This window comes from Dunckerocampus dactyliophorus, chromosome 14 (genome assembly GCF_027744805.1).
Source record: "Dunckerocampus dactyliophorus isolate RoL2022-P2 chromosome 14, RoL_Ddac_1.1, whole genome shotgun sequence".
Taxonomy (NCBI): Eukaryota; Metazoa; Chordata; class Actinopteri; order Syngnathiformes; family Syngnathidae; genus Dunckerocampus; species Dunckerocampus dactyliophorus.
In genome coordinates, this window is record NC_072832.1 from 28809617 (window position 1) to 28953795 (window position 144179).

General features: G+C 44.6%; 2 protein-coding genes across 10 annotated transcripts; both read left to right on the top strand.

The window, feature by feature from the left end:
* The first annotated feature begins 1184 nt into the window (after positions 1-1184).
* LOC129193654 (SH3 and PX domain-containing protein 2A-like) lies at positions 1185-89116 on the top strand. 9 transcript variants are annotated; one of them, XM_054798068.1, is made up of 14 exons: positions 1185-1487; positions 3383-3463; positions 19824-19899; positions 23930-24006; positions 27480-27571; positions 46004-46035; positions 58515-58643; positions 75865-75978; positions 78193-78276; positions 83819-83936; positions 84013-84335; positions 84614-84678; positions 85786-85905; positions 85985-89116. In XM_054798068.1, the coding sequence occupies exons 1-14, from the start codon at positions 1416-1418 to the stop codon at positions 87899-87901; spliced, it is 3300 nt and encodes a 1099-aa protein (XP_054654043.1). In that variant the 5' UTR covers positions 1185-1415; the 3' UTR covers positions 87902-89116. The 9 variants fall into 9 exon arrangements, with proteins under 9 accessions (XP_054654043.1, XP_054654044.1, XP_054654045.1 ...); XM_054798069.1 differs by having other exon boundaries at positions 84614-84663; positions 85985-89110; XM_054798070.1 differs by lacking the exon at positions 78193-78276 and having other exon boundaries at positions 85985-89109.
* Positions 89117-95717: 6601 nt separating this feature from the next.
* Positions 95718-104012, top strand: LOC129194087 (extracellular matrix protein A-like). Its single transcript, XM_054799001.1, has 7 exons — positions 95718-96529; positions 100979-101110; positions 101302-101502; positions 101666-101803; positions 101993-102184; positions 102605-102736; positions 102928-104012. The coding sequence occupies exons 1-7, from the start codon at positions 96331-96333 to the stop codon at positions 103215-103217; spliced, it is 1284 nt and encodes a 427-aa protein (XP_054654976.1). The 5' UTR covers positions 95718-96330; the 3' UTR covers positions 103218-104012.
* The last annotated feature ends 40167 nt before the right edge of the window (positions 104013-144179 follow it).

Here is a 144179-nt window from a genome sequence, read left to right on the forward strand (position 1 = left end):
ACCTCTTATTTCTCTCTTCACCTCATCCATGGACATTTCCATCGGTACGTTTGATAGAACTCCTCTTATTGCTGCTGCCTCTCCTGGTATGTGTACTTTTATTTCTCCCCCATCAAGGTACTTCAACTTCATCATATGTCCTTGCTGCTGATATTAGTATTCTTCTGTTATTGAGCATTTTGGCGTATTTAACTTTCCCTATTTCTTTATCAATTGCTTTAGTCAGATGAACTGGGTGAAAATGTCCTTTATCTTTGCTCATTGTAATAATAACTTTGTATTCTTCATCTGACTCTTTGCCATTTGTTTTAGCTCCTATTTTTTTCTTTGTTTGTCTTCCATCATGATCTTTTCCGCTGCTTGCTTCTGATCATGACTGTTTCCTTGCTATTTTTACGTGTGTGTGTACTCCATCTCCTCTGCCCCTTCGTCGCTAACATCATCTGAGCTACAGCCCATTGTTACACTCACGGTACCGCTTGGTTGCACCCGCACTTCAGCTCCCTCCGCACCACCGCCACCAGCTCTTCGTATGCCTTTTGGTTTGTTGCAGGTCGTGGCGCACCCGTCTCGTCGTACCGGGCCCATGTAAGCCGTCGGCCGAGACCTATGCAGTCCACTTCCCACAACCCACCTCCAGTCCAGATATCAAATTTCTCAACTGTATATTCAATACTTATTGTATTCCTTATCTCGCACTTTTCACGCTTCAATTTTGGCGCCTCGAGCATTCGACAGTCACTTCCGCTTCTCAAACGACCGCTCTGGCCCTCTGCAGTGCAACTGACTAAAAGCGGTTCCTTCCAAATCAATTGCACAGTTCACGTTGTCAATAAAGTTTGGGAACCTTGAATAATCTTGCACACTGTCCGAATGAACCAAAAATACCAGTAGCGCCCCTAAGTGGTAGGCAGCCTCATTTACTTCACATTTGGAGTTGGTTAAATCCAAACAAAACAGTCGACTGGAATTACTGGATGGTCCAATGATGCACGTCGACGTGCGTATCGAGCTAACTGATTACTCATAGATTTATTTTGCAACATAAAAGTGTCGTAAAGAGTGATTGCCATAGGGAGGCTCTTGTGTATGACCCAGCTCAAGCATGCAGTGTGCAAGCCAGCCTGATAAGGGACCGCCCTGCACACTCACCCTGCCTCCCCTTTTTTGTGTTGTTGCGGTGGTCCCACCCCTCCTTTGGGGAGGAGAACTTGATTAAAAGCCACTTTTACTGCGCTGTCATGTTTCTCAAAAGGCTACAGAAGCGACACGAGACCGCTAGAAATAATCTTCTTTTGGATGCATGGAGTTTTTCTCTTGCTTTGTTGCTTTTTCAGAAGTTTGATCGTTCCTTTGCTTTCATGGGCAGATAATCCTCTTTGTATTTTGTGGTGAAACTCTGAAGTTTTGTCGAGATGCAGCTGAGGACAGTCCTTGATGTCAATGTTGTGGATGTCCAGAAGAGAAGGAATCCTTCCAAACACTATGTAAGTTGTACTCTTGTACCTTCTAGACCTTAATTATAATATATTATCATCATCAGGCTAGTCATATTGCTAAGTACCTGCACAACCTGAGGAATCTCTGCTGTATTTTTCAGTTACAATTTGCAAAGGCTGACATGCTTTCTTTCAGTTCAGAGGTGGGCAACCTGCGGCCCAAGGGCCATATAGAGCTCACGAGAGCAGTTGATCTGGCCCTCCATCCATCCTTTTTCTATGCCGCTTACCTTCATGAGGGTTGTGGGGGTACGCTGGAGCCTATCCCAGCTGACTTTGGCCGAGAGGCGGGGTACACCCTGGACTGCTCGACCTGCCATACAGATTCTGTTAAACATTTATGTGCACATAATTGTAATATATAATATTAATAATAAACATTTTACAGTATTTGATCTGATCAATTTTGTGTGACCCTCATAGTTCCCTACCACTGTTTCAAATGATGAAAGTGGTATCATTACAGAGGCAATGTATGAGTTATTTTAAATGTAATATATACAATCAATGATATAATACAATCCCTGTGCGTTACAGCAACCATTCAAATCCTCTTTTGTGTACTGTAAGTTAGCTTACTTTGTACCTGAGGAGGCAAGGTTGAGCCGGAGGTGATAAAAACAAGTTTCACTTATCTTTCTGGACATTACCGCCCCTCAATCCACATCTTTTTCCGTTTTATAAATGACAGTAGATTAGCATGTAAACAATCTTGTCTTAATTATTACAATTTGCAAACAAAGAAAGACGTTGGTTGCGTGTTTTATCCTAAATGGATTCGTCCACAAAAACATATTTTTGTGTGTGGACTTTATTGTGTTGTCTCAGTAGAATGGCGAAAATCAATGAGTCCATAGTGGATAAAATAGGATGAATTAACCTGGGAGTTGGGCTCAATTGCATCATCCATCTCCTGCTGAGCCGGCAGCGGGGCTGTCATATCCCCCAGGACCACTAAGCAGAAGACTGAGACTGAGACACTCCCCTGGGAAGGAAGCCAAAGGTTAGGGAAGTCCCCTTTGGGGAAGTAGAGGAAGAAAAAAAATAATCTCATTATCAATGAGCTAAGCAACTGAAAATGCTTATCCGGTTCGAGGGGAGGAAAGAAGCGACCCTTTGTCTTTTGTCCTTCCTCAACCTCCCTGCAGGGACACACGGCACTGGACTCGTCCTTGTTTATGCTGTGTTTGAGCGGGATCCCATGGTGAAGCTTATAGGGACTGCTGTCAGCGAGCAACACAAAAACAAACTTATTGGAATTGAGCACTTGCAAGTATTACATTTCTCTTGGGAATGTTGCAGTCACTTTTTCATTCAGCTGCTTTCTTGTGAATTACATTTTACGACACTATACACACATGCGCACATGCTGTGTGTGTATATAATTAGTGAACTGCCGTAGAGCTCCTTCCTGCCCGCTGCAATAAACAGCACACTGCAGGCGGACTTTCCAACTCATCCTTGCAGATTGTCACCATCTGTGTGAACGCTGTGCTGGGGTTGGCATGACTTAAGTTCAGCCATCTGTTCCACAAAAACCTCCGGATGCACCCAAATGCTTGTAGGCTCCTAATTATCAATGCAAATAGAGCATTTTTATTTGGTCTTGTTGACACAATGGGAGCTGTTGGTTCCTTCATAACCTGATCATCACATCAAATCATAACATGATTTACAGGCATGACATGTTCCCCGGAATACCGTGACGCTATAGCTAACCCCTGATGCTTTTGCCAGGTGTCAGTGAAGCACGCAGACCTTAATGACTTTATTTGACCTTTGTCCCAATGAAGGCGCTTTTGGGTCATTTGAATCAACAGTGTTGTGGCGTCTTTGACAAAAGGGACTTAATGGCTGTCTTGTTTGCACTTCCTGTTCGCCAGGTATACCTTGTCAACGTGACCTACTCGGATTCCATTTCCCAAGTCATCTACAGGAGATACAGCAAATTCTTTGACCTGCAGGTACGTCACATTGGCAACACAACCATTAGGTCACAGTCAAGTGTGTAAAAAGAATGGCGTAGGGGTTTGTTTATTAGCATAAGACTCAGGACTTGGCATCAGTTTGACCTTTTGAATGATGGCTTGGTCTCCCAAGATGAATGGATCTCCCGTGGAAAGAGGCACATAGACAAAGTCCAGCTAACAGCCGTATCACATCCATTCATGTAAAGGGAGGAGAGGGAGGAGCACAACATGTCCCATGGAATGTAGAGCCTTTTGTTGGGCAAGCAATATGGTTCCCATCAGGTACTCCTTGATCAGGCTTGCGTTTCCACTGCAGGGCGTATGCATGTGATGGTACAGTAAAGTATGCTGACAGTACCTGGAAACAAGATACACGGCTTTGAATGCAACCAAAGTTAAATAGCCAATAGCTAACGCTGTAGCCCTGTGTCAAATGAGGAGTATGGTTCCCATTAATAGACAGCTTTGTGTTTAGCTCCGCCCATCCCACACAAAAACATGCTAGGTACCCAATGATGGGGTCGTAAAAAGTCGTGCAGTTTAGATTGTATATTTGGGGTTCTGTACAGCGGAAACACGGTAAAATGAGTACCGTATTGGGTACCGTACTGCCTGATGGAAGCAAGGTAAGCAACTCAGGGTGACACCGTAGCCCTGGGTGGACCGAGGCGGACAGTTGGGTTCAGTAATGTACGGTATGCTTTCTGTTGGAATAGTTCTTTTCAAAGTGTGAGGCTGAACCCAGAGGAGACGCAGCACCTTGACAAAAAAAATGAAAAACGTATTTTTCAATACTCTCAGGGCATTCAGCCGATCACAGCTGGACTTAGAAGATGTTTCATCTTCACCAGTTCATACTCAAAGACTCGGTGGAGACTAAATGCCTGAGGACGAAAGGACAGCACTGTCTGTGGGAGAAAGGTGGTGTCGTAGACCCCACCTCTGTTCAGAGATGGCTTCTCAACCTTAACGTAGATGGCTTCCCTCACTTCTCTTCCAGAAAGTGTAAAAATGGTCCATTCCTCACTGCTCTGGACAGCAAACACCAGATTGTTGTTCTGAGTATGGTGTGTCCCATCTGGAATGCACCCATCTTGACATTGGGGAAAGCAAGCAGCCACTGAGCAGGCGCATGACACAACACAGGCAGGCTAACTCCACAGGTGAAGATCTGTGGTCATAAAATGCTGTCCTTCCATCCCTTCCTAAAAGGTTCAATCATGTAGCAAATAACCAATATAAATAAACCAGCACAGCCACCTTGGTTTCAGGTGGGTCCATGACCACCCTTACATCTGAATGGGACGCTTATGAAGGTGATACCACCCAAACAAGCCAAGGTGATACCACCCAAACCACCATTGTTGGCAGGTAGAGGCCCCACCCCGTTGTATCCTGGCTAAAGAGCCCACCATTGTTGTCTGGACCTGCCTCCTCCTTTACAGGACACATAGACTGGATCTTGCACCAAGCTCTCAGACTGGAGCTGTCCTATCTAGTCTGGCTGGTCTTTGAGCATGAACTGATGAAGCCTGCTCAGATGAGAGGCCAAAGGTCTTCTAAGACAACCTGAACAGTCCAGTCACCATCCATTCCATGACGATCTTCACAGGCATTTTTCAAACCTTTTCATCAGACTTCACTTATGTTTAAAGGCAGAGTGAATTGATTTGTACTTCCTGTGGTGAGAGAGGGAATACAGTCTGAGCTGAGCAGAAAATACCACCAAGTATGCTCCAGAAAATCCTATTTTTGGGAAAAGTGGAGACCCCAGCTGTTTACGCAGTTTCTTCAGCTTCTTGGCCAATTTTTGGGACACACTGCAGTCAACTGAATGTTGAATTCAGTGGCAGGTTAACAGTGTCACGCTGCTATTACGTCTATTTAGCTCAACTTTTCCTAGGCTTTGGGACTGTGCAGCAGAAGAAGCTCTTTGTTCTGCGCTCTCATGCTAATAACAAGGAAATGTCCATCCTGCTTTGTTTGATGGAAACTGGAGTTTCAGTTATGTTCCTGGATCTCTGCTGTAGAGGTGTTCTTTCTGGCCGTGGTTATCAGTGACCACCAGCTGCTGTCCACTCAAAGTGGGTGGGAAAGAGAACGTTTTAATAGAGCGTGTGAATAAACGAAGTCTCAAGGGTGAAGCACACTGACAGGTGATGATGGATATTGAGCAGATGCTCTTATGGAAACGGATAAAACAAATAGCTGAACCACTGTGACACCAGACATGCATTCCTAATGGAACATTTGGGTATGGTACAGATGCACACCCACTTCCCGCACGGAACACAAGAAGTGAGGGACAGGAAGTGTAACTGCTGATCCACCATGATTATGTGATACCATTACAGCCCTGGTATTAACTGATGTATCGCATCACTGCTGATCCTTGTATGAATACAGGTAGTCCTCAGCTTACCTACACGTTCCGTTCTTATGACTCGTTGGAAGTCGAATTTTAGTGGAAGTCGGAACTCATACCTAGTTTTGTTTTGGCAATAAAGAGGTTGTCGCTCGACCCTCTCCTCGTCACCTCACGACGTCCAGGTAGACAGGTTACAAAGTGATCTTTATCCTGAATGATGTCAGCACTGTATCGTGTATTCTTCCACTCTAACTCGTTCTTGAGGGAGTCTCGTGTTTATGGACCAAAGTTAGGTTTGTCATTCATTTTTGGGAGCACGTTGGTAGCCATGAAGCGCCATAAAGTGAGGACCACCTGTATGGTGTTTCTAAAGGGATCACATAATGCTCCATCCATATTTGTTCTCCCTCAAACCACAAACTGAGCTTTGGCTTGTGTGTGTCTGCCCACTGACACCTACTATCCAGCTCCAGATGCCTCTTGGTTTTTGGAGCACAATTGCTTGTTTTATACTTTCTAGAAGCTGACACGGGGGGAAAAAAACAAAGAGCCATTTGACAAATGCGATCTCATCTGATACATATCGATTCCGAGTGGAAAACAAAGAAAGGTCGCAGAGTATAACGTTGTACATGTGCTCTTTAAAAGCTACCAAAACAGCCTAGAAGATTTAAGAAGCCATTTGTGTTGCTAATGTTTGAAACCTCTCTTGCGTGCTGAGCATGCAGCCCCCCTGGGTAGCAATCATCACCCATGACCAACTAGCTCTCACAGCTCAGCCTCATTTTCAAATGTGACGTCATCAGGGTAACACCACGCACGTAAACAAACGTGGCGGTGTACGACAGAGAGCATGTTTACAGTGATTGTAGCAAAGGTTTCAGCCATGTGTCAACAGTTTTCAAGGAGGAAGAAGGAAATTTGAAAATTAAATGAAGATCTTGCAGAAGATGGACTTAATCCTTAAGACATACATCAGGGGTGTCCAAAGTACAGCCCGCGGGCCACAAAAATCACTTTGGCTGTGATTTTATCGGCCTGCCGCACAGTGTAAAAATGTAATTTAACAAGGAAACTTAAAAACAAAACAACAGCAGCAAAAATGGAAAAATCAGTTAAGAGTCAAAACATTAAGAGAAGCGTTGTAATCTAGTATTAGTATGAGGAAAAATGTCATTTTAGTAGCATGACGTTGAAATATTATTATTAAGTCAAAAACAATAAATAAAGTTGCAATTTTTGGAAACTTAGGTTGGGGGAAAATGTATAACATGAGAATAAAGCTAATATACCAGGAGAAAAGAAGTTGAAATATTTGGAAAATTGTACAAAAAAATCAACAGCACAAATTCTACCAGAGTAAAGTCAAAACTTGTAAAATTAGGATATAATTTCAGTAACAATGTTGAAATAAAGAAACAATACATTATTTTTTTTAAAGATATAAAGTTGTAATTGCAAGAAGAACATTTAGAAGAGGAAAGCTGAAATGAAATAGTTGGAAAATTTAAAAATCAACAGAAATGGAAAAAACAGCTTTAATTTTACGAGAATAAAGTCAAAATATTAGTCATTTTCGAATGAAGAACAGAAGTGGCAATTTTCCAAAAATAATGTGGTCTTATTGTGTAAAAAAGGTGATTTTAGTAGCATTTCTCCTCCATTCCAGATATATTCCAAAGGTGAAATGCAGGTGTTTCTTGAGCTACATGGACTGTAGCTTCCTAGCATGTTGTTTACTAAATATCAAAGTGGCACAGTTGCATCCTTTCACTTTTCACTATGTGGCCCTCGCTGGAAAACGTTTGGAGATGGATGGATGGATGGATGGATGGATGGATGGAGACTTTATTCATCTCCAACAGAAATTCACATTTCCAGCAGCTCTGCAAGAATGTCATGATGAACTTAATCACCCAATCACAAAATAAAACAACAAAGGCAAGACATGAGAGATAAGGAAAATAAGAAAATAGAATAAAAATAAAGAAATCAATAAATACGGAACAGATCACATCAAAGATTGAACAAGCCTTCAGAAGGCACAATGGTAAGTGTAAGTGACTCTGGAGTTGCTTATCCTTCAGCTTTTCTTTTAAATTGGCTTCTTAATGTGCATAAAGGTCTTTTTTATATCTATTATATCTGTTTTAATGCACATGTGGCCTCATGTCAACAATGAATAATCACCATCACTGCCATGCCCGCCAGCCCCCCCCCATCCCCTGTAAACATGTCAGTGATTTTATAGTTTAGATAACGTGTAAGGCTTTGCAGCATCCTCTTACAAATGCATTTATGGCGTGCTTTTAAGCCAAATGCTTCTTCAAAGGTGTTCCTTCAAAGCTGTCATGAGTGAAACCATCACGACAAAGAACAGAACTCGAGGCGGGCGTCCATCTGTCTCTCGTTCTCTGCACTCGCTTGGTCCATTGTCGTCTTAAACCTTCCTGTCTTGGAAAAGAAAAGAAACTTACAGTATCACTGGGATGCTGTGAACATCCAGCAGCAACACAGCATGTTGGCATGACTACTATTTGGATGAAAAATATACTGAAAAATACAGAAAATTATGCTATACCATACTATAAAATTCTACTACACCCAAGTTGACCATCTACCTGGAAAAGCGCTTACTCTGCTTTAGTTGAGCGGTGTTACCCTGATGACGTCACATCCAGAAATGAGGCAGAACTGCAAGAGCTAGTTGGTCATGGGTGGCGCCATGAACTACAAATGTCATTTTTGCAAATTTACCATTCACTTTGAACAAATGGAACAATGTAGAACATAATTACAAACAATGTATAATGTATTTAAGCAATGTTGATGAATCATGTCAGGGACCCTTTAAGAGCAAGAAAAAGAAGAGAATAATTCATTTTCCTTTAAAAAAATGTTTTCAAATACTTCTTATACCCATTTTTTTTATAAAGTGAAAAACATTTGTGTTCTTGTATTTTGTCTGTATGTGAAGTACACACACCCTATCCTTTGCCAGGAAAAGTTCAGATACTTTGTTGTCAAAGTCTGGTCACCTTCTGTTGAGCTTGGATATCCAGTGGTGTGAAAAAGTGTTGGCCCCCTTCCTGATTTCTTCTTTTTTTGCATGCATGCTTGTCACGCTTAAATCTTCCAGATCATCAAATAAATGTAAATATTAGTCAATGACAACACAACACAAAATGCAGTTTTTAAATGAAACTTTATATTATTAAGGGAGAAAAGAATCCCCCCCTCCCTTCGGTAAAAAATAACTGATATGAATTTAGGTCTATCAGTGTGGAAAAGGTTATAAAGCCTTTTCTAAAGCTTTGGGACTCCAGCCAACCACAGTGAGAGCCATTATTCACAAATGGCCAAAACATGGAACCGTGGTGAACCTTCCCAGAAGTGGCCGGCCAACCAAAATGACTCATCCAAGAGGTCACCGAAGACCCCACAACAACGTCCAAACAACTGCAGGCCTCACTTACCTCAGTTAAGGTCAGTGTTCATGACTCCACCATAAGAAAGACACTGGGCAAAAACGGCCTGCATGGCAGAGTTCCAAGACCAAAACCACTGCTGAACAAAAACAACATTAAAGCTCGTCTCCATTTTGCCAGAAAACATCTTGATGATCCCCAAGACCTTTGGGAAAATACTCAAATGTTGAACTTTTTGGAAGGTGTGTCTCCCATTACATCTGGCTTAAAAGTAAAACATGGTGGTGGTAGTGTGATGGTCTTCAGGACCTGGAAGACTTGCTGTGATAAATGGAAGCATGAATTGTGCTGAAGGAGAATGTCCAGCCATCTGTTGGTGACCTCAAGCTGAAAGCAACTTGGGTTCTGCAGCAGGACAATGATCCAAAACACACCAGCAAGTCCACCTCTGAATGGATGAAGACTTTGGAGTGGTCTAGTCCAAGTCCTGACCTGAATCCTATTGAGATGCTGTGGTATGACCTTAAAAAGGAAAAGCCTCCAATGTGGCTGAATGACAACAATTCTGCTAAATTCCTCCCCAGCGCTGGAAGAGACTCATTGCAAGTTGATTGCAGTTGTTGCTGCTAAGGGGGGGGGGCAACCACTTATTAGCTTTAGGGGGCCATCGATTTTTCACACAGGGACATGTAGCTTTGGATTTGTTTTCTCCCTTAATAATAAAAAGTTTCCTTTAAAAGTGTTTAGTTGTGTTGTCAGTGACTAATATTTACATTTGATGGATGATCTGAAGCATTGAGTTGTGACAAAAGTGCAAAGAAATAAGAAATCAGGAAGGGGGGAAACACTTGTCCACGCCAGTGTAAATCCTCCATCTTGGCAGTCAAAATCATTCATTCATTCAGCAGCGCATAAAACACCTTTAATGCGTTTGACTTGTTGCTAAACAGCTGCTCTAGTGGGAGCTGCTGTCAAATAAAAAAAAAAAGACAAGACTTTTACTCTCTATGGAAGGACGGTGGTGACAAGCACCTTCAGGATGACATTTCTCTGCACTTTATTGTCTGATTAGCAAGAATAACGATGCCATACATTAAAGACATGACAGGCTGTAGAAAGCGGTGGTATATAATAAATGTTTCTCCAAACATTGTGTTGGCGACATGCTAACAAACATAAACAGGCACCATGCAGGGCACGGGGGCGGTAGGCATGGCATCTTAGGGTTCTAGGGTTCTTCCCTGTATTTGATCAGGAAATGTGTAAATTCACCTCAGAAATTGTTTGAAAAAATCATCCAAAAAGTACAAGTCACCAGAGTGAGCTGCCATCACCAGATGGAAGCAAAGTAGCGTATCCTGTCTTGCAAGGAAGAGCCTTCTGCAGCGTAACCTCTGTGTGGTAAACAAGCATCTAGTAGATGTCAAAACAGCAGCCAGATTGTCTTGCCCACTCCAACATTCCTCCAAACTCCTACCGCTTGAGATTCCTCTCAGAAAAAGTTCCCTTGTCTCATACACAGCGTAGTTTGTCCCATCCCTGTGAGTTCTATTAAGTAAAATGCTTCAAGTGAAGGACACTGAGGTAGTTTGCTTTTCTCTCCCATCCCTGTCATCTGTCCACATGAGTAGTTCGGATGTGGCATCTACTGTACTACATTCCCAGATGGCATCACTTGGCCTAAGTAGCCTGCCACGTTCTGTATATACTGTACAGTGCTTCTGTGCATGTTCCAAGCCAGTCCACAGAATGATGTCATGTCTCCAGAAGGTGTTGAGTGAGTGCTCCCATCTTACAGGGAGCACATTTGCAAAAGAAACTGTTTTTTGGAAAGTATAGCACAGCATAAGAGCACAGACCTCAGCCAAGGCTCCAATTGTTGTTACCTGCAAAGTGAACAGCCATCAGGCGACATCCTAGGATCTTCAAAACCAAAAGGAGATACGCGTAAGCGCAAGAAATTACATGCTCATCTGATGAGATCCAACAAGTGTAAGCATGTGAAATGTTTATTTCAATTATTGTCAAACTTTGGAGTCCACATCGGGGCGCTAAGCATGGATTACAGAGCCCATCACGTAATGCCCGTATCACAAACAGGAGGGCCCCCTCTGGGCATCCGTAGTCATAGTTGACCACCTGTCTCATGCCTACAGTGCTTACGTTCTCCTTACACGTACTGCAATAGAAAAGAAACAGTTTTTAGTAAGTATTTTTGTTGACCTCAAAAATGCTTTTGATACCATTGATCATACCATACTTCTTAAAAAACTGAGCAAATATGGTATCAGAGGAGTTGCACTTGAATGGGTTTCAAGTTATTTACAAAATAGGAAGCAGTTTGTGCAGATAGATGAGGTAGAATCTAAATTGCATCACATTCGGTGTGGAGTACCTCTGGGATCGGTCCTCGGACCAAAATTGTTTATTTTGTATGTGAATGATTTTGTTTGTGCATCAAAACTGCTCAAATTGATATTGTTTGTGGATGATACTCCTCTCTTATTGTGGGGAAGACCTTACGAAGGTGTTGGATGTGGTTAAACAAGAATTAAAAAAAATAAAAGTATGGTTTGATGTAAACAAATTATCAGTAAATGTGGAAAAAACAAACTTCATGATATTCAGGAACAGACGGATAGACTCTGGTGCTTCAGTTAACATAGATGGTATTGAAATTAGTAGAGTAAGAGAAACCAAGTTTTTGGGTGTGATTCTGGAAGAGAAGTTGTGTTGGAAATCACATATACAGTACACAAAGGTAAAAATAGCATTGTTACATCAAGTAAAGGATTCACTGGATAACAAAGCAATGTATACAGTATGTCACGATGTGGCTTACGCTAAAAAGGTTGGAACCCGTTATGCAGACTGACACAGCGCTAGTAAGAATACTATTACACAAAGTAATAAATGACAACAATACAAAAATAACTACAAAAAGATAACTAAGGAACACAGGGCTAGAGCCAAAAACTACAAAGAACGAAAAACACTGCAAGGCAGGAAAAAGGTACTCACTGAATGAAAGGAGCTGCAGGAAAAAAGGTGCAGAACAGGTAGAGGCAGTAACAAATCACAATGGCAGAAAATACACGAGCAAAGGGGACCAGTTGGGAGCCAAGGAATGAGGAACAGGAAGCAGGGTTGGCAAGGGAATAACTGGCAACTAGGTCGTGGCTAGGCAGAGGTATATATGGGGAGCAGCAGATTGAACACAGGTGTCCCTGATTACTCATCAGTGCAGCCATGACACTGCAAGGACAAAACAGAGGCGGCAGCAGAGTGCAAAACAAACACAGAACATGACAGTACCCCCCCTCACAAGTCGCCCCTTGGCGGCATACCTGGTTTGTCGGGATGAGAGAGTGGAAGTCGCTGATGAGTGTTGGGTCCAGGATAAAGGAGCGGGAGACCCATGAGCGCTCCTCCGGTCCGTACCCCTCCCAGTCGACCAGGTACTGCACCCCCCCTACCCCTCTTCCTCGAGTCTAAAATGGCCCTTACCGTATACGCTGGGAGGCCATCGATCATCCGCGGAGGAGGCGGAGGCTCAGCAGGAGGACACAGTGGACTGGAGGATACTGGTTTAAGACGGGACACATGGAAGACGGGATGAATCTTGAGCGATGCAGGTAACTTGAGTCTGATGGCAGCTGGGCTGATGATGGATTCAATCGTGTATGGTCCCAGGAATCTGGGTGCCAGTTTCCTATTGGTGTTGGCTAAGGGTAAGTCCTTGGAAGATAACCATACTTCTTGGCCGGGTTGATAGTTCGGGGCCGGGGTCCTGTGACGATCTGCCAACCTGCGGTTGCGAGTTGTAGTGCGGGATAGGGCTGCTCTGGTCTCATGCCAAATCCGGTGGGCCCGGCGGATGTACTGATGGACAGAGGGAACAGCTACTTCTCTTTCTTGAACTGGAAACAAAGGTGGTTGGTATCCAAGAGCAGCTTTAAAGGGTGACATGCCTGTGGCTGTGCAGACGAGTGAATTGTGGGCGTACTCGACCCAGGGGAGGTGGGTGGACCATGAAGATGGGTTACGATGGCAGACGCACCTGAGAGCGGCCTCCAAGTCCTGGTTGGCCCGCTCAGTCTGGCCGTTAGTCTGGGGATGGTATCCTGAGGATAAGCTCACCGATGCTCCCAATGTCTTGCAGAAGGCCTTCCACGCTTTAGATGCAAATTGAGGGCCACGGTCCGACAGAATGTCCATAGGGATGCCGTGTAGACGAAATACATGTTTGACAAGCAGGCGGACTGTTTTCATAGAGGATGGCAACCTGAAAAGTGCAATAAAGTGTGCCATTTTAGAGAATCTGTCCACAATATTAAGTATGACCGTGTGTCCTCGGGATGCCGGCAGACCTATGATGAAGTCCAGTGCAATGTGGGACCAAGGGCGGGACGGGACTGGGAGAGGTTGGAGCAGTCCTGCCGGCGACTGGTGGTAAGATTTGCTTCTGGCGCAGACTGAGCAGGTGGCGACGAAGGCTTTGACGTCTGAAAACATGGAGGGCCACCAAAATCTTTGTGCCAGGATATATCTGGTGCGTCCAACTCCTGGATGGCAAGCCAAGTTAGAATTATGTCCCCATTGTAACACCTCTGACCTGAGCCCGTCGGGCACGAACAACTTATCCTCAGGGCAAACGTCAGGAATGGTAGTCCCGGAGTTAGCCTCCGAAACCTCTCTCCACCTCCCACCGGAGAGCCCCCAACACCCGAACCATGGGCACGATGGTGTCCGGGGTCTTGTCTCCCTCCGCCGGGTCGTAGATCCTGGAGAGCGCATCAGGTTTGACGTTGCGGGACCCCGGCCTGTAGGTGATAGTGAAGTAAAATCTGGTTAGGAAGAGCGACCAGCGTGCTTGCCGTGAATTCAGTCTGTGTGCTGATCTGATATAAGCTAGATTCTTGTGGTCAGTGAAAACGGTGAACGGTTTGGCTGCGCCCTCCAGCCAATTCCTCCATTCCCTCAGCGCAAGAACGATGGCCAGCAGCTCTCTATTCCCCACGTCGTAGTTTCCCTCTGCTTTGGTAAGGCGACGCGAGAAGAATGCACACGGGTGGAGCCTCTGGTCGGCCGGGGATCTCTGGGACAGGATCGCTCCCACTCCTGTATCCGAGGCGTCAACCTCAACGAAAAATTGAGCAGAGGGGTCAGGGTGAGACAGTATAGGGGCTGAAGTAATTAGCTGCTTAAGTCTACAAAACGCTCTTTCAGCCTCAGTGGACCATACAAATGGTTTATTAACAGATGCGTCTGTGTAGGCTCTCAGTCGTACAGGAGTTGTCCATCGAGGAAAAGGCTTCTTGAGACGTCATCTGTACTTCTGTGTAGAAGGTGTCGGACGTTTCGCTCCTCATCCGAAGAGCTTCGTCAGCAAACTAATAAGTGCTGGTAGCTTTGGCCTTAAATATAGTAAGAGTGGGCGGAATTGGTGTGCCAACCAATAGGAGGAGGGTGTTGGCACACCAATTCCGCCCACTCTTACTATATTTAAGGCCTAAGCTACCAGCACTTATTAGTTTGCTGACGAAGCTCTTCGGATGAGGAGCGAAACGTCCGACACCTTCTACACAGAAGTACAGATGACGTCTCAAGAAGCCTTTTCCTCGTTTATTAACAGATGTTAGCCTTGTCAGAGGTTCGGCAATAGAACTGAAATTCCGGATAAACCTCCTATAGAAGTTGGCGAACCCCAAGAACCTCTGTAAAGGCTTCCTTGCTGTCGGAGATGGCCAATCGACCACCGCCTGAATCTTGGTGGGATCGGCTCGAAGTTTGCCGCTCTCCACAATGTAACCCAAAAAAGACACAGAATTGGCGTGGAATTCACACTTCTCAATTTTGACGTAAAGTCTATTTTCCAATAATCGAAGTAGGACTTGACGGACTTGTCGTACGTGTTCCTGCAAATCATGAGAGAAAATCAAAATATCATTGAGGTACACAAAGCAATTCTTATTGATAAGGTCGCTAAGATCATCATTAATGAGATTTTGGAAGTCAGCTGGAGCGTTGGTTAATCCGAAAGGCATAACAAGGTATTTGAAGTGCCCCAGGGGCGTATTGAAAGCTGTTTTCCACTCTTCTCCCTCCCGAATCCGTACCAGGTGATAAGCACATCTAAGATCGAGTTTGGTGAAAAACTTAGCATTGTGCAGTGTGGAGAAGGCCAAATCCATCAATGGGAGCGGGTAACTGTTACGTACGGTGATGTCATTGAGTCCCCGATAGTCAATACAGGGACGGAGAGATTTATCTTTCTTTTCAACAAAAAAAATCCTGCCCCCAGTGGTGATGTGGCTGGGCGGATGAGATCTGCTGCGAGAGATGAAGAAATGTATTCTTTAAGGGAAGCGAACTCGGGACCGGAAATGTTGTATAATCGGGAACTAGGGAGAGTGGCGTTAGGCAGGAGATTAATGGCACAATCGTAGGGTCGGTGCGGAGGCAGAGCCTGGGCTAGGTCTTTGCTAAAGACTGGTTTTAGATCATGGTAGCAGGAGGGTACATTAGACAGATCGATTTCTTCCAAGCTTTTAGCCATGACGGAAGTTTTGATCATGGCGACACGTAGGCAGTTGCTATGGCAAAAGTTGCTCCAATTAGATATGCGGTTATTATTCCATTCAGTTGAGGGATTATGGAGTTTGAGCCACGTGAGGCCAAGAACTACGGGAGCGGCTTGTGAGGGAATGATAAAGAATCTGATCTCCTCTACGTGATTGCTCGATAATTGCAACGAAATGGACTCAGTCTGGTGAGTGACGGTGGCGAGTTGAAGTCCCTCAAGCGAGTGCACTTCCTTAGGAACAGGTAGCTCAATGAATTTAATGTTCAATTCCTTGGCTAGATTAGTGTCGATAAAGCTATCATCAGCACCAGAGTCCACCAAAGCCATTATATTGTGTCTACCCCTCCTTACAGAGATTATACCCTCAATTTGTAGTATTTGTTTGTCATACTGACAGTCCGTGTGAGTCGTTTCATACACACTCAGTGGAAGGTTTGCCTTCTTTAGCCCCGAAAGAAGTCGTGGTCTTCACAGGTTGCTCCTCGCCGTCAGAGCAGGGTGTGGGGCGGCGGGTTGGGTGCACCGGGCATCTGGCTATATGGTGATTCGGTTCCCCGCAGTAGAGGCAGAGGTGGAAGCGGCGACGGCGAGCCCTCTCAGCGGATGTGAGGCGTCGTCCTCCCAGCTGCATTGGCACCTCTCCATTGTCGGAGCCGGCGTGACTCGGTGAAGTATCCAACCTGCGTTTGCCGAGGTCATGTAGTGCCGTATAGATCCTGCTGCGTGAGGTGCGTGAATTCCCGGCTGGCTTGTCTCCCTCGAGCAACTCCCGGTCACGCTCCCTCAAACGATTATCCAGGCGAATTGTGAGATCGATGAGTTCGTCCAAAGACTTAGGAGTCTCACGTACCGCTAGCTCATCCTTGAGTCGCGGTTGCAAAGCCTTGCGAAAAATTCCGCGCAACGCGGCATCATCATACCCGCTCTCGGCAGCCAAAACCCGGAGGCTTACTGAAAAGGCGGCTATGGAACGTCCCTTTTGCCTCATGTCAAGCAAGTCATCCCCTGCTTCACTTCCCCTCACAGGGTGATCAAAAACCTTCCGCATTTCAGACAAAAAATAGGGGTAAGACAAGCGCGCGGCGGGTTTAGCGTTGCTGATTGCCACAGCCCAGGCAGCAGCTTCGTCCGTCAATAGGCTCATAACAAACGCTACCCTGTCAGAGTCAGTAGCGTATGTGGACGGTTGTTGGTCAAAAACCAGCGACATGGACACACCCGAAAACGAGGAGGGTGGGGTATGCTAGGTTCACGTGTCGTAGGTGATATAGCGTCGGTAGAAATGTTGCTCACCGGTGGAATGACAGGAACAGCAGGTGGAGAGGAGCTAAGAGGTCCCACAGCGAGTGCTTGTTCCAAACGCTGGTCAATAGAACCGACACTTGTAGCGAGAGCCGTAATGGCGTCCATCATCTCGCGTAAGGACTTCTCATGATTACCCACCAGCTGTCCTTGATGAGACAGGGCGGAGCGCAGGTGCTCTAATTCTGCGGGTTCCATAATTGGCCAGTTATTTTGTCACGATGTGGCTTACGCCAAAAAGGTTGGAACCCGTTATGCAGACTGACACAGCGCTAGTAAGAATACTATTTATTACACAAAGTAATAAATGACAACAATACAAAAATAACTACAAAAAGATAACTAAGGAACACAGGGCTTGAGCCAAAAAACTACAAGGAACGAAAAACACTGCAAGGCAGGAAAAAGGTAACGACAAAAAGATAACTAAGGAACACAGGGCATGAGCCAAAAACTACAAAGAATGAAAAACACTGCAAGGCAGGAAAAAAGGTACTCACTGAACGAAAGGAGCTGCAGGAAAAAAGGTGCAGAACAGGTAGAGGCAGTAGCAAATCACAATGGCAGAAAATACACGAGCGAAGGGGACCAGTTGGGAGCCAAGGAATGAGGAACAGGAAGCAGGGTTGGCAAGGGAATAACTGGCAACTAGGTCGTGGCTAGGCAGAGGTATATATGGGGAGCAGCAGATTGATCACAGGTGTCCCTGATTACTCATCAGTGCAGCCATGACACTGCAAGGACAAAACAGAGGCAGCAGCAGAGTGCAAAACCAACACAGAACATGACACTATATGTTGTACAACACCATGATTGTTCCACATCTGACCTATTGTATTGAAGCATGGGGAAATGCTTGCAAAACATACACTCAGTCAATGTTTATTTTGCAAAAAATAGCAATAAGAATAATCACTAGAAAACAATACAGAGACCCAACAAATCCACTATTTCTTAAGTTAAAACTATTGAAATTTCATGAATTAGTAGAATATAATATATTGCAAATTATGCTGAAAGCTCATAAAAAAAGTTTGCCAATTAATGTTCAGGAAAGATTTGAAAAAAGACAAAGTAAGTATTTGTTAAAAGGTACAGTGATTTTCAAAAAAACAAAATTCAGGACTAAAATGGAGGAACGTTGTGTTTCTGTTAAAGGAGTCAATTTATGGAACAATCTAAATAAAGAACCTAAAGAATCCAAGTCAGATATCATATTTAAAAAAATGGTTAAAATGAGTCTGTTGAGGAAATATGAACTATCCCAGTTATGATCGACTGGGTGACAGAGATTGGTTGAATTGTAATTGAGGAGATATGTAACCATTTGAGTGGCTGGTTGCTATATGTACTGTATATTTTTTATTTTTATTTGTATTTTGTTTATATTGTTGTTTCTAAGTACGACCTTGTTTGTTATGGAAATAGGGGCAGAGATAATAAGACTTGTCTTCTGTCTGCTCCCTTTCATTCTGTTTTGCGGAGTGTTTGTTTTAATGTTATATTGTTTTAATGCTGTTTGTTTGTTTGTTTGTTTGTTCACTTCTTTTTTGGATGAAATAAACTACTACTATACTATACTATACACGTATGTAACAGATGGGAATGCTCAAAGTAAAAAAAAAAATGGCTGTGTAGATTCATGATGAAAATATATAGAAACCATGCAGTTGCACACAAACAAACGTACCCCAACCTCCTGGACATACTTCACAGCCATATAGTACCCAAGAAAAACATGTGCTATAAAAACCTGATGTTTCTGCTCATTTAAGCAAGTGTGGTTTCATGAGTCAGCATTTGACTCTGCACTGGAAGTACTCTGACAATCGAAACCGCCCATACTTTGAGCAGAGGGGAGGAAAAAGTCATGGCGTGCGTGAGAAAAATGTGGAGAATTTGTCAAGGCAGCAGACGAGTGCAGGAGAACCTAAAAACCACCTCGTGTACCTCAGAAAGTCCGAGTTTGTCCGCCTGGTGCTTTTAGGCTGTGTCTAGGCGATCCTCCTCATGGGCGTTGCTGCTTAACAAAGCACATCTGGAACAAGACAAAGCAGTATTTGGATGGTATCACCTGGATAATTGAAAAAGAAGAAACTTGTGCCGTACGTAGAGCTGAAGCATTGTGGTCATGGTTTTACTGCTTGGAAACATACTTAGCAAATAATACAGCACAGCTGAACATGAGCATCAAGCAGCAGGAAGAAGCAGCACTTATTTCAACCTGCCCCTCTTCTGACTTGACTCCCTGTGTGTATGCTAGCAAAATAGAGAAGAATAGAAGTGGGAGATGGGAAAAAAGTGTTAAACCACAAAATAAAAATAAGTAATGAACATAATAAATAGAAAAGAAACTAAGAACAAATAAAATCTAAAGACTAATGAATAAATACAAGAATAAAACAGATTGTACAGATTGTATGTAGAAATAAAAGCAGGATATACCTATTATTCAATAATGATCAATGCTTGTTGGCTTGAGAAGACCTCTGCTCTTTTCCTCTGATGACGTTGAAGCTTCTTCTGGCGCGCCTGCTGCCTCAGAGATGAACGTGAGTCAAGTGAATAGAATTTATAGAATAAGTCACTTCCTGGCTTGCCTGAGTTGGTACTGATGCTTTTATTTCTCCCAGTGCAGTAATCACATTGCTGTCTTTTCTTCACTTACAGATGCGGATTCTTGACAAATTCCCCATTGAAGGAGGACAGAAGGACCCCAAAAAGCGGATTATTCCTTTCTTGCCAGGTGATGAATCAACCCAAGTATAAAACAGCATGATTTGTGGACAGTAGCAGTGTTTCCCAGTCGCTTTAAGATCACATTAGCAATTTCATTCATTGTTTTGAAGGACCTAGTGCTAAAAGCTACAGTAAGTCAAACGTCTTTTGTGTGACAGGAGCAGTCTGCTGTAGACAACAATGGCATGGCTGCTAAGAACGATAACACACTAGTATGGAAGTGGCAGTGCGCGAGGCACTATTGCTAGCACACGTTACGTGCTTTATGCACACCTTGCAATGTAACCTACCTTGGTGTTCCCAGCGTCAGCATCAACGAGTGATGTATGCCTGTTTGTTCCGTAGGAGTTGAACAGCTGCTGCTGTTTTACTGTCCAACCAGAAGCGTAATCACCGAGTGTTTGCATTTACGCTCGTTACATTTGGCTGAGCAGCAAATTCACAAGCGCCAGCAATTACTGATGGAAGTGAGTTACGAGTGCTCCAAGTTAGTAGCAGAAATGAAAGTCAGGTGTATCGGTGACAATGTATTGGAAGATAAAGGGTTAAGTGGGTGACGACCAACTCCGCTTCACAACACACCTCACACGTAAAAGAGATCTGTGGACAATTAACGACACGGTCACTATTTTTAGTGAGTGGGGGTGAGCATTAATGGTGAGACCCAGGAAGTGTTTCTTGCGTCATGCATTCAATCAGTAATTAAATACAAGATGTCAACGAAGGTGAAGTATCCACCTCGCAGGTGAGCTGGCGTGACAGCAGCAGACCAAGAAGGCAGGGCTTGGACACACTCCTCTGTTTCCTGGTGAAACATGCATGGGTGTCCAGGGTGTGGTGCACGGGCCATCTGTGGAACATGGCTCATTGCAGAAATAAACAAAAACCCAGCAAAGGTGGAAAAAGGCATAATGTACTTGGAAATGCAAACATGTTGATACTAATTATGAATAAAAACACAGACGTATCTTTAAACATATAATGTTGTTCTTTGAAATGATAAATATGGAAGGACAGCTGGACAGCCCTGACGTAAATAGACCAAAGCAGTGAGCTGGCGTTGTTCAACTACAAGCTGAAACTATCAATGCTGACACGAAGAAGTGCGGCAGACGTTTGACAGACAGCACTCATAAACGCCAATTCCACAACTTGACAGAGTGAAAGATGCCATATTCAAGGAAATATTGCATTTTTGTGATATATATTATTATTTATGATTCTTATTAGTATATATTATCATAACAGTCGTACATTTGCTCTCAAAAAATGTTGCCAATAATATTGTTTAGCATCATGCTACATGACACTGTGGGTTCCCTTAGCAGCTCCTTCAGCAGCAGACTGTTACACCCACGGTGTAAGAAGGAGAGGTTCCGCAGGTCCTTCATACCGACCGCTGTCAGGCTCTACAACACCTGCACCACCTGAACCATGTTGTAGTGCTTTACTTTACTGTTCTCTTTACTTGTCTTGCTTGCTTGCTGCTGTAACAAGTAAATTTCCCCGCTGTGGGATAAATAAAGTACATACAATACAATACAATACAATCAATTTGTGGGACAATAAACATTTCAAAATGCACCTGCATTGTTTTGTGAATTGAAATAAAAACGTTTGTTTGTCCAGCCATATTTTTTCACTGTACAGTCAAACCTGTCTTAGCGGCCACCTGTATAGAACGGCCACCTGCCTATAGCAGCCACTGAAAAATCCCCCCCCCCAGCAAATTTACATGTTATAGACCCTGTGTATAGCAGTCACCTGGCTAACGCAGCCAGCGGCCAGCCATTTTGTCTCCCTTGGTCAATATCTGACCGCATATAGCAGCCAAATTACCAACTCAAGTAGAAGCTTCATGCACGAAAAAGTTTAGTTTTTCAATCAATGAAGCCGTTGTGTGTAGACTTTAATTACTGAGTCCTAGCTCAGTCACAATCATTCACAAGATCCACACAAACTGTCAGTTGTTCCACATAAAAAAGCCGTCTTCTTTTGAGTTTGCTATTTCCCGGTCAAACATGTAACTTTAAAAGCATTTGCACCAAAACATTACCGCAAAGTAGGCTGGGAACAGGACGTGCTCCCAGCGACGCTACAATAAAAAAAAACATACGCTAGCATGCACGCGGCAGCGGGAGCAAAACTGAGTTGGGTTGTACTTAATTGAAGTATTTTAGAATGTACTCATGTTATTTTTCATCAATCCTCATCCACAAATCCATCAAAGTCCTCATCTTCTGTATTCCACACAAAAAAAGCAGTCTTCTTTTCCGTTCGCTACTAGTCTGTTAACTTGTCAGTGTTATTCAGCTCCGAAGCAAAGAAGGAAACTTCTCCTGTTGCTTCTGCCAACTTTATTTATTGAACGCGGCCACCAGACAGCAGCTCAGAACACACACACATCTCTCAGCATCGTCTCTCCTTCCTGCTTGCCCACAAGGCAAAGGTTAAACAAGCCCCACTACATAGCTGTCCAGCCAATGCCTGTAAGAAATGACACCGTTTATTTCCTGGTGTGCACTGGTCAATACTGTAATGCCGCTTGTTGTGGGGAAGGAGAGACTCACGTCGCCGATGCACTTTAATGGCTTTATTAACAGCGGAGAACACTGCAGGACTTTACATCCACGCCAACATAAACACACTTCCCAACTCTCTCCAAACTCACAGCTAGCACTGAGCCTAGCTCTCCTGCTCGGGACGCCCACCGTCACTTCCCGTCACTTCCTGATGAACTAAAGCTGTAATGACACTCTGCCGTATAAAAAGTAAAATATTAAAAACAAGCGTAAGACATTACTAGCACAGCTTTGTTCTGTGGGTGGTGGATATATTCTATCAGTTATTATTAAGCCTCTAGCTTCCTTTTAGTAAGTAAAAACCTTGGCTATGATTGCACTACATTGTCATGTAGACCTACAAAGTACACTTGGAAGAACAAGAGGTGAATAAATGTATTGCAACTGATGTGAAACTGATGAGGGGTAGGATTAAATAAGCTTTGCTTCTTCCTACTCCTTTTTGGACATGCAAAATTGTGAATTGTACTATGTGATGTGCTACTGTTTGACTCATATGCATGTTCAGGATGAATTAAAACCATGAACCATGATAATAACAAGCCTAGTAGTGCTGTACAACTTTTATCCACAGTCCGCAGTGCCCTCTGCTGGTCAACATTATTATTATTATTATTATTTTCCCTTTTTTTTCTTTTTTTTCCTCTACTGGTCAACATTCAAACTGGACGCCAACCTGTCTATAGAGGCCACCTGTCTATAGCGGCCACTTTTGCAGACTCCCTCTCGTGGCCGCTATAGACAAGTTTGACTGTACTTTTCTTAAAATGAATTAAAATTATGAATGAAGGAATGAATGAAAATCTAGCCTTGCCTTGTTCCTGTGGGACCAATCTCATGGATGGTTTCATCTCATGGGTTGGGTGTCTCGTGACACCCCTGGTATTTAACAATAGTGTACCAGGCAGGACTATTTTTTTATTTTTACACGAGTGTCTTTTCTCTTTGTCTTCACTCCTCCCATGTAAAGGAGCAGCAGCTCTACTCTGACCCCCTCCCCCTATCTCTTAGGGTGAGTCCAGCCACCCTACGGAGGAAACTCATTCCAGCCGCTTGTATCCACCATCTCCTTCTTTGGGTCATGACCCAAAGCTCATGACCGTAGGTGAGGGTGGGAACATAGATGGGGGGGGGGGGGGGGGGGGGGGGGGGGGGGGGGTAAATTCAGATCTTTGCCTTCGGCTCAGCTCCCTGTTCACCACGACAGTCCGGTACAGCGACTGCATTACTGCAGACGCTGCGCCGATCCGCCTGTCGACCTCACGCTCCAACCATCCCTCACTCGTGAACAAGACCCCGAGATACTTGAACTCCTCCACCTGGGGCAGGACCTCATTCCCAATGCTTTAAATTAAGTTTACCTCTTATGTTAGATTTTCCATCTTTGTCTTTGGCCATTTTTGGATGTTTGGTGGCAAGAAATGATGGAACTGACCATATTGTGTTTCTTTCAAGGTAAAGTCTTGTTTCGCCGAAGTCACATCAGAGATGTAGCTGTCAGGAGACTCAAGCACTTGGACAAATATTGCAAAGTAAGACACATCTCGAAGTACACATCTCGTCCCCACAACTACTGTATGGTTGCCTTGGCACACTGTTTTATTGTCTGTAAATGCAATCAAATGTAATGTTCAAGGTCACAAAATGACAGAGACCGGATGACGGGGGGACAAGTTACCTCGTTGCGCACTATTGGCAGCGCTGCTCAGGCTTTGGGCTTTTATCTTCCCGTCTCAGGCTGAACAGGAAAGCAGCTGCTGTATCTGCACTGCTCATTTCCTGTGGCCCGTGTAAACAGGCGGCCTCTGAAGGAAAGCAAGGAAGTGGCGGCATGCTCTGCTTGGAGGCAGAAAGGAATTCAACCAAGGAATTGAGCAACATTCTACTGCACACGTGCGAGGCATGAGTGCTACGCTAGCAGTAACGTTTGCAGCAGCAGATCCCAAAGCAGTCGTGGGCCGAGACATTGGGAGTGGTGCTGTGTTGTATTTTTCTGCTTTTCTCTCTTTAGAGCACACATAAAAGGGAAACAGTACATACTGTATGTTCATGTTTTACATAACCATGGGGGTGATGAGCAACATTTCAAAAAAAGGGCACTTTTCCTTTCAAGCTCCCTCCCATGCAAAAGCACAAGTGTCTCTTGATCCTGTTGATCAGCACCAAAGGTGAGAAAATCGATCATCTCCCTCACTTTGAGAGAAGAGGTGCTCAAGATACGTCATGAAGGAAAAACCTCCATTTCGCCCCAGCTAGATTAGCCTGCGTCGTGTACACACCCACCTTTTCAGGGATTTGGGCTTCGTGACACGTTCATTGCACGCCCGACTGGTAGGAGGCCTCTGGGAAGACCCGGACACGTTGGAGAGACAGTGTCTCGTACAGGTCTGGGAATGCCTCAGGATCCGCCGGGAGGACCTGGACGAAGTAGCCGGCGAGAGGGAAGTCTGGGCTTCCCTGCTTCGGCTGCTGCCCCCACAACCCAATCCTGGATAAGTGGTCGAAGATGGATGAATGGGGCTTCGCTACACATCTTTAAAACAAAGCCTTGTGCTCTGCCAATACCGATACCGATACCGATCACATGGATTAATGATACATTTTTCACTTTATTGGCCTTGAGTGCCATTGGCCAGGGGTGCTGTGTAAAGGGGAAGAGTCAGGACAATTCCAAGGTCCCTTGACTGTCAGGGGGCCCAAAAAATAAGGGGGGGGGGGGTGGGGGGGGAGGGGGGGTCACAGGACCCAGAATTCCTGGTTGCACCCCTGCTACTGGCTATATGACGTTAAAAACTCACCTTCATTTGACCTACTTTTTGAAGGGGCCTTTGGCCAACCTGCTGTCTTCCACCGCTGAGAAAGGCCGCTCTTGTTTTTCAGGTTGTTAGCTTAACTGTCAAACACACGTGTGAGTGTTGGCCACGTGGCTGCATTAGCTGCCATAAGACTGATGATCACAACGTGAACCTCCAAAGCTCACCATACCCCATCAAGTGCTGTTCTTCAAATTACGTAAAGCACAAAGCTGCCCGAGACGTTAGTTAGGGCAAAGACGCTGCGCTGCACTAAGATTCAAGATTCAACAGTTTTATTTTCATATGCACAGTAAAACGGACAGTTATATATATATATATATATATACACTGTATACTGTATATGCATAGTTATATATGTATATATATATATATATATATATATATATATATATATATATATATATATACACTGTATACTGTATACTGTATATACATAGTTATATATATATATGTATATTGAAGAGTGTCCCGTCAGTTAACTTTGCATATTGTACACATACTGTCCCTAATGGTGATTCATTCATTAGAAGGATGGTGCCATTCACTTGTTATGTGATGTGTGTTGAGATGTGGGAACGCTCATCCGTGTGGTTTGTTGCTTCGTGGATAACTCTTACCACTACTCATTAGTTCCTCACTAACTGGGCTAAATGTATGTGCCTTAGTTCCTCAGTTACTGTACTCATTAGTTTCTCATTAGTTGTTCATTAGTTCCTCAGTAACTACTCTACTCATTAGTTCCTCATTAGTTCCTCAGTAACTGTACTCGTTAGTTCCTCAGTAACTGTACTCATTAGTTCCTCATTAGTTGTTTATTAGTTCCTCAGTAACTACTCTACGCATTAGTTCCTCATTAGTTCCTCAGTAACTGTACTCATTAGTTCCTCATTAGTTGTTAATTAGTTCCTCAGTAACTACTCTACTCATTAGTTCCTCATTAGTTCCTCAGTAACTGTTCTCATTAGTTCCTCATTAGTTGTTTATTATTTCCTCAGTAACTACTCTACTCAGTTCCTCATTCGTTCCTCAGTAACTAGTGTAAATGTATGTGCCTTAATCATTAGTTCTTCATTAGTTCCTCAGCAACTACTGTATTTTTGTGTACATTATATTGTACCTTATTTTGTCTTTGTGTTCTTTTGTGTTCTTTCAGTTGTTATTTTCTTTTGGAGAATACGTCTTGTTTGTTTTGGGGAGAATTAAAAAATATATAGAATAAGCAGACTTTCCTAGCGTAGCATAACTACCTGTTTTACTGAGCATATGACAATAAATATCTTGAATCTTCTATCTTTTCAAATGTGAGTGTCATGTTAGCACTGTAGCATCACATAGCTATGCTAGTGTTGCAAACACTTGTGTCGTCCTGTCCTGTCCCCCCCACTTTGGGTGTGTAAGTGTCCACATGTCCAGTGTACGTAAGTAGTGCTTCTTGCTCTGTCAGAGACAAACACAGCTAGCTCATTAGCATGAAAGCTACACACACACACACACACACACGTGTTCCCAGGAGGGCTTAGTGAAAGCGTCTCAAGTTTAGCATCAAGGCTAAATGTTCACTACGTGGGACCTGTCCTGCTCTGTATGACCTGCTGGACACGCCTTTCTTTTCTTCACAGTCTCCTATTTGAGACTCTTATTTTAGTATTTCCTTTTCCTGCTGTGCATTGTTGCCAGCACCTTTACGTCTACGTCGGGGGGCGCTGTGGGTGCACCTGCTGTTGGTTAGTAGGAGAGACTATTTGGGGGCAAAAGGGCAAAGTGTTTTCTGGTTTCACCCCCTCTGGCTGACCGGAAACCAAAGCTGCTTCCAGAGTGGAACATCTGAGAAGGTCTGCTTGTGGTTTCCGTGGAGACAAGCAAATCCGCTGCTTGTTGAAAACGGTGACATCACTCTCGCCGTCACGTGACCCGTGAAGTGAGCTTCACCGTCTTCTGGATCTGGGGGGGTCACTCCAAAACTTCCCTCCGTGCAAGCAGACCGTAACAGCTGAAGCAGCCTTCTAAGTTTGCTTTCTACAAGGGTTTGTTATTCTAAGTATATCACCCCCCCCCCCCCCCCGGGCTCAGAAACCTCCCTCCCTTGCCCTCCACGCCTCCACCGGGTCTTCCCATGTGACTCACTGTTAGCGTACAAGCGCTTCACTCATTGCTTTTGCAAACACAAGCCTCCTTGCTCCCTCCCACAGGCTCTCATGAAGCTTCCCACCCACATTTCCCAAAGCGAGGAGGTTCTCAAGTTCTTCGAGACCAAGTCAGAGGACCTCACCCCTCCCACTGAGTGAGTACATTTCACTGCGTGCACCCGACATACCCAACATTGTACGTGTGTGTGTGTGTGTGTGCACGGCCGTGCGCCATCACCAACCAGATGAGTGATGGACGCAGGCGCTCTTTCATGAAATGCCGCGTCCAGGCTGGGGACATCTGGTCCCACAGCAAATGCAGTTAGGATAAGCGGCGACATGAAAACGTGTTAACGAGGCCGATGATGTCATCATTTCTTTTAAGAGGTGTTCCTAGCCTTGCAGTTCTGCTTACCTAAGCATCAGTCCACAAATTCAAACACCTCAGAGCCTGAATGTTGGCGTTAAAATGTCCTAAATCCACCCAAGGAGGGAAAGATGCTAACCTTTCCAACACCAGACAGCCCGTCACTTCATTGCTGCTAATCCCACTTCAAAGGAAATAAGAGCGTCCTCCCGACGGGAGACCACAAGCCTTTCAATGAGGGGGTGGGCTGGGGGCCAAATGCTGAAAAGGAGAGAAGTTAACGGACATTTTTATGTTGCTGCTAAAATGGATCAGATGCAAACATACAATGATGAAATATGCTGAATGGGAACTGTTAGCTATTACCTGTTAGCTATTACCACTGATCTGTATTATATATCTGGATAGCTCATTGGCGATGACTTGTGAAACCACACGGCCGCCATATTGCTACTCGCAAGAAACACTACTCGACAAGCTTTTGCATTTGTGGTGAACTTCTTTTATTAATTCGGATTGGACACAAATTTTGCCTTAAGATGCCTGCATGTGCAGCTATTAACTGCACAAATCGCCAGTTCAAAGGCTGTGGACGAACATTTCACCTGTAAGTATGATTGAAATGTAGATTTATGATTGATCATTTAAGGATTTTGCACTGTCTGTCACGTTCGGGTTGCGTTGTCGGAAGGTTGACCCCCGGTATGCAGAGATAAGGAGATGGCGTGCCAAAATAAAGGTCTTTTAATGATGTATAACAGGGGTAAACAAAAGGCGACAGAGGAAAAAGGCTCTGCGATAACAGATACAAAATCCAGGTGAGTAAATGTCTCAGGTTACAGCACTTGCTTGGAAACAAGGAACACGGGTAACAATGACAGTCACGGTAGGTGCAACGAACTAGCGCCGTACGCCTGGCGACGCTGGCCTTTTAACAGCCGCTAATTGTAATTGGCTACAGCTGTGCGGCCACCAGGCGTAACGTGGCTGCCTCTTCCACTCAACAGGAAGTACCCCTTGCCAAAATAAGAGGACAGGAAGCACTCACCCCTGTCCTGCGAAACGTGACACTGTCCATCTCTCAGATATTTTTGATCGTGTAAAATTCCTGTGATTAAATGTATGTCCAGAATTGATACGTTTATACAGCTCTATAATAGCTAAGAGGAAATGTACGTACTTTTTTGTTCTATCATGATATATGTATTTCTTTAAGGGACGAAGGTTGCGTTACTTGAAGGAAGGAGAATCTCAGTGCTTCCATGATGCTTACCAGGCATTGTATACAGTGCAGTTAGCAAGCCAGTTAGCATACAATTGACCCGGCATGACCCTTCATTTGGATAAACAACCTTTTTTTTTGCTGCTGAATGACGTAAAAGGATTCATTCATATGATATGTTGTGGAAAATAATATTACTGAACATGCATACCGGTATGTTTGAGATTGCAAACAACGTATTGTCTTACCCGAAGCATATGGTTTTGTTTCAGTGTTGTTTTGTTCTGTGTGTGTGTCTGTGTGTGTGTGTTTATGGTTATTACACATTATGGTTATCACATATTATTCCTGTGGTTTTTGTTCAAATATATTTCTATATCAGAAAAGAGCTTATTTCTATTTCATAACACAAACAAAACAAAAAAATCATCAAAATGTGAAATGATTTTCAAACTTGTCTCTTTTATGATTCATATTTTGTACAGACGAGAGCATAGTGAATTGTATGAAAGTAAAATAAAAAGTAAAGGATCATGACCATGGATTTTAGTGGAAAAAAGGGATGGGATATGCAGTTCAAATGAAAATCTCTTTCTAGAGGAGTAAAACTATCATTGCTATAGGGGAGTGCTGAGCCAGGGTGCACAGTAGAATTTTGTCCCAAAGGCAATGAGAATTGGAAGGGGAAAAGTACATTTAATATAGCCAAAAGATAGAGAATAACGTATCAAATGGTTTTTAAGGGACCAAGGTTGCGTTACTTGAAGGAATGGGAGAATCTCCCCGCTTTTTAATGTCAAATATAGATGTTCTGTTAGCCTCTTCATCTGCTTTGTACACTATGTACACTGTGCCAATGTAGTCGACATGTGAGTGCTAAGATGGCGTCTCTTTGGCTTCAGCGGCTTGCACTCCCGCGTGCGACGTATGAGCTATCCAGATATATAATACAGATCTGTGGCTATTGTCTGTTAGCTATTACCCGTTAGCTATTACCTGTTAGCCATTAACTGTTAGCTATTAACAGTGATTATTATGTTAGCCATACTGATGCGTCCAAACGTTTTCCACAGAGGGCTTCACACTAGAAAAAACCCAAGGATACAGATACAGACCCACTTTGATATGTTTTCATTTTGTAAAAAAGGCTGAACCCAATCGAGTTTGCTAAGATGTTGCACATATTTCAAGAAAATACAGCCTACATGTAAGCTTTGTGTTATGACTACAAATGCTTGATATTGGCTTTTTCTTGACATTATATACTGTCCGGCACTTCATTACCCGTATCGATACTGTCCGGCACTTCATTACCTGTAAGGCACTTCATGACCCGAACTGATACTGTCTGGCACTTCATTACCCGTATCGATACTGTCCGGCACTTCATTACCCGTACCGATACTGTCCGGCTCTTCATTACCCGTATCGATACTGTCCGGCACTTCATTACCCGTACCGATACTGTCCGGCACTTCATTACCCGTATCGATACTGTCCGGCACTTCATTACCCGAACTGATACTGTCTGGCACTTCATTACCCAAACTGATACTGTCTGGCACTTCATTACCCGTATCGATACTGTCCGGCACTTCATTACCTGTAAGGCACTTCATGACCCGAACTGATATTGTTTGGCACATCATTACCCGAACTGATACTGTCTGGCACTTCATTACCCGTATCGATACTGTCTGGCACTTCATTACCCAAACTGATACTGTCTGGCACTTCATTACCCGTATCGATACTGTCCGGCACTTCATTACCTGTAAGGCACTTCATGACCCGAACTGATATTGTCTGGCACTTCATTACCCGTATCGATACTGTCCGGCACTTCATTACCCGTACCGATACTGTCCGGCTCTTCATTACCCGTATCGATACTGTCCGGCACTTCATTACCCGTACCGATACTGTCCGGCACTTCATTACCCGTATCGATACTGTCCGGCACTTCATTACCCGAACTGATACTGTCTGGCACTTCATTACCCAAACTGATACTGTCTGGCACTTCATTACCCGTATCGATACTGTCCGGCACTTCATTACCTGTAAGGCACTTCATGACCCGAACTGATATTGTTTGGCACTTCATTACCCGAACTGATACTGTCTGGCACTTCATTACCCGTATCGATACTGTCCGGCACTTCATTACCTGTAAGGCACTTCATGACTCGAACTGATATTGTCTGGCACTTCATTACCCGTATCGATACTGTCCGGCACTTCATTACCCGAACTGATACTGTCTGGCACTTCATTACCCGTATCGATACTGTCCGGCACTTCATTACCCGTACCGATACTGTCCGGCACTTCATTACCCGAACTGATACTGTCTGGCACTTCATTACCCAAACTGATACTGTCTGGCACTTCATTACCCGGATCGATACTGTCTGGCACTTCATTACCCAAACTGATACTGTCTGGCACTTCATTACCCGGATCGATACTGTCCGGCACTTCATTACCCGTACCGATACTGTCCGGCACTTCATTACCCGAACTGATACTGTCCGGCACGTCATTATCCGTATCGATACTGTCCGGCACTTCATTACCCGAACTGATACTGTCTGGCACTTCATTACCCAAACTGATACTGTCTGGCACTTCATTACCCGTATCGATACTGTCCGGCACTTCATTACCCGTACCGATACTGTCCGGCACTTCATTACCCGTATCGATACTGTCCGGCACTTCATTACCCGAACTGATACTGTCTGGCACTTCATTACCCAAACTGATACTGTCTGGCACTTCATTACCCGGATCGATACTGTCCGGCACTTCATTACCCGTACCGATACTGTCCGGCACTTCATTACCCGAACTGATACTGTCCGGCACTTCATTATCCGTATCGATACTGTCCGGCACTTCATTACCCGAACTGATACTGTCTGGCACTTCATTACCCATACCAATACTGTCCGGCACTTCATTACCTGTACCAATACTGTCCGGCACGTCATTACCCCAACTGATACTGTCCGGCACTTCATTATCCGTATCGATACTGTCCGGCACTTCATTACCCGAACTGATACTGTCTGGCACTTCATTACCCGTATTGATACTGTCCGGCACTTCATTACCCGTACCGATACTGTCCGGCACTTCATTACCCGTATCGATACTGTCCGGCACTTCATTACCCGTATCGATACTGTCCGGCACTTCATTACCCGTACCGATACTGTCCGGCACTTCATTACCCGAACTGATACTGTCTGGCACTTCATTACCCAAACTGATACTGTCTGGCACTTCATTACCCGGATCGATACTGTCTGGCACTTCATTACCCAAACTGATACTGTCTGGCACTTCATTACCCGGATCGATACTGTCCGGCACTTCATTACCCGTACCGATACTGTCCGGCACTTCATTACCCGAACTGATACTGTCCGGCACGTCATTATCCGTATCGATACTGTCCGGCACTTCATTACCCGAACTGATACTGTCTGGCACTTCATTACCCAAACTGATACTGTCTGGCACTTCATTACCCGTATCGATACTGTCCGGCACTTCATTACCCGTACCGATACTGTCCGGCACTTCATTACCCGTATCGATACTGTCCGGCACTTCATTACCCGAACTGATACTGTCTGGCACTTCATTACCCAAACTGATACTGTCTGGCACTTCATTACCCGGATCGATACTGTCCGGCACTTCATTACCCGTACCGATACTGTCCGGCACTTCATTACCCGAACTGATACTGTCCGGCACTTCATTATCCGTATCGATACTGTCCGGCACTTCATTACCCGAACTGATACTGTCTGGCACTTCATTACCCATACCAATACTGTCCGGCACTTCATTACCTGTACCAATACTGTCCGGCACGTCATTACCCCAACTGATACTGTCCGGCACTTCATTATCCGTATCGATACTGTCCGGCACTTCATTACCCGAACTGATACTGTCTGGCACTTCATTACCCGTATTGATACTGTCCGGCACTTCATTACCCGTACCGATACTGTCCGGCACTTCATTACCCGTATCGATACTGTCCGGCACTTCATTACCCGTACCGATACTGTCAGGCACTTCATTACCCGAACTGATACTGTCCGGCACTTCATTACCTGTACCGATACTGTCCGGCACGTCATTACCCCAACTGATACTGTCCGGCACTTCATTATCCGTATCGATACTGTCCGGCACTTCATTACCCGAACTGATACTGTCTGGCACTTCATTACCCGTATTGATACTGTCCGGCACTTCATTACCCGTACCGATACTGTCCGGCACTTCATTACCCGTATCGATACTGTCCGGCACTTCATTACCCGTACCGATACTGTCAGGCACTTCATTACCCGAACTGATACTGTCCGGCACTTCATTACCCGTACCGATACTGTCCGGCACTTCATTATCCGTATCGATACTGTCCGGCACTTCATTACCTGTACCGATACTGTCCGGCACGTCATTACCCCAACTGATACTGTCCGGCACTTCATTATCCGTATCGATACTGTCCGGCACTTCATTACCCGAACTGATACTGTCTGGCACTTCATTACCCGTATCGATACTGTCCGGCACTTCATTACCCGTACCGATACTGTCCGGCACTTCATTATCCGTATCGATACTGTCCGGCACTTCATTACCCGAACTGATACTGTCTGGCACTTCATTACCCGTATCGATACTGTCCGGCACTTCATTACCCGAACTGTTACTGTCTGGCACTTCATTACCCGTATCGATACTGTCCGGCACTTCATTACCCGTACCGATACTGTCCGGCACTTCATTACCCGAATTGATACTGTCTGGCACTTCATTACCCGTATCGATACTGTCCGGCACTTCATTACCCGTACCGATACTGTCCGGCACTTCATTACCCGAACTGATACTGTCTGGCACTTCATTACCCGTATCGATACTGTCCGGCACTTCATTACCCGAATTGATACTGTCTGGCACTTCATTACCCAAACTGATACTGTCTGGCACTTCATTACCCGTATCGATACTGTCCGGCACTTCATTACCCGAACTGATACTGTCTGGCACTTCATTACCCGTATCGATACTGTCCGGCACTTCATTACCCGAATTGATACTGTCTGGCACTTCATTACCCGTATCGATACTGTCCGGCACTTCATTACCTGTAAGGCACTTCATGACCCGAACTGATATTGTCTGGCACTTCATTACCCGTATCGATACTGTCCGGCACTTCATTACCCGAACTGATACTGTCTGGAACTTCATTACCCGAACTGATACTGTCTGGCACTTCATTACCCGTATCGATACTGTCCGGCACTTCATTACCCAAACTGATACTGTCTGGAACTTCATTACCCGAACTGATACTGTCTGGCACTTCATTACCCACACCGATACTGACTCAAGCAAACCTCATTTTCAGCACAATGCTGCTGTCTTTGTTCAAAGCAATTTGCTGTGTTGTAATGACTTCCTGTTCTGTGCCGGTTCCTCCTGTGGAGGTTAGCCGCGAGTCAGCCTCAGCCTGTTAGTGTTATGGATGCAAGGACTGATGTCCCACATGTTTGGAATCGTGGGATGCCCGGCAAACTGCAGCCAATACAATGACAGTTCCCTCATCATGCTATGCTAACTACGTGAAACAAGACTCACAGGTCCCACAGTAGCGTATCGGAAGTGTGCTTTCCAAAATCACTCCTGGTGCTGGAATGGAGACCTGGAAACGCAGTGTTTTATATGTCTCTAGGTTTAATGTTAATGAGCTGTGTTTGTCTCCGACAAGTGTCATCATGCACTTCATCCATTTTTTACGTACACGGTCGTCCCTCGCCACATCGCAGTTCCAAATTCGTGGCTTCACTCCATCATGGCAGCTTACATACACCCCTGATCCAAATCGTAAGACCAGCTGAAAAATGGCTAGAATGATCATTTTGCACATTTGGATCTTAATGAGGTTTTAAGTAGAGCTCCAATATGCAAAAACAAGAAGGGGGGGTGAGACAAAAAAGCATTTTGATAAAGTCATTTATTGAAAACAACAATGAAACTGAAATAGGCTGTTTATCAGCTGATCAAACGTTTAAGACCACAGGCTATAAAAGTCAAATGTTCTCCAAATGTTGATGTGGCGGGGGGTCCATCATGATCTGGGGTGCTTTTTCATTCAGTGGACACCGGAGCTTCAGGTGGTGCGGGGTCGTCAAACGGATGCAGATTTTGCGGCGGGCGTCCCTCATGACCGAGGGTCCTCGTCTGTGTGGTACCAGCTGGGTTCTTCAACAGGACAACGCTGCAGTTCACAATGCTGGCTTGACCAAGGACTTCTTCAGGGAGAATAACATCACTCTTTTGGACCATCCTGCATGTTAAATCCCATAGAGAACATTTGGGGATGGATGGCAAGGGAAGTTTATAAAAATGGCCATCGGTTCCAAACAGTTAATGGCCTTGGTGAAGCCATCTTCACCACTTGGAGCAATGTTCCCACTAGCCTCCTGGAAACACTGGCATCAAGCATGCCCAAAGCCATTTTGGAAGTGATGAACAAGAACGGTGGAGCTACTCATTACTGAGTCCTACTGACAACATTTTTGGTTCTAGTTTGGAGACTTTTTTGCTCTTTTTTGAGCGATGGTCTTAAACTTTTGATCAGCTGATCAACAGCCGATTTCAGTCGAATTGTTGTTTTCAATAAATGACTTTTCCAAGTGCTTTTTGTCCCCCCCCTTCTTGTTTTTGCATATTGGAGCTCTACTTAAAACCTCATTAAGATCCAAACGTGAAAAATGATCATTTTAGCCATTTTTCAACTGCTCTTAATATTTGGATCAGGAGTGAATGAATGCTGTTATTAGTCCAAAATATGCATATTGGAGCAAATTGTACTTATTTTTGCCTAATCGAGGGAAAGGCTTCTTGAGATGTCATCTGTACTTCTGTTAAGAAGGTGTCGGACGTTTCGCTCCTCATCCGAAGAGCTTCGTCAGCGAACTAATAAGTGCTGGTAGCCTAGGCCTTAAATACAGTAAGAGTGGGCGGAATTGGTGTGCCAACACCCTCCTCCTATTGGTTCCTTACACTAAGCCTGGGCGGAGTGGTGGTATAATCCTCTCCTGCCATTAGCACCTCCGATAAAAGGGAAGTGTCGCTCCCTGAGTTGGGTATGAACGACTCTGATACTGGCTCGTTACCCAACTCAGGGAGCGAGCCAGCATGCCCCCGCGACCCTAATGAGGAGAAACGGCATAGAAAATGGATGGATGGATGGAAGCCATGAAGAATATGCTGAAAGTGGGAATGTAGTGATCTACATTGGTCACTAGGTGTCAGTAATGGTTCTGTGTAACAAGCACCAAACGTGATTGCTGGAACAACAGGCTAATAATCCTATTTAAATGTTCTCACAGTAGGCATAATAATAACAATAAGAATTCTAACTGCTCAAAGTGGAGCCAACAAGTGAGTGACATGAACATCTACTAAACCTTCACACTGCACAGAACTTCACCACATCAAATGTAAACAGGAGTGGGAACTCCATCTTATCTTACATTGACCTCTTCCAATGAAGTATTGATTTGTTCTCATTCATTCTTCCTGATAAGACATGCTGATGACTCTATTCTTTAACATTGGTTGGTTTAGCTATGAAAGAATTGTGATTGCCAACATCTACTGTATGTTCCAGCCAGGACATCATAGTGAGAACACAAGTGGACCACTAACCATCGTCATGAAGAAGACATGACACACAGTGCAACTACCAAGATTACATAAACAACAGTTAGCATAGCGCTAACTATTTACAGAGCAGTCCAGCAAAGCATGCTGGGAAGCAGCATGTTTTCATGTATCCTTTTGCTGTCTGCTTCATCCTCATTAGGGCCGTGGGTATGCTGGAGCCTATCCCAGCTGACTTTGGGCGAAAGGCGGGGTACACCCTGGACTGATGGCCAGCCAATGGCAGCATCTTGCGATCAGAATGGGGTCAAATACAGAACAAAACATTTGTTCCAGTTAATATACAGTTTTCTATTTGACTCACGTATGAAAACACAATCTTAAATAACAAGTTAGTCAGCACTGAATTGTGAGTTGCAGCTACAGCAGACTGACGATGGACGGATGTTACAAACAACCTCAGAGCTGACACGAATCAAGAACTCTCTGGAGGTGAAACATCAGGATCTCCAAGCTAATCAAGCTAATCATTTGGCACACGTGTGTGTTCTTGCCTTTTTGTTTTTCGTTTGATTGCAACAGTGTTGACAGAGCCATTCTTGCATTCTTTTTTGTTTTCTTGAGAAGAATATCCTTCCAGCTCCGTGCGCTGGGTGGACAGGACATCTACTTCATGTCCTTCATTTTCTTCTCAATCACAGTCAGCATGGCATGTTTGTCTGCGGTGGATCTTGGAAAAAGACAACATAAGCAGTGAATGAAAGTCATCATAACAATTGTGGCTTTCATTTGGTGCTTCGAACTTCCTTCATTAGGCCGTTTCTTGCTAGCCCAATGTTGCTCACGCTTGACAGTAGTCAGAGCTACATTTCAACTTGATATTTACACCTTTACTCACACATCAACCATTATATATATAATAAATAAATATATATATAATAAATAAATAAATAAATAAATATATATATATATATATATATATATATATATATATATATATATATATATATATATATACATATATATATACATATATATATACATATATATATATATATATATATATATATATATAAATAACCATATGTAGTGTATATGCAAGATGGCGCCCTCCGTGGCAGACGTCTCTGTTTCACTCTCCCGTTTTTTTCTATTTTTTTGTTCATTTTGGACATTCAACACACTCACGCAGTACATTACAACAGAGAGACACTTTTGAACATCGGCAGGGTTCACCATGAACTTTCATTTAGCCTCTCAGACTTTGCCTTTCTTTTGCGCCGGGAGAACGCAGCAGCCTGCGGGTCCGGTGAGCTGAATACCCGGCGAGCAAAGCATCCGAGGTGTAAACGAGGCAAGCGAGCCGGCCTGCATGCTAGGCTAAAAGCTAGAGCGACGAGGCCACCGCTACCAAGCCTGCTGCTAGCCAACGTCCGCTCTCTTGAAAACAAGATGGACGAACTAAGAGCAAGGATTACAGCTCAACGTGAGATCAGGGAATGCTGTGTCCTCACCTTCACAGAAACCTGGCTGTCGGAGGATATACCGGACTCGGCGATCCAGTTGGAAACATTTGCTGCTTACCGGGGAGATCGGACTTTAGCGTCTGGTAAACACAGAGGTGGCGGCGTCTATGTTTACGTAAACAAACGGTGGTGCACAGACGTACAGACGATGGAAAAGCACTGCTCGCAGGACATTGAGCTGCTGATGGTGAAATGCAGACCTTTTTATTTGCCTCGTGAGTTTAGCGCTGTGTATTTAACTGCTGTTTACATCCCACCACGAGCTAACAACGCTAACGCACTAGGCCTCCTGCATGACATCATTGATAAACACGAGACCAAACACCCAGACGCTGTATTCATTATATCTGGCGATTTCAACCACTGTAACCTCAGGACTGTCCTCCCCAAATATTACCAGCATGTGAGCTTTCCCACAAGGGAAAATAACATCCTGGACCAAGTCTACTGCAACATGAAAGGTGCTTTGAAGGCTGTTCCAAGACCCCACTTTGGAAAGGCTGACCACATCTCTATATTCCTTTATCCAACATACAGACAACTTCTTAAAAAAGCTCCCCCTGTAAGTACAGCAGTTAAAGTGTGGAATGAAGAAACTGATCAAGTACTTCAGGACTGCTTTGGCTGCACAAACTGGGATGTGTTTAAAACTGCAGCGGGGAGGGAAGATTGTACTGTTGATTTGGATGAATATGCTTCTGCTGTTACTGGCTACATTAGCACATGCATAGAGACTGTTACCACCACCAAGTATTACAGAAAATACCCTAACCAAAAACAGTGGATGAACTGTGATGTAAGGGCTAAGCTACGTGCTCGTTCGACTGCATTTGTCATGGGCACCGCTGAGGACTACAAAAAGGCCAGATATGACCTGAGGAGGTCCATACGGGAGGCCAAAAGACAGTACAGACAGAAGCTGGAGGGCTACTATTCCACCTCAGACCCTCGGCGCATGTGGGCGGGGCTCCAGCACATCACAGACTATCGACAGCAGAGTAGCGTAGCCACGTCCAGCCAAACCACACTTCCAGATGAGCTGAATGAGTTCTATGCCCGCTTTGACACCCAAACTCCTGATGAGCAGAGAGGGTGGCTCGACTTGGGGAGCACACAGGACTCACCTCTCATGGTGACATCAGCTGATGTGCGCAGGGTTCTGAACAAAACAAACCCACGAAAAGCAGCAGGCCCAGACAACATCTCAGGACGTGCACTTCGGGTTTGCTCATCAGAGCTAGCTGATGTGCTTGCTGACATATTTAACCTGTCGCTTGCACAAGCATCTGTACCGACCTGCTTTAAGTCCACCACCATAGTGCCCGTACCCAAGAAGAGCAACGTGACCTGCTTGAATGACTATCGCCCTATAGCACTCACTCCTATTGTAATGAAGTGCTTTGAAAGAATAGTCATGACCCACATCAAAAAGAGCATCCCGGCGGCAACTGTGGACCCTCTACAGTTTGCATATCGCCAGAACCGGTCCACGGATGATGCAGTCAACACTGCCATCCACACAGCCCTTTCTCACCTACAGGGCCAGGACACATATGTCAGAATGCTATTTATAGACTATAGCTCTGCTTTTAATACAGTCAGCCCCCACAAACTCACAAATAAGCTCCTCACACTTGGCCTGTCTCCCTCCCTCTGTAACTGGGTGTTTAACTTTCTAACAGGCAGACCCCAGTCAGTCAGAGTCCACAATCGCACATCCAGCTCAAGAATTGTGAGCACTGGGACCCCACAGGGGTGTGTGCTGAGTCCGCTCCTCTACACGCTCTTCACCTACGATTGCGTGGCCTCCCAGAACAACACCAGCATCATTAAATTTGCGGATGACACTACAGTCATCGGACTGATCACTGGTGGTGTTGAAACATCATACAGAAGAGAGGTGGCGGACCTCATAGCTTGGTGTCGTGATAACAATCTCCTTCTCAATACAGATAAGACCAAAGAGATGATCATCGACCCAAGAACAAGGGAAAAGGAGCCGCATAGACCCCTGTTTATTGGTGAGACTGAGGTGGAGAGGGTGAAAACCTTCAAGTTCCTTGGCACACACATCAGCGAGGACCTCACCTGGTCTCACAACACCCAACAAATTCTGAAGAAGTCCCAAAGGAGACTGTACTTCCTGAGAAGACTGAGGAAATTTGGCATGTCCACCACAATCCTGAGTTGCTTCTACAGACACTATGGAAAGTGTCCTTACCGCCTCCATCACTGTTTGGTACGGTAACTGTACAACACGTGATAGGAAGGCACTCCAGCGGGTGATCAAGACCTCACAGAACATTGTTGGGGCAGCCCTCCCCTCACTGCAAGACATTTATAAAACTAGAGTCCTACGAAGAACACACAACCTCATCAAGGACAGCACACATCCACAACACTCATTATTCACACTCCTACCGTCAGGCAGACGCTACAGGAGTTTGAAGTCCAGGACCACAAGGCTGGCAAACAGCTTTTACCCACAGACCATCAGGCTTCTCAACGAAGCACTCACACACGCCGCACGCAACACACACTCATAGCACTTTATTTATTTATTTGTATTATTTATTTGTATTAATGTCTCTTCTTTTTGTTGTTGCTTAATTTATTGGTATTTATGTTTCTTATGTTCTTATTCTTTTTCTTGTCTTTTCTTTCTTTTTTGGGAGAATGAACAGAATAAGAATTTCATTGCATAGTATAACTGCCTGTTTTACTGTGCATATGACAATAAAACTCTTCAATCTTGAAATAATGTTTTCAAAAATATTTTCAGATACTTCTTAGATGCATGAATTTGTTTTAATGAATGCAAAAGCATTTGGGATGACCAAGAGTAATGATGTCACAAACCATGATAGAGGCTGCAGAAAGTCCATCCATCCATCTTACTTCACGCTGCTTATCCTCTGTAGAAAAATTCTGCAACGTGCTGACAAACATAAAACCGACAGGCGCCATGGTTCAGCTCAGATGATCGGCAGGGCTTGTGCATGAAGGGCAAACTCTGCCCATTATACTTCAGAAAATGTTTAAAATGATTACAATAATACAGAAAATACATTTATAAAAATATTCATATTTATTTTATGTAGTGATGGCCGATATTATCAGCCACGTGCAATTATCAATACTGGCATAAAAAGGTGATATTGGCCAACAACGGTATCGTTTTCTTCCCTACAATAAAAGCTGGTACAGACCTTTTAGCGTTAAACGAGCCAATTCGCAAACCTGTTGAAGTTGCTGCATTGCAATGGTAACCTTGTACTACTCACCAGCAAGCTAACGTTTTGCTGAAGCAGAGTCAGTTATCATTCCACAGACTAGTCTTACTCACGGTACAGGTACAGGTGTGTACCTGTACTAGTGTGTTTTTGGTCCACTACCTGTACTAGTGTGTACCTGTACTAGTGTGCACCTGTACTAGTGTGTACCTGTACTAGTGTGTACCTGTACTAGTGTGTTTATGGTGCACTACCTGTACTAGTGTGTACCTGTACTAGTGTGTACCTGTACTAGTGTGTTTATGGTGTACTACCTGTACTAGTGTGTACCTGTACTAGTGTGCACCTGTACTAGTGTGTACCTGTACTAGTGTGTACCTGTACTAGTGTGTTTATGGTGCACTACCTGTACTAGTGTGTACCTGTACTAGTGTGCACCTGTACTAGTGTGTTTATGGTATGAATGCAATTATGGTGCATTTTCATTGTGTGTCCCACGTGTGATGATGTTATTTTTGGTGACATGGTGAGTGAGGGAGGCATTTGCTTTGATAACCTCCTGTTAGTTTGTGTTGGAAAGTCAAAATAGACATTTTCATCGAAATCTCAATTACATTTTTTTTTCAACATTTGCGGGCGGTACCGGAATGTAAGTAGGGGTCTCCAGTATTTGTCTTTATTTCCTAAAAGTGCTTGACGAGCCAGTGGAAACATTTTTACGCTACAAGCTAATATTGCAACATTAGGTCTAATAATAAAGAATGCCTTTTTAATGAAGCTGAACTGGGCCCGTATGTCATCCTAACACTCGTCACTGGAATGTCTCCGAGGGGATTAGCGCATGTGTCAAGAACCAGCCAGGATGTCTGCCAAGAGTGACTTGATCTGAATAACACATTCATCCGCTTCACATTTGGATGTCACTCAGGCGCGGGGGGTGTTGCTCAGCTTGCTCAGCTTGAACCCGGGTTGTCTGAAGTAGAAACCTTCTATCAGAGATTGCAAACCAAGCTTACGCACGAAACCTATCAGGAGGTTTGTGAATTTATTAAATCGGGTTATATGAAGCACCATAGCAAAAACAAAGAAAGGCATAAGGGAAAATTCCAGAAACTTCTATTGGAAAATCGACCACAGCTTGCCGTAAACACTAAAGATGGGGGGACTCATACCAATACAAAGAAAATTGGATCAAAAATCTGTCACACAGAAGCCTCTCGGATACAGAGAAGGCAGTATTAACCAAGGGTCTCAACTTCTCAGTGACTCCTAAAACGATACCCACAGTAGACGATATCACAGCAGCTGAATCGGCCATCAGGAACAATGGGCCTCATTCACGAAACGTTCTTACCCACAAATCTGTTCTTAAAGCCTTCTTACGAAGATTTTTGGCATTCACGAAACGTGTTCTTAACTCACAGTTCTTAGATCTAAGAACAAATTCTACGAAAGAGAGAATGTAAAGGGACCATTAGATTTATTTGCTGAAAGCCACCAAGATTTGATGTCCCGCTTCAGGCTTCAGGCTTCCCTCTCTGTTCTTGCAGGTGTGCAGGATCATCAGAATAACATCGCAATGAAACGTGGTGTGTCCATTGCGCACGTAGCACCCCCAGATAACGACATGCGCCCCCAGCCACGTCTTGAGCCAGAGCACGGGGCTGCTGTATTAATTAGGCAGCGTCTAATCAAATGTAACCACAGAAAAAATACATTGTCACACACAAACTATGTATTTTGACTTTATTTTTCCATCATGATTGTGTAAATATTTTCTAGAGATTCCGAAATGGTTTGGTTTCTGATTGATGGCCCACCTCCCGTTTCCTCCAGATCCCTCCGGTGCAGTCCAATCTTTTTTTTAGTCTATTTTAAGTCAAAACACTTTTTTTTAACCTCTGCGGTGGCGCGTTTCTCCGTGGAAACGGCATTTATGTTTCCTGCAATGGTGCTCCATGCCGACTCTTTTTGGATGGCCTGATGACCGGTGGATACACGTGAAAATAAGGTGGTCTTGTGTTCGCTCACTCCTTGTAAAAGCACCTCTATTTCAGTAGAATTGAACTTTTTCTTTCGTTTGTTGTCCAGCTGCTCCTCAGTCTTGCCCTTGCGCGTTGCCATCTCCGCCTCCAGCTGCCACATTTTTGACCTTATATAGGAAATAATAGGCGGTGACCTATGCAAATTAGGCCTCACATGCGCGGGCATCGCAGTTGGCATTCATCAACCTAAGAACACCGGTGCGAACGATTATCCCTACTTAAGAACGTGTCGTGAATGTGGCGCAGTTTCCAACCCGCGCCTTCTTAAGTACACTTCTTAAGAAGACTTTTAAGAATGAGACTTTTTTCGTGAATGAGGCCCAATAACGTAAATTTGTCAAATGTCAAAAGAAGAGAGTAGGGAAAGAAACCCAAAAGCCCACAGAAGCAAAAAGGAGAGGAGTGGTAGTCCCTTATGTAGCGGGGGTCTCCGAAAAACTCCAGAGGATCTTATGGCAACACAAAATTCCTACCTATTTCAAACCAGTAAATACCCTGAGACAAAAATGAGTGCATCCTAAAGACAAGGCTCCAAACCAGAAACAGAGCAATGTGGTCTATTCCATCCACTGTAAAGATGAGGAATGCAAAGAGCACTACATTGGGGAAACTAAGCAAATGCTCCAAAAAAGGCTTTATCAACATCGCAGGGACAATTCTAGTGGTCCTCAATCAGCAGTACATCTACACCTTAAAGCTACCAATCACTCTTTTGAGGACAGCGAGGTAAAGATTTTGGCCAAAGAAAACAGATGGTTTGAAAGAGGAGTAAAGGAAGCTATTTTTGTCAAACAACAGAACCCGTCATTGAATCGGAATGGTGGTTTGAGGTTTAATTTGGACCCTGTGTTCAGCAGGTTACTGAGACCAAAACCCACAGCTCTTAGTCTTGCAAATGAGGTGAAGGCAGGGCCGAGCCAGAACAATAGATGCTAACAAGCCAGTATCAGAGTCGTTCATACCCAATTCAGGGAGCGACACTTCCCTTTTATCGGAGGTGTTAATAACAGGATAGGATTATACCACTACTCCGCCCAGGCTTAGTGTAACGAACCAATAGGAGGAGGGTGTTGGCACACCAATTCCGCCCACTCTTACTGTATTTAAGGCCTAAGCTACCAGCACTTATTAGTTCGCTGACGAAGCTCTTCGGATGAGGAGCGAAACGTCCGACACCTTCTTCACAGAAGTACAGATGACGTCTCAAGAAGCCTTTTCCTCGATGGACAACTCCTGTACGACTGAGAGCCTACACAGACGCATCTACACCTTAAAGCAACCAATCACTCTTTTGAGGACAGCGAGGTAAAGATTTTGGCCAAAGAAAACAGATGGTTTGAAAGAGGAGTAAAGGAAGCTATTTTTGTCAAACAACAGAACCCATCATTGAATCGGAATGGTGGTTTGAGGTTTAATTTGGACCCTGTGTTCAGCAGGTGACTGAGACCAAAACCCACAGCTCTTAGTCTTGCAAATGAGGTGAAGCCAGGGCCGAGCCAGAACAATAGATGCTAACGAGCCAGTATCAGAGTCGTTCATACCCAACTCAGGGAGCTACACTTCCCTTTGATCGGAGGTGCTAATGGAAGGAGAGGATTAGATCACAACTCCTCCCAGTCTTAGTGTAAGGAACCAATAGGAGGAGGGCATTGGCACACCAATTCCGCCCACTCTTACTGTATTTAAGGCCTAGGCTACCAGCACTTGTTAGTTTGCTGACGAAGTTCTTCGGATGAGGAGCGAAACGTCCGACACCTTCTTCACAGAAGTACAGATGACGTTTCAAGAAGCCTTTCCCTTCATGTGATTTGGTTTTCGTAAAAAATGTTTGCAGAAATAGAGTGCACGAGCAAAGCAACCTGCGTGTTGCTGACTCAATAGCTGTGCTTTTTGTATTGACTGTGACTGCTAAATAACACACCATGGGGCCAAAGAAAGCTGAGTTGCAGCAATTTGATGCAGAAGATGAGAAACACTATTGAATTCACCATCAACAATAAGTTCCACCCATTTGTCATTTAGAATGATTTTGCAATATTTCCTGCATGTCAAACTAACTAATTATTCTCTTTAAAATCTATTTTTGTCAACATGTTTGAGTGTCTCCAATGGATTAACTGGATTTACATGTTTTCCGATGGGAGAAATGGACTCGGTTTGTGTACGTTTTGACCTTTTGAAAGAAATGAATCATGAAAACTCAGGTACCTCAGTGTTTCTAATGTATTCTAATGACAACTTGTTCAGTCTGGAAAGCCTTCCCCTGGCTCCACTATGTGGCATCCGTCCCTGTTGGTGGTGGGTCAAGTCCTGCATGCATTCTCACTGAGGGTTTGGCCTGCTGTGTTTGTGCCAAGGGCATTGGGACCGTCCCACAAATAGATTGACTTGCATTCCCTTAGCGTACTAACCTGTAAGCTGTTTCTCTGTTTCTCTGAGCTGAATGACCAAGTCTTTTTGGTGTTGCTTCCTTTGCAGAGACTGCGGAGGCTCTGGCAGACGCAAATCAGGTAAGGATCTGACTTTTCTTTGTACTGTACAAATCCAACCTTTGTATTGACTCTTGTCAGAGTGTCTTGGAGCTGTTCTAAACCTTTTCGTCAGCTTGATTGCACTTAAACAATTGCACTTATATTCGGGATACTCCCATCACTGGCCACCAATTAGTGTTGGACGATTTCTGCTGATAAATTCACACATGTATCTGAAAAAAAAACTGATGGGCGTGCGCCAGCAAACCCCACATGGGTGCTGTGTCACGTAGGGTTGCCGACACCCGTATTGAGCCCACAAGGGACGCACTTCATCCTGTATCGCCACCAGAATCAACGAATCTGTAAAACCTCAATGGCTCCAGTTGGACAGCTTGACACAGACAACGAAAAGTCAAACCAAATCCATGTTTATCTGTGTGGCACCTTACAACATCCCAATGGTGACCAAGGTACTCCAGAAGAATACAAACATTTTGAAACAAATAAGAACAGGGAGCAAACATCGAATCAAATATAATAAGATGCACATGTATAGAATCCCTTCTAAAAGACCTCTTGTCAAATGCCAGTCTGAATAAATGAGTTTTTAAATGAGATTTAAAAACTGATAGTTCCGTGATAGACTGTAGCGCAAAAAATATACAAAGAGAAATACAAAGAGAAACAATAATACAAAAATATACAAATGTAGTCACATTCTTTTTCCATTTTGTCATTGTTTTTTATGTATTGTCTTTGTTTTTTCCAATTTGCCGTTGTTTTTCCTGTTTTGTATTTGTCTTTTCCATTTGTGTTTTTTCAGGTAGTAATGGCAAATGCAAAAGAATGACCCGGGTCATTCTGCCAGGATGATGACTAGTCCATACGTGCTTGCAGTGGCTATGTAGTTATGGAAACTTGGGAGCCCGGAAAAAATGTCACGGACAGAAAGTAGACGCAAATACACGTTTATCAAAAGTAAACGTGGGAAATTTAAATAAGATAAAAGAAGGCATTTAGCTCCTCAAGATTGCGCCACACAGCTTCATCCATATCTGCATTCATCAACGCAGATATAGCCTTTAAAGACTTTAAAGGCTTTTTTATAAAAACTTTCCATGACATCTTCCACCAACCGAGCAATTGCTCATAATTGTCGTTGAACACCTCTTTTCAATTCGTCCACGTCCACCATATTTAAATAGCCAGCGGCCCTTGGAACAATCTCACGGCGACCCTGGCCAATACCACTCATCAGAAACACATTGAAAAACGGTACAGTTAATCCGTGTGATCGGTACCTGTGTTGGCCGATTTCACTCATGAGTGATTGGTATCGGAATTGGTAACATAAAACTCCTATTGGCGCGTCCCTACTTCATATAGGAGCCATTTTTTAAAGAAACTGATAGTTGGCCACTGGATGGACCACCTGTGGGCGCCTCAGTTTGTTGTCTGCTGAGGCTGACGGTTGGAGAGATGCGTGTTCATGCGTGCGTGTTCATGCGTGCGTGTTCATGCGTGCGTGCGTGCGTGTGGTGCGTTGGAGTTGGAGTGCAAGGGAGGAAGAAAGTGTGAGTGACTCAGCTGACCGTTGGGATGGGGCGTAGGAGGAAATAATACAAGTATGCAAGGGGGTTTGGTGAGCAGCTGTGCATGTGTGTTTGTGTCTGTTAGTGTGTGCTACACACACTAAACACTCAGTGACATTTCTTTTTGCAATCATGCACATTTTGTGGTGTTCCAACAGCAATATGCGTCCCTAGAGCCTGTCTGTGAGCCAAGCATCCCCCTCACTTTTTTGCTTCACTTCTGAGAGAAGAAGTGCTCAAGAGGTCGCTTTTAAAGTTGTGATTTTTCATGACATCACGAAGGACAAACCTCCCCCTGCAATGAAAGGATGCCACCTCTGACCAGCTCCTAGCTAGATGAACCCACCCACTATTTTAAAAAAACAAAACAGGCCTAAAACAAAGCCTGGAGCTCTGCCCACTGTCTGCCAGTCAACTACGGGCGTGGGCGCTTGAAGGCCACGTCCACGCAAAAACACACACCTCCATGAGTGGGTGAGATTTTAGGAAACATTTTCACTGGCTGCTGCGATGCACATATTGGCCAATCAGAAGCCTGAAAAGCAACCGCAGCTGACTCGATTGCAAGTTGATCAATAGGCTGACGTTTTCGATGTACAGTGGTGTGTGCGTCGTCTTTCAAATCAGACCACCAAACAACATGATTGGTTGATAGGCGCACAAAATGAAACCAAAACCTACAAGCCACTAAGTTCATGTTCTGTTGGTAAATGAGCTTTAAAAAATGGTATCATTTCTTAGAAGACAAACCAAGGCTATGTCCACATTTTGGAAACATGTTAATTCCTCTGCATTTGGTCTTTCGCCCACACAGAAAGGTCGGTTTTGTCCTTAACGGCAGAGACTTTGAAAAACCGCGGCTTCAGTGTTTGTCTGAGGACAGGTGAACGTGAGCTTTTTGGTTGATGCCATGAGAAATGTCATGTTGTCTCATGTAATCTCATGAGGATAAAGCGCACCATAGCGCTTCTTGGAGACACACACCCTGTCTGAGGTAAACACAGCTCATTAGCATTAAAGCTACACACACACAACACGCTGTGTTCCCGGTAGGGCTTGCTTTGTACATTCCAGCATCAAGGCTAGATTTACACTTCTGTGAGACCTCTGAAACTTCAAATAGTATAATGGGGCCTCTAAGCTTTATGTTACAAAGAATTCCAGCTACATTGCAAAATGGAAACATTTGTGTCCAGTAACCTACATTCGGTCTGCGCATGGTGCAGCCTGGGAAGTGCGTCATATTGTCTTAATTAACATTGAATTAAGTAGCTGTGCTACTTCTAAGATGTATGTGAGATCTACAAACCTTTAACCCCCAACCGCATTAGCACAGATGAAGGACTGACCTCTCTTCCTCACCAGACAGTGGTGGTATTTGTGCTGTAGCTGCATCGTGATGGTTTTCCATAATTACATGATGCCAGTATCCTTCTGCCGAGTGGGAGAATGCAGACATTTACCACAAAACTGCAAGCGGTTGGAGGCTGCGGACAAGGAGGTGTGCTTAACCTGGCTAGTGTAAAACATCACAAAGCGATCTCAACATTTGTGGTTGACACACTTCAAGACGGTGGATCTCTCCTTCTTTCTTTCCATCATTAGTGGTCTTCATAGGCGTGTGCTGCTTGTGACTTCTGATGTTGCTACTTTTTCCTCTTCACGAGGTTAAACACAACATAAACAAAGAGTTACAGTGGAACTCATCAAGGTGAACCCTGAGGTTTGTCTTTTTAATGCTATTTCCAGGAAGAAAATCTGCCTCTGAAGTTGCACAAAGGTGCATTCTGAGCCGTCAGGAATGTTTTTTTAGCTTCTCGACATCAGTGTATCTCGTGAGAGCTCATTTCAACCAGCATCAAAGAATTATCTCGGTGTGGGTTTTTTTTGTCTGACTTTTTGGTCACGATTATGCCAAAAGAAGGAGCACTATTTTTGTACCAATAGGTCAGTCCATCTTGGCCATACGCGTCTACGTAAACGCTCCAACAAACTACAGTATACACAAGCAAATAACCGCCATTGTCTCTACTTAGCGCCGCTTCATAAACCTCAGCATGAGCAGCTGTGGCTGTAGGCTCAGCTGTTTTTTTAAATGGGCTCCACAAGACTTTGCTTTATCTACCTCTGAATGCACTTTAAACTGTCACTCTACTGAGCTGTTGGTGGGAAAGTCATGTGTGTTACACTTTGGTTGGTTGTGTTGGTCATTGGTCTCCTTTTCACGTTCTCATGCACTCCAAATCGTACTGTTAATTATCAGCAGTTATCGTCTACTTAAAGGGAAATAACATCCCGGCTATAGTTTTCACTTCTTTTTACACTTGTGTGACAATAATGCTCAAAAATGGCATCTGCAAGGTGACACACTTTTGTGTGATTGCTTCTTCTGCATTACAGTTGAGTTGCTTTATTGTGTTTACGTGTAAATACCAACTGTGTTGAACTTATTTTTACTTCTGTGACACTGTTGAAAAGTTGCATTTACAGATGCATGTTTGCTTTTGCCCTCATCTGCTGTTATGTTGCCTTTATTGTTGTTGTACTTCTGGCTTCTGATGTTTTAGGAGCTTTTGACACAGTTTTTGCATAAAATAAAGTTGGAAGAGAGCTGGAAATGAGCGCGCAAAGGAAAAGCGGCACAGTGCTCGGGAGTGTAGTGCATGTGAAAAGCAGATGGAAAGGAGGTTTACGTGGCAAGTGGAAAGCATTTCATTCAGTGTCATGCCTGAACCTCAGCAAGTGTGTTTGTGTGCAGCCTCGCTGCCTTTATTTAAGTTGCAGGCCTCAAATGTACGTGTGAGTGTTTGTGTGCATCTCCATGAGTGTCTACGTGTGTGTGTGTGTGTGTGTGTGTGTGCATGTTTTGGTTGGGGGAAAAAGGGTTAACCAAAATGCAGATTACATGTTGGGCGGGTGGGGATGTGTTTTGTATTTGCAGAGGGATAAGACTTAACTCATGAGGGCAAAACCTTCGGAACAACTGGGCACTGCTTCAGAAGCTTCTCTCAATGAAAAGCCATGAGCAGCATGCCACCCCCTCCTCCCCCCTTCCCATACACAATGATGAGATTCCCAGAACAAGAGGAAGCCATTGAGGGGGTCAGAGCAGGTTCAACTTGGGTGCATGCAGTTTGAGTGGTAAATGACTTCAACTGACCGGCCATCATGGTAGCGTAATGCAACAAGTGACGTGTGCTGAGGTTGATGGGGAGGCACTGACTCTTTTGGAGGTTTTTTTAATGTTAATACAGGTTGCTCAGTAAGAGTCACCAATTAACTTGAATGTGAAGCCGGAAACCGGAGCACCCGAAGAAAAGCCACGCACGCACAAGGAGAACATGCAAACTCCACACAGAGATGCCCAAGGGAGAATCCAACCCAGATCCTCCACATCTCCTGACTGTGTGGTCGACATGCTAACCACTAGGCCACCGTGTGGCCCTTATTCTTAGGCCCATTTAGTACATTTTATACGGACTGAAAAACATTGGGGTTCTTCCCTTTTATTTTCATATGCAGTACGTGCTACCTGTTGTTCTCCAGGAGAGGATGTGATACTTTGTTGTAAAAGTCTGATCAGCTCCTGGTGAGCTTAGGTATGTAATCCTTTATCTTGGCAGTCAAATTCTTTCTTTCATTCAGCAGAGCATAAAACTATCTTGCATTTGATTTGTTGCTCTCCAGCTGACTTTTCATATCTATGAAAGAAGAGCAGTGACAAGCACCAGCTCAGCCACACTCAGGATGACGCAATCCTGCAAGTACATCCCGTATGACATTTCTATGTCTTTTCTCGTCCGGTTAGCAAGAATAATGATGCCACACATTAAAGACATGACACAGGCTGTATAAAGTCATGGTATACTGTATAATAAAAGTTTCTCGAACATATTTTTGGCGACATGCTGAGCATTCTGATCCAGCTTAGTGTGCACTCAGATGGTAGGCAGGCACACTCGCGGCAGCCTCACCTGATCAGGAAATGTGCAAATTCAGCAATTTTTACTTCCCAAAATGTTTGGATGTGTACAGAAAATACATTTAGAATACAGTGAAATGGACAAATATTAATGTCGCACCGCAGGTTTAGAGACGCTGCAGGTGTGAAAGAGGTAAATGACGAGCCAGTATTTGCACTCCAAATCAGTAGGGGGCAGCATATCACCAGACAACAAATCCCATAGAAAATCATGTCAAATGAATTCATTTGTTCCAGAATGAAACTGTCGCCATCACGAAGTCTTTATTGAAAAGGTTTTAGGTAACATCTTGACATTGCAGTGTCACAGAAGAGGAATGAACCACTTTATAATAAAAGTCATGTAGCGGGGGTCTCCGAAAAACTCCAGAGGATCTTATGGCAACACAAAATTCCTACCTATTTCAAACCAGTAAATACCCTGAGACAAAAATGAGTGCATCCTAAAGACAAGGCTCCAAACCAAAAACAGAGCAATGTGGTCTATTCCATCCACTGTAAAGATGAGGAATGCAAAGAGCACTACATTGGGGAAACTAAGCAAATGCTCCAAAAAAGGCTTTATCAACATCGCAGGGACAATTCTAGTGGTCCTCAATCAGCAGTACATCTACACCTTAAAGCAAACAATCACTCTTTTGAGGACAGCGAGGTAAAGATTTTGGCCAAAGAAAACAGATGGTTTGAAAGAGGAGTAAAGGAAGCTATTTTTGTCAAACAACAGAACCCATCATTGAATCGGAATGGTGGCTTGAGGTTTAATTTGGACCCTGTGTTCAGCAGGTTACTGAGACCAAAACCCACAGCTCTTAGTCTTGCAAATGAGGTGAAGGCAGGGCCGAGCCAGAACAATAGATGCTAACAAGCCAGTATCAGAGTCGTTCATACCCAATTCAGGGAGCGACACTTCCCTTTTATCGGAGGTGTTAATAACAGGATAGGATTATACCACTACTCCGCCCAGGCTTAGTGTAACGAACCAATAGGAGGAGGGTGTTGGCACACCAATTCCGCCCACTCTTACTGTATTTAAGGCCTAAGCTACCAGCACTTATTAGTTCGCTGACGAAGCTCTTCGGATGAGGAGCGAAACGTCCGACACCTTCTTCACAGAAGTACAGATGACGTCTCAAGAAGCCTTTCCCTCGATGGACAACTCCTGTACGACTGAGAGCCTACACAGACGAAAAGTCAAATAAAGTAAAACCACTACCTAGCGCTTTGGCGATGGACCCACCATCACCCCTCAGTGACAAACGGCAGCCCAAACTGCAGAAAGTATATATCTGCCCGTATATGTATCTAATATTTAAATGGGAAAAATAGCACAGACAAGAACACATGTGCAGTCACATTGGGTCATTGGGTCATTACATTTACATTTCATCAAGTTCATGAAACACACTGCAGCATCTACTCACAGACATGCAACGGTTGTCTTACACCCCCCGACACCCCCACCCCGAGGACACATAGTGATGCGGTGACATGAGTACATCTGCACTGCATTGAACAGCGGTCCTGTGACCTTTGCTAATGTGACTGCACATCTGCTGCTGATGAGCCAAACTAAGGAACTGCCAAATTCGACTCCTCTCATCAAAGTCACCCCAGGGTCCCGATGCAAGTACTTCAAAACAAAACCTGGTGCCCAACATTTTCTTATCTGTTTAAAAGAGGTGGTACAAGGTTGCAGCTTTGAGTGGCCACTTTGGATGGAGCAAATGACGGGTGGTTTGGATGGGTTAGGTCGTCTGGGAGTGCAAAGGGTGGGGGGCAGGAAGCACAAGGATCAATGTGAGGGAGACAGCAGTTAGTAGTGCAAGCCAAGATGTATGTACTTATCATTTGTACGCTCCATGCATGTTTGACACACAGCTCAACTCACATGAAACCATTGTTTAAGTGGCGGACGGAGGCTGTTTTAACAGTTTCGTGCATGTGGAATGACACGATTTAGGAGAGAGATTATTTTGCCTCAATTCTCTTGCACTGCTTTTTTTGCAAAACGTTTCATTTCCTGAGCCTTGAAATACAAACTTTTGTTTCTTTCTGCAAAATCATCTGGTAGTCTTCTTGCAGACTCAAAGACGCTCCATGCTGCAGTATATGCGTGAGTGTACTGCCTTTCACCCCTGCACCCTAGCCAATGCTCCAGCCCGCATCCACACGTCACACTAAATGAGCTAAAAGCCCGAGCTGTCATCTTGCTGTCCAGTGTAACTCTAAAGGCGTCAGGGAGTGAGGTTACATCGTAATTTCACTCAACCACACCAGCTGGCAGCTGCCGTAAGCCTCTGCTTGATCACGTTTTCACTGATTTGTGTATGCAATAGTATTCTGCATTATCGGGGATTGTGGGATAATGTGGGCATGTTGTCACAACTCAGAGGTATGCAGAGAACACACAAAGTTTTAATACAAAAAGAACTCCCTAAAGGAGAATGTCCATACAAAATGTGGGTTCCTCTCTGCTCATCTTAAGTGGCTCAGGTGAGTAATTGGTGACAGGTGTGTGTGGTGTCAGCTCCGCCCCTGCCGGCCAGCGGTGCACTGCAATAAAAAGGCAGATAGGCGGCAGCAAAGCAACACCACAGAACGTGACATGTATGCACGTGTAGCTCGTATTGACCAGCCAGACCCTTTCCTACATCACAGAAAATCCCATTTCCAGTTCTGTGGTTATAATCACCCTTTCTGTCTTCGTGATCACCGGTACCTTCTGGGGTGGCATCACAAAAAAACACACACACAAGAGAAAGAGAAAGACCCTTATGGAATTAATCAGAGAGCACATAATTATCTCATTTCCTCGCGTGCATGTTCAGATTCTTATGTATCATATTTGCAATATGCTGTGTATAATACTAAGAAATAGTATGTGAGGCGTGGAATTAGTTCTTTACCTGCTACTTTTGAGCTGTAAGAAGCATTGTGAAGCACATCAGAAGTCATGAGCAAATGGAAAAAGATAGATAGCTTTTGCCTGTGCCAACTCAAATACAACCACCATCATATTAAACAAAGCACAGCACCTCAAATAGAAGTCTTGTTTCTGTTTCCAGCAACAAGGTTTAGACTAGTGGTCCCCAACTCCCGGGCCGTGGGTCATTTGGTACCGGGCCGCACAGAAAGAAAACATAATTTCCATTATTTCATTTTTTTTTATGTTTTATTTTGAAAAGTGGCCGGATTCTCTGTGTTACATCCGTCTCACTTGACACATGTCCATTGTGGATGTGCTAACTTGATCTCATGCTGCACAGATAGACTACTACTGTATTTTTACCATTTTTCTTTCACCTCATATGTGGTGTCAAATGCTGATACTATGTGGGAATGCATGAAGGTAAGTTTGATGACTTATTGAGTGCTAATGTGCACATTTGTCTCAAGTTAATTCATGCTAGCACACTTTCTTTTACTACACACGTCAAACAGCCATGTCATCATCTCTCTGGGAAACCTTGGCTGGAACTTGAACTGGTGGATGGTGGGTCAGCATTCATTTTGTGCTTTTAATTTGATGTTATTCATGTCTTAGTTTTACACAATACATCATAAATAAGATAAATTACATCGCTATAATGTCCGACTCCCCTCCACTCTTCTTGCGACTGGAGTTAGCTTCAAATATTTGGTGGCTTGCCTTAAACGTAGCTGTGGTGACGATGAAGGAGTAGTCTCTCGACACGCGTGGAGGACGTACACAATATCTGAACCTGCTTTGGCCGCACTAATGATGTATGTGCGGTGCACGTGTGGCGCACGACACACATAGAAGTCCACAAGTGCAATGTATAAAAACATTGACGTTTTGCCCAAACTTGACACCAGCAAAACGCACGAAAAACGTATGGACGACTCACAAAGACGTACAAATGCGTAAGTTTGTCTTGCAACCTGGAAAAACGTAAGCGCCCGTAGAGTTTGTTTGACGTGACGAAGAACCTCTGCGGCCTGCGACTCAAAATCAGCACATGCACGCCCTCTGTGCAGTTCTCGCAGTTTGTTTGCACGTAGACCGGCCGTAGGAGCCCGTATGACCAGCTGTGACCAAGGTTTTAATGTTGTTAATAGCAGCGCCATGACAGCTCCATCAGAAAGAGTCCAGGGCCACTTAAATGCTTTTTTTCTTGTTCATAATGCATTTTTAGACTGATGCAAATTATACTCCGGAGGGCCTGACAGTAGATTTGATCTTATAAGCTGCTAGTCATATGGAACCCTCCAAGGCTCCAAGTGGCACTAGTTATTCAAAAAATATAGACAGTGCGCATCTAAATGATCATGAACGTGGTCAGAGCCTTTCAGATACTGTGACTTGACGCCCTAAACAAACGCATTGTGATTATGCCAGTGGCTGGCCTGAGACCGTTTGAGAAGTGGGTCTTGTTGGTTTTAGCTGGAATGTGAAAGCTATGCTGAGCAGTGTTAAATCATGCAGAAATGACAAATACGTAAGAGACGTGCTGTCTGTCTGCTCTCATAGTTCCTTGTCCTTATAGCGCCTGTGTGCCAGCTGCTTTAAAAGTGTGTTGGAGAAGCACTTGGTTCAATGTTAAGCCCCGGTCACACCGCCCGAACTTTGCTGTAGCATTCCTTGAGCGGTGAAAAAAATTCATCACCGCTCGTAACCGTTCACCACCGTTTAACAGAAGTTGGCCCCCGTTAAGGCAACACCATATCCGCTCGGCCACCGCTGATGGTCCCTCCTACCGCTCCGAAAGTTTTGACCTGCACAAAATATTCCGAGCGGTGAGGAGCGGGCAATTTTCTGCTACGGCAAAGTTCATCAGCGCTCCAACAACGGCCAGTCAAAGTTTGGCGCCGCTAGACGCAAGTTCGTGGACGCTTGGGTCCGCTAGGCCAACGCAGAAATCTTGAACGCTAGACCACTGCTGCTTCGTCAGCTTTGCCCGGGCGGTGATTAAATGTTGCACAAACTTAGTTGGAGCGGCTGTAAGCTTTTTACGAGTGGACACGGGATTGCTGGAACGGTGTCCGGCTTTGAAGCAGCGATCCATTGCGGTGATGAACTTTGGTTTGCCGTTGGTATGAAGGTGTCGGAGGCGGAGCATAATTTGGCTATAAATACAGGGAGAAATGGACGAGGAGCCCATTTGGAATAGCCGTTGAGTGCAGACCTCAGTTATATCGAATTTGCTCAAAGTTACAGTAAAACTGTTCTACCATGGTTGCTGAGAGACTTGCTATGATTGGTGCACTAGTCCAGCAGCAGAATCAGAACCTCCTCAGATTGCAACAAGCTGTTGACAGAAGGAGAAGAGAGAGAAGAAGGAGACACCGAGTTGTGTGGGTCAGACAGTGGGTACTGAGAAGCCCTGAACATGGACTGTATGACAAGCTGATGGTGGAGCTGAGGAATGAGGATCCACGAGCCTTCCAGCAAGTCATGAGGATGCCACCAGCCCGCAGAACGCCGCTCTATCAACGCTTGCGTCACCGCTAAACCAACTTTCGCTACCGTTAAACCGACGCTAAAGCAACGCTGGCTTCAGCGGTGCAACGCTATGACAACGGCCATGTTTTTCGTTTTTTTTGCCATTTTGTGCGTGGTTACAAACGGTGATGAATTTTTTTCACCGCTCCAGGAACTCTACAGCAGAGTTCGGGCGGTGTGACCGGGCCTTAAGCTGGTAATATAGCCTACAGTATATAAATAAGCTTCATATTCAACCCAGCAGACGCCTTTTTGGTTTGGAATATTTGCATTACGTCATGTAATATGTCATGAAAAGTGCTTACTTTATGCATAAAAGGTGTAAACAAAGCTTTAAGGGGTGTCCAAAGTTTGGCCCGACAAGCATTTTTGGCTCACAGCTCATTTTGTATTGACCCTTGGCATATTGTAAACATGAAATAAATGGTGCATTTTTAGATATTATACTGATTTGTGTTGTTGCCTGGAATGCAAGCTAGAATATTGATGTCTTGTTCAGATAGTTTATCTTATCCTAGCATCTTTAATGCACATTGTAAGGCTACCACATGGCCACACTACTACAGGCGCTGAACAACAGTGAACATTTGTTGCTGATCGATGAACTGATTGCAGCGGTCCAGTCTGGCCTCCAGCTGATGCTTGTTAGCGCTGCTTTCTTTCATCGGCTACACCTAGAAGACCTTATTTTGTGATGAAGTCTTAGTTTCCTGTGTGCAGAGTGCCAGTGTGGATGTTTTGCAGAGTATCGTCACAAATAAAATCCATCTGGTGCCAACCCTGATCGGGCGCCGGCTAAAGGACGAATACGATCAAGTTATGAAAACAAGCCCAAGCTGTGAAAAAAAGCAAGCCACCGCTGGTGTTGACAGGGTTAACCCTGCGAAGGAGAGAAGGGAACATTTCCATTGGCCGGGCCGCACGGCGTAGGCCGAGGTCTAGGGTTTCACGGAGACGGAGGGCCATCCCTCAGAGCCCTGCTCCAGCCCCTTCATCTGGTTCTATTTAAGGCTTCTGGTGCCGACTCTTACGATTGGTGTACACAACCCCCCTACTCTTCTTCCGAGTCCCAGCCCCGACTGAGGAGGCTTTTTAGCAGATGGTTTATTTTCCAAAGGAAGCCATTTCTTTCTTTCTACTGTCCTGCCGTGAACATGTCTCAATGACGTCTACAGCATGTTTCTGCCAGACTTGCTTCTTGCACTGATGGACTTCGTGGATCAGGATGGATTTCCTGCTTTGTCTCCTTGAGCATTCCCTTTTTGGAATGAGGATCTCTTTGTAGACATCTCCACTGCCCTTCATGGTGGGCCTCTATGGCTAGACTCTTAAGAAGATGCACTGAGCCCTGTGAATATTGTGATTGGCTGAGCTCAAGCGACAAAGTGGCCTATGGCACAACGGGTGCCCAGCGGCCGCTCCCGGGGTCCTATGGCTGGCAGCTGGCTGACAGCATGTTTCTTCCCGTCCACTCCAGGTCTGGACTCGTCGGACCACATGCTCCTGGAGCAGTATGTGGTGGTGGCCAGTTACGAGAAGCAGGAGCCTGCGGAAATCAGCCTGCAAGCGGGGGAAGTGGTCGACGTCATTGAGAAGAGCGAGAGCGGTGAGTGAGCAAATGAAACACACAAGAAAAGCATGCTGAGATTAGAGATTAAGATTAGACGCAAGTAACACAATGCGATCTTTCCTCTTTCCTTTATCCACTCGCTAGGACCTTTATTCTGTCCTGCCTCGTTTTTCTCTCACTGTTGCTTCAGGCTTGATGCCAGAATTCTGCCTCTGGCAAGACCAATCTGTCCCAGGCTTCTATTAATTATTCCACCTTACTTTAATGGAAAGCCAACAAGACATGCCTGATTAACAAATGCCATCTGCACAGAGCCCTTAATCAGCTCTTTAACTCTGCAAAATGTCAGCAGGCAGGCCAAGATGTAGTTTTTGATATCACCACCCAGTGCGACATTCACAAATGATGTGAAGAAATGACACCTCTATTGCATGACTGCATTTATTTTTATGGAAGATGACTCTTCTACTCCTCAACGTGTACATTTGTTACAACATGTGTGTTGTCCGTGCTGTTATTCTTCTGATCAATACACCCACGATGGCGCTGTTATTAAGCCCAAAGCTTTGACCCACAAAACTTGGATTGACTTCATATTTGTCCCACAGCATAACGCACCGCACAAAACCACCTACTGGAACTCTTGGGTGTTTTGCCAAATCGCCACCAAATTTGTTACACCCCTTCTGGGGGGCTGACGAGCGCGTGGCTGGAAACGTTGAGCAAGATTGGTTGAAAAACATGGCCGCCAACAAGCGCAACAGACATTGAACATTTGTCTAATGATGATACAGTTTTGAGGATATCTGTATTCCATGTACACTAGCGTGTAGAAATGCTTGATATTGGCTTCCTTCAGATATCCGATACTGTCCAGGACTTGCTGATACCGATACCAACCGATACGGATATCGGCAGCAGTTCATGTGTTGTAACACATGATGCTTCTTCTGCTGGATGCATTTCACCGTAAGTACGACAAATACTGCAATATGCAATACAGGAAATATAGAAAATAGGGCTGTCAAAATGGCAGTAACTCATTTATTTCATTAATGACATATTTTTAGCATGATGCCAAGCCACACCGCTGTGATATGACGGCAGACGGACGCACAAAGCAACTTCCTCACAGTCACAAAGAGTCTGACGCTCTTTAATAACGTTATTCTGACCTGAACACACCGACAGCACCACAAATGTATCTCCTACTCACAAACACGTCTCTAGTCCTCCTCGGAAGCACACCTCCCTCATTGTCACTAGACCACCGTGAGGTGCATTCAAGGACACTCCGAACATCACAAATCATGTCTTTATTATGAGTGTATGCGTGGCCTAAAATAATTCATTGAGATCAAATTCACAAATATACAAAACAATTCTTGAATGCTAAAATTCACACTTTTAGGACGAACAAATCAAATGCATTTTTAATACCCGTGAGTCCTGGTTCAGTTTTGAATGACTGTGTCAATACTCGAGCATCTCGAATGTGCAGCTGTTTGCGGTCGTCGGACAGCACGTGTGCAGGTGCTTGTTTTGTAATCACGCCACTATTAGTGGGAGCCACAATATGTGTAAAACGTAACCCTTTGTGGTCTTTGCAATGACATATTTACGATGCAAGGGTGAACCTTAGTGAAAAACGGCACACATAGCTTGTTGCTCTGTGCACCTCAGTGCAGTTTGACGAGCTCTAACTGGCACACTGATAGCAGTATCAGCAGAAAAACAATACCCACATGATCCGATTCCTCATTTTGGTTTGGTTTGGTTTGGTTTAGTTTATTTGAACATGAAGGTTCCAATGGAATACATCTCATGAATCATTCTTTCACACTTCCACATGTCCAAAAGGAGTAGGAAGAAGCAAAGCTTATTTAATCCTACCCCCCATCCATTCTACATCTAGTACAGTACATATTATTCACTTCCTGTGCTCCATGGAATATTAGAACATATCCTAATCAATAAACGAACCTGACAGAACAATCGTTGTGATGATCAAGACTCTTCTGCTTGTATTTAGCAAACATCAACTGCTTGTATTGTTTGTGAATGTGCTCATCTCTGTTCTTTGTTTGACTTCCTTACTCAATCCCTTCCATCATTTCATTGGGCGTCCTGAAATGCTGTGGCTTTTCAGCCTTGTTCTGGCACACAAGTGCTTTCACTTTCATTTTCCTCTAAGATCATATTTCTCCTCTCTGATAGAGAAATACTGTATGAGCTTTTTGGCTAACAAGTTATTGTTAACTTGATGCATGATTTCAGCTGTTTAAAATGTACCAAATCAGCACATTTGAATGTGTTTTTATGCCAGTATCAAAGGGTAATAGGACGTCTCCCAAAGACTTTTGACTACAACCCATAGGTGGCACCACAAACATCACTTACAGGTCATGTGATTTTTTGTTTTGTGAATTGTACAGGATGGTTTCAGATATTGACACACAAAAATTGCATGAAATAGTTTTCAGCAAATCTGATGAGTACAGCTTTAAAACTGTAGTTGAGTGGTGGTTATTTGTAATCAACCTCAGGCGTACCAAAGCATATGCTTTTGGTGAAACTCTGAATTGTAACTCAAGCCACGTATAAGCTGCTCTAAAGCGTGAGTGGCAAAGTGAGCCAGGGAGCTTTTAGGCCCACAAGGGTTTGACGTTTTAAGCTTTAATGGTGTGCTTTTGTTTAGGTTCCACATAGTTTGGAGATGTTTCATGTTCAGTTCTTGCAATGGCTTTCCATTTCAGATGCTCTCACAGTTGTGGTTCAGTCCTCTGGTCCAGACCAACAATAAAAAAAGATGCTGGTGTGTACTCTTGTGCGGTTCACACTGGTGTTTATGTCATGGGACCGAAGGCTGTGCAGTAAGGAAGACGTGCATAGAGTAAGGACTTGATTGGGTAGCGTTTGTGCTGTCTACAGTGTTGAGTACGTACAGTAGGTTATTTTAATATTCTGCTATATTTACCAACTTAGATTTGACAACTAAAATATACTTTTACCCTGTCTTTGGTCCTTGCAAGGTTCACGTTCCAGCCCCAGCGAACTGAAACACATAAGGGTTCGTTTCATTTAGCATCACCCATCCCTGGGCAGGATGAGAACAAAACCCATTGATCAACCCATTGATCAACTTGTAATTAGTGAACTCAATCAGGAATCTGCTGGTCTAATGTGACCAGTTGAAACTTGTTGAAGTCGGCTGTTTCTTTCTAATTCTGCTGCTGGCTGACTCTTCCAGTGTTTCTCACCTTGGATATAAATAAATAATACATGCCATTGACAGGGTAGGGTGGTGAAAGTAGGTCAGAGCTGTAAAGCAGCCCAGCTGTTCCCCACTTTTCCAGCAAAGGAAGTGTTTTCCCCTCAAATGGCTTGATGGTACACTTGCAGCATGGCCCTTGTTTCAGTGTGAAGATGAAGACAAATCTGGTGTGTTCTGTGTGTCAACTTGCATGTTTGGGAGGTGGGGGGCGGGGGTACATAACTGAGTTCCTGTGTGGTCAGTGGCCTCACTCAAAACACAACTTTCCACCCCAGATGAGACTCGTAGCCATAATCCCTGGTGAAGGAGGCCAGTGCCTTAACCCTAACCCTACCCCGTTACTCTGAGCCAGTAAATCAACAGATAAGTCAGATGACCCCTTGAATCCTCTTAAAAACAGTCTGTTTGCTAGGAAAGAAAGAAAAAAGCCTCATAGCAGCAGTGTGGGCGATGCTGGGAAGCTTCCCCGGGTTTAAATACTCACTAGAAATGTGTTTTAGAGTCATTCTGTCCAAACTCCCTGCGCTCAATTAGACGTATTTTATTTTCCCGTTCAGCGGGAGTCGCTTGTTGACGAGGCGCAAGAGTGGCGCAGGAGAAACTCTTGCGGAGAAAATGGAAAAACGCGTTCCCTGCCAAAGTCAGCGGTTCAGAGAGGTTGCTTGGTCGTGATGGCTTAATGGATCCTCCAGGATGCCTCCTTGGTTTACACTGTTTGAGAGATGTTAAACAAAAGTAAGCTAGCAACCTTGTTGCTTGCTTTTCAGCGCTTTATTGACATTTATTTTGGAAAAGAGCGTAGAAGTCATGGATATGCACTTATTACGACGCCTCAAGGGCAGCACGAGGCGAGCTGTGCCCAGGCCAGCGTAGCAAATCTCTCCCTGTGGGCCAGGCGGTGTTTAGCTTGTCCACATTCCAAGTCTAGATCAGCCCTCATGAATTACAAATTAACTCCAGGAATTCTCCGAGACCCCCTGGCACCCCCCTCTTACAGTATGTATTGTCTGCCCCACCCATTTTAAATATCGGGGTGGAGTAATGGAAGTCATATGAGGAATTTAAAAGGTCAGCAAGGACAGACGTATTGTCTTAATGTTCCTCTCCATTCCACTAAAGGCTTTGGCAGATCGGAGCCGCTAAAAACCTGGAAGGTCCAAACATTTCTTCACCTGCTTTTGATCTTCAGCTGGCTGGCCAAATGCCAACTGAACCTGCAGGAAATTCTGCAAGACGAAGCTGCTCCAGGTCTTGGAATGACATGATGGATGTGCTGGATGTGTTCTTTGCTCTCACATGATTCAAGATTCAAGAGAGTTTTATTGTCATGTGCGCAGTAAAACAGGCAGTTATACTATGCAATTAAATTCTTATTGAAAACATCTAGAAATTGCACTCGAGTAGGGATGCTCCTATTACGCTTTTATGCTGCCGATTCTGATACCAATCACCGATGAGTGAGATACCGATAGCGATACCGTTCACTCTTCATGTTTCCATTTATTTATGATGAGTGGTATTGGCCTGGGGCACCTGGTAAATATGTAAAAGATCAACTTTGGGCTGGATTGTTTGTTTATTTGTGTGAAAGGTTTTGTTTTTACTGTTTGGCACAAAGAGGAATCTCCTTTGGTGCATGTTTTGGAGTGATACAAATACATGGGAAATACATTGTTCTAACAATGTGTCCTGCTCAACTTAAAAGAGATTAAATCGTGTGGGGAGGTTGCAGGGGTGTCCAACTTTCATCACTATTAGAGCTGTCAACTATTTGTCTTTTATTTCTGACTGGCAACATTTCAATTGTACACTGCTTTATTTAGCAAGCACACCTCCACCTTCAGTCTTTATGCTGTTTGGTGATCGTTTGCCGTTTTATAAGGGCGTCACGTCTGAATTCAAATGGTGTTTTCAGGACAAGACATGTTCCTAAATAACCACATCGCTTGTTTAAACGAAAAACAAAATGTCACAGTGGTTAAAAAAAAAAAAGTCACATTTGGAATCTGAAGACCGGAAGCTAGGTGGATAACTCTAACTAGCTAGCTAGCTAGCTGCCGCCAATGTAAAGTACAACCAGTGACAGACAGGCAAAGTGTGTTAACAAAGACGCAAGAATAGTGGAACAGCAAGAGGTTAGGTAAGGGCGTGATCAATCACGCTGGCATTGATCGCGTGTCAAGCTCAATACGAGACAAGTGATTTTACATGACACAGCAGACATGTAGGATTTGCCACCGCACGCCCATCGTTTTTTCACCTGTGTTTATCGGCGAACGCTGATCACATGTTTTTCACGGAAACGGGTCGATGTATATGGGGGACCGAAAGTTGGGAGAATCCCTACACTAGACTATAAGAGGCATTTAGCGGTATTTATGTTTGAGCCATCATCACAACAAGCTTTTTCTATGAGTGTCATGCCGCTTGTAACAACATTAAATTCACAAGAGAAAAAGACCAAGCCAGAGGTTGGGGGGCAATGTTTCCACCAACAAGGAGACTAACTCAAACTACAAAAGCTGAAAAAAGTCATATTTTTCAAGTTTATGGATACAATAAAAACTAGCTGTCCACTAAAAGTCACAGTGTTCTTCAGTAATTTAAGACACTGAAAATATTCTGTGTGTTTTAGTCAGTGGCCGACACAGCAGCTACAGTCTCCATGCTAATGTAATAAACACTGCTAAAATATCATATTTCTCAATCCACACAGGTGTATTGTCACATTCTAGTTGCACATGACTTACAGACACATACTGTAGTTTCCAAAGCAGAAGTGTATTAGAAAGTATTCCATAACAAAAAAGCGACTGGTATGTTCTATCATTCAATTCACAACACAACAAGCTCAACTCAATTAATTACTGGCGTTGCTAGGTGTTGCCAAAAAACAACCACCATCCCAAAGGAAAATTGCACTTTTTTGGAATGTTGCCCATCATCCACAATCCTGATGTGAGACATGAACACACATCTTTGTCTTTTCTGTGTGTGCCTTCTAAAGATATAAAAACAGGTAAAAAGAGGCAGCTAAGAATGCATGTAAAGGGACACACTTGAAAAACCTAGCGACTAGCTTCACCACACACTAGCCAAAGGTAATGCTACATATTGGAGCTGTGTTGGTGTTTTTGATGCTAGGTGTAGCGTTCCTTTCTATGTTGCTATGTGAAATCAACGCACCCAGGAAGGAAGTTCCCAAAATACTACAAGTATGACATGTTATCATGAATGTAGCTGTTAGCATGGATAGAAAACCACTAAACCTTGTTGGAGCTTTTTGGAGGTGTTTTCATAGGTGTGTCCCATTACCTGCATTCATTAGCTGCCTCTTTTTACCTGTTTTTATATCTTTAGAAGGCACAGAAAATGTAGTCATGTGTGTTCATGTCTCACATCAGGATTGTGGATGATGGGCAACTTTCCAAAAAAAGGGCACTTTTACGTTACTTGGGAATTTCTAGCCATTCATGCAGAAGAGCGTTTGTGAGGGTGAGCCTGGCTTGTAGTATCTACTGTACTTCCTAGCTTCCCAAAAAGGGGTACGCCAGTTGTCATAGGGGGTACATAAATACAAATGAAAAACAATTAGTGCCTAACACTCCCAATTATGAGTGCACCTGACAGCGCAAGGAGAACGTGAAGAGCGTGAAGTTGTTGATTGCTCTGTGTGCATCGTATGAACAAATAAGTCAGTTTGATGATTAATTTGGGCATTAAGGGTGTTTGCGCTTGAATATTTGCTTTATATTGGTGTTCCAATTAACCCCCGCACAACGCATCAGTGGAAACCTGTTACTGTGAGTGTTGCTTTTTGTATTTTTGCTTCATCATGACTGATCAAATTTCCCCTCCAGTTTGCTATGAAATGACTACGCAGATGCACACCGTAGCCACCGCGAGCGGGCAAAAAAGTCAAGCTCAAACTGAAGCCATTCAAAGGGAATTAAATGTGCAAACGTCAGAGTGGAATAAAAGATATGTAGAATGATGACTTATCTATTCATCAGTGCTCATGTGAAACTTGATACACATTTGGAATGACTATGACATGAATGAACCAATGAATTATGTTCAGTATTTGAAGTGAATGAAGATGAAAGGTTTATGTTGTTTATCGGGGATACGTGGCTTCTGGTCAGATGTCTGAAGGGGAACGTCACTGTAAAAAGTGTGCGAGCCACTGATCTAGTGTTGGATGGAGGTCAGGTCAAGGTCGTCTGGTTCTTCCCCACCACTTTTACCTATTTCTTGTATTTATTGCTTTTATTGTTTTCATGTTGTTTGAAATGTCTGAATGTTTTAAATGTTTTTGTTGTTTTTATAGGATTCATTATTTTTGACTGTATTCATTTGTACTTGCTTATCAATTATGGTTTTGCTGCTGTGTGCAGCACAGCAAAAAGTGCTGTACAACTCAAGTGGATTGGATCGCATATCTGTTCAGACAAAGCAGCATTTCAATGGTCTTGAAAGTCTTGATATGTTGAGTTACCATCCGTTGATGTGAAGAGGAAAGTATGACAGGGATACTCCCAACCCACCCCTCATTTATTTCAATAGAGCCATTTAAAGTCTCATGCGTGACGCCCCCTATGTTTTGTGTTGACAATGTTTTGCTAGTGTGCAATGGCACATGGCAGGTGGTGTGGCTGTGCCATAACTGCATTGATAAACCTCACCCCCTAAAAGCTGCGCTGGACAAGTTGACAGCTTGGCTTTTTAGCTCACCGCTGCTCAACTTAACTCTTATTCCATGCTTTGACAAAATGTCACCCTTTTGTGTGCAATGGTTCAGGAATAGAAAAGTTAGCTTACACCATCCACCATCCAAGGTCAGCCCAAGCAGGGAAGCCCAGACTTCCCTCTCCCAAGGCGTTCCCAGGCCTCTCTAATGTGACCTGGGTCTTCCCTGAGGTCTCCTACCGCTCAGACGTGTTCTGAACACCTGACCTGCCCGAGACACCTCATCTGGCTCCTGTCTATGCGCTTCTACTCCGAGTTTCTCCCGGATGACAGTGCTTGTCACCTTATCTGTAAGGGAGAGCCCAGCCACCCTATGGAGAAAACTCATTTGTGCCGCTTGTACCCGCCATCTTGTCCTTTGGGTCACTACCCACAGCTCATGACCAGAGCTCATGTCACTGACAAAAACGTGTGGACCTCATGCTTTGCAGATTTTTGGCAGCAGTGCTGTAGTTCCTGAAAAGCTCTTCCTGCTTTTCATGCGTACAATGAGAGCACCCAGCCAAGTTGCGGTCACCCGCACTCGTACACTTTCATTCTTCTTGCACTTGGAGGGCCAACGGCCATAGACATGACAGTGAAATGGCGACAGCCGCTCAAACGTCTTCTTCTAAGCTGAAGTTGCTGGCGCAGATGGAAGATGCATTATCCTCTCATGGCAGTCTGCTTCCTGCACATTCTCTGCCATTTCCATAGAAGCTGAATTTACGGCCCATCAGGCGATCCTTTCACAAGCCTGCAGTGAGAGAACATACTGTAGCTCTTTTGGCTAACATTAGTCCTTGAAAGTCGTTTTGTGTCGTTTTCACACAGGCACACACACACACACTCCCATTGTTTGGTGCACCAGGGGCAACCAGGTAATTGAAAGTCAGTGTTTTATGAAAACTGGAAGTATGTGTGTTGATTGTGGATCTAAGCTGGAGATGAGTGGGTTTGATCAGTGGTGTCAGATATCTGCTGCACCGATGCATTCCTCATCGTTTCGGGTCCAGAAGAAATGCTCTGGGTGGCTGCTGAATCGGTGCTTGGTGGAATGTGTGAACACTTTGTTACACGCTCCCCTAAAGCTGAGTTTGACTACGTTTTGGGTCTCGTGATGTCGGCTTGTGTGTGGATGCAGTGACTTGTTACTAGCTAGCAGCTAACATCATCAAATTAGTGTTTTGTCTTTTTGCACATTGTACCAGATGAAGCAATTAAGACGAGAATGATTGTGAGTTGTTTTGAAAGATTCAAGATGCTGAGGAAAGCGTCACCACTCAAAATGTCAGCAGTTGGCTAAGCTCGTGTGTTTTTCCGCTTCACTTGTCGTCTCGCATACTTGGTGAGCAAAGCGGGGGGGGCAGGTTGCGATAAAGGGCAGTTAAAAACACAGAGAGACAATCAGTGTGATTTGACGCGCTCTCTTCCAAAACTACGCACGCACTTTGCCAAAGATGACGCATGTAGAGCTGTTCCTTGACTTCAGCACGGCTCCTCTGCTTATTTTGTACATTCACGTCTTTTATCAACAACTACCCTAAAGAAGCTCTACGATGGGTGAATGGATGTTTCCATACAGCCTGTATCAGCACCAAACACCTCCCTCACTTGTCTGCTCCACTTGAGAGACAAGGCACTAAACTGTTGGTTTTGAAGTTCGGGGGGTTTTCTTGACATCATGAAGGAAAACCCTTCTTACTCATGGACCACACCTTTAACCCTCCCATAGCTGGGTGAGTCCACCCCTTGTATACATTCACCACTTCACGGAGGACAGCTTTGTCAAAAAAACAAAACAAAAAAACAACAGGCTTCATTACATGTTAAAGAAATGGCCATATACTGCCTTATAATGCGGCGCGCCCTATGTGTGTACCGTGTTCCAAAATGTGTAAGTGTTGCTGTGTGACTTTTATGAGCGCTCCGCTCGACTGACTGGGAGCGTCTCCTGCCAACACGCTGCTTCGTGACTGAGGACGCTAAAGGCACACCCCCGTAGTTATATATGTAGCCAATGAGTAATTAAAACAGAGTCCTGATAGCAGTTCACTATCAATCCAGATTTAATTATTTGCTGGACTGAAATGCATCTCTTCTTTTGCTTTACAAACTGGAACTTAGCGAACATAACATGCATGGACAAAATTTCTAGATATAACACACAAAGGATATATATATATATGTGTGTGTATATGTGTGTGTATGTATGTATGTGTGTATGTATGTATGTATGTATGTATGTATGCATGCATGCATGCAATGGTGACTGTCCCTTAAACTGTCCTGAGCACAATTTAACATTTGCTGGCCAGCATACAAAAATAAAGAGTCTATAGAGCTCTATACGTGTATGTATGGGCTGTGTATGAAGGAATGAGTGTGTGCTGTGGTGCCTGGGATGCTCCAGCAGCGGCAGGATGGTGACGATGATGATGACAAGGAGGTGGATGGTGTCCTCTTCCTCCACTGTAGCCAACAAGGAACAGCAACAGTCTCTCACATCCAATTCGCTAGCAGGAAAACAGCATAATGTCATGCAGTGATGGATTGAGCAGACAGGCCTGGCACACACAGGTGGCTCTCCTACACACTTTGACCATGTGCGAGCCTACAGCGCTCACTATAACAGTATACTGTAATGCACATTGTAATATAAACAAACACAGGGAACATAGTCACCTATATCATTTAAAATAACCTTCTGCTATGAACTAACAGGATTCAAACTATCACATCTATACAAATGAATAGCAACTCCGCCTAGCATAGCAACTAATTAGCGATTAGCGATTGACATACTAATACCATTATTTTGCAAACATATTTTACAATCAACACAACTGTATAATATAAATGACATTGCACATCTCACATGAACGCTCACCTAGCAGGAAAACAGCATAATGTCATGCAGTGATGGAGTGAGCAGACAGGCCTGGCACACACAGGTGGCTCTCCTACACACTTTGACCATGTGCGAGCCTCCAGCGCTCACTAGGGCACCATGGTAACCAATTAACGACTGTCGCAAGACTGTCGTAAAGATGTCCATTTCTTATAAAGAGAATCACATACAATTAGAATAAAACAACGAATGTATAAAATTTAGTAGCACCTTATTTAACTGATAACGGCAGTGGCATTAATCCCTGAACATTACCTATAGAAAAATAACATTTCTTTTTAATCGCACAAAAACACAGCTGGGTTACATATACAGTAAGTATATTTTATGAAACGGCGCTATCTAGCCATCCTGGCAAGGACTACCGTGGCTCGGCGACATCCAGCGGATTACAAGGAAAGCTGGCCATCCTCCGCTCCTACTGCAGTAAAAACATTGCAGACAACTACTAGCCAACTACATCACCAACATGGACGACGTGCCGCTCACTTTCCACATCACACACAACGGGGCACGAGAAGTCGGCTTTTACTGTTGTGCTTGGTTGCCATGGTAATGGACAGGAACTGCTACCTGTGGTGGTTTTTAAGAGGAAGAAAAGTTTCCAGCCGGACCAATCAAAGGGGCTGGAGGGACGAGGAGAAAATGGCTGAGTGGCTGAGTGACGTGTACGGAAAGAGACCGGATGTTTTTTTCACAAGTGCAGCAAATGAACTTGGAGCTTACCATCATTCCGGGAGGCTTGACGAAGGAACGCCAACCGCTGGACATCGGTGTAAACACGGCGTTTAAAGTTGCGAGTGGCGTGGGAGCGATAGATGACAGCTGGCGAACACAACTTGACCAACACTGGGAGGTAGCGCCGTGTACGTTTCGCCACTATTTGTGAATGGATGTAAACACGGCGTTTAAAGTGAAGTTGCGAGCAGCATTAGAGCGATAAATAACAGCTAGCGAACACAGCTTCACTAATGGATTGTGGATGCTTGGGCTAACGTGTCTTATGCACTGTTGTTCGAGCTTTCACAAAAGCCAGCATCATTTCTGAGGCGCCGCACGGCAACGAGACTGACTGACAATGACGACAGGGAACCTGGCGTGTTTGATGGAGAACTTGTCCCGCTGTTCATTTGGGATAAAAAAGATGAGGACTTTGATGGATTTGTGGATGAGCACTGATCAAAAATAACGTGAGTACATCGTTAAATATGTCAATGAAGTACAACCCAACTCTGTTTTTCTGTTTTACCCCCGCTGCCTTTTTGAAAACACACGATAGCATGCATGCTAGCTTATGTTTTAGCGTGCATGCATGCTAGCATATTGTAGCATCGCTTGGAGCACTTCCTGTTCCCCAGCGTGCTTTGTGGTAGTGTTTTGGTGTAAATGCTCTTAAAGTTACATGTTTGAGCTACATAGTTGTTAGTTATTGTTCTGCAAAAATAGTAGTAGTGTCTTGTTTGTTTTTGTGTTGCTGTGTGATGTTTTTAGTTGTGCACCATGACTGAGACTGTTGTGTTGATGACCATCCTGATTTCAAGTGGCTTTGATTAAGAGTTCTGTTCTTAATCTGTGCATGAGTCCTCACTGACGAATGAGTGCCACAGTATGTTTTAGGGTGCATGCATGCTACCGTATGCTTGGCCATGCCTGTGCCCAATAATATGGTGCGCCTTATGGTCGTGAAAATATGGTACATATATGGCATATACAAATGTACATAACATATACCAATTTCTCAGTCATAATGATAAGTTTTTGGCTTATTTGTCCTTCTTCCCCACTCTGAAACACTTTCTTAAGTTTAGAATTAAGTAAGGTGGATAGCCTGGCTAGCTTGCTAAGCTAGCAGCAGTCATCTATTATGTCCCTACAGTGATCCCGTAGCCTGCGCAATGTGATGTAAACAAAGAATAACTGGAGTGTATAAGTGACTATGGGTAAAAATGTTAAAAGCAGTCATAAACAGGGGGTGAACTTCTCCAGTTGGTATTGTAATCCTACTTTAAATTCACTTATCACGTTTGGGTCTGGAACCAATTAATCGTGCTAAATGAGGGACGACCATATATGCATAAGACTACAGACACACACTACAAACACTACATGCCATACCATTTCTTATGTTCTTATTCTTTCATTTGTTTTCTTTCTTTTCTTGGGAGAATGAACAGAATAAGATTTTCATTGCATGGTATAACTGCTGTTGTACTATGCACATGACAATAAAACTCTCTTGAATCTCTTGAATATGTTCTCTAGTACAATTACAGATTGGAGTCAACTTTATTGCCAGTGGGTGGGGTTCACAGCCAATAAAAACATACACCCTAGATGGGCGCAAACCCTCAATCTCTGACTTAGGAGGCCAGAATCTTATCCATTAGGTATCTTATCCAATAAATGGGTGGTGCACCTAAGTGTAAGATGCTACCAGAATGGCTGAGCGGAAACGCCCACCCGCTGGATTTAAAGCAAGCGTCTGGAAGCACTTTGGCTTTCACGTTGTTGAAGGTAAAGATGAGCTGGACAAGAGCCAGACGATATGCAAGCTTTGTCATACAAGCGTAAAATACTTTGGGAACACGACAAACACGAGAAAGGATGTAGCACAAGATTGAAGAGTTTTATTGTCATGTGCATGGTAAAACAGGCAGTTATACTATGCAATGACATTCTTATTCTGTTCATTCTCCCAAGAAAAGAAAGAAAACACAAGAAAGAATAAGAACATAAGAAACATAAATACCAATAAATTAAGCAACAACAACAGAAGAGACATTAATACAAATAAATAATACAAATAAATAAATAAATAAAGTGCTATGAGTGTGTGTGTGTGTTGCGTGTGTGAGTGCTTCGTTGAGAAGCCTGATGGCCTGTGGGTAAAAGCTGTTTGCCAGCCTTGTGGTCCTGGACTTCAAACTCCTGTAGCGTCTGCCTGACGGTAGGAGTGTGAATAATGAGTGTTGTGGATGTGTGCTGTCCTTGATGAGGTTGTGTGTTCTTCGTAGGACTCTAGTTTTATAAATGTCTTGCAGTGAGGGGAGGGCTGCCCCAACAATGTTCTGTGAGGTCTTGATCACCCGCTGGAGTGCCTTCCTATCACGTGTTGTACAGTTACCGTACCAAACAGTGATGGAGGCGGTAAGGACACTTTCCATAGTGCATCTGTAGAAGCAACTCAGGATTGTGGTGGACATGCCAAATTTCCTCAGTCTTCTCAGGAAGTACAGTCTCCTTTGGGACTTCTTCAGAATTTGTTGGGTGTTGTGAGACCAGGTGAGGTCCTCGCTGATGTGTGTGCCAAGGAACTTGAAGGTTTTCACCCTCTCCACCTCAGTCTCATCAATAAACAGGGGTCTATGCGGCTCCTTTTCCCTTGTTCTTGGGTCGATGATCATCTCTTTAGTCTTATCTGTATTGAGAAGGAGATTGTTATCACGACACCAAGCTATGACGTCCGCCACCTTTCTTCTGTATGACGTTTCAACACCACCAGTGATCAGTCCGATGACTGTAGTGTCATCCGCAAATTTAATGATGCTGGTGTTGTTCTGGGAGGCCACGCAATCGTAGGTGAAGAGCGTGTAGAGGAGCGGACTCAGCACACACCCCTATGGGGTCCCAGTGCTCACAATTCTTGAGCTGGATGTGCGATTGTGGACTCTGACTGACTGGGGCCTGCCTGTGAGAAAGTTAAACACCCAGTTACAGAGGGAGGGTGACAGGCCAAGTGTGAGGAGCTTATTTTTCACCCCAACCAGGAGGAAAAACAGCCAGCTGAAGCTGCTGTCAAACAAAGAACCATCCAGCAGGTGATAACAAATTTTACACCCAACTGGCAAAAGCGTTTCTGCTTGAAACACTTTTATTGTGAAGGATTTGTGGTCGTATTGGGTTGTTGAGAAGCAGGGCTTTCGTGCTTTGTTACGTGCTTTGGAACCCATCGCAACGTTATTCCACTGACACTGCAAGTGTGAATAAGGGAAGCCTGGTTGTTTTGCTTCTTCTTAATAATAAAATAATAATATAGTGACGTCTGCATGCATTAGTCTTCAGGAGAGCCACTGGTACACTAATCTATATTTAGTATGAAAGCTGTCTTTGACTGTGCTATACAGCAAAAGTATGGTTTTTGTCAGAGATTCTATGCTCAGGATTTTAGTTTGAATTCAGAAGTCTATGATTTATTTGTGAATAATGTTGGTTACTGAGAATACGCTGAAGTCTGTGGATTTTCTACATGCTGCTGCTGCTGGTGCACTTGACTTTTCCTGCTGGTTCTGTGCGATGGCAAATATGTTGGTAGATGGAAGTCAATTCATCTGTTTCATGTTTATTTTCATTGTGGATCATTACAGATATGCTTTGTTTTAGTAGCGCACAGTGAGTGCAAAGAAATCATTTATAGAAAATGATGCGTGAAAAAACGGACAAACTATTGATCACAAAAAAAGACGCATGGATAATCGTTTTATCATCACACCAGGCCTCTGACTCGTAATCACATGGAATTATGAGATGGCCAGAGATTCCCACCCCGAGTGGACACCATGTTGTTTCTTTAGGGTCGGGTTGTTGTTTGGGCTCTCTGATTTATGGTTGTTAGGTATTTGTTTAAAGCGCAGGTTTTATGCAGAGATGAAGCACATTACGTTCTTTATTCCATCGTTAGTGGTGCTCAGAGCCAAACACCAACAGCAGAGGCCTTCTCTCAGCCGGGCTCACTCAAACTCTATGTGAAGTAGCTCTAATTGGAGAGGCTAACTATTAGCTGGCTCTTCCTGTCTGTCACGCATGCACATGGCAATATATTGATCGGCCACTTCATTTTCATTCATGTATTTATTATCATCCCAGGCCTAGTGCCCACGAGACTAAACCAAAATCACGTTTTAATCTCACGGGGCCTTGTGACAACATCATTAAAATGTCCATTTTGCGTATGTGCATGGCTCAAATCAAGGGTACCCAAGTGTTACATCTTGGGTAAAATTTCAAACTTGTGGATAGACCTTGGTAATGTTATAAACACAAACACAAAACACACACCCAACATACCAGAGCTGGAGACATCTTCCATTTCCCATAGCAACCCTCCCAAGTTCACTCTTCTTAAATGTAAAGCACTTAACTTGGTGTTGACTTTCTGCTGTTATCTCTGCATAGATTTGACTTTTGTTAGAAAAGTAACTTCTATTTGAGAGAGTATCATAAAGTAAATAAAAACAAGTGACAAATCTAGATCTTGAGTTAAAGCTCTGAAAATATGGCAAAGAAAAATGGACCTTCAGTCCTTACCATGCCATTGTTGTATCACTACAAAGACTACAAATCCCATCAGCCGTTCTTAAGACTGTAATGACATCAACTTTGACCTATCAACTCCACAATATAAGCTAATCATTGCAGCACTGTGGCAACATGAGCCAGGATTCAGTGAAATGCACTGAGATTCAAGAGATTCAAGAGAGTTTTATTGTCATATGCATAGTAAAACAGCAGTTATACCATGCAATGAAAATCTTATTCTGTTCATTCTGAGTGATTGGTTCTTGAATTATCATGCTAAAGACCTAAAATTATAAGGCCATCTTTGACCTCCCATGAGGGACACGCCGATCGCTTCCGGGTTAAATACGGAGTAATTTATCAACGAACACGCTAGAATTTATTTGGTTCGGATAAATGTCAACGACATATCATATGACGGATAAAATTAAGTAAAATCCGACTAATAATGATTAATAATTTTGCCCACTTCGCGTGTTTTTTTCGCCGCTTCGTGCACACGACACGGACGGCGACCTACGAGAGGTAAAAACAACGGCTGTCAAAACGAGTTACACTGCTCGATAAACACAAAAATCGTAACTCACCCGACGAAAAAAAACATTTCAAAGCGCATAAAGATCTTCTCCTATGTATATATAAAAATGAAAAAATCTTACCTTAGACTTGACAATGGTTGTTAAACCGCCGATTGCTCGTCGAATTGAATGATGCTGCTTGATGCTGCCGAGGTCGTGACTGAACGTACAATACGCTAACACAAAATGGCGGACACGGTGAAACATTCCCCTGCTGAACGCGTATTTGGCGAATAACCAGCGGAACTGCAACCTGCAACCAGGTGGGTTCATCTTCTGCTTCTTACTATTGTGTGGCGTCCATGTTGTAAAGAGCATGTGCACTGGAGGTTTGAGGAAGTCTTCCGTCATTATCGGTCTCCAAACAGCTGTCAGGTGCATTCAGTCACGTGTAGGATGTGTCACAGTGATCCAATGTGTTGCACTGGCTCTCTTATCTTTGCATAAGTGCTTCATGTGTTTTTCCTACAGGCTGGTGGTTTGTCAGCACTGCAGAAGAGCAGGGGTGGGTGCCTGCCACCTATCTTAACTCCCACAACGGCACTCGGGACGACATCGAGCTCGGTGCCTCCAAATCCGGGCAAGGTAAAAACGTCTTTCTCATCAACCTCAGCTGGCCACCCACACGCTCACGCCAACACACGACGCTTTTCTCCAACCTTCTCTTACTTAATGTTGGCCCCCGCTGTGAACAAACTTCCCTGTGTGGCTAGGTGCACGCTAGAACAGAGTGTTGATTCATGTCTGCATCAGTGACGACAACAAGGTCCAGACCACAGCCCAGTGATGAGCAACACAGTACAGTACAGCTCTGTACATGGGGAGGATGTTAGATAGCGACGTGAAGGAGGCATGTGTCCCGCCTTCAGTCCACTTAAACCGAACTGGACTGTCTTTGCAGTGTAGTTAAGCAAATACTTGTAAAAGCCTGATGCAGCATTTTGTTTGGAGACAACGACAAAGTGGGGTATGATGATCGGACCTCCAAACAGAGACTGACTAACATTGTAGCCAGGACATGTCTTTGCTGCCTTACTGTGCACAAATGTGACTTGGAATCACTTCTTCGGCTCAAGGCTGTACAGAGAATTGCACGTATATCTGTATATACTGTATATCTGTATGTAGATATACACTGATGATCTACAACTCCACACTGATCATGTCAGCAGGCAGCGTAGGGGTGTCCTTTTTTTATTGGCCCATGGCATATTGTAAAAATACAATTGAAGACAACCCACATGAGAACATTCGTAAGTTGGCTGCTACTTGATTGTGCGCTGATCACTAATATCCAGGAGGTCCTGTGGTTACGACACACGCCCATAAGGGATTGAAAACAACATTTCCACCAAACCTTTTGCTTTCTAAATACGAGACTGGCTCAATAAGTAGTTAGGGTTAGTCGCTTTTGTTCTTTTTGCTGAACATTCTTCCAATGTGTAAGCCAACACAGGAATAAGGGCAAGGACTTTTTTTTATTACCCTTTTATTGGATTATTGCATTTCATCCTTTTCTTTCAGTGTGTTATCCAGCATGTCCTTGGTGTGTTCTGTGTCTAGTATGAGTGCCTTGAGCGTTAATGTAGGTCCCACAACAACACGTTGGTAAACGAAGGACCACCTGTAGTTCGTGCTGCACAGGTGGGCCTCGGGTTATGCAGGAGATCAACCAGCCCCTCGTCACCCTGATAACGTGCTGGTAGATGTTACAACACCATATATACATTGTATATTGTCACCTCCTAGACTTGTACATTTATCACATATGATGTGTGCTGCTGGCCTCTTGGCCAGGTCACCTGATCTCAACGGGTTTTTATCTGGTTAAATAAAGGTTAATAAAAAAGAATAAAAACACATCATCTTTATGAAGGTCCAGTGGTGATAGCAGTGTGGCTGTGCATGAGTCGCACATAGTGTATTCTTCCGCCGTAAGTAGTTCTTGAGTGAGTCTCGTGTTCACGAGCCAAAATAAAGTTTTAATTCATTGATGCGAGCGCGTAGATAACAACAAAACAACCAAACTCGGAACGGCGTAGACCGAGGACCACCTGTACCACACATAACTTATAGTTGGTTGGTCATGTAGGGACTTGCCAGCGTGTACGTATTTTGTACTCGGCACGCATTTTGACCCTTGAATACACTTGAAGGCCTCACTGCTGTCCAGGTGTGGATTTTGTTGCATGTTGCTGGTTTCACTTTCTCGTGATGGTGCACATATAGCACAAGCTTTAATGTCAGCTGTTTATTCTTTTTAGTGTAACTGCTGAGCCCAACTCGTCCTACTTTGGATTGATTCTGACACCCTCAATAGTGAAAAAGGTGACGCATGTATCAAAGTGGCTCCCGACTCCTTCAGTTTTCTCTCTGTGGCCTGACAAAGACGTTTGGACTCCCTGATGTAATGAGAGCCAATGCAAGTGGGATGTGTTGGTTCTTTAGGCGTACATTGTCAGCTGTTCCAGGAGTCTTCCTGGGGCAGCAATGTGTGGCCCACATGCTCCAATAAGACAGGATGGGGGAACCATGCTAACATCATCTTAATTAAAGGCCAGAGAGAAAATGCCCTCGTTTAATTAACACTTCCCCTGTAACCAATGCCACCCTCCATCCCTCCATCCGTCTGCCCCGCCAGCCCTCATTCCAGTCTTAACTTGTCTTCCAGCTTATACCAAGGCACTCCGTATCGTTTCTTTCATATTATATTTGTGTGTTTTACTTTTAACCTTTATTTTCCCCCCGCTTGCACTCGCTTGTTTGTTGACGGCTGTGTGCTCATCGTTTGTCTGTCAGTTACTAAGCGACACAAGGCCCATCTGAAGAGGCTGGACCGGAGATGGACGCTTGGGGGTGTCATCAGCCGGCAGCAGAGCCGAGGTGAAGTGAGACAGACGCTGCTTCTTTGCTGCCTTCTGTCTTGATTCGTCCTCTCCTGTCATGTGATCACACATCTCTCATGTCATGTTGTTGCAAATCCACCACCACTAACCACTAACTGGCATTGTTGTTGCACTGGAATACTGCAATAGATGCTCTCCTGTCATGACTTTTAATCCCAGTGGAGCGTTAAAGTCACACACCTCAGAAGTCATACAGTGTCAACCAAACGTGTCTCCTCATGTGCCAGGAAAAGTATGATGATAACCATAGAGTAGCATAGTGTTGAGTAGTGTTACTTTTAGTTTCAATACCTGACAGTTTCAAAATAAGGAAAATTTGGGAGATAAAGGGACATTCTGGTCTGGTCCAGACAGTGTTGCCAACTTGGAGACTTTGTCGTTACATTTGGCAAAATTCCAAACCTTCTTGGTGTATTTTTGTCAAAAGCAACTAGCGACATCAGAGAGGAGAAGACCCTTGCTGTTATTTGGAGCCTTCTAGTGAGGCTTGTTGGGGCCATTTTGGCTCATGCTTTGGTAACCAAATATGGCTCCTTGCCTTACAAATAGGTAACTAGGCAATGGGTAAAAAAAGGGTTAAAAGCAGTGTTACAACTGTAGTTTAAAACGGTGACTTTAAGTTGTTGCAAACTGTCTTTAATGCGTCTGTGTAGGCTCTCAGTCGTACAGGAGTTGTCCATCGAGGGAAAGGCTTCTTGAGACGTCATCTGTACTTCTGTGAAGAACTCCAGAGGATCTTATGGCAACACAAAATTCCTACCTATTTCAAACCAGTAAATACCCTGAGACAAAAATGAGTGCATCCTAAAGACAAGGCTCCAAACCAAAAACAGAGCAATGTGGTCTATTCCATCCACTGTAAAGATGAGGAATGCAAAGAACACTACATTGGGGAAACTAAGCAAATGCTCCAAAAAAGGCTTTATCAACATTGCAGGGACAATTCTAGTGGTCCTCAATCAGCAGTACATCTACACCTTAAAGCAACCAATCACTCTTTTGAGGACAGCGAGGTAAAGATTTTGGCCAAAGAAAACAGATGGTTTGAAAGAGGAGTAAAGGAAGCTATTTTTGTCAAACAACAGAAGCCATCATTGAATCGGAATGGTGGTTTGAGGTTTAATTTGGACCCTGTGTTCAGCGGGTTACTGAGACCAAAACCCACAGCTCTTAGTCTTGCAAATGAGGTGGAGCCAGGGCCGAGCCAGAACAATAGATGCTAACGAGCCAGTATCAGAGTCGTTCATACCCAACTCAGGGAGCGACACTTCCCTTTTATCGGAGGTGCTAATAGCAGGAGAGGATTATACCACTACTCCGCCCAGTCTTAGTGTAAGGAACCAATAGGAGGAGGGTGTTGGCACACCAATTCCGCCCACTCTTACTGTATTTAAGGCCTAAGCTACCAGCACTTGTTAGTTTGCTGATGAAGCTCTTCGGATGAGGAGCGAAACGTCCGACACCTTCTTTACAGAAGTACAGGTGATGTCTCAAGAAGCCTTTCCCACGATGTCTTTGTTTAAATATTGTTGTTGTATTTACTATATTTAAAACACACACACGCACACCACCTTCTCGTGCGCCTTGTGGCGACCATTTTGGCTGAAGTTTATGTAACCAAATCTTATAAATTGCTATAAATTGCTAAATGATGCAGGTAATCGAGGCTTCAATCAGTAGCTTTAGCTTCCAATTCATTCTCTTCTGTTACAAAATAGCTTTGCTGAACTGTTTACTGTCATGAGTGGCTAAGCCGGAGTTGGGTTCCCAACGCAGAGAGCGACGCTTGGTGGTGAACAAAGGTTTTAATGTCCAGTATAATAATAATGGGTAGAACAAAGTGCAAAAAATGTGAATGGAGTCCATTGAAAACACACCGGCTGAGCCACGCTAAGGATAACCAAAAAAACACTACTACAAAAGGTAGCAGGAAAAAGGCCAAAACAGAAGCAGCAGACCACAGGTAACAACTGTTGCTGGAATAGCCGAGCAGGGCGAAGTACTCACAATCATTCTACAGCAAGACCACCAGTCGGGATATGCTGAGCAAGGAAGGCTCGAGGAGCAACGAAGCAACGAGGTGCGATCTGGCACCTAATGAGTCCGAGTGCCATGCTTAAGTACCAGCTGCAAGTGATAGTGTGCAGGTGTGCGCAGGTAGCTCCACCCCAGCCGGCTCGGTAGGGAACTGCAAGACATGACAGACACAGAACGTGACAGTTTACTGTTCTATATGTATTTTTAAACACATCATTCAACTGTCTTATGGTGAGACTTGTGGCGGCCATGTTGGTGCAAGTTGCCTCATAAAATGCTTAATGAGCCAGATAATCAATCAGTAGCTTATTAGCGTGAGTTCACCGCTACTTTTATGTTGTAAAATGGCTTTGTTGAAGGTTTGTGATTGTGTTTACCATTACTATCATATGTAATACAATACAATGTGTCCTCGTTTAACGCGGGGGTTAAACTACATGAAATCCAGTCGTAGAAGTTGATGTATTTATTTGTTGACAGGATATAAACGTTTTCCTACAAAGATAAAAAATATGATCGCTTTTAGAAATGACAAATGCAATTTTAATGACCAATCTAGGAGGTTGGACACGTAAGAAATGATTCATAGTGACTCACGCCTATTTTACAGTTCTTCTGACCGTGTGTCTTCGGCTTCGTCCTGGCGCGGCTCTGCTGTAGCATTGTTTTCCACTGAAGCCCTTGGTGAAGGTGTCTTTTTCCGAGTGAAGAACAGCGTTATGGGTCGTTGTTGGCGCTCTTTTCTTCCGGGCCGGAATATTCTTATAAACAGACATGCCTTCTTCCATTATATTTGAGAAGTGTCATGAAGGAAACATCAGAAGGTCCCATGCTTATGCAGCTCGCTGGAGTTCATTGGCCATTCTCACCATGGCTGCCAAGTGATCAAGTGTTAGTCCTTCCTCCTCGTCGTTCTCAACACTGTGTCCTCTTCTTCCTCATCCTCACTTGGTGACTTCGCCAGTGAGCGGGCATCAATCAGGGCATTCATGCTATCAGGATCATTAAAGCATTCAAGTCATATCGTCCACATTGGGAGTTTTGTCAGGGAGAAACAAACTTACAGCACTAAAGTATTAGCCCTAGCAGCGGTCAAACATTTATGTAAATTAGTCAGGCCCTACAGTCCCTTAGCCAATCGGGATGCAGAACACAATGCACGTTTATACACTGTAAAAAAAAAAACAAACATGCTACACTGTAAAAGATTGCACACACAAAAAAAACCCTGCGTAACAGCGAGTCGGCATAAAGAGAACCGCTTTGTAGAGAGGGAACACTGTATAGCAAGGCTTGTGGCAGACATTTTGGCTCAGGTTTGGGTAACCAAAAGTGGTTGTTCTTCCAAATATTAGCATAGGCCAGGGAGACAAGGATTAAATGAGTAGCTTAACAGTTTTAGCCTTCAGTGAAACAAACAAAACAAAACAGAGCCAGTTCTCCACACAACTCCAACCCACCAAGAAGGTGGCGTGCAACAGTGTAATGTCTGAAGCTACATTATAAAGCCTCACCAGTGCAGATCACGACTAATATTGAACATATGAACAAATCATTTTCTGTTCCTCATAGCCAGGCTGAGATGGTTTCTGAGGCAGGAGGCATCTCCAGAGGAGGAGAAACGAGGCTATTGGGGTCAGCCCAAAACTTGTGCTTGGCTTTTTGGAGGAGAGAGAGCGTAGTTTCCACATTCGGACTGCTTGAGAAAAAAAAGGGGGAAAAAAATCTGCTGAGTCCAGCAGAATCAAGTCAAACACCGATGGAGGCAATGCACGTTGCGGTTAACAAAACATCTGAATCAGAGTTTCCCCTCTTTGCTGGGCTGGATGTTGTTTGAGAGTGCTTGGGAGAGGAAAATGTTTTACCAGCTTGCTCACACAAAGACCTCGTACGTCCAAAAAGAAAATAATACATACATAAATATCCCCTTCCGTTGGATCTTACTGCAGTATTGAAAGTACAGGGAATGACTATCCTACTTCCTGTCGGCTGCTGCTCAGTCTTGGAAAAAGGCAAAGAAAAGGAAAAGTGAATTATTTCTAAGCAGAAATGGATTCTGTCTTCTTCCTATTCTAATTTTTGTCCTGGGACAGCATTGGGCAGAGTTCAGAGAGGTCTTTGCAATGCCCATTGGCCTGGGAAGGAATGCATAAATCATCACGGAGCCTCTGTTCGCTATTTTGTGCCGAGTTAAGAGAAGCGTACTGTCACCAGGCCAAGGACGCTGGCTTGCTGAAGCTGCAGTTAACATAAAGACCGGTACATGAATGGCAGCCTCTAGAGGAGGAATATTGTGGTACGCATCTGCTAAAGATTCAAGATTCAAGATTCAAGAGTTTTATTGTCATGTGCATAGTAATGACTCTTGTGTCCAACATGGTGTGATATTTTCATAACGTGTGGCCCATAATAATAGAATGTTTGGTCGTTTACTTCCGAGCTCACTTACAGTCACATGCACTTCTTACCTGTAATGCACAGGACGCAGAAAGTTCAGTTCAGTTTAAAGAAGTACTGCAGTGCAGCGCCGGATCCAACAGAGGGAGCTGTGGAAACAACTACCTGGTTTTGATCCGTTTTTTGTGATTATTATATGGTATATTTCCTTTAGGGTTGCTTTGAATTTTCTAGAGCGTCTGAATGACTGTGCTCCTGCCAGCTCTGTCTGTCCTTCATCTTTTGTGTTGTGCACTTATTTCTGCCCCAAAAAGCAAACTGATCACAACAGCAGCCTCCTCCGTTGCAAGACAATATTTGTTTCAGTGTACTGAGTAAAATATGTTGAAAGAAAAAGCACGTCTGTCCATTAGGCAGGGGCTGTTTGGCGGTTTCAAGGTGTACTGCAGTATGAAAAGGTTGCGGTTTTAAAACCACTAAAATTGTGCGTCATACCGTGACAACCACTACGTGAAAATACTTTGTCACGTCGTGTTATTCCTTGCAGTCGGAACCGGGCTTCCATGTGTTGCCAAAGGTTGTTCGCTGCCTCATTAGCATTGAGTGGCACCAGTCCGGCCGCGCTGTTGTGAGTGAACATACTACTCACGTGGAGACAGGAGTGGAGGATAAGTGGTATTTATTCTCCACTAAACAACAAGCAACAGCCACTTTACGTGTCAGCTGCTAACAACAATCACATGACGCGGAAACGCAAATTTGTGGAAAAGTGCGACCTGCCACTGTTAAATAATAATCTAACGTTACGATTTTTAAAAATTATTATTTGTGTTGTGACCTTCTTGAGCCACTTGATTGCATTTATTTGCATTTTTGCTTTTTTACTAAGAAAACATCTTGTGTTGTGACTTGAGTTGCAGGATTAGCCGCAGTAGACGGCACTGACAACTGCATTGTATTTATTTATTTAGAAAGAAACAGTCATTTGTTGTCATGTCTGTTAAATACATACAGTATGTTGCACTTTCATGGTGTGATATTATGTGGTTTAAAATGAAACAATCAATGTGTTTTGTCTTTGCCAGAAGAGAAGTATATCACAGTGCAGCCTTACGCCAGCCAGGGCAAGGATGAAATAGCATTTGAAAAAGGAGTGACTGTAGAAGTGATTCAGAAGAACCTGGAAGGCTGGTGGTTTGTCAGGTTAGCCTCACTTAATGCACAGAATGACATTTCAGCAACATCTTAGAAGGCTTACCTGTACAGCATTTGTTCACAGGTACCAGGATAAGGAGGGCTGGGCTCCAGCATCTTACTTAAAGAAGCTGAAGGAGGACCTCTCTCCACGGAAAAAGACAGAGACCAGCCCGGTGGAGATCATTGGCAACATCATGGAGATCAGCAACCTGCTCAACAAAAAAGCCCCAAGCGAGCAAGACGTGGATGTGCTCTCAGAGGGCCCGCAGGTCACCCAGAAGGAGATCAGCTTGCCAGCGCTGTCTTCTGACTCCAGCCCTGTTAGTGGTGTCCAGGACGGCAAAGGAACAGCAGAGCAGGCCTCGCCAGCCGTGGCCCGCATTGCACCTCATCGGGTGGAAATTGGTCCGTCAGTGTTGTCAGTAGTACATTGACACAGACGTTGTTTAGTGATCGCTGTGTGTTGCATGTATGCATGCATGTTGCTCCACATTGTTTGTTGGGCCATTTATTTTTTTACACTTTTGTCCAAAAAATAAACTAAATATTTTTCTCAATTGTTTGGATGAAAAGGAAAAAAACTCACAATTTGGTGATTCATGCTTTTGATTTTATTTGACAATGCTAATTTAAAATGAAATCATTGTGGGTCTCCAAATGAATATTTATTTTCTGTTTTACAGGTTCCCCAGTCCTCAGGCAAAAACCTCCCCCCCGCAGGGATACAACCCTGGTGGGAATGCTTCTTGTAAATGACATGTGGATTGTACTGTACACAGCGCTTGAACACTCACTCTTAGTTTCTCATTAATAGGTACACTTGCACCATGTCATGACGTCAGTAGACTAATTATATAAATCAGTTACCTTGAATCAAATTGAATTGTTTACTTTATTATTTCTTTTAAAATAATCATTGTGTTTTATTTCATTAGTCTTTTATTTTATTCTGGGCTGTCAAAAATAGCGCGTTAACGGCGGTACATAATTGATTTCATAAATTACTTTAATTTTTTTTTGCGTAATTAACGCATACTGTTATGACGACAGACGGCAGCACAGTGTAGTTCCCCACAGAGTCTGATGCTCCTTGATAACTTTATTCTAAGCTCAATACATCAACAGCGGTGCAATTCCAACAACGTGCAGTGTATGTATTTCCAACTCACAAACACGCCTTTTGTCCCTTCGTCGTCGGAGCAACACTTCCTCATTGTCACTACACAACTGCGAGATGCATTCAGTGACACTCTGAACATCACAAGAACATCTTTATATGCGTCTAAGTAAGCAGAAAAACAAAGACAATAAGTGGATATTTTTATTACTTTGTTACTTATTACTTTTTATAACTCAAAATGCGGAAGTACAATTTTCTGCATTTAAGTATGCTCAGAATTCCCAGAAAATACACTCAAAATGTGAATTCAACGTAAACGACGTGGTGCGTTTGAACGCAACCCCTCATTGCTCCTAATAACACAGTTAGTGTGATTCAAATGCTCTGCTACTATTAAAGAAACTAGTGTTAAGTAAATAGATTTTTTTAAGATGTGTCTTTCTTTAAAAAAAATATAGAAAAAGTGTTGATTAATCATGATTAATTCATTTGAAACCCATGATTAATCTAATTAAAAATTGTAATTTCACAGGACTCTTTTTTTTTTTTTTATTGAATTGTTTCGGCTTTTACATGAGCGCTCCATAGATTATGCATGAAGTGTCTGGCCAGTGTAGCATATGTACTACATGTACGTCACTTTAAACACACTCATGGAAATACAGTACCATGCAATGCTTATCTAATCATATTTATTAAGTGTTGAAGCAATACTGTATCTTCCTTTATTTGTAGGGATTTCCTTTGCCGTCACCACCAGAGCCCCCTACAGTCGAAGCAGAGTATTACACCATTGCAGAGTTCCAGTCTTGCATATCTGATGGGATCAGTTTCAACGGGGGTCAGAAAGCAGAGGTAACAACCGTAGTCTTTCACTCGTACATATATTTTCATTTGTAACGATACGTTTGTTTTGTGTGATTTTTTTTTTAAGGTGATTGAGAAGAACTCTGGAGGCTGGTGGTACGTCCAGATAGGAGAGCAGGAGGGTTGGGCTCCGTGTTCCTACATTGATAAACGCAAGAAGCCCAACCTGAATCGTAGGACGAGCACACTATGCCGCCCCAAAGTTCCACCCCCGGCTCCACCTGTCAAGAAACAAGACTCAATGGAGACGGCCCCTCCCAGCAGCCCTGGTTCTGAAACTCCTGAGTCTCCCATGTCTCCAGGGAGGCCCGTGTATGAAGAGCCGGAGTATGATGTTCCAGCTATCGGTGATCTGGACCTGGAGTCTGAGTTTGAGTTTTTGAGAGGTGAAGCTTCCTTGGTGGATGGAAAGAATGAGGACACGTCTTCCGACAAGGGTTCCCAGCTGTCCTCAAAAACGTCCCCGGCGTCATCGCTCCACAGCGCCTCTTTCAGGATGGGGGAGTCATTTGAAGATGGTCACGAGGCAGAGGGAGAGGAAGAGTGCATCTATGAGAATGATGGCTTCCGGCTCTTCAGGGAGACCCCTGAGAGGCAGTGCAGCCGGGACTCCGTTTCCTCCAAGACGAGTGCCTCATCAGAAACCGGCAAGAAAATCTCCAAATTGGGGGAGTGGAGATCTGCAGCAAACAAACTCAAGATTGACTTGAACGGAAGCCAACATTCAGCCAAAAGTGAGGAGGGGTCCGCATCAAAATCAGCCTCCAATGAGTCAACCCCAGACATGTCAAGACCCAAGAAAGCTCAAGAGGAGAACAAATCCCCCCCCAACACCAAATCCTCCTCCAAACCAAAGCCAGTGGTGAGGCCTAAGCCGCAGCTGGTGAAGGCATCCAGTGGAGATAAAATGGAAATCAGCACCTTGAGAAGACAGCTGCGGCCCACAGGCCAGCTTAAGAACAGCACTAAAACCAAAGGAGAGGACTCTGAGACGGCCTCTGTTGTCTCCTCTGAGGACTCCTTCTCTTCTCAGAGCACGTCGTCAGAGTTCTCCTCCATCTATTCCAAAGGCAGCCGGGGAGATTCCGACCTGGTAGGTTGCGTCCTCTATCGTACCACCGACCCCTACGAGAAGGTCCAAGAGTCTGAGCTGAGCTTCCCGGCAGGGGTGGAGGTGCTGGTGCTGGAGAAGCAGGAGAGCGGATGGTGGTATATCCGGTGGGGGGATGTCGAGGGCTGGGCGCCGACATACTACCTGGAGCCCGTGCGCCTACAAGATGATGTGGGGGGATCGGAATCTGATGGTACTCCTTCAAAACCCAGTAGCCTCAGCAAGTCCAACAGCCTGGAGAAGAATGAGCAAAGGGTCCAAGCCATGAACAACCTCAACCAAAACTTAAAGAAAGTGACTCCACCCATTCCCTCCAAGCCTCCAGGGTTTTTTTCCAAACCGGCTGGCTTGTTTGGGTCACACAAACAGAACAGCAGCAAACAGCAGCAAGTCGTTCGTCCTCAGTCGGTCTTCATCTCAGCTCCCATCAGGGATAGTCCAAGCCCTGTCGGGTCTCTCAGGAGAAACGAGTCCCTCAACTCCACCGACCACCCTCGCTCCACTCCCACCGTGCGACGCAACGCCTCCTTTGGCACGATGCCCCGCAGTCTGGCACCCAACAACATAGCGCTGCCCAGCAGGAACCCAACCGGCATAGGTAGCTCAGACTTCCTGAGCAGCAGCCCTCAGAAGAATGCCCTCCCTGTGTCCGCCGTGAGACCCAAACCCCACATCATCCTGAACAACCTCCGCGAGGTCTACGTGTCCATAGCAGATTACAATGGTGACGAGGAGACAATGGGATTCCCAGAGGGGACCAGTCTGGAGGTTCTTGAGAGAAACCCCAATGGTTGGTGGTACTGCAAAGTGCTGGACAGTAGCAGGCCAAGGAAAGGGTGGGTCCCTTCTAATTACCTCGAGAAGAAGCATTAGCGTGTTTGGAGCTGGCAGAACTCTGAACAAGAAGACTACTTACTTTTATTTCGTAAAAGGACCCAAAGATGTGCAGCCAAGCAGGAAATTGCAAGAGGAGCAAAGCCAAAGAGAAAACACCAGAAGTGGAACTTCATTCTTCAGTGGCCCCTTTCACACAGCAAACATTTGAAAGCCATTTAGGCCACACACACACACACACACACACAGTAGTAGATTCTGTATAAAAGGCACACGTTTACGCTTTGGACTTGGATGCAGAAATTTTGCAGGATGTCTTGTGTGAAAGGGGTTAATTGTGTCATTTTGTACAACGTCTTCTTTGAAGCATTTAAAGCTTACTGCATGATTGAAGTGATTCATTATACTGACAATGCCTTGAGCTGTTCAACGTAACATTTTTGTGTTGCTGCTAAGCGTTAGCCACATCTTGGTGCTGTCTATTTGCATGTTTTTATATCTTCTTCTTTTGTACTGTACGCCACCAGTATGTCAAATATCTTAACCATTCAGCTGCCATTTTGTTTGTGAGCATCTCTCAGCATCACACTTTGCTTTAATAGTAAATAACTTGATGGTTTACCAGGAATAGAAAGTCTTAGGAAAACCAAGGTCCAACTCCGTATTTATTCATTTATTTTTAGATTTGACATATTTTGATCATCTGCATCTGTTCTAAAATTTCTGCTGGGCAGTAATTTTGACAACTTGTAGTCTTACTTGAGATGCTCCCATTTGTTTGATGTTTACAGTGTGACAAAGTAACAATAACTAAAATACCTGAAAATGAAAATAAATGCACTTTTGAACTGTTCTGTCATTGTTTGTTGTTGCTGTTTGTGACACTTTTAGGTTCCACTTTGCATTCACTGTGTCACTGAGGCATCAAATTGTTTGTGGTTAGGTGAATGGAGCTGAGCCTCTCCCCTTGACAAGGAGGGAAGAAAATGCACTTCCACTACTCTCTTCCAGCCTCCCTCGTTTTAGAGGTTTAATTGTAAATGTATACTTTTTAAACCCTTTAACCCTCTGGTGTCCCTTTGATTCCCCACATCCCTAGAGGACAAAAAGTCTAGTCACAAAAACTGCTATAAAAACATAACATAGTAATATGTTTTCAATTTTTTTTTTTGCTTACATCTTGCAATCAACTTGTTCTAATAAAAAAAATACCAAACATGTAAATATTTGATATTATTTTAACCCCCTAAATGCCCATTTGATTCAATGATGTCACTCTTATTGCTGAGAAAACAAAACAAGTTATTTTTGTTATAATGAATGTTTGGGGGCTGGGGCTCTGTCAAAGATTAGGCTGAAGTATACATAAGATTAGTAGTGAACTTGATTTTGATGCTGTCATATTTTTTTCAGGGTCAGGTACAAATTTCCCACCCTTTTGTCCCATTGACTTCCATTATAAGCACCATTTTCCAACACATTGGAATGAGAAAATAGAAACATGCATTTTCAAATTTCAGGGTTTCATTTTGTTGAAAAATATTTACTGTTTAGAATGGGATTGGGCAATTTTCACATTATAGGTGATAGTGTTTCCTACCTGAAACCCCCCACTGACTTTGATTGGACACATGCTTTGCTCACAGTACTAGTCTTATATAATCAAGTTTGTAATTGTGTCCATCCATCTCTCCAGTTTCTTTACAGCTTCTCCTCGTTAGGGTCGCGGGGGTATGCTGGAGCCTATCCCAGCTGACTTGGGGTGAGAGGTGGGGTACACCCTGGACTGGTGTCCAGCCAATGGCAGGGCACATATAGACAAACACTCACATTCATACCTATGGACAATTTAGATCTCAAAACAGGCATACATCTAGTAAGTGTTGCTGAAAACCATTATTTCCTACCGCCAGTAAATGCATCGTTTTTGTCATTTCCACCTCACTGGTCAGTCAACGGCAGGATCAAATTGGTGCAAGTTGATTAGCTGTGATTGATTTGGGGGCGGTAGTTGTAGCTAGCATCAAGGAGACGTGCCTTACAACCACTGAAGGGGCGTCCCTGTTGACCGCATGAAGCCATTGGTCGGCCATCTTGCTTCACCCAAAAAAGCACACGCATACACATACATGTATCTTCATTCACTACATTTATTATGTTTCGGTATAAAAATTAACACGAATTAACAAAAATTCCATTGAAGACATTGAATTTCAGTGTTCACAAGGTATTTGTTACGATAAGGATCTACGTAGTATCAAAGTTAAATGCTAGCATACCTTTAGAAGATGATCAGGAAAGTCAAATATTGTTGGAACTGCATTTTGTCGTAATCTAACAGTCTGGCCGGTCCTGTCCAAGTTCTCCTCGGTGAAATGACTTGAACAGAGTTGCGATCTGGCTGCAGGAATCCACCTGTCTCTCCGCATATTTACTACCCATTGCTTTAGAAGTTGAACATTGCAGTGTGGAAATCTAAAGGAGAATAAGGGCTCATTTACAACTACTTAGATGAAAAGATGCTTGCAGATTTAAAGTATCTATTTTTCAACCATTTGTATTATTTATAAGCATTTACCTACCTGTGAAATGTAAGTCCCTTCTCGCGAGTATCACGATTTGTGCAATTAATAGCAGCACAAGACGGCATCTCGAACTCCTCTTAGTTGTTAGGCTTTCTTGTTTTGGGTAAAACAACATGGCGACTTCTATACTTCCTGTGGCTTCAAGCCTCCAATGCGCAGCAAGAGTTCAGTGATTACAACGGGTGCAGACTCAGCATCCACTTCCGTATTATGACACCGCGGGTTTGGCCGCCATGATGGTGAGCAGAATCCAGAAACATTGCATTGCAAACATGTCCTGGGCACACTGCTCAGCCATGAATTGCTCTAATAGACCCTCCAAAAGACCACATTTGTCATTTTCAAGTTCCCCAAAAACAAAGACAGGTATGTGTCATAAACATTGTGTAGATTATAACCCTTAGATAGTAGATTAGTTACCCTTATTAAACAGGTAACCATCTAGCCAAATAACAACAGGTGGGTTACTGAGGACATGAAAAACTGTCTAAGGGAGAAGAAAAGAGCATTTCTCCAGGGTGACAAAAACAGGGTGAGAGAGTTACAGAAGCAATTCAGGAGGCAGGCTGCACAAGCTAAAAAGAAATACAAGGATAGTGTGGAGAGGAAATTAACATCAGGAAATGCACGTGAGGCATGGCAGGGCCTGAATACCATGATGGGCAGATCAACAAAACCTGAAAAGGCTGACTGTCCGGACCCAGCCTCCTTAGCAGAACAGCTCAACGTCCTCTTCACTCGGTTCAACAACAACAGCACAACATCTGCCTGGAGACCTGAGACCCACAGTCCCCACTCCCTCACCATTGATGAACAGCTGGTGACCACCATCCTGGCCAGAGTGAAGCCCAACAAAGCAGCGGGCCCTGATGGACTCTGAGGCAGGGTGCTCAAAGAGTGCTCCACTCAGCTGGGTGGAGTGGTCACCAGGCTCTTCCAGCTCTTACTGGATTCTAGCACAGTCCCCAGATCGTGGAAGGAATCAACAATCACCCCCCTTCCAAACAAGGCGAGACCAAAGGGTTTGCAGGACTACAGGCCAATAGCCCTGACTTCTGTCCTTTGTAAGTGCATGGAGAGGGTCGTAGCTGACCAGCTGAGATCTGAATTGTTCAACAAATTGGACCCTCTCCAGGGCGCTTACAAAGTTAAGTGTGGCACAGAGAAGGCAAGCCTCATGCTTTTAGATCAGGTCACCAAGCAGCAGGATTCCACACCCCCCCACACAAGGATTTTATTCATGGATTTTTCCTCAGCTTTTAATACTGTAAATAACAACACACTGCTACAACATCTGTCATCACTCCAGGTTCATACGATGCTCATTTTATGGATCAAGGAATTCTTATGTGATAGGCCACAGCATTTTAAATGGTTTTAGGTCCAGCCAAATTGTCTTAAAGACGGGCCAACAACATCTCATGTGCTGTTGAAGGACTGTCGTTAATCAAGTATGCTGACGACCTGGCTCTGGTGGCACACGTCACGGACATGGAGGCTCTGACACAGTACCAGAAGCAGGTCCACACTCTGGTCTGTGGCTTTGCTCAGAGCTCATTGGAATGTAACATTTCTAAAACAAAGGAGTTGTGCTGTGGAGCCACAGGGAAAGGCACTGCAAGCCTCTTTCAACCTCTCGTCATTCATGGCCAGCAGGTGGAGCAGGTTGACTGTTTTAAACACCTGGGGATGGACATAGACAAGAACCTGTCTTTTGGACACCAGGCAGACTCTGCTTTCAAGAAGGCACAACAACGCCTCCACCTCCTGACAAGACTGAGATCTTTTAATGTTAGCAAAGACATTCTAACTCTTGTGTACACTTCACTCATAGAATCCATCCTCACATATAATATCTCTTCCTGGTACAACTTTCTCACACTCAAACATAAAACAAAACTGTCAAGAATCATAAACCAGGCCAGTAAAATCACTCAAACACCTCAGACTCCCCTCTGTGAATTGTATAGGCGATCAGTGCTGAGAAAGCCACTCTCATCACTGAGGATGCCACACCCCCCCTGCACCACTCCTCCACTCTGCTGCCATCAGAACCCCACTGGCCCGCAAAAACACCTCCAAGAAATCCGTCATTCCAGTTGCAGTAACTATGTTAAGCAGCGCCCGGTAGCACTGTTGTTCTTGTATTGTAGTATGTTTTGTTGTGTGTTTTATATTGTACTTCATTGTGAGTGAATTTTTATAAGCCGTGTTGGAAGACAAATTTCTGTTCTATAGAACAGACAATAAAGTTCTATTCTATTCTATTCTATTCTATTCTAACACCTTCTTCTTCTTCTTTGGCCTTTTCCCTTCAGGGGTCACCACAGCGAATCAATTGCCTCCATCTAACGCTGTCTTCTGCATCCTCTTCTCTCACACCAACTACCTTCATGCCCTCTTTCACTACATCCATAAACCTCCTCTTTGGTCTTCCTCTAGGCCTCCTGCCTGGCAGTTCCAAACTCACTTATTCCTCTGGAGTTGGCACAGCTCTGCACATCTCCCTTGTTCTTAGAAATGGGCACCAGCACACTTCTCCTCCATTCCTCAGGCATCTTTTCATGATCTAAGATCCTGTTGAACAACCCAGTCAGAAACTCTACTGCCACCTCTCCTAGACACTTCCAAACCTCTACAGGTATATCATCAGGACCGACGGCCTTTCCACTCTTCATCCTCTTCAATGCCCTCCTCACTTCATCCTGACTAATCTTTGCTACTTCCTGGTCCACAAAAGTCACCGCTTCTAGTCTTTGTTCTCTCTCATTTTCCACGTTCATCAGCTCTTCAAAGTATTCTTTCCATCTTCCCATCACACTACAGGCACTTGTCAATAGACTTCCATCCCTGTCCTTAATCACCTTAACCTGCTGCACGTCCTTCCCATCTCTGTATCTCTGTCTTGCCAACCTGTATAGATCAGTCTCTCCCTCCTTACTATCCAACCTAGCATACAAGTCATCATAAGCGCCTTGTTTGGCCTTTGCTACCTCTACTTTCACCTTACGCTGCATCTCCCTGTACTCCTGTCTACTCTCCTCAGTCCTCTCAGTGTCCCACTTCTTCTTAGCTAACCTCTTTCTCTGTATACACTCCTGTACCTCCTTATTCCACCACCAAGTCTCCTTGTCTACTTTCCTTCCAGATGCCACACCAAGTACTCTCCTGTCTCCCTGATCACATTAGCTGTAGTTGTCCAGTCATCTGGAAGAACCTCCTGACCACTCAGAGCCTGTCTTAACGCCTTCCTAAAAGTCATGCAACACTCTTCCTTTTGCAGCTTCCACCATTTGGTCCTCTGCTCTGTCTTTGTCCTCTTCATCTTCCTCACCACCAGAGTCATCCTCCACACCACCATCCTATGCTGTTTGGCAACACTATGGCCTACCACTACTTTACAGTCACTGATCTCCTTCAGATGACAGCGTCTACACAAGATGTAGTCTAGCTGTGTGCTCCTACCTCCACTCTTATAGGTCACCCTATGTCCCTGCCTCTTCTGGAAGCAAGTATTCACTATAGCCATTTCCATCCTTTTTGCAAAGTCAACCACCATCTGTCCTTCTGCATTCCTCTCCTGGTACCCAACCTGCCCATGGCCTCCTCATCCCCTCTGTTTCCTGCACCAACATGTCCATTGAAGTCTGCACCAATGACAACTCTCTCTCTTCTAGGTGTGCTCTGCATCACTTCATCCAAGTCCAACCAGAATGTCTCCTTCTCCTCCAGCTCACATCCTACCTGTGGAGCATACCCACTAACAACATCGACCATCACACCTTCCATTTCTAGCTTCAGACTCATCACTCTGACACTCTTGTTACCTCCAGGACATTCCTAACAAACTCCTCCTCCTTCCAACATTCAACGTCCCAACTCTCAGTCCCATACTCTTGGCGTTCCTCTTCTCTCTCTTCCTACGGACACACTTTCCTCCTCTCCTTCTTCCACCAACAATAGTCCAATTTCCACCAGCACCCTGCAGGTCAACAGCACCGATGGCGGTCGTTGTTAACCCGGGCCTCGACTGATCCGGTATGGAAGTCATAGACTTGATTCGCATGTTTGATTTGGCAAAAGTTTTACGTCGGATGCCCTTCCTGACACAACCCTCTGTATTTATCCAGGCTTGGGACCGCCACAATAAGACACTAAGACACTGGCTTGTGTCCTCTTGGGGCTACATTACATACTCATGACCTTCACACTGCTAGCTTATTGAGCTACTGTTGATCTTTGCCACTGCTAGCTTATTGAGCTACTGGTGACCTCTGACACTTAGCTTATTGAGCTACTGTTGATCTTTGCCACTGCTAGCTTATTGAGCTACTGGTGACCTCTGACACTTAGCTTATTGAGCTACTGTTGATCTTTGCCACTGCTAGCTTATTGAGCTACTGGTGACCTCTGACACTTAGCTTATTGAGCTACTGGTGATCTTTGCCACTGCTAGCTTATTGAGCTACTGGTGATCTTTGCCACTGCTAGCTTATTGAGCTACTGGTGATCTTTGCCACTGCTAGCTTATTGAGCTACTGGTGATCTTTGCCACTGCTAGCTTATTGAGCTACTGGTGATCTTTGCCACTGCTAGCTTATTGAGCTACTGGTGATCTTTGCCACTGCTAGCTTATTGAGCTACTGGTGATCTTTGCCACTGCTAGCTTATTGAGCTACGTGTTTCCTGGTGTTGACTTGTATTTCCTGGTTCAAATGTCTCCCGTTTGAATGGAATCTCCAACTAAATGGAATATTTCATCTTTTTATGACTCATTTCTTCTTTCAGGACATTCTTCTCAGCCACGTCGGCCTTTTTGGATGTTTTGGAAGAGATCCATTTCAAAGTGGATTATTTTGGTTCTGATGCGGCCCAGCCCGTCATGTGCCGTCTGATTGGTTAGAGGCCCATCAGCACTGAAACACACACACACACGCTGGAGAGGAGACCAACGTTTCATCCCAGTTTCGTTGGTTTCATCCCATTTCACAATGTCAGCATTCATGTGCTCACACGACAAGCAACGAATTCATGTCCTGGTGACATCCAACGGTAAAAAGGAGGTGGTGATGTGTTTATGGAGCACGGTCAGCACGTTTCCAATGTCTTCATGAGCATCATTTGGAAAGGGAAGTGGAAATGATTGTTGTGAACGTGCAGGTTTCCTTCCATTGTCAATGATTGCAGTCCAGCTGTGGATGGATGGATGAGTTCATGTGCTGACATGTGGATGATTGATCTCATGGCATTTGTCTTCCACATTCACGTCCACAATCAATGACTTGGCTTCTCGACCACATGGACGCTAACGTCTTTGATGAAGCAAGTCATGTTTGTAGTTGCATCGCATAGAATGAAACATTAGAATTGGACAGGAAGAACAATCCAGCTAGCAAACATCCAACTTTGGAACAAACCTTTCTTATTCCTTCTTTGCGTTTGCTCTGAAAACACGGAGGGAAAATAGGAGCGCTTCTTTTTCACTTTGGGCTTTCATGTCAAACACCGATAAACAAGTCACACGCCGAGTCGTCCGTGACCCCTTTTGTCCATTTTTACACAACATTGGAAAAATGATTTGTTGTCCGTTTCTTTGTTTTGCTCTGAAAAGAAGTCTTGAAAAAACAGGCCTTATTTAGTTTTTCTTTGTTTGCTTTTAATGTGAAAAGCCAATAAAGGAATGACGGGTGGATTCGTCCTTGATCCGTTTTGTCCGTTTTATAACCGTGCTTGTCCAGCGTTTCTTTGTCTTTGTGAGAAAAGCAAAGGAGTTTTTATTTGTGTGCTGGTGGCCAAGAAGCCTTCAAAGAGCATCTCAGCACTCAAAGCACTCGGCTGCCTTGTGATGGCATCACGTGGCGTTGCTGGAAATGATGCGGGACGATGAAGCCTATAAAAGGGACGTCACCGTCAGACACTCACTCTACATCTCGCCTGGAAGAGACCGACATCTCCGTTCTTCACGACCGATCATCCAACCGTCCTTCCTTCTTCCAGCCCGTTTGGTTCCGAGACGACTCTTCAGCGGACAAGATGAGAATGATCCTTCTGCTGGTGCAGCTGGCCACCTGCTGTGCCATCGGTAAGACCAAGACGTCCTTTCAATGTCAGTAAGACTCGTCCAAAAGAATCCATCAGATCATAGTCACCTTGGATGAGTGCTAATGCTCGATTGCAGTGATCCACAACCCTCGGTACCGGGCCGTGGGCACTTGGTACCTGACAAACCATTTCCATGATTTATTGTGAAAAGTGGTTCTGGCACCTGACGCTTGTCCATTGTGGGTGTGCTAACTTTATCTCTACTGCTGCTGTCTTCTTTGCTTTGGTTGATTTGAACATGAAGGTTGCGATGGAAAACATCTCATCAATCATCCTTTCACACTCGTTCATTGTCATTCATACGTTTGTTGTTGAATAGCTTCTCCATCATTGGAGAGAATTGTGGTAACAAGGAAACTGGCCGATAATTTGTAAATTGGTGTTTGTCTCCTTTTTTAAAGATTGCAACCACCTTGGCTGTTCTCATTTTGCTTGGAAATATTCCAGTCTGAAAAGATAAGTTACTAATCTATGTTAACGGGTCTTTGATCTCATTGATGACCTTTTTAATTGTTTCCATTTCCATTCCATGACAATCAGTTGATGTTTTTGCCTTAAAATGGTTAACAATGTCAGTGATCTCCTTTTTGGTTCCAGCAGTGAGAAACATAGAATTAAGATTCCTATCAATGATATCATTCCCTTCATCAATTGGGTCTTGTTTTGGAATTTCTTCTTCCAGTTTTGGTCCAATATTTACAAAATAATGGTTGTAATGTTCCTTGTAAATATGAAGACTGGCAGATGATGACTGAGGCCACTGATGGTGTTGTTATCCAAGTCATTGGTGAATATATTATGGATGGGGGGGGCACAGTGCTCTGGTATTCTACTTGGTCTGATGATTTTAGGATATAAACTCAAACTATACATTGTATCTATGAAGTCGTCTATTTCCTTGCACTTGTGTGAGTTCAAGAGATCAATATTGAAGTCTCCACATATGAAAATAGTTTTTTGACCTATGTCTGTAAACGTTGTCTTAATCCAAACATTCCAATCTTTGACTTTGGAGTGCTGTACACACAACTTATTGACACATGTTTGCTTTTTTCTTTACAGATTTCCATTGTTATACATTCTAAAATGTTATCAATGACAAATGACATATTCTTTACCATTTTGTAGTTCAGATGTTTGTCCACGTATACGGCCACACCTCCTCCATTTGCATTGTTCCTGTTTGCACACGTCATTTCATATCCTTCCAGCTCGAAGTCCATTCCTTTGTTAGCATTAATCCAAGTTTCTGAGATTGCTATAACTTTGAAAGGTTCTTTGAATTGATTCAAATATTGTTTAATATTAGTAAAGTTTGCGTTCAAGCTTCTGCTGTTTGTGTATGATGGATAACTTGTCGTCGTTGATGAAGATGTTGTTGTATTGCTCCTCCGTATAATAACGGCACAAACTGGTCACCAAAAGAAACAAAAAGTTTAAATCTATGTGGGAATGCATGAAGGTAAGTTTGATGACTTGTTGAGTGCTAAAGTGTACATTTGTATCAAGGTAATTCATGCTAGCACACTTCCTGTTAGCACACACGTCAAACAGCCATGTCATCATCTTGAACTGGTGGATTATTATTATTAACTAAAAAACAACATAAACATGCTATATTATTATTATTAACTATATAACAATATAAACATGCTATATTATTATTAACTATATAACAACATAAACATGTTATATTATTATTAACTATATAACAACATAAACATGTTCTATTATTATTATTATTAACTATATAACAACATAAACATGTTCTATTATTATTATTATTAACTATATAACAACATAAACATGTTATATTATTATTATTATTATTAACTATATAACAACATAAAAATGCTATATTATTATTATTATTATTAACTATATAACAACATAAACATGTTATATTATTATTATTAACTATATAACAACATAAACATGTTATATTATTATTATTAACTATATAACAACATAAACATGTTCTATTATTATTATTATTAACTATATAACAACATAAACATGCTATATTATTATTATTATTAACTATATAACAACATAAACATGTTGTATTATTATTATTATGAACTACATAACAACATAAACATGTTATATTATTAATATTATGAACTATATAACAACATAAACATGTTATATTATTATTATTATTAACTATATAACAACATAAACATGTTATATTATTATTAACTATATAACAACATAATAATTAACTATATAACAACATAAACATGTTACATTATTATTATTATTATTAACTATATAACAACATAAACATGTTATATTATTATTATTATTAACTATATAACAACATAAACATGTTATATTATTATTATTATTAACTATATAACAACATAAACATGTTATATTATTATTATTATTAACTATATAACAACATAAACATGCTATATTATTATTATTATTAACTATATAACAACATAAACATGTTATATTATTATGAACTATATAACAACATAAACATGTTATATTATTATTATTATTAACTATATAACAACATAAACATGTTATATTATTATTATTATTATTAACTATATAACAACATAAACATGTTATATTATTATTATTATTATTAACTATATAACAACATAATAATTAACTATATAACAACATAAACATGTTACATTATTATTATTATTATTAACTATATAACAACATAAACATGTTATATTATTATTATTATTAACTATATAACAACATAAACATGTTATATTATTATTATTATTAACTATATAACAACATAAACATGCTATATTATTATTATTATGAACTATATAACAACATAAACATGTTACATTATTATTATTATTATTAACTATATAACAACATAAACATGTTATATTATTATTATTATTAACTATATAACAACATAAACATGTTATATTATTATTATTATTAACTATATAACAACATAAACATGTTATATTATTATGAACTATATAACAACATAAACATGTTATATTATTATTATTATTAACTATATAACAACATAAACATGCTATATTATTATTATTATTAACTATATAACAACATAAACATGTTATATTATTATTATTATTATTAACTATATAACAACATAAACATGTTCTATTATTATTATTATTAACTATATAACAACATAAACATGTTATATTATTATTATTATTATTAACTATATAACAACATAAACATGTTATATTATTATTAACTATATAACAACATAAACATGCTATATTATTATTATTATTAACTATATAACAACATAAACATGTTATATTATTATTATTATTATTAACTATATAACAACATAATAATTAACTATATAACAACATAAACATGTTACATTATTATTATTATTATTAACTATATAACAACATAAACATGTTATATTATTATTATTATTAACTATATAACAACATAAACATGTTATATTATTATTATTATTAACTATATAACAACATAAACATGTTATATTATTATGAACTATATAACAACATAAACATGTTATATTATTATTATTATTAACTATATAACAACATAAACATGCTATATTATTATTATTATTAACTATATAACAACATAAACATGTTATATTATTATTATTAACTATGTTGTTATATAGTTAATATTATAACATGTTTATGTTGTTATATAGTTAATAATAATAATATAACATGTTTATGTTGTTATATAGTTAATAATTATAATAATATAACATGTTTATGTTGTTATATAGTTAATAATTATAATAATATAACATGTTTATGTTGTTATATAGTTAATAATTATAATAATTATAATAACTATATATTATTATTATTAACTATATAACATTATATTATTATATAACTATATAACAACATAAACATGTTCTATTATTATTATTATTAACTATATAACAACATAATAATTAACTATATAACAACATAAACATGCTATATTATTATTATTAACTATATAACAACATATATTATTATTATGAACTATATAACAACATAAACATGTTATATTATTATTATTATTAACTATATAACAACATAAACATGCTATATTATTATTATTATTAACTATATAACAACATATATTATTATTATGAACTATATAACAACATAAACATGTTACATTATTATTATTAACTATATAACAACATAAACATGTTATATTATTATTTTTAACTATATAACAACATAAACATGTTACATTATTATTATTAACTATATAACAACATAAACATGTTATATTATTATTATTAACTATATAACAACATAATAATTAACTATATAACAACATAAAAATGCTATATTATTATTATTATTATGAACTATATAACAACATAAACATGTTATATTATTATTATGAACTATATAAAAACATAAACATGTTCTATTATTAATAATTAATGTGTTCATCCTGCCTTTAGGCTCAGCTGTTAAGTGCCATGAATGTAGTCTTGTTGGGTCTGACTTCAACAACTGGGACTGGACTACTAAATGTACCCTCACCGCCAATGATTGTCCAGCAGGACAGCAGTGCTTCATCACTAAAGTGTCAGGTAAGCAAGCTGAAAGGTGTTGCAGGTGTCAGCCATGATCTACATAGAATACAACACCTAGAGCACATACACTACATATCATACATACATCATAGACATACAGCACATAGACATGATCACATCACCTTCCTCATTCATGTCTTTGTGAACACGACCACCACTCACCCCGTGTCCTTGTCTGACCTCTACAGGCGCCTACCAGGTGGGCTGCAAGGCTGATTGTAAAGGTGATGCTAACACTAAGTGCTGTAACAACACTGATGGATGCAACAAGTGGCTGGACGTGAGCAAGGATGCACCAGCATGGAAGAAGCTGGAGGACATCAAGGCAGCTTGTAGCCCCTCCAACAAGGACCTGAAAGCCTGCGTGAAAGCCATCTCCTCCACCAAGAGTAAGACCAGTGGTGTGGGGGGGCCGTCTGCAAGGTTTCACTTCCACAGTTCAACTTCTAACTGCTGACCCGAACATGACTTGGACCTGTTCTGTCATGGCTTGTTTACACCACTCATGTGTTCATGCTGACCTCATGTGTTCATCCTGCCTTTTATACTCAGGTCTCAAGTGCTATTCATGCTCTACTGACCTTGGAGCAGACTACTTCACCCCCACCAGCTGGGACTTGACTACTAAATGTCCCCTCAGCACCAATGATTGTCCAGCAGGAGATCAGTGCTCCATCACTAAAGTGTCAGGTAAGCAAGCTGAAAGGTGTTGCAGGTGTCAGCCATGATCTACATAGAATACAACACCTAGAGCACATACACTACATATCATACATACATCATAGACGTACAGCACATAGACATGATCACATCACCTTCCTCATTCATGTCTTTGAACACGACCACCACTCACCCCGTGTCCTTGTATGACCTCTACAGGTGCAGTCACCTATAAGATGGGATGCAAGCCTGCTTGTGAAGATAATGATGACACTAAGTGCTGTGACTCTGATGGATGCAACAACTGGCTGGACGTGGCTGATGCAAACGATCGTAATGATGTCAAGACAGTATGCAACGAGGCCAACAATAATGTCAAAAAGTGCGTGGAGGCCGTCATCAAGACCAAGAGTAAGAGCAGACCAGTGGTGGGGGGGCTGCGTGGTGGGTCCTTGAAAAGGCCTCAGAAGGCAAGCAAACAATAAGAATGCAATGTAAGCATCAGTGATGAAGATGAAGATGAACACAGTCTGATGACACCTTCATCTGAGCAGCTTCAAGGTCAAATGTTGACCTTTAAAAGCTGACATGGAGTTGTCCTTTTAGGGAAAAGTGCTAAGTTGATGTGATGACATCATTTCATTCAGGCAATAGAAAGGTAGTAAAAGTGGTCCTATTGTAGCATGCTAGGCTAACAGCTCCTCAATGCAGACTGCTGCTGCTTTCTATGTGCTGACTAGAACATGACTTGGACCTGTTATGTCATGGCTTGTTGACACCACCCATGTGTTCATGCTCACCTCATGTGTTCATCCTGCCTTTTATTCTCAGCTCCCAAGTGCTATTCATGCTCTGCTCCCCTTGGAGTGAACTACTTCACCCCCAGCGGCTGGGACTGGAGTGCTCAATGTACCCTCACCCCATGTGGAAAAGGACAGCAGTGCTCCATCACCAAAGACTCAGGTAAGCAAGCTGAAAGGTGTTGCAGGTGTCAGCCATGATCTACATAGAATACAACACCTAGAGCACATACACTACATATCATACATACATCATAGACGTACAACACATAGACATGATCACATCACTTTCCTCATTCATGTCTTTGTGAACACGACCACCACTCACCCCGTGTCCTTGTATGACCTCTACAGGTGCAGGCACCTACCAGGTGGGCTGCAAAGCCACGGATGATTGTAAAGATGCTAACACTAAGTGCTGTGATGCTGATGGATGCAACAACTGGCTGGACGTGAGCAAGGATGCTGATGCATGGAAGAAGGTGGAGGCCATCAAGGACGCTTGCAGCCCCTCCAACAAGGACCTCAAAGCCTGCCTGAAAGCCATCGACCCAACCATCAGTGGTGGGGGGGGGCTGGCTGGTGGTTTGGGCCTGCCTTTGGTCTTGGCCATCAGCGTGATTGTGTTGGTGGTGTTGGGCTAACCCCCCCATGCAGCCCCCCCCCAGCCATCAGCGTGATTGTGTTGGTGGTGTTGGGCTAACCCCCCATGCAGCCCCCCCCCCCTTTTCCTCGTTCACATGAAAAGGCTAAAAAAAGAAAAGAAATAATCCAACAAAGCAACTTTCCATCAACCTGACCTGATGTGATGTTTGCACCCCCCCACATGACCAGCCCCTCCCTTGCTGTTACACTCGGGGGTGTCGCATGTGCGGCCCCGGGGCCCATGAAGGTCTTAATATGAGCAAAGTGTCATTCATTGGAAAAGTGTCATCAAATTGGGGGGGGCACAAGAAATTGTTGGACCGGAAGAAAATGTCAGAAGAAAGTTGAAGTGGTTGGAAAATAAAAATAAAACGAATAAAAAGCTGTGATGTGCAAATGAACGAGTTGTTAAACGTCATGAATGCATGATTGTACAATGAATGCATGATTGTACAATGAATGCATGGTTGTACAATGAATGCATGGTTCATGATTGTACAATGAATGCATGATTGTACAATGAATGCATGATTGTACAATGAATGCATGGTTGTACAATGAATGCATGGTTCATGATTGTACAATGAATGCATGATTGTACAATGAATGCATGATTGTACAATGAATGCATGGTTGTACAATGAATGCATGGTTCATGATTGTACAATGAATGCATGATTGTACAATGAATGCATGATTGTACAATGAATGAAACCACAAGTATCAACATGAGAAGGAAATGAACAAGATGACTTTAATGACTGGAAAACATCATTTTCATCAATAAACTCACATTGCAGCACATTTGATGGAGTGGAGCCTTTTTGTCTTTAGCCTAAATGAAACATGCTACCGCTACATCCCATCTTTCCAGCATCGGTGACATGCTAACGCTACATCCCATCTTTTCAGCATCCGTGACATGCTAACGCTACATCCCATCTTTTCAGCATCCGTGATATGCTAACGCTACCTCCCATCTTTTCAGCATCCGTGACATGCTAACGCTACATCCCATCTTTCCAACATCGGTGACATGCTAACGCTACATCCCATCTTTTCAGCATCCGTGACATGCTAACGCTACATCCCATCTTTCCAGCATCCGTGACATGCTAACGCTACATCCCATCTTTCCAGCATCCGTGACATGCTAACGCTACATCCCATCTTTTCAGCATCCGTGACATGCTAACGCATCTTTTCAGCATCGGTGACATGCTAACGCTACATCCCATCTTTCCAGCATCCGTGACATGCTAATGCTACATCCCATCTTTCCAGCATCCGTGACATGCTAACGCATCTTTTCATCATCGGTGACATGCTAACGCTACATCCCATCTTTCCAGCATCGGTGACATGCTAACGCTACATCCCATCTTTTCAGCATCCGTGACATGCTAACGCTACATCCCATCTTTCCAGCATCCGCATGCTAATGCTACATCCCATCTTTCCAGCATCCGCATGCTAATGCTACATGCCATCTTTCCAGCATCCGTGACATGCTAATGCTACATCCCATCTTTCCAGCATCCGTGACATGCTAACGCTACATCCCATCTTTCCAGCATCGGTGACATGCTAAAATACATCCCATCTTTTCAGCATCCGTGACATGCTAACGCTACATCCCATCTTTCCAGCATCGGTGACATGCTAACGCTACATCCCATCTTTCCAGCATCGTGACATGCTAAAATACATCCCATCTTTTCAGCATCCGTGACATGCTAATGCTACATCCCATCTTTCCAGCATCCGTGACATGCTAACGCTACATCCCATCTTTCCAGCATCGTGACATGCTAATGCTACATCCCATCTATCCAGCATCCGTGACAAGCTAACGCTACATCCCATCTTTCCAGCATCGGTGACATGCTAAAATACATCCCATCTTTTCAGCATCCGTGACATGCTAACGCTACATCCCATCTTTCCAGCATCGGTGACATGCTAACGCTACATCCCATCTTTCCAGCATCCGTGACATGCTAACGCTACATCCCATCTTTCCAGCATCCGTGACATGCTAACGCTACATCCCATCTTTCCAGCATCGTGACATGCTAAAATACATCCCATCTTTTCAGCATCCGTGACATGCTAACGCTACATCCCATCTTTCCAGCATCCGTGACATGCTAACGCTACATCCCATCTTTTCAGCATCCGTGACATGCTAACGCTACATCCCATCTTTTCAGCATCCGTGACATGCTAACGCTACATCCCATCTTTCCAGCATCGGTGACATGCTAACACTACATCCCATCTTTTCAGCATCCGTGACATGCTAACGCTACATCCCATCTTTCCAGCATCCGTGACATGCTAACGCTACATCCCATCTTTTCAGCATCCGTGACATGCTAACGCTACATCCCATCTTTCCAGCATCCGTGACATGCTAACGCTACATCCCATCTTTCCAGCATCGTGACATGCTAATGCTACATCCCATCTTTCCAGCATCCGTGACATGCTAACGCATCTTTTCATCATCGGTGACATGCTAACGCTACATCCCATCTTTCCAGCATCGGTGACATGCTAACGCTACATCCCATCTTTTCAGCATCCGTGACATGCTAACGCTACATCCCATCTTTCCAGCATCCGCATGCTAATGCTACATCCCATCTTTCCAGCATCCGCATGCTAATGCTACATGCCATCTTTCCAGCATCCGTGACATGCTAATGCTACATCCCATCTTTCCAGCATCCGTGACATGCTAACGCTACATCCCATCTTTCCAGCATCGGTGACATGCTAAAATACATCCCATCTTTTCAGCATCCGTGACATGCTAACGCTACATCCCATCTTTCCAGCATCGGTGACATGCTAACGCTACATCCCATCTTTCCAGCATCGTGACATGCTAAAATACATCCCATCTTTTCAGCATCCGTGACATGCTAATGCTCCATCCCATCTTTCCAGCATCCGTGACATGCTAACGCTACATCCCATCTTTCCAGCATCGTGACATGCTAATGCTACATCCCATCTATCCAGCATCCGTGACAAGCTAACGCTACATCCCATCTTTCCAGCATCGGTGACATGCTAAAATACATCCCATCTTTTCAGCATCCGTGACATGCTAACGCTACATCCCATCTTTCCAGCATCGGTGACATGCTAACGCTACATCCCATCTTTCCAGCATCCGTGACATGCTAACGCTACATCCCATCTTTCCAGCATCGTGACATGCTAAAATACATCCCATCTTTTCAGCATCCGTGACATGCTAACGCTACATCCCATCTTTCCAGCATCCGTGACATGCTAACGCTACATCCCATCTTTTCAGCATCCGTGACATGCTAACGCTACATCCCATCTTTTCAGCATCCGTGACATGCTAACGCTACATCCCATCTTTCCAGCATCGGTGACATGCTAACGCTACATCCCATCTTTCCAGCATCGGTGACATGCTAACGCTACATCCCATCTTTCCAGCATCCGTGACATGCTAACGCTACATCCCATCTTTTCAGCATCCGTGACATGCTAACGCTACATCCCATCTTTTCAGCATCCGTGACATGCTAACGCTACATCCCATCTTTCCAACATCGGTGACATGCTAACGCTACATCCCATCTTTTCAGCATCCGTGACATGCTAACGCTACATCCCATCTTTCCAGCATCGTGACATGCTAAAATACATCCCATCTTTCCAGCATCAGTGACAAGCTAACGCTACAGCATCCGTGACATGCTAACGCTACATCCCATCTTTCCAACATCGGTGACATGCTAACGCTACATCCCATCTTTCCAGCATCGGTGACATGCTAACGCTACATCCCATCTTTCCAGCATCCGTGACATGCTAACGCTACATCCCATCTTTCCAGCATCGTGACATGCTAAAATACATCCCATCTTTTCAGCATCCGTGACATGCTAACGCTACATCCCATCTTTCCAGCATCCGTGACATGCTACCGCTACATCCCATCTTTTCAGCATCCGTGACATGCTAACGCTACATCCCATCTTTTCAGCATCGGTGACAAGCTAACGCTACATCCCATCTTTCCAGCATCCGTGACATGCTAACGCTACATCCCATCTTTCCAGCATCGTGACATGCTAAAATACATCCCATCTTTTCAGCATCGGTGACATGCTAACGCTACATCCCATCTTTCCAGCATCGGTGACATGCTAACGCTACATCCCATCTTTCCAGCATCCGTGACATGCTAACGCTACATCCCATCTTTCCAGCATCGTGACATGCTAAAATACATCCCATCTTTTCAGCATCCGTGACATGCTACCGCTACATCCCATCTTTTCAGCATCCGTGACATGCTAACGCTACATCCCATCTTTTCAGCATCGGTGACAAGCTAACGCTACAGCATCCGTGACATGCTAACGCTACATCCCATCTTTCCAACATCGGTGACATGCTAACGCTACATCCCATCTTTTCATCATCGGTGACATGCTAACGCTACATCCCATCTTTCCAGCATCGGTGACATGCTAACGCTACATCCCATCTTTTCAGCATCCGTGACATGCTAACGCTACATCCCATCTTTCCAGCATCCGTGACAAGCTAACGCTACATCCCATCGTTCCAGCATCCGTGACATGCTAACGCTACATCCCATCTTTCCAGCATCGGTGACATGCTAACGCTACATCCCATCTTTCCAGCATCCGTGACATGCTAACGCTACATCCCATCTTTTCAGCATCCGTGACATGCTAACGCTACATCCCATCTTTTCAGCATCCGTGACATGCTAACGCTACATCCCATCTTTCCAGCATCGGTGACATGCTAACACTACATCCCATCTTTCCAGCATCCGTGACATGCTAATGCTACATCCCATCTTTCCAGCATCCGCATGCTAATGCTACATCCCATCTTTCCAGCATCCGCATGCTAATGCTACATGCCATCTTTCCAGCATCCGTGACATGCTAATGCTACATCCCATCTTTCCAGCATCCGTGACATGCTAACGCTACATCCCATCTTTCCAGCATCCGTGACATGCTAACGCTACATCCCATCTTTCCAGCATCGTGACATGCTAAAATACATCCCATCTTTTCAGCATCCGTGACATGCTAACGCTACATCCCATCTTTCCAGCATCGGTGACATGCTAACGCTACATCTCATCTTTCCAGCATCGGTGACATGCTAACGCTACATCCCATCTTTCCAGCATCCGTGACATGCTAACGCTACATCCCATCTTTTCAGCATCCGTGACATGCTAACGCTACATCCCATCTTTTCAGCATCCGTGACATGTTAACGCTACATCCCATCTTTCCAGCATCGGTGACAAGCTAACGCTACAGCATCCGTGACATGCTAACGCTACATCCCATCTTTCCAGCATCGGTGACAAGCTAACGCTACAGCATCCGTGACATGCTAACGCTACATCCCATCTTTCCAGCATCGGTGACAAGCTAACGCTACATCCCATCTTTCCAGCATCGGTGACATGCTAACGCTACATCCCATCTTTCCAGCATCCGTGACATGCTAACGCTACATGCCATCTTTCCAGCATCCGTGACATGCTAACGCTACATCCCATCTTTCCAGCATCCGTGACATGCTAACGCTACATCCCATCTTTCCAGCATCCGTGACATGCTAACGCTACATCCCATCTTTCCAGCATCCGTGACAAGCTAACGCTACATCCCATCGTTCCAGCATCCGTGACATGCTAATGCTACATCCCATCTTTCCAGCATCGTTGACATGCTAACGCTACATCCCATCTTTCCAGCATCCGTGACATGCTAACGCTACATCCATCTTTCCAGCATCCGTGACAAGCTAACGCTACATCCCATCGTTCCAGCATCCGTGACATGCTAATGCTACATCCCATCTTTCCAGCATCGTTGACATGCTAACGCTACATCCCATCTTTTCAGCATCCGTGACATGCTAACGCTATATCCCATCTTTCCAGCATCGGTGACATGCTAACGCTACATCCCATCTTTCCAGCATCGGTGACATGCTAACGCTACATCCCATCTTTCCAGCATCCGTGACATGCTAACGCTACATCCCATCTTTCCAGCATCCGTGACAAGCTAACGCTACATCCCATCGTTCCAGCATCCGTGACATGCTAATGCTACATCCCATCTTTCCAGCATCGTTGACATGCTAACGCTACATCCCATCTTTCCAGCATCCGTGACATGCTAACGCTACATCCCATCTTTCCAGCATCCGTGACAAGCTAACGCTACATCCCATCGTTCCAGCATCCGTGACATGCTAATGCTACATCCCATCTTTCCAGCATCGTTGACATGCTAACGCTACATCCCATCTTTTCAGCATCCGTGACATGCTAACGCTATATCCCATCTTTCCAGCATCGGTGACATGCTAACGCTACATCCCATCTTTCCAGCATCGGTGACATGCTAACGCTACATCCCATCTTTCCAGCATCCGTGACATGCTAACGCTACATCCCATCTTTCCAGCATCCGTGACATGCTAACGCTACATCCCATCTTTCCAGCATCCGTGACATGCTAATGCTACATCCCATCTATCCAGCATCCGTGACATGCTAACGCTACATCCCATCTTTCCAGCATCGGTGACATGCTAACGCTACATCCCATCTTTCCAGCATCGTGACATGCTAAAATACATCCCATCTTTTCAGCATCCGTGACATGCTAACGCTATATCCCATCTTTCCAGCATCCGTGACATGCTAACGCTACATCCCATCTTTCCAGCATCCGTGACATGCTAACGCTACATCCCATCTTTCCAGCATCCGTGACATGCTAATGCTACATCCCATCTATCCAGCATCCGTGACATGCTAACGCTACATCCCATCTTTCCAGCATCGGTGACATGCTAACGCTACATCCCATCTTTCCAGCATCGTGACATGCTAAAATACATCCCATCTTTTCAGCATCCGTGACATGCTAACGCTATATCCCATCTTTCCAGCATCCGTGACATGCTAACGCTACATCCCATCTTTCCAGCATCCGTGACATGCTAACGCTACATCCCATCTTTCCAGCATCCGTGACATGCTAACGCTACATCCCATCTTTCCAGCATCCGTGACATGCTAATGCTACATCCCATCTTTCTTAAATATTAAAGAATAAAGTGTAAACATAGAGAATAAAGTGTAAATATTAAGAGAATAAAGTGTAAATATTAGAGAATAAAGTGTAAATATGAGATAATAAAGGTTTGGTTTGGTTTGGTTTAGTTTATTTGAACATGAAGGTTCCAATGGAATACATCTCATGAATCATCCTTTCACAGTTCCACATGTCCAAAAGGAGTAGGAAGAAGCAAAGCTTATTTAATCCTACCCCCCATCTATTCTACATCTTGTACAGTACATGTAGTTCACTTCCTGGATTCCATGTCATGTTTTCAGTGATAGTCAGGATAACACATAATAGATAACGGTGAGATAACCCTCCCCCCAAAAAAGAAAGAAGAAGAAAAAATGCATCTGGGCCAAATCCTTTCTTTTTTTTTTTTTTTTTAAGATGAGAGCTTTTAGTTCCTTGGTCCCTTCATAGTCAAGCAGGGCAGATGTCTCAGCTGAGAGTTGGACTATTCAACATAAATAGCTTTTAAATGATTTATGAGCTGTGTTTGTTGTCTGAGTGTAGTAAAACACCAAGATGAAGAGTGTTGTGGCACCGTAGCGTAATAGTATTGCACATGCTTGGAACTTGTGAGAGCAGAAAATGAGCCAGGCAATTGCAAGTCTGATATTATGATTGCAGTCAAACCTTGATCTGATGGCCTGTAATGTGATGGACAAAAACCCGTTGGTGGACACCAGCGGTGAGGAAAAAGACACGTTCCAAATATCAGGTCCCCATTTGCCGATATTATCGGACATCCCGTAGTGCTTATGTCAATCGCGTCGTTTGAGGCGCACTTCGGTACTTCTTCTTACGTCTTTTATGACTTATTTTAAAAGTGCGCCGAAGTCCAATTGGACACTAACAACTTATGTGTCCGCAGAATTTGCATGTGTCAACATGAGCTAATGGATTCTGCAATTCTGAAATATACGTAACTTAGCACGTGTTGCTTTACAAAATATCAAAGCGGCACGCAATGTGGTGTATATTAACGTAAGTGTTTTCTCTAGGTTTTTCACTTTCAAATTTGGAGTTTTTAGCTCATAATTAGGACTTTTGATCTGGGAATTTTGAGCTTTTTATCTCATCATTATGGCTGGCGGAAAGGGGCTCTGCCATGGCCGACTGCGGGAAGATCTGATGGCCATCTGGCTGCCTCGCTCTTCCATCACCATTTTCTGTCACTCTCAAGCGTGAGTCCTTGTAAATGTATATTTTTATATGATAACTTTATTTATTTTGACTCCATCCTATTTTGGTCATTTGTTTTAAACTTATTTGCCCTCCATAGACCCCCATAAACAATCAATAAAAATCAACAATACAGCTGAAGTCAAGGCAACACATAACAAAGCTTAAGCCTTAAGAATATTTTTGGAACAATGTGATGTATTCCCTTGTAACTTGCACACGTGTTCTAATTAAATTAAACCATTACCTTTACCATATTTGTACAACAAATAAATAAAATATTTCAACTCTATGCTACTAAAATGACATTATTTTTCATCATAATTTCGACAAGTTTATTCTTTTAAAATTGCAACTTTTTTTCTCATTGCCTAACAAAATCATAATATTAGAACTTTTTCCCCAACTGAATTTTGCAGCAGGGGGGGTGACCGACGAGGGGATCAGCTGCCAGACACACACTCAGACGCTCGTGGCCGAGGCAGGAGCACAACGCAACCTACAACTTCCTATTTCGGCTCAAACGAATAAGGTTCTGGATCCTCATTTGTCCAAAAGTAGTCGGCGGTGGCTCACGTGGGAGCCTAATGTCAGCGATTTGATCATTTAGAAATCATTCCAATGGGGAACAGGATCGCAATTTCTCCAATCCCAGCTCAGCATTTCTGACCAAGTCTTTGTTGCTTGATTGGTTGGATGCTTTCACTTTCTCTTGTTAACAAACAAATCTTATTTTTAATATTCCAGCTCTATAAGCATGGTTCTATTTCCATTAAAGACAACTTTTTTATGATGTATAATTGAATAATTGACGTATCAGGATACTGCTGTCGAGTGACCTAGGTACAACACCTCCTAAAAGGCCAACTTTTATACCAAAAGGACTTGTAATAATCAAGGAACAAAGCACAGTCTAGCATGCTCAAACACTCTGTTGCTTTTAGGAATGTAACCATATAATACACAAGCTAGTTGGTACCTCATGTTAGTATACATGTGCATTTATAGGGACAAACACACACACCATTGCAATACACGTCAATAGGGATACTTGCATAACTATCGCAATGCTTAAATTACTTATATTATGATGTTATAATCAGTATTATTCAGTAACATGATTTAATAGAAGCATATAGTCCTATGGCCTTGAGAATGTCAAAGAGAAACAACAGGTTGATGTCTAAGGTTGTATGAAAACAAGTGTTAATGTTTTACCAGTTGAATGTCATGTTCCGATGTTGGTGCTGAACTGAATGTTAAAAGAACATGTTGTGATGTTAAAATAACATGTTTTGATACTAAAATGTTAATGATTATAAGATAACTGATGCCAATGTGAGCTCCTTCATAATCATTAAGCCACAAAGTAGAACATTAAGTTTCGGTAGTCTGGTGAAAGGCCACTAGGGGTCATAGTCATTGCAGTACAATGGCAAAGCCAGGCAACCCATATAAGGACATCCTTAGGAGTTCAGCTGAGGACACCTAAGGAGTCATCTGCGGTCAACCACTGAGTTCATCTCAGGACAGGATGATGACCAAATATGGCAGTCCAGGACGGGTCAAACGAGGACACAAGTTCAACCAAGGGGATGAGTCATGCTGAATCAGCGCGGTCGGGGAAAGTACAAGCTATTCTGGGAAAGACACTCCTCTGGGAGGTCTCAGAATGAGGTAATGGACACTCCCATGAGCAGGCGGAGACTGAAGACAGCATAAAAAGAGGACGCGCTCTACAATCGACGCTGGCTCCAGGCGATCCTCTCATGGATCGCGTCTCCGAAGCTCCAAGGCTCGCAACACAGCTCTGGGACTGCTGAAGGAAGATTGGACTCAACTCATCTGCCCAGCAGAAGGAGAAGACTCCGTCTTTCAGATGAACCTGAGACACCAACTAAAGATTCTGTCTGCGGCGCTACCGAGAGAAGAGCTGAGCCTGAGTGAGCACGGAGCCAGTCACCGCAGCGGTCCCCAACCTTGCCTCTCTCGGGAGCAACCTAGAGCCGTCAGGACAACCAGGGAAGGTCGAAGGCCTGATCACCCGACGCCCGACCCGCATCAACTAGACTTATCCCCAAGAAGCGAACTCATCCTCACTGGACTTTTTGTCTACACTACCGGCTTCATCATTGGGGTAGGACTGAGGCACTGGCCTGCGGCCTTGCGCTTCTTTCTATCTAGATACATGTGAGTGGAGCTCATTGCGGCTAGTGTGACATTGTGTACAGTATATCCTTATAGTTAATAGAGTACCTGCTTCAATGCCCTTGCTAACTTTCCTAATAAAGCTTTTCACTCTTTCACTAAGAGTTGTCACCCAGTATCTTCTTTGAAGGTAAAAGAGTAAGCAGTGTGTTACAGACAGATTCCTTTGAGGTTGTTCCGGTAAACTTAGTAAAGACAGGTCCCTCTGATTGCTGATAGATGAGTAAATAACCCCAGGTCCTTACCAAAAGCAACTATCCATTAAGAGAGGAAGCAGTCGTAAAAGCAGAGGGTCCGACGTCTCGTACGACCAACCTTGGGTTACTCTGGTCTTGCGCGGCTCGGATGCAGCGGGGCCGCCTCTGCACTACCGAGGCTGTTAATACCTGGGTGAGTTCCTCTCGCCCCTGACTTAGAGGTTTCTTTTCCCTCTACGGGAGAGACCGTAACCCTTTGAACGGAGTAGTCAGGTAGGCAGGTGCGCCTGCTTCTTGCACGAGGGAGCAAGGGTCTTGCACCGCCTAGGTAACTAGGGATTAAACACGTGGCGCCCAACGTGGGGCTCGATTTGGCTGTTTAGTACAGGAGTCGAGCTTCAGAAGAACCTGAGTGGTAGGCTTATAATTTGTTTTCTTCCCAAACGGTTGTGAGCTCCACTTACATAATTTCGTGTTTAGTACGACCCTGAAAACGGTGTGAAACAGTTGATCTTTGAGGAGAAGAGTCTCCTGGAAAAGAACATTCTTACCGGTGTGGCCACAGAGGCAACGGTAGGAGGACAAGGACTGTTTCTCGCTAAGGACTGTGATTGTCACAAAGAGGTCCAGCCACCCTTACCTGAGTATCCAGGAGGACACGCACGCAAGGGTGAGACAAAGACGGACTGAAGGGGAGAGAGCGCCCGAGGACCATTGCAGGAGCCGGACTGAGTGACCCATGATGATACTCCTGGGGCCCATCCTGTTTGTGTACTGCTGGATTCAAGGACGCTTCCCTTGAGGGGGACTCTCTCTGGTGAAAAGGACACAGTCAAAGAAGACGTTGTTGGAGCAAGAGCAAAGACAACACATTCGAGTGAGTGCTCTGAGCGAGGCTCACGAGAAGAAGGAACGGGGAGCCAAGGTGGCCGAACCCGAGTATCAAGCTGTCGCTGAACCCGAAGGCCCTCAGCTGATACGAGACCTCTGTCGACTCTGGTTGTGCACGAGCGACAGGTCCAGAAGAAAAGAGGCGCGGAGACAAGCTCAGCGTCGAGTAACCAGTGAGCTGCAATCCCTCCCTGACTCAAACCGGAACGAGAGGCTTGGGAAAGCAGCAACTCACCCCTACTACTACAGGAGATCGCTGGCAGCGACTCCAGAAGAAGATATGGCAGGAAGAGATGCTACACCAACGCAAAGAGGGGATGCACCTCTGAAGATGGACCCTAGTATTCCGACTCAGATACTCCTATGGGGGAAAGGACTGGCAAACTGGGCTGAAAACGCGAGAGACGAGTTTGAAGCGTTAAACCCTTCCATCGACGCTATCATGCTTCCATCTGTAATGGGAAGCCAGATTACAGCGAATGGAAGAGCCTTTGCCCAGAGGATGAGACAGAGTCCGGAGGGAGATCAAGTAGTCATGGTGGTCAGCCATCCGGACCGGATACCAAGAAACGACAAAGAAACACAGGAATGGTTGGCCTGGTGGCAGGAATTGCTGACGAATTGGGAAGGAGGACCTATAACCCATCTGGTGAGCACCTCTGAAGAGTATGACAGCACCGTGAAGATGTTGGCCAAGGAAGTGAAGGTTCATCCGGACCTGATCAACCGTCAAGCCAAAGCCATCCCACGGCGTAAAGAGCACCAAGAGACCCTACGGAGGCTGGGGGAGCTGATGGCCGAAAAGAGGAGAAGATGGGAGGAAACACAGACCGCTATTGAAGACGCGTTCTCCGGGGACTGGTCAGAAGACATGGAGATGACAGACCCTCTCCATAACCAAATAGAGTTACAACCGACCGAGGAACCGGGCCCTTCTCATCTTGTACCACCACGCACACCAGCACCCGGACCAGAACCAGATGATTCTATAGTCATCTCGTCAAGTCCAGAGGGACCAGAAGAGGACGAGCCATTCGACTGGCAATCCCATCCAAGGCCACGCACTCCAGACATAAGGCCAGACAACCAACCGATTCAACAAGTCAGACGAGAAGAATTGGTCAGGCCTATACAAGCAACAAGAGTGATTGACACAAGTAGAACCCAAGTAAGTGAACAAGCCAGAATAGGAACACAGGCAGAGCCAGTACGGCCACTTTCGGCTGTAACGACGCCTGTACTACCGGCTACAAGACCAAACCCGATAGGACCAGTACGTGTGGATGTTCCCCAGTCAAGGAACCATGCTCCGAAAGCAAGGGACAAGACGAACAAGGAACAAAGGACACACATGGCCGACTTGGATCCTCTACCATCAGGGGCATGGCCTCTGTTGAGGTACCGGAGCAGTGTTCTGTACCAGTACGTAGGAGACCTAAGGGACCTAACAGCAGATGGCCTACTGGTCTTCACGGATGACCGCTATAAACCCCGAAACAAGAGGTTCAAGTCCAACCTGAGGGACCTGATGGGAAGCGAATACAGAGGAGAAGTAAAAGAACGACTACAGAAACACCTAAACCAAAAGACAAGATTAAGCATAATGGCCACCAGTGGAGGGGTAAGCCGCTACTGGTTCACATTACACATCCCCATCAGAGCCTACGAAGGACGGCATGAGCTGGAAACATATCAGAAGGAAATGGCAAAAAGATTGGAAGAAGGGATAGGTGAAGCGGTAGACCGAGGAGCGCGAAGAATAGTGATGTACATGGATGGACTAAGGTCACATACCCTGACATGGATGGAAGCACGAAGAGCTGCTGAAGTGGCTGGACGAGTGTACCTCGAACGAAGCCACTTGGTGCCGGCCAAGACTGAGATCTTAGTGGCATCCTCTCCCAAGCAGAATGAGGAAAGGTTCAACGCCGCCTTGGCTGGTACTACTCCCTCTACCACACCTCACACCCCTCAGAAGCGAGATATACAGCAATGGCAGTCCGAAGCTGCTGCATCCACACCAAAGCCCCGACCAGGAAGGGCTCCAGAACGGACCCCAGTGAAGAACCAACCATCACAGGGGACCAGAGGCAGTCGAGGATGGGACGTCAGCCCGAGTCCGTCGCCTCCTCGTCGAAGCATACGAGAAGAAACGCTGGGTCCAAGCAACGTAACCGCAGGGAGAGAGAGTCAAACCTCACGACAAGGGAGTGTGCCGGTACTGGACCAAGCCGAGGTACCAGACCCTGCTGAAGCAGAGCGACCAGTCAGGGCAGAACGACCTACTGGCATGGCACAACCTGGTGGGGAAGAACTAGCAAGACAACCTCCCGTAGACCCAATGGAAGAGGAGAACGACGACCAGGGTGACCACAGCCTGCGCTCTGCAGCCGAACCTCAAGACCCCCCAGAACAGGCACTAAAGTCAGGGATCTACAAGGGACGGAAGAGCAATGTACAGGTCCTCGACATCTACCGAGCCTCGGAGAGGCTGGCCCGAGACGTGCAATGGGGCCATGTGGAGACCAGAGACGGGAGAAAAGCCTACATACCCGAGGCAGGACAAAGTCATTACGCTATACCTCCAGCATGGCAGTATAAGCTGAATGAAGAGGTGAGAAGAGAGGTCCGTATGACTTGGGGAGAAATGGCCAACTTATTGATGACACCATCCTACCATACCTTGGTGGGCTACCGAGACCTGACCAAAAACTTCCGAGAGGGCTTTGTGGCAGTAATGTACGATATGATGCTAAGACGACTGAAGCAGACAGCCTATGACCAAGCCAGAAAGGATTTGGCAATCTGTGGTGAGGTTGTAGAAGAGCAAGATGACAGGGCCACCGTCATAACAATACCCCCGCAAGCAGCGGACCAAGGCAGTCAAGCCACTGTGACCGCTCCGGCTCTCCAACAACGGAGAGAAGGATCAACTATGGGGGGTTATGAAGGCCTAAAGACCCTGAAGAATCTCATAAGAGCCATGAAGCCTGGAGAAACAGTTGAAGCCTACCTCCGCGAAACCTGGAGGATAGTTAAGAGCTGTGGGGTCTGTGAAGAGGCCAAGAAGAATTGGCTACAATTTGTTACCACGGAAGAAGTCGGTCAGGATGAGACGGCCCAAGAGATATATGACAGATGGGTCATACACGAGGAAGACGACGAAGATGCCTTCATCGCAGCTGCCCGTGACAAGCTGAAGCAAGGCCAGGCTTTGACTCCGCTCTGGCACAGAATGAAGACAGCGGTAACCCCTTCGAGATTCGTTGGTGTCCTGCGAAAGGTAGTGAAGGGGGCCGAAAGTGAGCATCTCTTCGTCACCCTAAAAGCGGATGCGAAGATGGATCAAATCGAAGAAACCGTGAGAAAATGGGATTTGCTTAGGAGGCATTACGCCGACAAGCGTAAAGCAAAGCAAGGGACCAGCACTGAACAGCGGCCGAACCAGAAGTCAAGTCAATCATCAAAACCTGGTGAACCTAGTGCTCAACAGCCACGGCAGAGCGAAGGTCCGACACCAGCACCTCGCCAGAAACCTACGAAGAAAACCGGAGGGTTCATACCCGCCGAAGAATACAACAAGATGACACCAGAAGAAAAGGCAGCCCTTCGTGAGTCCCGCAAGGCAGCGGGCTCCGGAGGGGCGAGCCAATGATGGCCAACGAGGCGCGGGTCATAAAGGACCATGTCTACCGTAAGGGAGATATGCTCTTCTCTGATGTGGAGGGAGTACCCTATCTGGTGGACACAGGAGCTGAAGTGTCAATGACCCGCAGAAGCCTCAAACAGAAAGGACACTTGGACGTCATATTGGCGGACGGCTCCGCCAGACGGATGCCTTTTGGAATATGGAAAGGACTGATATGGATCATAGGACCAAACAACTTGTTAACCTTGAGGGATGCAGAAGATCTACATAAGAAGGGAGCAAAGCGTCGTTCCCTCCAAGAACGCCTGGGGAAACTACAATCAAGAGCGGTTCAAATGGGACCAACAGGCTCAACTCATGGAGGATGGTACAAGCCCGTAGATGTGCCCGCCGTGAAGGTGCAACAGATCCAGGAAAGTGATCTATCACCGGCTGGAAAAGAGCGACTGGCTCGAATCCTGGAAGGGGTCATAGTGGCCCATTTTAAGAACGACTGTGGGGATTTGGGGCCCAAGTACGTGCACATCATCGAAGGGGGAGTACATCCCCCAGTGAGGCAGTATCCACTGAACCCAGGAGCAGTGGCTGAGATGGACGTGATCGTCAACGAGCTGCTAACATTGGGCATACTTTGTGAGGAACCATACCCTCTCACTAACAGCCCGATTCAAGCGGTGAAGAAGCCTGAGTCAGTAGGAGGAGGATGGCGACCCGTTATCAACTTTAAAGCCCTGAACCGGAGAACAGTGGCTAACCGAGCCAGCTTGATCAATCCCCAAGCATCATTGAAAACGTTACAAGTGAAGAAATACAAGTCATGTATAGACTTGGCTAATGGCTTCTTCTCACTAAGGCTAGCTAAGACCTCGCAAGGAAAGACAGCGTTCACCCATCGGGGAAAAGCATATGTGTGGCAAAGACTACCACAAGGGTACAAGAATTCACCTAATGTGTTCCAATCAGCGGTTATGCAAGTGTTGGAGGGACTACCCGTCGCAGTATACATCGATGATGTGTTCATCGCAAGCGACACAGAAGAAGAACACCTAGACTTATTGCAAGCTGTGCTTGAAAGGGTCTCGAAGGCAGGCCTCAAGCTCAACCTCAAGAAATGTCAGCTAGCCCGATTCCAAGTCGACTACCTGGGTTTCCAAGTGGCTACAGACTTGGGTCTCTCGGATGGGTACAGGCAAAAGATCGAACAGATCCTGCCGCCTACCACGGAGAACGAGCTACAACGGATATTGTGTCTTTGCAATTATGTCCGGGATCACGTCCCCCACTACCAGAAGCATGCAAGACCTCTGTATGCCCGGTTGAGGAAGAATGACAACGGGCAGGAAAACAACCACGGATGGCCATGGTCAGCAAAAGACCAGGAGCACCTGGAGAAGCTGAAGCAAGCCATCAAAGAAGCAGTAAGATTGGAACCAAGAAGTCTAACCACCCGCTTAGCCGCTGAAGTATCCTGCGAAGGAGACGATGCAGTGATAAGTGTTAAGAATGAAGGAGAAGGTCTAGTGACGCTATGGAGCTACACCCTGTCTTCGGTGGAAAAGAAGTATCCACAAGAAGAGAAGGAGTTGGCCGTACTCGCTAGATATTGGAGTGCTCTCAAAGACCTGGCCCAGGGACAAGGCATTAAAGTTACAACACAGAGCAACGTGCACCGGTTCCTAAGGAAAGAGACCATTGAAAGCACTAAAGCTACCAATGTGAGATGGGGAAGGTGGGAAGACATCCTACTGGATCCAGACCTTGAGATTGGGCCAGCAACAGCCTCCAAGAAGCCTAGGGAGCCCCAGCAAGAGAAGGAACAACCGATCGAGTGGATCCTCTATACTGATGGGTCCAGGAAAGGCGATGACCGATTTGCCTATTGGGGCTTCATCCTTCGACAGAATGGAATAGAACGAGTGCGTCGGCGAGGAAAGACAGTCGGCAGTGCACAAGTAGGAGAAGTCACAGCAGTTCTGGAAGGATTGCTGGAAGCCATGAACCGACATGTGACAAGAGTACAGTTGGTAACAGACAGTTACTACTGTGCCCAAGCGCTCAAGGAAGACCTAGCCATTTGGGAAGAAAATGGCTATGAAGGAGCAAAAGGAAAGCAAGTGGCTCACAGTGAGCTATGGAAGAAGATAGCCGAGCTACGTCTGAGTATGGAAATAGAAGTAGTCCATCAAAGGGCCCATACCAAGGAGGGGGCCCATTGGCAAGGGAACGAACAGGTGGATCGTTTCGTGCAAGAAAGGAGAGTTGTAATGGTAGGGTGTGAGAAGTGGGATGCGACGCCTAAGGGGAGGATAGTCCCACAGGAGTCCGTGGGGAGAGTGGTGCAGGCCGTACACGAAGCGCTTGGCCATGTTGGCCCACTACCTACACGGAAAGAGTTGGAGCGACTGGAACTTTGGATCACGGATAGAGCCATACGTGCTGCCTTAAGAAACTGTGAGGCGTGCGGACGATACCATGCAGGCCGCAGAGGGCAACGAGCGGATGGCCTAACCATCAAGAGCACAATCCCATGGGGCTCAGTCTGTATGGACATCACTGGGCCCATGGGGGTCAAGGGTATGAAAGGAGAAAAGTACCTGATTGTGCTTGTGGATACTATGTCGGGGCAAGTAGGGCTAAAGGCAGTGAGATGTGCCAACGCCAACAGTGTGCTACGCACCCTGGACGACGGGTGTATGTGGCTCGGTATACCGAAAGAACTGAGGACAGACAACGGGACACCGTTCAAGAATGCTTTGGTGGACAGATGGTGCCAAAAGTGGGGAGTAGAGCGAATCTACTCACCCCCTTATACTCCTCAAGCCAACGGGGTCGCCGAAAGAACCATCGGCCTGATCAAGAACTGGTTAGGAAAGAACGCCAATGGCAAAGAGTGGAGTACCAAGACATTGGAGATTGCGGCTCAACTCAATGGGAGGTGGAGACAAGATAGACCCTCCCCCTCAGAGGAGTTGAACCAACGCCCCTTTGTGACGCTAGAAAGTGGGCGGAACCCAACAAAAAGGGAAGACCAGAAGCCCACGGGACCATTCAGTGTTGGACAGCGAGTGTGGATCAAGGCAAGAGACATACCCGGCAACACTGCAGTGAAAGCAAAGTACGAGAAGACCGACATAGTGGAAGAAGTGTTAGACCGAAACACAGTGCGGTTGAAGAAGAAAGGGATCCAAGGAGTGGAGCAGTTGAAGCCCATACCCAGGACTCCAACTCATACCAAGGAATAACTAGAGGAAGAGATGGCCAGCCAACACACTGCAGAACCACCCTTTATTGAACTGGCCATCATCAAGGGGCTGGTTATCACAAGAAGAACCATGAATGGCATTTGGGCCGGACGAGCGTTTACCCTGCTGGAAAACGCTAGAAGAGGATGCCTGACTGATCAGGTGGAGAAAGTGAGATGGTACAAAGCTGACTTTGATTGTGCCGTCTGCGGAACGGAGAAAGAGTTACCAACCGTGTGGAGCGGACCAAACTTCATGCGACCTCTCAGTCCTCCTGACCAGGACATAGGGAGGATGAGAAATCTGGTGAGACATCACCCTGCCAAGGTGATGGACACCTATGTCTGTTCCTGTTGTAGAGGAACGCAACTCCTGAGACTGCAATTTCAGGAGCAATGGGATGTCGGGTTCCCCGGCACCGAGCGACCTGATCAATGTACGTGCACCTGGAACGGGAAGATCCTGTGGTACTGCCCGATGTGCCTCGGAGGCCTCGGGAACGGGCAACTGATCGACGCAGGACGCTCTGGAGGATGGAGAGTGACACAAGCCGTAAGCCCTTTGGCTCCCTTGATGCCCTTTAGAGGGGGCTGGGAGCTTGAAACCAACATGACAGTAGAAGGCCAAGACAAAATGCGCCAGCACTGGACAGGCTGCGGTGCCGCATTACAAGCAATGTGGCCACTCCATGTATGGCCAGTCAGACAGCATCCAGTGGTCGAAGGATCGGAACGAGCCCCTCAAGTTATGAGAGTGTACCGACCACTCGACTGGCGCTGGGCAAAGACAAGGCTCAATGGCCGGGAAGGACCTGGCCACTGGGAGCTTATAACATGGGCCAAGCTCGTGTCTGAAGTCATCAACAGACCAGACCTGCCACTGAGAGAAGCAGCGCCTGTGCAGGCCAAGAGCCCGCAAGGATGCAACCTGTTTGGATACACCACTGCTCTAGATGGATGGAAGAGACAGATGATATATCAGTACAAAGAAGCCAAGTACACGATAACACCCGAGGATCCTGAAGTTGATGGGCAGCTACAGATACCAGGGTCCAGGGCTTCATGGAGTCTGGCTCCAAGTCACAGGGAACAAATCACCGAAGTCACGGTGAGAGTGAACATGGCATTAGTGCCATACCAAGGGCTCTACGGTGTGGGACTGGACGTGGAGGTACAACCCAAACCAAGTCTAACCCGTGCCGAGTCAGCAATAAATCATTCTGGCTCGGAGGAGGAGCTAGTGATAGATGAGTCAAGAGGGCTGGAAGAAGAAAACACACCTCCCGTGGAAAGCACAATCCCCCTGGAGGGGGCCAGCCGAAAAGAGGAGGGACCTTCTCAGGTTGAGGGAAAAGGCACTCAGACAGTGAGATTCGTCGTCAAAGAAGAAGAGATTGTTGAAGAGGAAGAAGGTGACGCTGCAGTAAAACAAGAGTACCGCAGAGTCGCCAGGAAACAACAAAAGCCCAAAAAGCGGACATCAGAAGACGACAGGAAATGGTGGATGTGGTACAAACGGTCTCCCACTGGTGATCGATATTATTGATAGGAATCTTAATTCTACGTTTCTCACTGCTGTAACCAAAAAGGAGATCACTGACATTGTTAACCATTTTAAGGCAAAAACATCAACTGATTGTCATGGAATCGAAATGGAAACAATTAAAAGGGTCATCAATGAGATCGCAGACCCGTTAACATATATTAGTAACTTATCATTTCAGACTGGAATATTTCCAAGCAAAATGAAAACAGCCAAGGTGGTTCCAATTTTCAAAAAAGGAGACAAACACCAATTTACAAATTATCGACCAGTTTCCTTGTTACCACAATTCTCGAAAATTGTGGAGAAGTTATTTAATAATAGGTTGGACAAATTTATTAATAAGAATGAATTATTGGCAAGTAGTCAATATGGTTACAGAGCCAACATTTCAACTTCTATGGCACTGATGGAAATCACGGAGGAAATCACTACTGCCATAGACAACAGAAGATGCGCAGCTGCAGTATTCATGGATCTGACAAAAGCTTTCGATACAATTAATCACACTATTTTAATTTCAAAATTAGAAAGGTACGGAATTAGAGGTTTAGTCTTAAATTGGGTTAAAAGCTACCTAGCAAAGAGGAAACAATTTGTAAAGCTAGGAGAATATACATCTGGGAGTCTACACAATACGTGTGGAGTACCACAGGGGTCCATACTGGGACCAAAACTGTTTAACTTGTACATTAACGACATTTGCAAAGTAACTAACAACTTAAAATTGGTCTTATTCGCCGATGATACCACTGCTTTCTGTTCTGGTGAAAGCACACAAGAACTCATTAAAAAGGTCAAGGATGAAATGGTCATATTAAAGTCATGGTTTGACAAGAATAGATTATCTCTGAATTTAAGTAAAACTAAAATAATGTTATTTGGTAATAGTAGAAAGGACACGTACGACCAAATACAAATTAATGGAACGGATATTGAAAAAGTGGAAGAATATAAATTCCTTGGGGTTATAATAGATGAAAAAATGAGTTGGAAATCTCATATTAAATATATACAACAAAAGGTGGCGAGAAATATCTCTATATTGAATAAAGCAAAATATCTTCTTGATCAAAAATCACTCCACACTCTGTACTGTTCCTTAGTATTACCATATCTAACGTATTGTGTGGAGATATGGGGAAATAATTACAAAAGCAATCTTCACTCACTCACTGTACTGCAAAAAAGATCTGTGAGGATAATTCATAATGCCAAGTATAGAGAACATACAAACCCTTTATTTTTAAAATCACAGATATTAAAATTTGCAGATTTAGTACACTTTCAAACCGCTAGAATAATGTATATAGTTAATAATAACTCGTTACCCAAAAATCTAATCAAGTATTTCTCAATCAGAGAGGAGAAATATGATCTTAGAGGAAAATTAAACCTAAAACATTTATATGCGAGAACAACGCTGAAAACCCACAGCATTTCCGTGTGTGGAATTAAATTATGGAACGGATTGAGTAAAGAACTCAAACAATGTACAGAGATGAGCAAATTCAAAAAACAATACAAGCAGTTGATGTTTGCTAAATACAAGGCAGAAGAGTCCTGATTGTTCTGTCAGGTTTGTTATTTTATTTTATTTATTTTTTTATTTTCTATTTTATTTTTATTTTATTTTTTATTTATTTAATTAAATTTTATTTTTTATTTATTTATTTTTATTTATTTATTTATTATTATTTTTTTTATAATTTTCTTTGTTGTGTTTAAAAAAAAAAAAAAAAGCTTTGTTCTTATTTATTTATTTATTTATTTAGTATTGTCATCATTATTATCATTATTATGAATGTTCTCTCTTTTTTTGGGGGGGGGAGGGTTATCTCACCGTTATCTATTATGTGTTATCCTGACTATCACTGAAAACATGACATGGAATCCAGGAAGTGAACTACATGTCCTGTACTAGATGTAGAATGGATGGGGGGTAGGATTAAATAAGCTTTGCTTCTTCCTACTCCTTTTGGACATGTGGAACTGTCAAAGAATGATTCACGAGATGTATTCCATTGTAACCTTCATGTTCAAATAAACTAAACCAAACCAAACCAAACCAAACCTCTCTTCTCACCTCTTCATTCAGCTTATACTGCCATGCTGGAGGTATAGCGTAATGACTTTGTCCTGCCTCGGGTATGTAGGCTTTTCTCCCGTCTCTGGTCTCCACATGGCCCCATTGCACGTCTCGGGCCAGCCTCTCCGAGGCTCGGTAGATGTCGAGGACCTGTACATTGCTCTTCCGTCCCTTGTAGATCCCTGACTTTAGTGCCTGTTCTGGGGGGTCTTGAGGTTCGGCTGCAGAGCGCAGGCTGTGGTCACCCTGGTCGTCGTTCTCCTCTTCCATTGGGTCTACGGGAGGTTGTCTTGCTAGTTCTTCCCCACCAGGTTGTGCCATGCCAGTAGGTCGTTCTGCCCTGACTGGTCGCTCTGCTTCAGCAGGGTCTGGTACCTCGGCTTGGTCCAGTACCGGCACACTCCCTTGTCGTGAGGTTTGACTCTCTCTCCCTGCGGTTACGTTGCTTGGACCCAGCGTTTCTTCTCGTATGCTTCGACGAGGAGGCGACGGACTCGGGCTGACGTCCCATCCTCGACTGCCTCTGGTCCCCTGTGATGGTTGGTTCTTCACTGGGGTCCGTTCTGGAGCCCTTCCTGGTCGGGGCTTTGGTGTGGATGCAGCAGCTTCGGACTGCCATTGCTGTATATCTCGCTTCTGAGGGGTGTGAGGTGTGGTAGAGGGAGTAGTACCAGCCAAGGCGGCGTTGAACCTTTCCTCATTCTGCTTGGGAGAGGATGCCACTAAGATCTCAGTCTTGGCCGGCACCAAGTGGCTTCGTTCGAGGTACACTCGTCCAGCCACTTCAGCAGCTCTTCGTGCTTCCATCCATGTCAGGGTATGTGACCTTAGTCCATCCATGTACATCACTATTCTTCGCGCTCCTCGGTCTACCGCTTCACCTATCCCTTCTTCCAATCTTTTTGCCATTTCCTTCTGATATGTTTCCAGCTCATGCCGTCCTTCGTAGGCTCTGATGGGGATGTGTAATGTGAACCAGTAGCGGCTTACCCCTCCACTGGTGGCCATTATGCTTAATCTTGTCTTTTGGTTTAGGTGTTTCTGTAGTCGTTCTTTTACTTCTCCTCTGTATTCGCTTCCCATCAGGTCCCTCAGGTTGGACTCGAACCTCTTGTTTCGGGGTTTATAGCGGTCATCCGTGAAGACCAGTAGGCCATCTGCTGTTAGGTCCCTTAGGTCTCCTACGTACTGGTACAGAACACTGCTCCGGTACCTCAACAGAGGCCATGCCCCTGATGGTAGAGGATCCAAGTCGGCCATGTGTGTCCTTTGTTCCTTGTTCGTCTTGTCCCTTGCTTTCGGAGCATGGTTCCTTGACTGGGGAACATCCACACGTACTGGTCCTATCGGGTTTGGTCTTGTAGCCGGTAGTACAGGCGTCGTTACAGCCGAAAGTGGCCGTACTGGCTCTGCCTGTGTTCCTATTCTGGCTTGTTCACTTACTTGGGTTCTACTTGTGTCAATCACTCTTGTTGCTTGTATAGGCCTGACCAATTCTTCTCGTCTGACTTGTTGAATCGGTTGGTTGTCTGGCCTTATGTCTGGAGTGCGTGGCCTTGGATGGGATTGCCAGTCGAATGGCTCGTCCTCTTCTGGTCCCTCTGGACTTGACGAGATGACTATAGAATCATCTGGTTCTGGTCCGGGTGCTGGTGTGCGTGGTGGTACAAGATGAGAAGGGCCCGGTTCCTCGGTCGGTTGTAACTCTATTTTGTTATGGAGAGGGTCTGTCATCTCCATGTCTTCTGACCAGTCCCCGGAGAACGCGTCTTCAATAGCGGTCTGTGTTTCCTCCCATCTTCTCCTCTTTTCGGCCATCAGCTCCCCCAGCCTCCGTAGGGTCTCTTGGTGCTCTTTACGCCGTGGGATGGCTTTGGCTTGACGGTTGATCAGGTCCGGATGAACCTTCACTTCCTTGGCCAACATCTTCACGGTGCTGTCATACTCTTCAGAGGTGCTCACCAGATGGGTTATAGGTCCTCCTTCCCAATTCGTCAGCAATTCCTGCCACCAGGCCAACCATTCCTGTGTTTCTTTGTCGTTTCTTGGTATCCGGTCCGGATGGCTGACCACCATGACTACTTGGTCTCCCTCCGGACTCTGTCTCATCCTCTGGGCAAAGGCTCTTCCATTCGCTGTAATCTGGCTTCCCATTACAGATGGAAGCATGATAGCGTCGATGGAAGGGTTTAACGCTTCAAACTCGTCTCTCGCGTTTTCAGCCCAGTTTGCCAGTCCTTTCCCCCATAGGAGTATCTGAGTCGGAATACTAGGGTCCATCTTCAGAGGTGCATCCCCTCTTTGCGTTGGTGTAGCATCTCTTCCTGCCATATCTTCTTCTGGAGTCGCTGCCAGCGATCTCCTGTAGTAGTAGGGGTGAGTTGCTGCTTTCCCAAGCCTCTCGTTCCGGTTTGAGTCAGGGAGGGATTGCAGCTCACTGGTTACTCGACGCTGAGCTTGTCTCCGCGCCTCTTTTCTTCTGGACCTGTCGCTCGTGCACAACCAGAGTCGACAGAGGTCTCGTATCAGCTGAGGGCCTTCGGGTTCAGCGACAGCTTGATACTCGGGTTCGGCCACCTTGGCTCCCCGTTCCTTCTTCTCGTGAGCCTCGCTCAGAGCACTCACTCGAATGTGTTGTCTTTGCTCTTTGCTCCAACAACGTCTTCTTTGACTGTGTCCTTTTCACCAGAGAGAGTCCCCCTCAAGGGAAGCGTCCTTGAATCCAGCAGTACACAAACAGGATGGGCCCCAGGAGTATCATCATGGGTCACTCAGTCCGGCTCCTGCAATGGTCCTCGGGCGCTCTCTCCCCTTCAGTCCGTCTTTGTCTCACCCTTGCGTGCGTGTCCTCCTGGATACTCAGGTAAGGGTGGCTGGACCTCTTTGTGACAATCACAGTCCTTAGCGAGAAACAGTCCTTGTCCTCCTACCGTTGCCTCTGTGGCCACACCGGTAAGAATGTTCTTTTCCAGGAGACTCTTCTCCTCAAAGATCAACTGTTTCACACCGTTTTCAGGGTCGTACTAAACACGAAATTATGTAAGTGGAGCTCACAACCGTTTGGGAAGAAAACAAATTATAAGCCTACCACTCAGGTTCTTCTGAAGCTCGACTCCTGTACTAAACAGCCAAATCGAGCCCCACGTTGGGCGCCACGTGTTTAATCCCTAGTTACCTAGGCGGTGCAAGACCCTTGCTCCCTCGTGCAAGAAGCAGGCGCACCTGCCTACCTGACTACTCCGTTCAAAGGGTTACGGTCTCTCCCGTAGAGGGAAAAGAAACCTCTAAGTCAGGGGCGAGAGGAACTCACCCAGGTATTAACAGCCTCGGTAGTGCAGAGGCGGCCCCGCTGCATCCGAGCTGCGCAAGACCAGAGTAACCCAAGGTTGGTCGTACGAGACGTCGGACCCTCTGCTTTTACGACTGCTTCCTCTCTTAATGGATAGTTGCTTTTGGTAAGGACCTGGGGTTATTTACTCATCTATCAGCAATCAGAGGGACCTGTCTTTACTAAGTTTACCGGAACAACCTCAAAGGAATCTGTCTGTAACACACTGCTTACTCTTTTACCTTCAAAGAAGATACTGGGTGACAACTCTTAGTGAAAGCGTGAAAAGCTTTATTAGGAAAGTTAGCAAGGGCATTGAAGCAGGTACTCTATTAACTATAAGGATATACTGTACACAATGTCAGACTAGCCGCAATGAGCTCCACTCACATGTACCTAGATAGAAAGAAGCGCAAGGCCGCAGGCCAGTGCCTCAGTCCTACCCCAATGATGAAGCCGGTAGTGAAGACAAAAAGTCCAGTGAGGATGAGTTCGCTTCTTAGGGATAAGTCTAGTTGATGCGGGTCGGGCGTCGGGTGATCAGGCCTTCGACCTTCCCTGGTTGTCCTGACGGCTCTACGTTGCTCCCGAGAGCGGCAAGGCTGGGGACCGCTGCGGTGACTGGCTCCGTGCTCACTCAGGCTCAGCTCTTCTCTCGGTAGCGCCGCAGACAGAATCTTTAGTTGGTGTCTCAGGTTCATCTGAAAGACGGAGTCTTCTCCTTCTGCTGGGCAGATGAGTTGAGTCCAATCTTCCTTCAGCAGTCCCAGAGCTGTGTTGCGAGCCTTGGAGCTTCGGAGACGCGATCCATGAGAGGATCGCCTGGAGCCAGCGTCGATTGTAGAGCGCGTCCTCTTTTTATGCTGTCTTCAGTCTCCGCCTGCTCATGGGAGTGTCCATTACCTCATTCTGAGACCTCCCAGAGGAGTGTCTTTCCCAGAATAGCTTGTACTTTCCCCGACCGCGCTGATTCAGCATGACTCATCCCCTTGGTTGAACTTGTGTCCTCGTTTGACCCGTCCTGGACCGCCATATTTGGTCATCATCCTGCCCTGAGATGAACTCAGTGGTTGACCGCAGATGACTCCTTAGGTGTCCTCAGCTGAACTCCTAAGGATGTCCTTGTATGGGTTGCCTGGCTTTGCCATTGTACTGCAATGACTATGACCCCTAGTGGCCTTTCACCAGACTACCGAAACTTAATGTTCTACTTTGTGGCTTAATGATTATGGAGGAGCTCACATTGGCGTCAGTTATCTTATAATCATGAACATTTTAGTATCAAAACATGTTATTTTAACACTCAGTTCAGCACCAACATCGGAACATGACATTCAACTGGTAAAACATTAACACTTGTTTTCATACAACCTTAGACATCAACCTGTTGTTTCTGTTTGACATTCTCAAGGCCATAGGACTATATGCTTCTATTAAATCATGTTACTGAATAATACTGATTATAACATCATAATATAAGTACTTTAAGCATTGCGATAGTTATGCAAGTATCCCTATTGACGTGTATTGCAATGGTGTGTGTGTTTGTCCCTATAAATGCACATGTATACTAACATGAGGTACCAACTAACTTGTGTGTTATATGGTTACATTCCTAAAAGCGACAGAGTGTTTGAGCATGCTAGACTGTGCTTTGTTCCTTGATTATTACAAGTACTTTTGGTGTAAAAGTTGGCCTTTTAAGAGGTGTTGTACCTAGGTCACTCGACAGTTACTAATATATGTTAACGGGTCTGCGATCTCATTGATGACCCTTTTCATTGTTTCCATTTCCATTCCATGACAATCAGTTGATGTTTTTGCCTTAAAATGGTTAACAATGTCAGTGATCTCCTTTTTGGTTACAGCAGTGAGAAACATAGAATTAAGATTCCTATCAATAATATCAATCCCTTCATCAATTGTGTCTTGTTTTGGAATTTCCTCTTCCAGTTTTTGTCCAATATTTACAAAATATTCATTAAACATTTCAGCTACCGCATTCATGTCATTCCTGTAAGTGTTTCCAACCATGAAATAGGGAGGATAGTCTGCTTTCTTAACGTTGTTCTTTATAATACTATTTAAGATGCCCCAAGTTGCTCTCATGTTATTTTTGTTCTTATTTAGTACGTGACTATAATATTCCCTCTTACACACTCTTAAGGTAGATGTCAACTTGTTTTTGTATGTCTTATACTTTTGTTCTGCTTCTTTAGTCTGTTGAATGATAAATGTCCTGTATAATGTGTTCTTCTTCTTACAGGCCTTTTTTAGTCCTTTTGTCATCCATGGCTGCTGGTTTTTCTTTTGCTTCTTGGGCTTTTCTTGCCAGGGACAGTTCTTATCGTAGAGCTCCATATAAGTACCAAGGAAGCTGTCATATGCCTCGTCCACATCTGTTGCACTGTAGACACTCTCCCAACTTTGTTCTTCTAGACCTATCTTGAAGGCACGAATGTTATCCTCTGTACGCAATCTTTGAAAAGTCTTTTTTGCCTCCGCCTGTTTTTTTCTTATAATGTTCATTGTAGATTGTAAACACTGGAAGATGATCACTGATGTCACTAATTAGCAGGCCACTGATGGTGTTGTTATCAAAGTCATTGGTGAATATATTATCGATGAGGGTGGCACAGTGGTCTGTTATTCTACTTGGTCTAATGATTTTAGGATATAAACTCAAGCTATACATTGTGTCTATAAAGTCATCTATTTCCTTGCACTTGTGTGAGTTCAAGAGGTCAATATTGAAGTCTCCACATATGAAAATAGTTTTCTGACCTATGTCTGTAAACGTTGTCTTAATCCAATCCTCAAACATTCCAATCTTTGACTTTGGAGTTCTGTACACACAACTTATTAACACATTTTTGCTTTTTTCTTTACAGATTTCAATTGTTATACATTCTAAAATGTTGTCAATGACAAATGACATATTCTTTACCATTTTGTAGTTCAAATGTTTGTCCACGTATACGGCCACACCTCCTCCATTTGCATTGTTCCTGTTTGCACACGTCATTTCATATCCTTCCAGCTTGAAGTCCATTCCTTTGTTAGCATTAATCCAAGTTTCTGAGATTGCTATAACTTTGAAAGGTTCTTTGAATTGATTCAAATATTGTTTAATATTAGTAAAGTTTGCGTTCAAGCTTCTGCTGTTTATGTGTATGATGGATAACTTGTCGTCGTTGATAAAACTGTTGTTGTATTGCTCCTCCGTATAATAACGGCAGTCGTTTGTAATGTGAGAGAAAAAATTTGAGTCTGGATCAATGTCTTTTTCCATATCCAATTGTTTGTGATCTGTAAAGTGAAAAGTGTCCAGGGAGACCTCAATATCTTTCTAGGTCCTTGATGTCTTTGACAGCAAGAACTCTGGCCTCTGGTCCTCCATTTGCTTTGATGAAGATTTTGCAGTTTGCACTCCATGTTCCTTGAATCTTTCCTTGCTTCCTCAGATCACGTGCTTTCTTCGCAATCTCAGCGTTGCGCTTGGTCAGGTGGTCATTCATGTAGACATTTGTTCCTTTCAGCTTCTTTCCCTGTTTCAGCAGAGCAACCTTGTATTTTCTATTAGTGAATTTGACGATGATGACGGGTGTAGTGCGGTTCCTCCCATACAGTGGGATGCAAGTATCAATAGATTGGATGTCTACATCCACCTCCTTCGATTGCAAAAAATCAACAACTTGTTGCTCTGTTGAGGCGACATCCCTTTCGTCTGGTTCTTCAGTATTCGCCACTGCTCTGGCATAGGACCTTGGTTTAATTCGAAGTCCCGTCACGACCACGTCATTCATTCGTGTGTTCTGATCCATATCATCTATGGTGTTTTTCAGCTTCTCAATGATTTTATCCTTTTCTTCACATTCTTTTTTGAGAGTGGCTCCCAGTGCATCATAACTTTCATGTAATTTTTTATTCTCCACTCTCAGACCTTGCATTTCTCTTTGTATGGCGTTGGTAGTCTCTATCAAACTGTGAATTAGTTGATGCAGGGAGTTGGAATTCTCCACAAGTTGCTGCATCTGTTTTCCATAATCCTCCATGGTTTTCGCCATAGTATACTCACTCTTTTCCATTGAACTTCTTTCTTGCTTGTTTGCGCGGTGTTTAACCTTCTGCAAGGCTGTCGCTGTTGCTTTTTCTATATTTCCACTCATGTGTGTCAACTGGTTAACTGTGTCATCCTTGTAAGGTCTCAGCGGCGGTTGTGGTAATAGGTGAGCACCTCCAGTTGTCTCAGGAATCTGTTCGACATCCGTATATATGACTGAATCTGGAGTACTTCGACCAGAACTACTAGAGCCACCGCTTGTTGCGCTTCTTCTCCCTCGAGCCTTTGACATTGTTACTGTTGCTAGGTAACGCCGTCAGTTAGCCGTTGACTTGTGGTGCAATGCCTTCGGTGAATAATCTTCGTTATAACGGCGAGTTTATCTCTCACCAGTATCTCACCAAAGTCCCACCAGTCCTCGTGGGCCGAAAAAGCTGCACAGGAAAACTCCAAATGTTATCCTGTTATTGAAATCAGGCTTCAAACCGCGGCTAGCATGATAGCTTGCTTGTAACGGCTGTCGGCTCCACCTGATTGTCTCTTTTGGTGAGTTTAGTCCACTCGCGGGTCCGAGTTGAGGCAGAAGTCTCAGCACTCACTTGCAGAGTTGTAATCACAAGTTGTGATCACGAACTGTATTCACCAAGGTCGCAAAAGTTTAAAACTCCGGTAATAGTGGACGGAGCTTTTCCGTGAGCGTCCTTTCCGTGCAACAGGAAGTGACGACTGTGAGGTCCGTATGACTTGGGGAGAAATGGCCAACTTATTGATGACACCATCCTACCATACCTTGGTGGGCTACCGAGACCTGACCAAGAACTTCCGAGAGGGCTTCGTGGCAGTAATGTACGATATGATGCTAAGACGACTGAAGCAAACAGCCTATGACCAAGCCAGAAAGGACTTGGCAATCTGTGGTGAGGTTGTAGAAGACCAAGATGACAGGGCCACCGTCATAACAATACCCCCGCAAGCAGCGGACCAAGGCAGTCAAGCCACTGTGACCGCTCCGGCTCTCCAACAACGGAGAGAAGGATCAACCATGGGGGGTTATGAAGGCCTAAAGACCCTGAAGAACCTCATAAGAGCCATGAAGCCTGGAGAGACGGTTGAAGCCTACCTCCGCGAGACCTGGAGGATAGTTAAGAGCTGTGGGGTTTGTGAAGAGGCCAAGAAGAATTGGCTACAATTCGTTACCACGGAAGAAGTAGGCCAGGATGAGACGGCCCAAGAGATATATGACAGATGGGTCATACATGAGGAAGATGACGAAGATGCCTTCATCGCAGCTGCCCGTGACAAGCTGAAGCAAGGCCAGGCTTTGACTCCGCTCTGGCACCGAATGAAGACAGCGGTAACCCCTTCGAGATTCGTTGGTGTCCTGCGAAAGGTAGTAAAGGGGGCCGAAAGTGAGCATCTCTTTGTCACACTAAAAGCGGATGCGAAAATGGATCAAATTGAAGAGACCGTGAGGAAATGGGACTTGCTAAGGAGGCATTACGCCGACAAGCGTAAAGCAAAGCAGGGGACCAGTACTGAACAGCGGCCGAACCAGAAGTCAAGTCAATCATCAAAACCTGGTGAACCTAGTGCTCAACAGCCACGGCAGAGCGAAGGCCCGACACCAGCACCTCGCCAGAAACCTACGAAGAAAACCGGAGGGTTCATACCCGCTGAGGAATACAACAAGATGACACCAGAAGAAAAAGCAGCCCTTCGTGAGTCCCGCAAGGCAGCGGGCTCCGGAGGGGCGAGCCAATGATGGCCAACGAGGCGCGGGTCACAAAGGACCATGTCTACCGTAAGGGAGATATGCTCTTCTCTGATGTGGAGGGAGTACCCTATCTGGTGGACACAGGAGCTGAAGTGTCAATGACCCGCAGAAGCCTCAAACAGAAAGGACACTTGGACGTCATATTGGTGGATGGCTCCGCCAGACGGATGCCTTTTGGAATATGGAAAGGACTGATATGGATCATAGGACCAAACAACTTGTTAACCTTGAGGGATGCAGAAGATCTACATAAGAAGGGAGCAAAGCGTCGTTCCCTCCAAGAACGCCTGGGGAAACTACAATCAAGAGCGGTTCAAATGGGACCAACAGGCTCAACTCATGGAGGATGGTACAAGCCCGTAGATGTGCCCGCCGTGAAGGTGCAACAGATCCAGGAAAGCGATCTATCACCGGCTGGAAAAGAGCGACTGGCTCGAATCCTGGAAGGGGTCATAGTGGCCCATTTCAAGAACGACTGCGGGGATTTGGGGCCCAAGTACGTGCACATCATCGAAGGGGGAGTACATCCCCCAGTGAGGCAGTATCCACTGAACCCAGGAGCAGTGGCTGAGATGGACGTGATCGTCAACGAGCTGCTAACATTGGGCATACTTCGTGAGGAACCATACCCTCTCACTAACAGCCCGATTCAAGCGGTGAAGAAGCCTGAGTCAGTAGGAGGAGGTTGGCGACCCGTTATCAACTTTAAAGCCCTGAACCGGAGAACAGTGGCTAACCGAGCCAGCTTGATCAATCCCCAAGCATCATTGAAAACGTTACAAGTGAAGAAATACAAGTCATGTATAGACTTGGCTAATGGCTTCTTCTCACTAAGGCTAGCTAAGACCTCGCAAGGAAAGACAGCGTTCACCCATCGGGGAAAAGCATATGTGTGGCAAAGACTACCACAAGGGTACAAGAATTCACCTAATGTGTTCCAATCAGCGGTTATGCAAGTGTTGGAGGTACTACCCGTCGCAGTATACATCGATGATGTGTTCATCGCAAGCGACACAGAAGAAGAACACCTAGACTTATTGCAAGCTGTGCTTGAAAGGGTCTCGAAGGCAGGCCTCAAGCTCAACCTCAAGAAATGTCAGCTAGCCCGATTCCAAGTCGACTACCTGGGTTTCCAAGTGGCTACAGACTTGGGTCTCTCGGATGGGTACAGGCAAAAGATCGAACAGATCCTGCCGCCTACCACGGAGAACGAGCTACAACGGATATTGGGACTTTGCAATTATGTCCGGGATCACGTCCCCCACTACCAGAAGCATGCAAGACTTCTGTATGCCCGGTTGAGGAAGAATGACAACGGGCAGGAAAACAACCAAGGATGGCCATGGTCAGCAAAAGACCAGGAGCACCTGGAGAAGCTGAAGCAAGCCATCAAAGAAGCAGTAAGATTGGAACCAAGAAGTCTAACCACCCGCTTAGCCGCTGAAGTATCCTGCGAAGGAGACGATGCAGTGATAAGTGTTAAGAATGAAGGAGAAGGTCTAGTGACGCTATGGAGCTACACCCTGTCTTCGGTGGAAAAGAAGTATCCACAAGAAGAGAAGGAGTTGGCCGTACTTGCTAGATATTGGAGTGCTCTCAAAGACCTGGCCCAGGGACAAGGCATTAAAGTTACAACACAGAGCAACGTGCACCGGTTCCTAAGGAAAGAGACCATTGAAAGCACTAAAGCTACCAATGTGAGATGGGGAAGGTGGGAAGACATCCTACTGGATCCAGACCTTGAGATTGGGCCAGCAACAGCCTCCAAGAAGCCTAGGGAGCCCCAGCAAGAGAAGGAACAACCGATCGAGTGGATCCTCTATACTGATGGGTCCAGGAAAGGCGATGACCGATTTGCCTATTGGGGCTTCATCCTTCGACAGAATGGAATAGAACGAGTGCGTCGGCGAGGAAAGACAGTCGGCAGTGCACAAGTAGGAGAAGTCACAGCAGTTCTGGAAGGATTGCTGGAAGCCATGAACCGACATGTGACAAGAGTACAGTTGGTAACAGACAGTTACTACTGTGCCCAAGCGCTCAAGGAAGACCTAGCCATTTGGGAAGAAAATGGCTATGAAGGAGCAAAAGGAAAGCAAGTGGCTCACAGTGAGCTATGGAAGAAGATAGCCGAGCTACGTCCGAGTATGGAAATAGAAGTAGTCCATCAAAGGGCCCATACCAAGGAGGGGGCCCATTGGCAAGGGAACGAACAGGTGGATCGTTTCGTGCAAGAAAGGAGAGTTGTAGTGGTAGGGTGTGAGAAGTGGGATGCGACGCCTAAGGGGAGGATAGTCCCACAGGAGTCCGTGGGGAGAGTGGTGCAGGCCGTACACGAAGCGCTTGGCCATGTTGGCCCACTACCTACACGGAAAGAGTTGGAGCGACTGGAACTTTGGATCACGGATAGAGCCATACGTGCTGCCTTAAGAAACTGTGAGGCGTGCGGACGATACAACGCAGGCCGCAGAGGGCAACGAGCGGATGGCCTAACCATCAAGAGCACAATCCCATTGGGATCAGTCTGTATGGACATCGCTGGGCCCATGGGGGTCAAGGGTATGAAAGGAGAAAAGTACCTGATTGTGCTTGTGGATACTATGTCGGGACAAGTAGGGCTAAAGGCAGTGAGATGTGCCAACGCCAACAGTGTGCTACGCACCCTGGACGACGGGTGTATGTGGCTCGGTATACCGAAAGAACTGAGGACAGACAACGGGACACCGTTCAAGAATGCTTTGGTGGACAGATGGTGCCAAAAGTGGGGAGTAGAGCGAATCTACTCACCCCCTTATACTCCTCAAGCCAACGGGGTCGCCGAAAGAACCATCGGCCTGATCAAGAACTGGTTAGGAAAGAACGCCAATGGCAAAGAGTGGAGTACCAAGACATTGGAGATTGCGGCTCAACTCAATGGGAGGTGGAGACAAGATAGACCCTCCCCCTCAGAGGAGTTGAACCAACGCCCCTTTGTGACGCTAGAAAGTGGGCGGAACCCAACAAAAAGGGAAGACCAGAAGCCCACGGGACCATTCAGTGTTGGACAGCGAGTGTGGATCAAGGCAAGAGACATACCCGGCAACACTGCAGTGAAAGCAAAGTACGAGAAGACCGACATAGTGGAAGAAGTGTTAGACCGAAACACAGTGCGGTTGAAGAAGAAAGGGATCCAAGGAGTGGAGCAGTTGAAGCCCATACCCAGGACTCCAACTCATACCAAGGAATAACTAGAGGAAGAGATGGCCAGCCAACACACTGCAGAACAACCCTTTATTGAACTGGCCATCATCAAGGGACTGGTTATCACAAGAAGAACCATGAATGGCATTTGGGCCGGACGAGCGTTTACCCTGCTGGAAAACGCTAGAAGAGGATGCCTGACTGATCAGGTGGAGAAAGTGAGATGGTACAGAGCTGACTTTGATTGTGCCGTCTGCGGAACGGAGAAAGAGTTACCCACCGTGTGGAGCGGACCAAGCTTCATGCGACCTCTCGCTCCTCCTGACCAGGACATAGGGAGGATGAGAAATCTGGTGAGACATCACCCTGCCAAGGTGATGGACACCTATGTCTGTTCCTGCTGTAGAGGAACGCAACTCCTGAGACTGCAATTTCAGAAGCAATGGGATGTCGGGTTCCCCGGCACCGAGCGACTTGATCAATGTACGTGCACCTGGAACGGGAAGATCCTCTGGTACTGCCCGATGTGCCTCGGAGGCCTCGGGAACGGGCAACTGCTCGACGCAGGACGTTCTGGAGTATGGAGAGTGACACAAGCCGTAAGCCCTTTGGCTCCCTTGATGCCCTTTAGAGGGGGCTGGGAGCTTGAAACCAACATGACAGTAGAAGGCCAAGACAAAATGCGCCAGCACTGGACAGGCTGCGGTGCCGCATTACAAGCAATGTGGCCACTCCATGTATGGCCAGTCAGACAGCATCCAGTGGTCGAAGGATCGGAACGAGCCCCTCAAGTTATGAGAGTGTACCGACCACTCGACTGGCGCTGGGCAAAGACAAGGCTCAATGGCCGGGAAGGACCTGGCCACTGGGAGCTTATAACATGGGCCAAGCTCGTGTCTGAAGTCATCAACAGACCAGACCTGCCACTGAGAGAAGCAGCGCCTGTGCAGGCCAAGAGCCCGCAAGGATGCAACCTGTTTGGATACACCACTGCTCTAGATGGATGGAAGAGACAGATGATATATCAGTACAAAGAAGCCAAGTACACGATAACACCCGAGGATCCTGAAGTTGATGGGCAGCTACAGATACCAGGGTCCAGGGCTTCATGGAGTCTGGCTCCAAGTCACAGGGAACAAATCACCGAAGTCACGGTAAGAGTGAACATGGCATTAGTGCCATACCAAGGGCTCTACGGTGTGGGACTGGACGTGGAGGTACAACCCAAACCAAGTCTCACCCGTGCCGAGTCAGCGATGAACCATTCTGGCTCGGAGGAGGAGCTAGTAATAGACGAGTCAAGAGGGCTGGAAGAAGAAAACACACCTCCCGTGGAAAGCACAATCCCTCTGGAGGGGGCCGGCCGAAAAGAGGAGGGACCTTCTCAGGTTGAGGGAAAAGGCACTCAGACAGTGAGATTTGTCGTCAAAGAAGAAGAGATTGTTGAAGAGGAAGGAGCTGACGCTGCAGTAAAACAAGAGTACCGCAGAGTCGCCAGGAAACAACAAAAGCCCAAAAAGCGGACATCAGACGACGACAGGAAATGGTGGATGTGGTACAAACGGTCTCCCACTGGCGATCGACAATGATGCCCATATTCATAAAAGAAGCAGGGGAACGGACCAAAGGAAACCCAACCGAAAGCGGACCGATAGACGTACTACCTAAGAAAGACTATGGCCTTAATTGTTGTTCAAGAGCCTCAGATAATTACTGGGCCCAACGTAGTGTTTGGCTGAGAAATGGTAACTTAGAAGATCCAGCGGAAATAAAGAAAATTAGATCCTTCACTTTGAAGAAAAGTTTGGCACACCGAGGAGGAAGAATGGAGTGTAGACTTCATCCATGGCCTCCAGATTATGACCGCAAAGATTATGATGAGAATCGTCCTGAGTGGGCCCCATGGATCCTCAACACCTGCCAGATGACAATCAGCGGGAAGCCACTCAAAATAAGATGGGGACCCAACTACGCAGACCCGCTTCAGGAGGAATACATAGACCTTCAGTTGGCTGGAATGCAACTCTGGACGACTAGCAAGGTCATGTACCTGAAGTTGGAAGCAAGAATTCGAAATACCAATAAATGGCTCATTGAAAACACTCAGCTGAGCCTAAGAACCACCAGCAGAAAAGTAGAAATAATCTCCAAGCTACACACGGTTGGCTCTTGTCTTTACAGCCATACATTCGGCAGACAAGGATGGTGGAGGCAGACCCTTTTCGGAGAAAATGAAGACCAACCCTTGTATGAGGAGGTTGTACAAGTCACGCCAAACAGAAAAGATCATCAACTAGATAAAGTAACAGAGGGATACCCAAGACGATGGAAGAAGGAGGGGCCATCACTCCCTGTTAAAGAATGGTATGTGACGTCATGGAAGTGGGTGTGGCGGGGGTTGGACTGGCTCCTAGAAGGAGAGAAAGCAGTTTATTATCAGCCCCTGAAGGAGCAGAGAGTCATTGCTGTTCCAAGGCCCAAGCTGAAACGTCGGAAGAGAAGAAGGAAGACAAGATGGGATCCGGCAGTGACCGGGACTACGTCCAACTAGCCCAATTCACCCGACATCTCCGAGCGCTGCTAGACAACCCACCACCTGAACCCGACCCTGGGCATCACTACGAATTGGGACCACTATATGAACAACCAGGCCCTGAACCCGTCTATGAGAACACCCGCAGCAGCACTCCTGACCACACTTATGAGACGCCTCAACCAAGAAGAAGAAGAAGACCCCCTCAATGGCTCATCTTATCTGCAGCAATGATAGTAGCTGCAGGGATATTGGGCATAGTGGCCGCTTTACTCTATGGAGTGAGTGGGGAGGCCACTGCCCTACAAACAGCAACGCCGCAGCCAGGAAAAGAGCAGCCAGCGTTGGACCTGATCAGGGTCCGATACAGAACCACCAAAAGGTTCGCCCAGAGATGCTGGGACGTAGAAGAACACCGACTAAGCCTCACCTGGAGACCCAAGAACATGGCCTGGGATTCGGGCACAGCGGAAGCAAGGTACGAGGCCGTCGGGAAAGTCAACAGCAACCACAATACCACAGCCCTGGGGGGAGAAACCCAAATAATAACGAACACTGACCTCACTGAACAACTCGATGAGCTAGGGCTCAGTGGCACGGATTGGACTGTAAATCAAGCTTGCTTGGAAAACTCAAGTGACGGAGTACAAGTAACAGTGCAACAATGGATCCAAGAGACAACCAGAAACATCTCCTGTAACTGGCTCTGGAAGGAAAGTGAAGCTCCGACCTGGCACTGCAACTACGTATGTGTACCAGTTCCGAGGCAAGCCAACCAAGGGATGTGGAAGAAGGACATGGTGCTTGATGCTCCATACCATCCTGATGAAGAAACATGCGAGAGCCTGAGACCGCAGTGGGAGCCCTGCTGGAGCTGTTTGAACCTGACGTGTGACCTAAGCTCGGGGGAAAACACAGCAACACCAATTCCAACAACAGAGGGGCCCAAGGTGAGGCCAAGGCCCACTGAATCCGGGTACTGCATTGAATCTACCCCTTCTGAAGAAGCCCCAACGCCGGAATCAGCATGGATGCTTGTAAGGAACTGGACAAGACCCAGGGCTACAACGTCTCGTTTCAGGCTGAGAAAGCGTATAAGGGCAAGATACAAGATACAAGATACAAGATACAAGAGAGTTTTATTGTCATGTGCATAGTAAAACAGCAGTTATACCATGCAATGAAAATCTTATTCTGTTCATTCTCCCAAGAAAAGAAATAAAACAAATGAAAGAATAAGAACATAAGAAACATAAACACATAAACATATATACCAATAAATTAAGCAACAACAGAAGAGACATTAATACAAGCAAATAATACAAACAAACAAATAAATAAATAAATAAAGTGCTATGAGTGTGTGCGTGCGGCGTGTGCGAGTGCTTCGTTGAGGAGCCTGATGGCCTGTGGGTAAAAGCTGTTTGCCAGCCTTGTGGTCCTGGACTTCAAACTCCTGTAGCGTCTGCCTGATGGTAGGAGTGTGAATAATGAGTGTTGTGGATGTGTGCTGTCCTTGATGAGGTTATGTGTTCTGCGTAGGACTCTAGATTTATAAATGTCTTGCAGTGAGGGGAGGGCTGCCCCAACAATGTTCTGTGAGGTCTTGATCACCCGCTGGAGTGCCTTCCTGTCACGTGTTGTACAGTTACCGTACCAAACAGTGATGGAGGCGGTAAGGACACTTTCGATAGTGCATCTGTAGAAGCAACTCAGGATTGTGGTGGACATGCCAAATTTCCTCAGTCTTCTCAGGAAGTACAGTCTCCTTTGGGACTTCTTCATAATTTGTTGGGTGTTGTGAGACCAGGTGAGGTCCTCGCTGATGTGTGTGCCAAGGAACTTGAAGGTTTTCACCCTCTCCACCTCAGTCTCATCAATAAACAGGGGTCTATGTGTACATCAAGCCATTCCCTATACGCTTCAACATCCCCAGGCGCCAGTACCCAACAGAAGTAAACTCACCTATCGGAACCACCATGGGCTTGACAAAAGCAGTCGATGTTACCAAAATGGCTGACTGGATGCCCCAGGTGGATGGCATGCTGACCCTCCTGCAGAGAAACTTGTCAAAGGATTCACAAGTGTACAAAGCACTACAGAAGATACGACGCCAGAATCCACTGGAGATAGCCTGTATGAAAGCCATAGCCAACCTGGATAGGTGCTATTGGAGTTTCGGTAAGACTTGTGCTAAGAACTTTCTTGTGCTGACCCGAACTGCAATGACAGGTCAGACAGGAGGAGTACAGGTCGACACTTGGCTAAACAACTCCCTGCCATGGGTCTGGAAGAAGAATCTACGGCATTATGTGGGTGCCTGGAGCAAGCAGTTTTTCAACATGTCAGGAGTATATGGCCCAGTCGACAGCGACTTTCTGGTGCAACTGTTGCCAACCCCCGATGACCTACACGGTGTGGGGAAAGACGACTTTAACCGGATTGATCAATGTGTGGTCAAGAAAGCATACCAGAGTCTGAATGGAACTGAGTGGTGGAATAACGGAGCATCACCTCGTTGCACCTTGAACGAAGTCCAAGAGGGAATAATCCCCAAGTGGATCTATGATTGTGGAGAACTGTTGAAGAATGGAACTATGAAAGGAGTTCTACAGGCATGGGAAGAAAGACACACCAGGGACGAAACCCACACTTGGTGGGGTCTGAGTCCTGAAGAGGTCAAGCTCTGGGTCTTACCCTGCCTCGCCGAGACTGACAGCTATTGGGTGAGATACCAATATGTGGCTACAGTCTACTCGAAAGAACGAACCCTCTATTGGGACCCGAGGAGACCACCAACAGGGATGCAACCAAGGCCCTGGAGGATGAATTGCAACCACGACAAGACTGTCTGTAGAGTGACATTGGCAAGAGAAAATTGTCAGACAGTTGACGCCTGGAAGAAGCGCTGTCAAGACTTCTACAATGGCTCATATGACACCTACGAGCTTGGAGCTACGTGGGAGAAACACAATGGAAGGTGGAAACGAGCTATCGTACCAGCTCAGTCACCATGCCTGGTCAGACTAACCGGACCAGGTATAGCACGAAGACAGAACAAATGGCTGGAGGTCCTGCCTGAAGTGGCACAAGCTACCTACTTCATGGCTGAAGGACATGCATTCCGACAGAACCTCTGTAAAGGGCAAGAGATCCAAGGCTTCGAATGGATAGGACCCAATCGTCTGTACAACCCAGGAACTTGCTATGCACCTAAAGAACACTGGCTACACTGTGGCATCGGACCCCTGGAGCATGAGTGCAACTGGATTGAAGTCACTGGGAAAGTGTTCGCCAGGACAGCAGACACTGTGGTCCAAGGAGTGATTGGACTAGCGGATGGAGTAGCCTCCACAGTGGGAGGATGGCTTGGCAGTCTAATGTCCAAACTGTGGCCATGGATGCTGATGGCAGCAGGAGTGATCTTCGCCTCCATCGCGCTACCACTTGTAATCAAGGGAGGAATCAAAGCCTTGAGGAAGAAGAGGAGCTCGGAATGGGCCACCCTTCACGCCTGCAGCCAAGACAAGACTGTGAAGCAGAAAGAAGATGTGACCTGGGACTCCGCCCTCAGCTGGAAGGCGGTGCTACCAGTGACCAATCAGGCGCTACCAGTGACCAATCAGCAGCTGGCAGACCAAAAGAGGAAGTTGACTCACCGGATGTCCGAGGGAGGAGCCGGGGGAGGAGCCAAGCTGGCTATAAAAGAAGGAGCTGAGAGCAGCTCCACACAGTCTGATCCTCGAGATCACTAGAGCACGTACCGGGCAAGAGAAGGTAAGCAAGCATAACCATGGACCCTGGCAACAGCAGCAGCTTAAAACCCCAGAATGGGACATCGGGAACCCTGGGACGGCCTGGGGCGATTCAATATGTAAGTGAAACTG

Excerpts from the sequence above, each read along its gene's own strand:
- LOC129193654 (XM_054798068.1), top strand. The coding sequence starts at position 1,416 with ATGCAGCTGAGGACAGTCCTTGATGTCAATGTTGTGGATGTCCAGAAG. Across the intron at positions 58,644-75,864 it reads CATTGAGAAGAGCGAGAGCG|GCTGGTGGTTTGTCAGCACT; the intron begins GTGAGTGAGCAA and ends TTTTTCCTACAG. Across the intron at positions 84,679-85,785 it reads CCCTGGTGGGAATGCTTCTT|GGATTTCCTTTGCCGTCACC; the intron begins GTAAATGACATG and ends CTTTATTTGTAG.
- LOC129194087 (XM_054799001.1), top strand. The coding sequence starts at position 96,331 with ATGAAGCCTATAAAAGGGACGTCACCGTCAGACACTCACTCTACATCT. Across the intron at positions 101,503-101,665 it reads AGCCATCTCCTCCACCAAGA|GTCTCAAGTGCTATTCATGC; the intron begins GTAAGACCAGTG and ends TTTTATACTCAG. Across the intron at positions 102,185-102,604 it reads GGCCGTCATCAAGACCAAGA|CTCCCAAGTGCTATTCATGC; the intron begins GTAAGAGCAGAC and ends TTTTATTCTCAG.